Raw genomic sequence first — 144,179 nt, 5'->3', positions numbered from 1 at the left:
ATCAATTGCGGCTCTATTTTGCAATACTGCATGTCATAGGCTACTCTGATCTTCCAGCAGGGATTGCAAGACTTTTGTGGTAACACTGGCTTGCTTCTCTGCCCAGCATGTCAATTCCCTAGCTGGTTTAACGCTGCGCCGGTGGCGGCACCAGGCACAGGTAATGCCATAAATACTCGCTCGGTGGTACTTGGGAGAGTGATTCGATCATCGCAGTCAGGAGGAAGACCCGTAACACCTCGTTTGGGACGAGTTGTTACCTTCTTCCACCACTGTCGATCTGGAGCTAGCAATGTCAGCTGACCTAAGTAACACGGGCCGCCATAGATGTTGCGAGGAATTCCTTGCCATGCCCTGTCGCCACAGATTAAAAACACGTCAGGAGGTAAGGCTTTAGGCATAGCATTATTCCACAAGGGAGAACCACCTTCCATCCTGTGGGGACCCAGACTTTGGGGGCTTCTTTTGTTCGTATCATTGATACCACAGAAGGTGACAGCTCTAGAGTGGCCCTGATAGTCGTAATGAGAAGCAATTGGAGTGACATTGGCCCACCCTGACTGGTTGAAGAAATGGCGATGGTTAGGACTAGCAATAGCAGGCCCTGCAAATACAAAAGAAGTTTGAGTCCAGTTTTTGGTCGTGTTACCAATCCTCATCAACCCTAGCAAGTTCAGCTTTTGAGGATCCCAGGGCAATGTGCGATTCAGATCTTGTATGAGCTTGGCACTGCAACTACTCACTTGAATCTCCTTTGTACATCTGCCTGCACTATAATTAGCAAAACGAATAACATTGTAACTAGGTACTCCTATTAGACAGGTGTGAAAAGGTTCTGTTGCGGAAGCAAGAGACAAACAAAATGCTGATTGGCCCGTTTTGTTCACCCAGGTAACCCATAGGTTTTGTCGGGGCTCAATGCGGTAAAGGGTTTCTTCGCCTACTATAATCTGACAACATGTAAAGAGTACAGCTAACAGGGTAACCACTCGTTTTCCTGCCATTCCCTTCAAAACTGATGTAAGCATCGCACTCTCATCTTTCCCACTCCGCTTTGGGGAAGGTCCAAACAGCAGGCACTAACTAGCTTTGGCTATATTAAAAGAACTACTTACCCATACAGTTTTAGCTCTCCGGTTTGCTAAACTTACCCACTTCAAGCGGCTACAGAGATAAGCATCGCTTCCTTCTGTCTTGAGCTTTGTAACAACTAAAGCGCGAGCTACGCTCCGCCCTATTAAAGGCACTGATCACACCGATGCTTCGCAAACGATATTCGCCGCCGCTGCTATGGTTAGCAAGTGTAACAATTCCATAAAACCCGAGGCTTACAGATCTTGCAAAACATCGCAGGTGGTATCGGTGACAAATACCTCCTGGTAACCACTCATATAGTCTTCCCTCTATTCAGGTTATTTCTACTTGATTGCTCTGCTCGTGAGAGTCTGCTTGTTGCTCCTCGGCTAACTTGTCTTGCTGATTCAAAGCAGGCTTCACGGCTCGGCTAGGCACCCAGACTGGACCGCGATCTGTGGAAACACACATATAACCTCGACCGTTAAATATCACTGGTACGGGTCCAGCCCACTCTCCAGTAGTCGGGTCTCTATAGATAGGGAGTCAGTTACAACATTTAAAGGCTCATTTAACCAATTAGTTAAAGCCCAGACCACGGCAGTCAGCTCTCAAATTTATCGCGAATCTCCATCCTGTCCTTGTATCATACGATGACACCACTGGCCCCCTTCTTGCCAAACACAAACTGCCTTACGCAGCCTCCTGCCTGCATCTGTATAAACTGTGATTCCTTCGGCCAGCGGCTTCTCCTGAACTCTGGACTTCTCAAGCCATAGATTACGCTTCAAGAAACATGCCTCAACCACCATTCCAAATCTGCTGCTTTGACAGGTATACTGATATCCTGCAGCTCTTCCCCTGCTATTTCCACTATCCTCGTCCTACCTTTTCTGATTAGCTCTGCCACAGATTCTGATTGTGTCTGTGTACTAGTCTTTGGCTGCACACTTAAAAGCACCCATTCTAGTATGTATAATGGATCATCGCCCCTAATAGGCTTGTCAGTGGCAAAATCAGGACTATTCAACGATGCTGTACAGGAATGAGTCTTCCCCTTCTTGTTTTGCCACTGACAAACAAGGGCATATGGTGACTCTTCAGGGTTACAAATAAGCAAGGAGACAGGTAGGGTTAGGAATCGCCTAGCAGTCCAGGCTGTTTGAAGATTCTGTACGATGTGTTGCAAAGCTGTTTGCTGCATCTGTGATAGGGTGACTGCTGTGCTGGGATGTGAGCCACGTAGTAGTGATGTCAATGGTGCAATGTCAGCATTGGAAATACCAGCACAGTTGCGCACCCACTGGATATCTCCAAGCAAAATCTGTACATCAGTCAACGTGCGCAAATTTGTCGCTAACTCCACCTTTTGTGGTTGGATCTTAGCGTCGGAGATGCGCCACCCCAAATACTTCCATGGTGCAGATCGCTGAACCTTTTCTGGGGCAATAATAAGGCCCTTGCTGGCTAAAACAGTGCTCAGCTGCGTCAAGGAATCATCATTGAATGCTTCCTGTTAACAGCAGAGGATGTCATCCATATAATGATAAATGATCGTATTCGGCCATTGCTCCCTGAGTGGAGCTAAGGCCCAAGCCACATAAAGTTGACACAGTGTGGGTGAGTTTCTCATGCCTTGTGGCAAGACAACCCACTCATATCGCTCTGAAGGTGCTGCTTTGTTGGTTACCGATATCGAAAAGGCAAACCACTGAGTGTCTCGGGGATGTAAAGTATAGTGAAAAAGCAGTCTTTTAGGTCAACAATGATCACGTGCCAACCCGACGGAAGCACAGCAGGTGATGGCATTCCAGGTTGTACGGCTCCCATGGGTTGCATCTGCTCATTAATCTTACGTAGGTCGTGTAAGAAGCGCCATTTGCCGCTCTTTTTCGGAATAACGAAAATGGGGGTATTCCATGGGCTGACTGAAGGCTTGATGTGGCCTGCAGCGAGTTGTTCTGCTACCTATTGCCTTGTTATTTGCAGTTGCTCTTCTGTCATGGGCCACTGGTCAACTCACACGAGTTCGTTGGAAAGCCAGGTTAATGGTGGGTCGGGCGACTGCTCTCCAGTGCCCATAACTAAAAAGGGGTAGTAGTTAGTACAACTCCAATTTGACTCAAAACATCGTGGCCAATTAGGGCTGCAAGAGTTTCGGGCAGCTGCATGACATAGACCTTTAAAGTGACCTCCTGCCCTTCAGGAAAGGTTACTTGCACAGGGTATTGGCTCATCATGGGAGTGGAGTGTCCCCCCACACCTGCGATAGCCGTTGTGGGAACACTTAGTGGCCACTCCTCCGGCCAAACACCTGTACTTATGATTGTGATCCATTAACCTGTACCACAGGACAGGCTAAGGCTTGTGTATCTCTCATAATGGTAGCAATGTTCCACTGTCCATCTAGGATGGCATCTCTTATAACACCGCTCCAGCGGGCAGATGTGATCCGTGCCAGAGGCCCAGCTAAACATTTCGAAGAGGAAGCCTCATTTTCCCGGTGGGGTGGGTTGGCAACGATTGACATATGCTGGAACTGCAAACTCATGTCTTGAAGATGCTGCAAAACTGACTGCAAAACGTCGCATGCTTCTTTTCCTTGCAATTCGTTCTGGCCACCATCAGAGGGCGTCGGGAGTGCAGACGCCTCGCTGGAAGGTGGCAAGGGTGGATAGAGAGGAGGGGCCGATGTTGCAGGCCGCGCCCCAGGAGGGGCCAATGTCGTAAGCCGCGCCCCTTCTTCTTCCCCCTCTGGGGGTGGTACTAGCCGCTCCTCCCTTCTTCTGGAAGGCAGTCACACTTCCGCGCCCGACTCCTCCTCGCTCCCCGGGGGAAGTCGTACTACCGTGTCCGGCTCGCATTTCGAGTTGATCTCTCCAGTGGTAACTTCCGGTGGGCCACCCCTCTCCGTGCCCAGACCGGAACCGTACTCCGCACTTGCCCGAATCTTGGCAATTGTGTTACAGGTGATCCCAGTCATCCCTCTAACGGCAGGTAGCCCAAAAACCCGTGCCAATGTCCCAGGCTTAGGCACGTGATCTTTCCCAGGCTCCGGAGCTAGCATCTGAGCTGTAGCACACGCCACCTCTCGTTCAGTTTTCATGGCTTATAAGGTCTGTAATACTGTTTGCCAGAGCTCTCGCACGGCTTTTATCTCCTTTTCCTCCTTGTCCTCCCCGGTTATCGTCCTTTCCCACATTGTCTCTCCTAACTCTTGCCATTCCGAGACGGAAAACAGTAGCAGGGTATCCACAAAGTGACCCCATCGCTGCCCCAGTTTAATCAACTTCATGAGTTGCTTTGCCGTTGCGTCTATTCCTCTCTTAGAGAGCATACCGACTAGCAACGTTGCTGCAGCATCCACCTCCATGCCTGCGACCACGGCCACCATGTTAAAATTTAGCTGCGCCAGGCAGCACCAGTGTGGCTCAAAAATTCCTGGGAGTCGGTCATCCGTATCTGCCCTGCGCGTATGCATCCAGGCAGGACCCTCCCAGCTGTTGTTCCCACACCCCCTCTCTAGCTGCTCACCTCAGACTGAGGGCCTCCTGCAGGGAAACCGTCCATCCTCTGCTACCAAATGTTGGCGTGGGTTACGGAAATATTGTAACAATGTGACCCCAATGTGACTATGATCGTTCACCTTTATTAGTTAGCAAAAACAACTTTTATATAGCAAAACTATTCCAGCATCTGAATGGTTAGACCCCCAATCCATATATAGGCAAAACTACTGCAACTCGTTGTGGTTGGTGCAGAGCTGCATCTCGATGTGAAAACAGTGCTGTGGCAGGAAACAGCAGTGTGGCAGGAAGGAAGTGACAGTGTGGCAGGAAACGGTGACGTTCCCCCTGCTCCAGTGTCCCGAGCTCGTCGCTCTGCCTTCCTAGCAGGGTTCCGTGTCAGCCACTCCCAAGGCTCACTTCCGGATCGGAACCTGGGTTGCTCAACACACCAAGCTATGTCCCCTCTCCTCCAGCCAGGACTCCACACAGGGACTTTTTGCGGAGCCCTGTGGTTCCGCTGGGAGCTGAGTTAGACTGAATGAAAAAAACCACGAACACATTCTTTCTTAGCCTATTGACTCTCTAGCCCTTTTTCCTGTACAGTTGCCAACTCTTTGTACAAGAAAAGGTGGGGAAAATGGCTGGTTGTACCAATGCAGTAATTATTACTTACAAAAATAATTATCTTTTCCCCTTGACTGCCTTTACTAAGCACAGTAACTTTTTATGTACTTATGAAGATTTTCCTTTTATCCTCAATAAATAAATAAAATCGCATTTTTGTCTAAAGGTTCACTACTCAGACCACGAAAACCTTGAACTGAAAAATTTGACCAGTCTTTCATGGAAAATGTGAAATTTTCCCTCTGGATGAAGTTATGTCTTTTTTCCTTGCTTTCCTGTTATTCCAGCTGTGTTTATTAACTGAAGGATATTTTCAAAATGATCTGTAATATCAGAATGACCAACTTTGTTAAGAATCTATGTGATCCTCCTAAATGTAAGCTTCTAAAGGACAGAATTTTGATTTTTACTTTGTTTCTAGTTTCTTCTGGTTAGGCTATACAGCCTGCCCTTCCTTGTATTAATAGATTTTTATTAGATCTACAAAATCACTAACATTTAGAGCTATGTTATAATTGGTACCACTGACATTATGAAGTAAGCAACAGTGAATGGCAATTATCCCAGCACATTCAGGATAACCTGTTTACATTTGAATTTAGGTAAAATACTGGAATAAGTCTTTCCATTGTGTTTGTGGTATATCATTTGTTAACTTCGCAAATCTTTTTCAGTCTGTCACTTTAAAACATATTCATTAGTGCTACTCTTAACACAGCCTGTTGGATCAGTACAATTAGACACTTTCCTGTTCTCAAAATTCATGGAAACCTGCTCCATGATTATACAAAAGAAAATCTATTCTTTGATCCAAGTTAAGTTGAACTATATTTTTATAGAACTGAGAGCTGATTTATAGTATCAACCTAATAAAGTAGTAAGCTTTAGGAAATAATTATTATTAATTGTTTGTGTTTAAAATAACACTTGGTTCCTTCATTACCACTCCTGAAGCATGGTGTCATGGCTTAGTTTCAGCCAGCAACAAAGAACCACAAGATCGGTCTCTCACCCCCCACCTCCCCTTGGTGGGATGTGGAGGAATATCAGAAGAAAAAGGCAAAACTCATGGGTTGGGTTAAAGGCAATTTAACAGAACACCAAAGGGAGAAGGTGATAACAACAATAATGCTGATAAAAAGGATATACAGAGTGCAATTTTCTCACCACCTGGTGCTCAGCTTGCTCCTGAGTAGCAAAATTACCATTTCCAGCCAGCTTCCCAACTTCAATACCAAGCAAGATGTCACATGGTATCGAATATCCCACTTGATTGACTACTTGGGTCAGTCTTCCTGGCTTCTTGTGAAAATTATCCCTATCCCAGCCGAACCCAGGACACATGGCAAAGACCTAGTTGTTTATCTCTATAGCTGTGAGCCATGCAGACGATATATGCAATTGGGCATGTGATTGCTTCAGAGCTAAGCATTCTTGCTGTATATAAAGATACATAGCACCTGGAAATGTGACTGTTGTTCCAGATCAGGATGTTGTCACTGAGAAGGCGTAGAGGAGACTAACTTTTCTCGTGTAAAGAGATAGAAATGGGTTAAGAAACCAGCATAAGAACTCTCTCTATATATGTGTGTGAACATGCATTTGTCTGGGGAGGGAAGGAGCAGGTTTGTTAAGGTAATCCAAAGAGCAAGGAATGTTCTCCTTAGCTTTAGTTATATAGGGTCATCAGTACCAAATTCTAGTACAAATAAGACAAATGTTATAACAATTTGAGAATATCTCAAACCAGCTCCATTAAGATCCAGCAAAAGGATTTTAAACTGTCACAATCAGCACTCTTACACAGTGTATTAATTCACTTAAGGATGCTGATTTTTTTCTTTCTTTAATAATCGAAAATGCTATATGTCAGTCATAACACTACTCAAAGTCACTGTCATATGCGCAAAGTCTGTAGCTTCTGTGTGATTTGCAGAAGCAGTGGAAATGGCTTCTGTCAGCTTCAGAACAGATGAGGAAAGAAATCTGTCAAGAACCTTGAGAACTTAATATATCACTAAAGACAGTTAATTTAACAGCCATGACCCATGTAGGCAACAGAATTAATAGCAAATCTGTTCAGTAATGATGATCTCCCTGCTGTGTCATTGGGAGTGCAAGTCAATATTCTGATTTCAGCAGTGTTTCCTGTACAGGCTGTTCTGGCTCTTCTCCCCCATCACATCTCTCTCCCTTTGTTTCATGGTAGCCAGCTACCATGTTTCTAAACTGACCGTGTGTTTATTTTGATTAAAGTGCATTATAAATGTTTGGAATATGTTGAATGAAATGAATTGTGGGGTTACAACATGAAATAGAGATAGGAATGATTTCAAATCCTTTTAGTACTGGATGCTTGCACTGCATTTAGAAAGTACTAGATTTTCTCCTGAGTTCTCCTGTCCTTTTAAGTGAAGTAAAATTAAGAAAATAGTTGGCACAGAGATTTTGTCACAGGTGTATGGTGATTATAACAGTAAGACTACTCTAGCAATGTTTATAGGTTTATTTTCCAAGCTCTTGTAGTGTTTTTTCTGTCAAGAGATCCCTTTGCAGTATTGCTGAAATGATCTTACCAAATATACAGCTGGATAAAAAAGCAGGAAAACCAAATATAATAAAAAATATCAGCAGGTTTCTATCCAGACTACCTCAAATAACAGTTTTCTTGGCAAAGAGTGAAACTGTGTTGTCCTGAAAGTAGTTTTATCTGTGTTGATTAATACCTAATCACTTTCCCATTTTTTGAAATGCTGGAAATATTAACAGAAGTTTAAAACACCAAACAATGATATTTCTCAGTCACAGAATCATAGAATCACAGAATGTCAGGGGTTGGAAGGGACCTCTGTGAGTCACCTAGTCCAACCCTCCTGCTGAAGCAGGGTCACCTACAGAAGGCTGCAGAGGACCGTGTCCAGGCGGGTCTTGAATATCTCCAGAGAAGGAGACTCCACCACCTCCCTGGGCAGCCTGTTCCAGTGCTCCGTCACCCTCAGAGGGAAGAAGCTCTTCCTCATGTTCACATGGAACTTCCTATGCTTCAGTTTGTGCCCATTAACCCTTGTCCTTGTCCCTCAAGTCCTTGACCATTTCAGATATACTTTTATAATGTATAGCTAAACAGTGATGTATATGTAAATAATATAATGTGTATCTAAACAGTCTAAATTCTCAAGATTTTTTGTAATTTAGAACAGAATTTTAAGGTTATGTTCCAAATCACTAAAATTTGCTAGACTGGAAACAATAATTGTAGCAACACTTTTTTAATTACAGAAATAAAGCTCCTTTATACAGTACATGCAAGGAAAAAAATCTCAGCCATGGCTTACGTATCAAACAGAAATAAGATAATTAAATCTCTTTAAATTTGTGTCTTCAGTTACTTCAGTGCAAGTATGTGTTTGAACAGTCTTAAATCAGAGCTAGAGTCACGTATTGTTTTAACTTTGGTGTTTGGGGCTTTCTTTTCTTTCTTTCTTTCTTTCTTTCTTTCTTTCTTTCTTTCTTTCTTTCTTTCTTTCTTTCTTTCTTTCTTTCTTTCTTTCTTTCTTTCTTTCTTTCTTTCTTTCTTTCTTTTTTCTTTCTTTCTTTCTTTTTCTTTCTTTCTCTCTTTCTCTCTTGTCTGTCTGTCTGTCTGCCTTCTTTTTTTTTTATTTTTAATTTGGTTAAATAAAATCAGCCAGTTGTACTTTTTGTCAAAGACAGCCACGCTGTGTGTTAGCCCTATAGCTCTACACAGCTGCTCTGAAAACTCAGTCCACCATCTAGAGCTCCATATTCAATGCAGGTACCCCCTAGAATGACACCTGTGTCTTGAATGACTGTGGTTGTAGGCTTGAAAACTAGCCAAGTACATATGTAGGCAGAAAGATAGATGAAGACAGACAGATAGGTGAAGGCAGAAAGTTAGATGAAATGGTATAGCCAAAATAAGATAAATTCAAAAAAACTAAGTAAGATTTCAAGCATTCAAGTCCTCTGTCAGATCTGAGATGGAAACAACATAGGCTAAGTTCAAGATGAGAGCAATTGCTCTGCATTTCACTAGAAACATGTCAGTAATATCACAGAAGGGAAAAAGGAGACTTGAGGCACCTGTGGTTTAGTAGAAGTGTTATTAGGGGAAATAGAGCTGATAAGGTGTTTTTCTCCTAAGGGAAGGCTAAAGATGTAACTTATAGCCTGTGAAACTCGGAAAGATTAACTAGGGATGGGGGAAGGAAGAGTCAGAAAAGAGAAATATTGTAAAGTATTAAAGAAACCTCTGTGGAGTTTTATGAGCACCAGGACTCGGCAGTAAAACATGGGGGTTTGTTCTGTGGGAAGTGTTGTCCAGCTAGTATCTGCCGCTCTCCCTTTGCCAGTGCGTGGGGTTGTTGAGACCGCATTTGCCAGCCTAGGAGACAGAGAGTGGATGGTGACCTGGCTGTGGGCTCTGACAAGGCTCAAGAGCAGCAGGTGAGGGCAGCAACACTGACAACGTGGGGGTCTTCAGACCATCTGTGCAAGCCCCCTTAGTGTATGGCACTTTGGTGTTAAAAGCAAGTCCTTTATCCTTTAGCATTACCAAATTAGGAGTGGATTTTGAAGATAACACTTTCCAATACAGACTTTGAATTTTCAGTGAGTCCTTTGTGAATTTGAGTAACAGTAATGCTTACAAATATCTGAAGGGTGGGTGTCAGGAGGATGGGGCCAAACTCTTTTCAGTAGTGCCCAGCGACAGGACAAGGGGCAACGGGCACAAACTGAGGCACAGGAAGTTCCATCTGAACATGAGGAAGAACTTCTTCCCTCTGAGGGTGATGGAGCACTGGAACAGGCTGCCCAGGGAGGTGGTGGAGTCTCCTTCTCTGGAGATATTCAAGACCCACCTGGACAAGGTCCTCTGCAGCCTGCTGTAGGTGACCCTGTGTCAGCAGGGGGGTTAGACTAGATGACCCACAGAGATCCCTTCCAACCCCTAACATTCTGTGATTCTGTGATTCTGTAGTCTTCTTTTCTTTGTTTATCTTGTCTTTGAATCTCAAAGTATGCTTTGTCTAACATTTAAAAACAGTATGAAAACTTTGTGCTGAAGGGACATTCAGTTCTAGCCAGTTGTTCAGTATTCAAAAATGCTTTTTGACTAAATTTTGGGAAGTATGACCTCGTAGTCATAAGAAAATACACCCTGCCATGGACATATACTGACAAGAAAGAAAATATCAGGGAGAAAGAATCCTATATTAGGTCATCAACATAGTTCTAAACAAATGTAATTTTGTTATCATGACCCTTGTATTCTATCACTTCATCTCTTCTTTGCTCTTTAGCACTGCTCTTTACATAAACACCTCAGTGTAGAATTGGCTGTTTTCTGTATTTTGCATTGCTTTTGGTGAAATATCCTGTACCAAGTGTAGCTTTCGTGGTTTTATAAACTTTGAATAACAATTCTTTTACCAGATATGCATCTCAAGGTTTATTTTGTTCCCCTCCCTCCAAGGTACTTTGGGTTTTAAAGGTTTCATATCTTGGAGAATGGAGTACATGTGCTCTGTATCTTTCTTTTTCCCTATCCCAATCTTAGTTTTTTTCTCTCTTCCCAAATTTTCTTGTATTTTTCTTGCTTTTGTTGTCTTCCACTCAAGTTCTTTTCTTTCTCTAATGTACTTGCTCACCTATTCTCATATCTTTTCTCCAAGATTGTCTATTTCCTCCATTTTCTCGAATAGTTCCTACAAAATTAAATCTTGTCACAGGATGTGATTACCAGTGCATGATGGAAGAAGGGAATGCCTCATAAGTGCTACTACGGTGAAATAAGTGAGAAGAAAAGATGATAAAATACTAGTTAAAAAAACAAAGAAATAATTCTGAGAATATGAAAAGAAAACAGAGTGCATCTTTTTCTTTTTCTGAAGCCACTGTACCTACCTGTACTCAGACAAGAAAGGCTTACAAAAGCTTGGGTTAAGGAGCATAACAAGGTGTGAGTATTCTACTTTTGTTGAGAGCATGCACATTATGAATGGGATGATGAGGAAGGAAAATAGAAAAATTAATTTGGAAAAAAAGGCATAAGGAAATATCATTTGGAAACAAACCAACAGAAAATCATATTTAGGAGCCTTACTAAAGGCTTAAAAAAACTTTCGTAGAATCATAGAATTCTTTGGGTGGGAAGGGATCTTTAGAGGTCATCTAGCCCAGCTCCCCTACAATAAGCAGGGACATCTTCAACTACACCAGGTTGCTCAGAGCTCTGTCCAGCCTGGCCTTGAATGTTTCCAGGGATGGGGCCTCCACTACCTCTCTGGGCAATCTGTTCCAGTCTTTCACCATCCTCATGGTAAAAAATTCCTTCCATATATCTAGTCTAAATCTACCCTCCCTTAGTTTAAAACCATTACTCCTCGTGCTATTGCAACAAGCCCTGTGATAGGACAAGGAATAAAAAAAAAATATTGTCCCCATCTTTCCTACAGGCCCCCTTCAGGTACGGAAAGGCTGCTATAAGGCCTCCCCTCAGCCTTCTCCAGGCTGAACAATCCCAACTCTCTCAGCCTTTCCTCATAGGAGAGGTGCTCCAGCCGTCGGATCATCTTTGTGACCCTCTGGACCATCCTCTGGACCCGCCCCCACAGCTCCGTGTTCTGCTTGTGATGGGAGCTCCAGAGCTGGGGGCTCATGATAGTGCTTACCTTTTACTTTCCAGTTTGAAGTAGCCATTGCCTTTCAAAATGATGGCTACACACTTTTTTCTTTTAGGTCAGTACATCAATCCAAAAAATGGATGACTGAAAATTTATAACTCAAAATATTCAATGCACCACAGTGAAAGAATGTGTATGTGTGTTTTTAACAAATTTTTGCACATAGGTGTCATAGTTAATATTTTCAAAGGCTGCTAAGTAATTTAGATTCTTAAGATTACTTTCTAGCTGTGTCAGTTGTGTTGGCTTTTCCTCTAAATATTTTCCTTCCATTAGACATTGATACCATTCTTTTACCCATAACCTTGACTAAAGGAGCCCAACTGAATCTAATAGAGTCTAGGAATCCACTAACCACAGCTGGTTTCCTTAAAGAGCATGTGCTAAAGCACTGCTTTCTTAAAGGTCTGGAACATGTATTTGTTTGATATATTCCTGTCTGCACCCTCATTGCTGTGTGAACGTATATATATATAATAATTAGTATCCTAGTCTTGCATTTTTCCTATACATTTGTGCTCTTTTCAGAGCTCTTCTGGTTTTAAAATGCCTTTTGAACAACATAGAATGCATATGTCTTACGAACACAATGATCTACTGAATCTAACCATAGGGTTGAAAGATTTCAAGAAAAGGAGAAAGGATCTCAAGAGAGGGATGCTAATAATTGTTGTTGGTCACTCAGGGAGCTTGTACACTCACATGAGACATTTATTTAGTTGCTTAATCTGAGCTTTCTGTTAAATCAGATACGAAAGTCTTGAAACCTGTTGCTACAACAAATAGTTTTTCTTAAGCGAATAACGGCTGCAGCAAAAATTCTTGATAGCTGCTGGTTATTAGTTGTGTGGAAATGACTCTGCTGCTTTGAATTCAGCAAAGCTATGAGAAGGATGTAAGACTTTTGTGAGATTCTCTTCACAGTGAGAGGACAATCTTACTTTTATGAGGTTTGACAGAATCTTCAAAATCAAAATGACTGACAAATCAAAGGACATGTATAAGGTTACTGTGGACAAGCTCATACATTTTTATCATGTTTGTATATATAATCAAGTACAGAAAAAAAAAGCCTCTGGTCCCAGTTAAGAGAAGAGCAAAAATGTTACTGATTTTAGTCCAAAGAGAGATTCATGAGCTTTGCAGAACACCTCCAGGGAAGATAGTGACTTTAATCATATGCACAAATCAGAGCGTTACTCTTGCACCACACACCATAGGGGTATTTCTGTCAGTTCGAGAACTGAACACTAAATATTTCTGTGCATGACTCTCACATTAGAGAAGCCGTATATTTGTTTTCATTTTTATATACTCTTAATATTAATATGAAGACATATTAATGTATAAATTCATAATGCATACAATTGCTTCTTATTTTGGTCATTCCTTACAACAATGTCCCAAGATCTCAGTGTTGTGAAAGTAAAGTTACATTTGCTTTAAGAAAATGTTACAATGAAGTGCAGGATTAGCAGAATGATTTACTCATGATTACACACTAAATCAATGGTAGAGTCAGAAATGAAACCAGAGTTTCTGCTTTAACCATTTCACATTTCAATTTGGAATGTCCTCAACTTACTTTAACTATGTCTTGTTTAGTTGGACATTATTTTGGTAGCTTCTCTTCCTCCCCTAGCCCTTCATGCTAAGTGGAAGGCAGAGCATGAGAATAATGATCGAAGAGACGGCCCAGGGAGACATTTGGTAATTTTGAGCCTAGGATGGAGAAAAGTGAACACTATTTCCCTTGCTTTCTTACAGGAGATATGTTTCAGTATTTAACAGTAGGCTATTGATCACTGCTGTCTTACTGCTGAACTGTTTCTTTATGGCTGTTACCGTACATGAAATGTTAGAAATTTTCTATCAGCAACTCATGCTGCAAGAGTTTCTATACAGTTCCACAAAAAGACTACAAGACTTATTTAATTAGTACTTGCTATCATATCTGTAACATAAATGGAAAGATTTAATTTTTTACCTCTTTGTAATGATCTGTGCTTCCAGTGTGCCTGTTGTTTTCTCAGTCCCTTACTGCATGCTTTTTGATTACTTATCCTATGCATTAAAACAATTTCATTTTGCTTTCTGTGTGTAAGAGACAATATGTCAAAGAAAGAAAACACCTAAAGACAGAACAGTAGCAAAACAGATATTCAATAGTATTTGTTCATCTGTGTGTCTTTATATCGTATAGCAATGTAGGTATCTTCAAAACTGCATAGCATTGAGTGAGCCTGCCCAAAAGAATGCACAATTAGAAAGGCAAAATTGCAGTGAAAGAGAGGAAAAAAAAATAAGATTTTACAGTTGTAGTCTGTATAGCTAGCAGGAATTTCAATGTTTTCCTAGGGGGAAAGATAAAGGTCAGTCAACATGTATTGCTAATAAGGAGGTGTGCAAAGAAAGGAATTTCATTTTCATAAATTTGAAATTTGGTTTTGTTTTAATCGGGAGTGAAAATTAACAATACTATATGCTTCTGTAGAAGGTGGGCCTTGGACTGACATGAGGACTGTAAGATTTGAGTGTCCTTGGAAGGAACAGCTCTCATGATGACTTGCCCTGCAGCAGCGCAACTTGAGAGCCCTGGGGTGTTTTTTTCCCCTAAACAGCAGGCTTTCTCATTTATGTCGCAATAAAAAAAGCCCAAAATTCCTCAGTACTGTTCACAGTGAAAAGCTGTAATGAGACTCAGGCAATATTAGGTTGTCTCAAGAATGATTCAGATTATCTATTTATTATGTGGAGAGATCTGGAATTTAGATGAAATAGGTTGTTTCCAGACTTGCTTTGTTAGACTAGAGCTAAACGGGTGAAAGCTACAAGATGAAAATGAAGAAGGAACTGAAAATATATAAGAAATGCAGATCAATATGGTCCTTTATTCTCCATAAATGTCTACAGAATATACAGTGATCTTTTCTCTAAGAATATATAGGGAAACCTACCCCACTTTCCTGTGGGATGGACATTCACAGAAAGACCTTTCTAGAATAACATATTAGCTATATGGAGAATGATTATTGCATTCTGAATTGCTTCAAATAATTTTTAAACTCATGTCACATACATTTTAAACTGTTTTCACCTTCTTTTTAAAGTCTATCAATATGTTTTCAAATATATAACCAATAAAGTAATTGAAAGAAAATTTAGAAGAATTGTTCTCTTTATAATTAAACAATAGTTTTCAGAAATACATATCTTTTTTGCTGTTTCAGGAAACATAGACTGACAGAATCACAGAATGTTAGGGGTTGGAAGGGACCTCTGTGGGTCATCTAGTCCAACCTCCCTGTCGAAGCAGGGCCACCTACAACAGGCTGCAGAGGACCTTGTCCAGGCGGGTCTTGAATATCTCCAGAAAAGGAGACTCCACCACCTCCCTGGGCAGCCTGTTCCAGTGCTCCGTCACCCTCAGAGGGAAGAAGTTCTTCCTCATGTTCACATGGAACTTCCTATGCTTCAGTTTGTGCCCATTGCCCCTTGTCCTGTCGCTAGGCACTACTGAAAAGAGTTTGGCCCAATCCTCCTGACACCCACCCTTCAGATATTTGTAAGCATTTATTAGGTCCCCTCGCAGCCTTCTCTTCTTCAGGCTGAACCAAGCCCAGCTCCCTCAGCCTCTCCTCGTAGGAGAGATGCTCCAGTCCCCTCACCATCCTCGTAGCCCTCCGCTGGACTCTCTCGAGTAGTTCCTCATCTTTCTTAAACTGGGGAGCCCAGAACTGGACAGAGTACTCGAGATGGGGCCTCACTAGGGTAGTGTAGAGAGGAAGGAGAACCTCCCTCGACCTGCTGGCCACACTCTGCTTAATGCACCCCGGGATGCCATTGGCCTTCTTGGCAGCCAGGGCACACTGCTAGCTCATGGTTAACCTGTCATCCACCAGCACTCCCAGGTCGCTCTCCGCAGAGCTGCTCTCCAGCAGGTCCGCCCCAAGCCTGTACTGATGCATGAGGTTGTTCCTCCCCAGGTGCAGGACCCTGCACTTGCCCTTGTTGAATCCCATCAGGTTCCTCTCTGCCCAACTTTCCAGCCTATCCAGGTCACGCTGAATAGCAGCACAGCCTGCTGGTGTATCTACCACACCTCCCAGTTTGGTGTCATCAGCAAACTTGCTGAGGGTACATTCTAACTCTTCATCCAGGTCGTTGATGAAGAAGTTAAACAAGACTGGGCCCAGTACTGACCCCTGAGGGACACCACTAGTTACCAGCCTCCAACTAGACTCAGAGTCGCTGATGACAACCCTCTGAGTTCTGCCATTCAGTCAGTTCTCAATCCACCTCACGGACCACTCATCCAGCCCATACTTCCTGAGCTTCCCTAGGAGGATGTTATGAGAGACTGTGTCGAAAGCCTTGCTGAAGTCGAGGTAGACAACACCCACGGCTCTCCCTTCATCTACGTAGCCAATCATGCGATCGTAGAAAGCTATGAGATTGGTCAGGCATTATTTCCCCTTGGTGAATCCATGCTGACTACTTCTGATAACCTTCTTTTCCTCCACTTTCTTGTTGATGACCTCCAGGATAAGCTGCTCCATCACCTTTCCTGGGATGGAGTTGAGGTTGACCGGCCTGTAGTTCCCTGGGTCCTCCTTCTTGCCCTTTTTGAAGATTGCAGTGACACTGGCCTTTCTCCAGTCCTCGGGCAACTTTCCTGTCCTCCAGGACCTCTCAAAGATGATGGAGAGTGGCTCAGCAGTGACATCCACCAGCTCCCTCGGCACTTGTGGTTGCATTCCATCGGGGCCCATGGATTTGTGGATGTCCAGATCGCTTAAGTGATCCCTCACACAGTCCTCCTCGACCAAGGGAAAGTCATTCTCTCTGTAGGCTTCTTCTCTTGCCTCCGGGGTCTGGGATTCCTGAGGGCCAGTCTTAGCACTGAAGACTGAAGCAAAGGCGGCGTTCAGTAGCTCTGCCTTCTCTGCATCCTCCGTCACCGGGACACCCGCCTCATTCAGCAGCGGCCCCACATTGTCCCTAGCCTTCCTTTTGCTGCTGACGTAGTTGAAGAAGTCCTTCTTGTTGTTTTTGACATCCCTTGCCAGCTTCAATTCCAGGTGGGCTTTGGCCTTCCTCGTCTCATCCCTGCACGCCCTGACCACATTCCTGTACTCTTCCCAAGTGGCCTGCCCCTCTTTCCACATACCATGGACCTTTCTCTTCCACCTGATCTCCGCTAGAATCTCCTTGTTTAACCATGCAGGTCTCCTACCTCCTTTGCTCGATTTCTTTCTCAGGGGGATGCACTGCTCCTGAGCATGGACGAAGTGATGTTTAAAGAGCGACCAGCACTCTTGGACCCCCCTGCCTTCGAGAGCCCTGGCCCACGGGATTCCTCCCAGTAGCTCCTTGAAAAGGCCAAAGTTAGCCCTCCTGAGGTCCAAGGTTTTGATCCTGCTTATCGCCCTGCTTCCTCCACGCAGGATCCTGAACTCGACAATTTCATGGTCACTGCAGCTGAGTCTACCACCGACCTTCACATTCGCCAGCAGTCCCTCCTTGTTTGCTAATACAAGGTCCAGCAGAGCGCCTTTCCTTGTTGTTTCCTCCACCACTTGCATCAGAAAGTTATCATCGATGCTCTGTGGGAACCTCCTGGATTGCGCCCGCCTAGCTGTATGGTTATTCTAGCTGATGTCAGGGTGGTTGAAGTCCCCCATGAGAACCAGGGCCTGTGACTGTGAGGCTGCTTGCAGCTGCCTGTAGAAGACCTCATCAACTTCCTCCTCCTGGTCAGGTGCCCTGTAGTACACACCCACTGTAATGTCACCCTTATGAGCCTGTCCCTTAATTCTAACCCACAAGCTCTCAACTCGTCCCTCATTTGCCCCCAGGACAAGCTCAACGCATTCCAGTTGCTCCCTCACATATAGAGCAAATCCACCACCTCTCCTTGTTGGCCTGTCTTTCCTAAAGAGTCTGTAGCCATCCATGACAGCATGCCAGTCATGCGAGTTGTCCCACCACGTTTCTGTGATGGCGACCAAGTCGCAGCCATCCTGCTGTATAATGGCTTCCAACCATAATTTGTTGAAGTCTTAACTATATCCCAGTTTCTTCTTTTCATGATGAAAAAGCCTCCCAAACCTGCTTTTGTTCAAATTTTGCCAGCAGACTTTTCTCTGGCTTTATCAATATTCAGAGTAGTAGGTGTGTGGAGTCCTGGCTGGACGAGAGGGGAAATAACTTGGTGCCGTTGAGCAACCCAGGTTCCAATCCGGACGTGAGCCTTGAGAGCGGCAAACACGGAACCGTGTTGGGAAGGTAGAGTGACGAGCTTGGGACACTGGAGCAGGGGGAACGTCATGTCGCCGTTTCCTGCCGCACTGTCACTTCCTGCCACGCTGTCGTTTCCTGCCACAGCACTGCTTCCGCATCGAGATGCAGCTCTGCACCACCAACAATGAGTTGCAGTAGTTTTGCCTATATATGTTTAGGGGTCTAACCAATCAGATGCTGTAATTGCTTTGCTATATAAACCTTGTTTTGCTGACTAATAAAAGTTGAACGATCAATACTCATATTGGGGTCACATTGTTACAATGTTTCCGTAACCCACGCCAACATTTGGTAGCAGAGGATGGACGGTTTCCCTGCAGGCATCCCTGAGACTGCGGTGAGCAGCTAGAGGTGGGGCGTGGGAACAACGGCTGGGAGTGGTGCTGCCTGGATGCAGAGTCGCAGGGCAGACACGGATGGCTGCCTCCCAGGAGTTAAATGAGCCCCACTGGTGCTGCCTGGTGCAGCTAAAATTGAACGTGGAGGCCGTGGTCGCAAGCATGGAGATAGGGGCTGCGGCAACGTTGCTCGTCGGTATGCTCTCTAAGAGAGGAATAGACGCAACGGCAAAGCAACTCATGAAGTTGATTAAACTGGGGCATCGATGGGGTCTCTTTGCGGATACCCCACTACTGTTTTCCGTCTCGGAATGGCAAGAGTTAGGAGAGACAATGTGGGAAAGGACAATAACGGGGGAGGACAAGGAGGAAAAGGAGATAAAAGCCGTGCGAGAGCTCTGGCAAACAGTATTACAGACCTTAAAAGACATGAAAACTGAATGAGAGGTGGCGTGTGCTGCAGCTCGGATGCTAGCTCCTGAGACCAGGAAAGATCACGCACCTAAGCCAGAGACATTAGCACGGGTTTTTGGGCTACCTGCCGTTAGAGGGATGACTGGGATCACCTGTAACACAATTGCCGAGATTCGGGCGAGAGCGGAGCATGATTCCAGTCTGGGCAAAGAGCGGGGGAGCCCACCGGATGTTGACGCTAAAGAAACCAAGCAAAAATGTGAGCCGGACGCGGTGGTACGACTTCCCCCAGGGAGAGGGGAGGAGTCGGGCGCGGAAGTACGACTGCCTTCCAGAAGAGGGGAGGAGCAACTGCCTTCCGGAAGAGGGGAGGAGCAGCTAGTACCACCCCCAGAGGGGGAGGGAGAAGGGGCGCAGCTTACAACATCGGCCCCTCCTGGGGCACGGCCTGCAACATTGGCCCCTCCTCTCTATCCTCCATTGCCGCCCTCCAGCGAGGCGTCTCCACCCCTGACTCCCTCTAATGGCGGCCAAAGCGGATTGCAGGGAAAGACAACATGTTACCTTTTGCAGTCAGTTTTGCAGCATCTTCAAGACATGAGCTTGCAGTTACAGCATATGTCAATCGTTGCCAACCCCCCGCACCGGGAAAACAAGACTTCCTCTCCGAGATGTTTAGTTGGGCCTCCGGCATCTATCACACCTGCCCGCTGGAGCGGTATTATAAGGGATGCCATCCTAGATGGACAGTGGAACGTTGCCACCACTATAGGAGGTACTCAGGCATTAGCCTGTCCTGTGGTACAGGTTAATGGTCAAAGCAAATAAGAACCACATGCCTGGAAAATTTTACAACAGGCCCGTAATACTATATCTCAATATGGGGTGAGATCTGAGGCCACTCGACAAATTGTTACCTGGATTTACTCCGCTGACCTAATGTGTCCGCAGGACTTTCGAAATTTAATGCGATTGTTACTCACCCCTACTCAGTTCTTGTTGTGGGGAGCAGCGTGGGCACAATGGGTTACGGATGAGGCGATGCGACATCAGGAACAGTAAGATCCTTACCATGGAGTAACGGTGGAAATACTTACTGGACAAGGATTTTATGCTAACCTGGAGCGGCAGTTGACCTTCCCCGCCCATGTGCTTCAATTGTCGGCACGTCTTGTCCTGGAAGCTTTTCTTGCACTGCCTGGTTCGTCCGCTCCACCTTTCGGAACCGTAGTGCAAGGAGCCACTGAAACTTACAGCAACTTCATCGACCGGCTGTGGGATGCGTTAATGAATCATCCAGATTTAAATGAGGAAAGCAAGCAGCAAATGTTTTGTGTGTTAGCCTTTGACAACGCCAATAAGGTTACAAAGCAGCTTCTGGCAGGTCTGCCGAAAAGGGCAGGAGTTGAAGACATGCTGTCCAGAGTCGAGAGGGCTGGAGCACAAAAACAACAGGCGACAGTTGCTGCTGCCATGCAAGGCGCGGTCAGAGAAGTTGTCCAACCACTTGCAGCTGCGGTGCAACAAAACAGTCCTCTGCAGGTGCAATCGTCATTCCGCCGTATTTGCTATCGGTGTGGGGAAAAGGGGCACGTCAGACGCTGCTGCCATAGCACCGTCTGGTGAGAAAAAATGTCAAAAGAGTGACCACGCCACAAAAGTATGTTCGGGAAACAAGGGGAGGAGCGCGGACAGAGGCCGTGTGTGGAAACTGTAATCGATGGCCTTGCTGGACTTGTCGAATGCAAGACAAAAGACAAACGGACTGAGGTGTCAAGAGCCGAAGAGCTAACAAAGGAAGTAAATAACTGGTGCTTATCTTATTAGACAAAAGTAAGGGGGGATGGCCCATCACTGTAAACTCAGTGATCTGTGGAGCACCGTGGAGGCTGCACAGCCAGAGATTGCTTCAGAGATTGCTTTGGATAAAGCACAGATGGCCCCCGAATACACATACCAAGATGCCCGCTCCGAAGGCTGTCACACTGCTGAGTCCCGCTTCTGACAACACAACATTCCATGCCAAGAGCCAATCGATACACAATAATTGACTTAGTCCCACCTAGCAAAAAATTTCCAACATATAAAAATTGGCACGTGAAAACTCTCTTTGGGAGGAGCTAAGCGAGAACTTCACCTGATGGATGGGTCAACGGGCCTGGACCTCTCTTCCCCTCCCAAGAAGGGACGCTTTTTTGGTAAGAGTCGCGCCTCTGACTTTGTCAGAGTATCCCCGGGAACACATTGTTAACTAAAGCGCTAAACTATTAGTTTGAGCTCATCTTTTGTAGACAGTGAATTTATCAACGGCAATTCTGAATCTGTGATAACTGTCGCTTGAATAAATTACCTATTGTTTCAACTTTGCAAAACTGTTTCAGTGAAAGTCCTTGGAAGGGCTCTGGCAGGCAATTTGAATATCAGACTCCCCTTTACCCCCCCCCCCCCTTAACGTGACAGAAACAAATGAATCCTCCGGGCAAAGCAAGAGTTTTTCAGAACAGCCTCAAACTGCAACCAGAGGCAGCTTGGGTATCGACTTGGAAACCACAATAGACATTGTGCTTAATGACACGACTGTACATGAGATCCCTAGCAATGCGGTCAAGCCAAGGATTAATTTAAACGGCAGAATGAAAGGACTTTTAGTGGAACATTCTTCTGCCGGTGTTAAGGGACTACTAATTGTTCCTAAGTTTATCGATGTGGACTATGAGGACCAGATTCATATTATGGTCCATACCCTTTGTCCTCCTTTGTTTGTTCCAAAAGGCAGTAAGATAGCGCAAATCCTAGTGATAGGCAGCTCAATCGACCATTCTTTAGCAAAGACTTCCCGTGAAAACCGAAGTCTTCATTCCACAGACCCTGCAGTTTGTTTTGCTACGAAGACGGACCACCGACCTAATATGAGCGTTGTGTTGAGTCAGAAAAATGCATCAGTACAAATCTATGGCCATGCTAGACACCGGAGCTGACATCACAATCGTAAATAGGGGTGTTTGGCCGGAGGAGTGGCCACTAAGTGTTCCCACAACGGCTATCGCAGGTGTGGGGGGACACTCCACTCCCATGATGAGCCAATACCCTGTGCAAATTACATTTCCTGAAGGGCAGGAGGTCACTTTAAAGGTCTATGTCATGCAGCTGCCTGAAACTCTTGCAGCCCTAATTGGCCGCGATGTTTTGAGTCAAATTGGAGTTGTACTAACTACTACCCCTTTTTAGTTATGGGCACTGGAGAGCAGTCACCCAACCCAACGCTAACCTGGCTTTCCAACTAACCCGTGTGAGTTGACCAGTGGCCCATGACAGAAGAGCGACTGCAAATAACAAGGCAATAGGTAGCAGAACAACTCGCTGCAGGCCACATCAAGCCTTCAGTCAGCCCATGGAATACCCCCATTTTCGTCATTCCGAAAAAGAGCGGCAAATGGCGCCTCTTACACGACCTACGTAAGATTAATGAGCAGATGCAACCCATGGGAGCCGTACAACCTGGAATGCCATCACCTGCTGTGCTTCCGTCGGGTTGGCACGTGATCATTGTTGACCTAAAAGACTGCTTTTTCACTATACTTTACATCCCCGAGACACTCAGTGGTTTGCCTTTTCGATATCGGTAACCAACAAAGCAGCACCTTCAGTGCGATATGAGTGGGTTGTCTTGCCACAAGGCATGAGAAACTCACCCACGCTGTGTCAACTTTATGTGGCTTGGGCCTTAGCTCCACTCAGGGAGCAATGGCCGAATACGATCATTTATCATTATATGGATGACATCCTCTGCTGTTAACAGGAAGCATTCAATGACGATTCCTTGACGCAGCTGAGCACTGTTTTAGCCAGCAAGGGCCTTATTACTGCCCCAGAAAAGGTTCAGCGATCTGCACCATGGAAGTATTTGGGGTGGCGCATCTCCGACGCTAAGATCCAACCACAAAAGGTGGAGTTAGCGACAAATTTGCGCACGTTGACTGATGTACAGATTTTACTTGGAGATATCCAGTGGGTGCGCAACTGTGCTGGTATTTCCAATGCTGACATTGCACCATTGACATCACTACTACGTGGCTCACATCCCAGCACAGCAGTCACCCTATCACAGATGCAGCAAACAGCTTTGCAACACATCGTACGGAAGCTTCAAACAGCCTGGACTGCTAGGGACTGCTAACCCTACCTGTCTCCTTGCTTATTTGTAACCCTGCCGGGTCGCCATATGCCCTTGTTTGTCAGTGGCAAAACAAGAACGGGGAGACTCATTCCTGTACAGCATCGTTGAATAGTCCTGATTTTGCCACTGACAAGCCTATTAGGGGCGATGTTCCATTACACATACTAGAATGGGTGCTTTTAAGTGTGCAGCCAAAGACTAGTACACAGACACAATCAGAATCTGTGGCAGAGCTAATCAGAAAAGGTAGGACGAGGATAGTGGAAATAGCAGGGGAAGAGCTGCAGGACATCAGTATACCTGTCAAAGCAGCAGATTTGGAATGGTGGCTGAGGCATGCTCTACCCATACAGGAAGCTCTGTTATGCTATGGTGGGAGGATACATTCCCGACAACCGAAAGGGAGATTGTGGCAGTTCTTGAAGCGTAATCTACGGCTTGAGAAGTGCAGAGTTCAGAAAAAGTCGCTGGCCGAAGGAATTACAGTATATACAGATGCAGGCAGGAGGCTGCGTAAGGCAGTTTGTGTTTGGCAAGAAAGCGGCCAGTGGTGTCATCATATGATACAAGGACAGGACGGAGATTCGCTGCAAACTTTAGAGCTGACTGCCGTGGTCTGGGCTTTAACTAATTGGCTAAATGATCCTTTAAATGTTGTAACTGACTCCCTTTATGTAGCCGGGATAGTGCCTCGAATACCGGATGCCTTGCTTAGGGAGGCAGTCAACCCTAGATTAGGCAAGCTGTTTATCCAGTTGCGGACCGTACTGTCTCAACGGGCCGTACCTTGTTGCGTCATTCATGTACGTAGCCACCAATGGAATCTGGGACTAGGGCACGGCAATTAAATTGCTGACAAATTAGTCAGTCCCGCATGCCCTATGCCTCCAGTAGACAAGTTTCAGCAGGCCAGACAGAGTCATGAGAATTTTCACCAAAATGCGAGAGGTCTGCGAAGGCAATTTGGGCTGACAGAGAATGAGGCTCGTTATATCCTACAGGCCTGTCCTAAGTGTGGAAACCAGAGACCAGGTATAGGCCAAGGGGTAAATCCAAAAGGACTGCAGGTACTTGCGTTGTGGCAGATGGACGTCACGCACTTCTCTGAATTTGGGCGACTGAAGTACGTGCATGTCTCAATAGACACCTTTTCGAAAATGATATGGGCCACTGCTTTACCTGGGGAGAAAGCGCAACATGTTTGCAAGCATCTGCTTTCGTGTTTCGCAGTACTGGGGGTCCCTGAAGAAATTAAGACCAATAATGGACCTGCCTATGTCAGTCAAAAGCTGAGATCATTCTTGTTGACGTGGGGAATTAAGCACACCACGGGAATAGCGCATTCTCCGACAGGGCAAGGCCTCATAGAGCGCATTCATCGTGTGCTGAAAGACTACTTAGATAAACAGCGAGGAGCTGAAACTGAAGCGCAACCAGGGTTGCATCGAATTCTTTTTACTTTAAACTATTTGTGCTTTATGGGTGATCAAGAGGCACCGCCTGTTGTGGTGCACCACCAGAACTTAAAATTCTATAGTGCAACAACTTTACCACGGTTTAACGTGATCTATAGAGACCCGACTACTGGAGAGTGGGCTGGACCCGTACCAGTGATATTTAACGGTCGAGGTTATATGTGTGTTTCCACAGATCGCGGTCCAGTCTGGGTGCCTAGCCGAGCCGTGAAGCCTGCTTTGAATCAGCAAGACAAGTTAGCCGAGGAGCAACAAGCAGACTCTCACGAGCAGAGCAATCAAGTAGAAATAACCTGAATAGAGGGAAGACTATATGAGTGGTTACCAGGAGGTATTTGTCACCGATACCACCTGCGATGTTTTGCAAGATCTGTAAGCCTCGGGTTTTATGGAATTGTTACACTTGCTAACCATAGCAGCGGCGGCGAATATCGTTTGCGAAGCATCGGTGTGATCAGTGCCTTTAATAGGGCGGAGCGTAGCTCGCGCTTTAGTTGTTACAAAGCTCAAGACAGAAGGAAGCGATGCTTATCTCTGTAGCCGCTTGAAGTGGGTAAGTTTAGCAAACCGGAGAGCTAAAACTGTATGGGTAAGTAGTATTTTTTTTTTAGTATAGCCAAAGCTAGTTAGTACCTGCTGTCTGGGCCATCCCCAAAGCGGAGGGGGGAAAGACGAGAGTACGATGCTTACATCAGCTTTAAAGGGAATGGCAGGAAAACGAGAGGTTACCCTGTTAGCCGCGCTCTTTACATGTTGTCAGATTATAGTAGGCGAAGAAACCCTTTACCGCATTGAGCCCCAACAAAACCTGTCGGTTACCTGGGTGAACAAAACGGGCCAATCAGCTTTTTGTTTGTCTCTTGCTTCCGCAACAGAACCTTTTCGCACCTGTCTAATAGGGGTACCTAGCTACAATGTTACTCATTTTGCTAATTATAGTGCAGGCAGATGTAGAAAGGAGATTCAGGTGAGTAGTTGCAGTAGGTCCATCCACAAGCAATTACAATGGCTCGAACAGCACGCCAATCAAATACAACAAAACTTGGATTTTTTGATGGGTTTCTCACCTCGCTCTTTGTTAATCTGCCTGCTTGGCTTAACAGTTTAATTGTAGAAATTTTGTGTGTTTGTATCGTGTTACTTGCTGTTGGAATTATAATATATATTTGCTTTAGCTGTCTTAAAAAGGCTCTCTCCAAGAAGACGAAGCATACCTGGCTTGCTCAAAAACAAGAAGGGGGAATTGTGGAGTCCTGGCTGGACGAGAGGGGTCATAGCTTGGTGCCTTTGAGCAACCCAGGTTCCGATCCGGACGTGAGCCTTGAGAGCGGCTGACACGGAACCCTGTTGGGAAGGTAGAGCTACGAGCTTGGGACACTGGAGCAGGGGGACCCTCACGTTGCTGTTTCCTGCCGCACTGTCACTTCCTGCCACGCTGTCATTTCCTGCCACAGTGATGCTTCCGCATCAAGATGCAGCTCTGCACCACCAACAACGAGTTGCAGTAGTTTTGCCTATATATGTTTAGGGGTCTAACCAATCAGATGCTGTAATTGCTTTGCTATATAAACCTTGTTTTGCTGACTAATAAAGGTTGAATGATCAATACTCATATTGGGGTGATATCGTTACAATGGATCCGTAACCCACGCCAACAGAGGTGCTTTATCTATAATCCAACATAAATTCACATGCAATTGTAGCTGTTTTTCTGTATTTTGTCCCATGTTTTAGAAGCATCTACCCCTCCTCCTTTTTATCTACAACTAGTCTTCTTTTTTCCAAGGAAAAATGGGACACTTTTAACACAATAGGCAACTAAAGCATTTGTTAGTAGATTATGAAATTGGAAGAATAATATGGATCCCCTAGTAATTTGGAGATGTGAGTGAAAGAACAAAACAACTCTAGAATAAAATGCGTAAAATGTTTACTTGTCAGTGCCTGCAAGCTTAAAAGACTCTAAACACTGCTTAGCATCCAAGATCTTGATTCAGTTGCCTAAACATAGGTGTCCAGCGTCATTTAAGGCCAGTTATAATTTCCAAGGATAAATACACAGAGCTGGCTGGCAGAGAGGTGACAAAACCTATGAGATCCCTAATGTCCTCCTGTAGAAGAGCCACCCAGGATGCTAAGGACATTCCATATGGTGTTTGACCAGTAGGACAACCGAGGAAAGGTCCAGAACAATATAGTCAGTGGAGCCTAGGCAGTTATTTGGGTTACCCTAAAGTGGAGGTTGATTAACAGGGTAACTCTCCAGACTCCATATTCAGTGTTGACTTAATTTAGTAGATTATAGTTCCAAATTAGATATGTCTTGCACATGTAGACACCCATCTGCATTCATCTGAATATAGGAGTCAATCTGTAGCCAAATCCCACCCTAGATTATGATTACACAGAACTTTCATGAACATGGTAAAACTGAAGATTTGGCCCAGGTAATGGAAGACTAGACATGGTAGATGAAAAATGTCAGTTGGAGCTGAGATTTAAAATTAACTTTGGTGGGATGAAGAGACACTATAAAGGTAGCAATTAAGACCATCTAGAATTTGGAGTGAAGGCAGGAATAGGCAGAGAATAAACAAAATAAGAACAGAATATTCTGTCTTTAGAAAAACAAGGTAAGAAATATAAGTGGAGGGAAATAAAAATGCTGTTTTTAATAAAATTATGTGTACAGTACTTACACATGGATATAGCTGTGTATCATACAGGTATATAAAGTAGTTCACAGTAGACATTAACACACATAAAAACCTTTTTGTATGTACAATATGTCATATATAGAGAAACAAAGAATAGACAGTGCTGAAAATACCCAAAATGTGATCACTTTTGCTGTATGGCTTATTTTTCCATAATAATGAAGAAACCACTAATTCCTGTTCTGGTATTTTATTTTAACTATTTGAAGCCCTTGGTACAAATGCTTTTGCATGATGCGTCGAGCTTTCGAACTTGGCAGCTATAGGTTCTCTTTCTCTGCCTTTTATGTCCATAGTATGTGCTGTAAAAATGAGTAGGAAGATTTTCCATGACTCACACCAAATATGTTAAGTAACACTATCGTAAAAAATACGTGACAATACCTTCCCATCTGTCTCTGCCTATCATAGACCTCCTAAAAAAGTAATTTTTCAAGATTTAAATGGAAGCATACTGCTGAATTTTGAACAAAAGTGCTTTTCCCCCTCTCTCAATTACACCTGGAGAAGTCCTGGGGAAAGACAGTATCTCTGACATATATGCAGCTTGGAAGAAAGTTTACTTTCATAATGAACAAAAAGTGTTTGCTTTTTGTCCGAGCTCTTCCCTAGTAGCATGCTACAGGAGAGAAGTCTTTTTGGACTTTCGAAATCCATACTTGCTTACAGATTAAGATATATAAGAATGAAAGAGTAAAGAGATTTCCTGTGGATTAGAAGTGACATTTGGAATTACACTTCAAAATTAATCACAAAGCATCTTAGGTTCCTGAAAACATTTGTAATAAAATGAGAAACATTTCCAAGGAAGTAAGCACCTCCAGTTTGCATTGGAAGTCTCTCTGGGTCTAGAGACAAGCAAAATGTACAGGTCCAGAAGTGCAGATTTGTTGTGGCAAAATCTGCACTCGATGTGAATTTTATATGCTATGAGCATTTTAAATCTTTCTGTTACAGCTGTCTGTCAGACTCTTTCCATTTGTACATGACTTATTCAATGCAGAACTGTTCTAGTATATTGTCATTCTGGTGTAAGTTCTTCTTAGATTTTCATTCGTGAATAATTCCTGTTTGAAAGTGAAATGTCAAGAATACAGCTGGTCAGAAACTGAGAACCTTTTTATTTTTTGTTTTACTATTTCTGTTCTTCTTATATTGTAATGGCAATTTTAAAATATAAATTTGAATTTAAAGAATTGATACGTTACAAGAGCTTTAACTTTGAGCTTATTAAGCGAGCACAGAAACACTTCCGAATGTTCGCTAGATGATATTTCACAGATATGTGTGTTTTTGTCAGTGCATACCAGAATAACAACACCTCCCCCATGCCCACTGCTGATTGCATACCTCAGAGAAGTTGCCTAAACTCCATCTTCAACCTTCTTCATTTCACTCTGGGGCTCATTTTAGACACAAAAGAGTTTAGACACAATAATTAATTTATTCTGTCCACAGCAGAAACAACGGGAATGGGTCAATATATGCACTTCATTACTAAATTACACTTTTTGTAGGGAAAAACAAACAAACAAAATGCTTTATTCTCATGAATCCTTCAAATTTTGACAAAATTTAGACTGAGTCTGAGGAAAACTATGCAGTGACATTAATGACCCTGTTACCTCTCAGCCAAGCTTCTTCAGTGGAATCAACACTAAAAGACCTTCAGGGAATTTCAAGTAGACAACTCTGTGTTGTAGATAGGAATATTTTATTTGTCTTGTCAAACAGACAGTTATTCATTTGTCCTACCAGGAAAGTGTTTAGAATAGAGAAATATTAAAAAGGCGTTTGCTTAAATAAAATAACTGATATTGGTTCATGTATGATGGTTATTTTCAACCTACAAAAAAGTCTGAAATATTTTACAAGCCTTTACACTCCATTTATCAACACAAGTTTAACGATAAAGGATATATATTGAAACACTGAAAATTTTTACATCATCTATTATACAGGTTTACCATAATTTACCCAATTTGAGATTATTTTTGTGTTGCTTTATAGCTGTATTTACGTGAAAGAATACAGTGTTTCTTTTTCCATTTTATTTCTAAAATAGAATATAATCAGATTTTCATTGTTCATTAGAAGTTTCCTGACGTTGTTAGCACCAGGAAGAAAAAAGTACACTAAAGTGCATTATCCATAATAAACCTGTGATTTCCTGAAAATTCTTCACAAAATACACATTTGAAAAATGCAGATATACACCTAAACTTTTTCTTCCTAATAATGAAAAGGGCCATGAGTCATTAGGATTTCACACTCAGTCACTCCACCAGTCAGCTGACTAGACAATATTAGTGATGTTCAATTGGTAAGAATTTTATATGCCAAAATTGCCTACAATCCAAAAGATTTATTCCAAATTGAAAGAATTTGGTTGACAAACATCTCTCTACGCTTTTTAAAATTATACACGTCACATAAAATTGCCTTTTGCTGTACGGATAGTTCATTCTGGGAAAAATTAGCCATCCATGGAAACCCGGCAGGGTCACAAACTGAGACAAAATATTGGTAGGGAAAACCTGTGGAAATTGGAGATGTGCTTTTTTTGCTCCAACCAAGGAGACAAAGAAGCAGTGAAAGGCTGTTTCTTGTTCAATACAGGGACAAAGGGAAAAGGGTAAATGATGAATACTAGAGAATGAACCATATCTGGGTCTTTCTGTGAGAAAAGGTGTTATGTTTGGAAAGGCTATGAAAAGAGAAATAATTTTGGTGATAGTGAGTGCGTTCAGTACAATCAAAAGTTCCTTGATTTAGCCTGAAGATATGTTGTCAGTACATAACATACAGGACAAAAAAGCATTTTGGATACAGCATCAGAAATCGTGAGCAGGCTTCTTACTATTAGTATGTAGAATAAATTTATTTCTTAAGCCTAATCTGTTTTTTGAAAATTCTGTTTGACACTTCTTCCAAGAGGTTAGAACTCTGTTTTTTAAGGCATGAATATACAAATGGAACACCTTTTAGACTGGGATTAAAATTGTGGTTCTGAACCCAGTTACAGACAGCAATGACTCCTGAGAAAATATATCAGGTTTTCTGAAGTGTAAATGCTAATGTCGTCTGATTAAGAAAGGAGCGCACAATAGACTCTTTGTTTTGCTCAAGTACAAGATGTGAGTTACGGTTTTTTTAAGAGGTTTTCAATCATTGTTATAAATGAGGATGTGACTGAGATGTTCACAGCTCTGTTGGTCTACCTATTCTTGTAGGTAGAGAGGTGAATTGCAGTGAGATTGTGGTGATGTGGACAAATGGACAAGTCTGATATTCTGTCACTAGACTGATTGATGTCAGGTATATAAGTAGTAGTAGGGGAGACTGTATCAAATGGAGATGTGGACTAGTTTGTTTTCAAGTTAGGTTACTTACTAAGTAAGGGGAAATGAAAGAATGCATATTAGTTTAATGTGATTCGAAAGGCATGCCTTGGCAATTGTATAGGAAAACCTTTTTTACTGCCTTGTTTCTTTCTGTGTTTTTCTGAAGAAGGAAAGCTAGTCTGGGTTTGGTTTTGTTGGGCTTTTTTAATATTTATGCTTGAAAGCAGGAAAGCCTGTGCATTTCTGGTTTGCTTAAAAGTTACTGTCTCCTGATGCAAGTGTTAACCTTTTGTTGTGGATCAAACACACAGTGAAAAATATCAAAATGTTATTTTGAGGAACCATTTTGTGGGAGAAAACATTTTCAACACTTCTAGATCAAAAATCATCAATGCCCCTGCAAGAGTAATTTTTAGAATGCTTGAAATTTACAAAGAACACATTTCTTTCACAGTTTACTACTGTGGTACAGATGGCAATCTAATGCTTAATGTTGTACCAAGAGACAAAGGCAAATGCCTTTTATTGGAACTAAATCTGTATATTCATACTTGCAGGAAAAAGATTTTTCAGGATTTACGGAATTCCAGCCTCCAAAGGACAGAGATAAAATTGCTTTCTTCTTCTCCAAACGTAGTAGAGTTTTCCCTTTAAAGTTCCTATGTACTTGTTTTGTGAAACGTTACATAATTTTAAGAAAACTCTCAGTCACTCTCCAGGGAAAAAGGTTATATCTTTTTAACTGTTTTATTTTTTCTTCATTCAGAGACCTGATATCAAGCTGATTCAGGCAGTACTTTCAAATTAATTGAACTACATATCCACATGTTTTACACTATGAACAGACAGAGATCAGCTAGGGGAAATGAATTGTGTTTCCTACTACTGCTGTTTATTAGACTGTACATAAAATTATGGGAGAAGCCTTTCCTTTTTTCAAAAGCTAGGCTTAGAACACATGGCCTAGATACTCTTGCAAAAATTAATCTTTAGTATGATTTTAGAATCTACAGTGTAAATATATTTTGTGTATAAAACACGAGAAAAATAAAATTTCAGTCAACAGCTATCTCTTGCAAAAAAAAACCATTTTTTTTTTCTTGTTAGAATAATGGAGAGATTAACCACAAATATTAGAACAGTCACTGAAGTTGTAGTGATACAAAGTTCGAGAAGAGAAGGAGATGTGTACAAATGGTTATGTGAGGTCAGTCTGGAAAGCAGATTAATCTGCTGTTAGGAACATGCTGTGAGGACTTCTTTATTTAGTGATTATAGAAGTAGATTAAAGACTCTCTGAGATCTAGGTGGATCCCAAATAAACCTGAAAATAAATGTTGGTCATTGGAAATGAACATTGAAACAGCTGTCTGAGGTTCTGTAGAAAGAGTAAAATAAAATTTTTCAAAAAATAGAAATAAAAATGCATCCTTTATAGTAGAAGTGCCTTCTGTAAGACACATCATGAAAAGGTAGGATAAGTCTCTATACTTGAGCATTGTACTTTATGGCTTCTGTGGTGCAACATACTTACATGAGTCCCAGGCTTACCTGTAACTGTCATACAGAGTTTCCAGATTTTATGTATATATGGAGTATCTAGATTCCTATTTGATTTTATCATCCACTTTCCCTTTATCCTTGTGAACAACACCTTTAGCATGAACCTTGCTGCTTCCAGACACTTCTGGCAGATGTGATTGTCTTGGCTGCTTCTGGGTTGTTTATGGTGCATCCTGAAGTACCTTTCTTAGCTGCTGCTTCCTACGTTGTCATTCCTCCCTCTTTATTAGACTATATGCCATCTAATGCAAAGAATAGGAATGCAGACATACTGATTTAGGGTGCAGGAGGCACTTCAGGCTCTGGAATGGGATTTCTGAGCAGGACCAAGTCGGGCTGTGAGACTCAGGGGTGGTTCTCAGTGTCTCTGGAGAGGTACCCCTCTGCCCCTCATGAGTGCTGTGTGGACAAAGAACTCATATGTTCTCAGGTGTTCATTAGGATGATAATGAGATCATATAAGTGATGACAAATAGACAGATGGTGAAATGCAGCTTGGCCATTTTGCTTTAGGGAGTTATTACAGCTCCAGGGAAACAACCAGCAGAGAAGGGCTGCAGTTCTGCTATGCCACTAAATAATCTCATAAAAGACCGAAAAGAGATCATTTCAGCTGAGAATAAGCTAAATGGCTTAAAAATAATGTGTTATCAATAAATCACACTAAGATGTTGTGTTATCTCTTTAAAATAATTGTGTGGCGAAGTAAACCACCTCCTCCAAGAGCTATCATGCACATGGCCTAAAATTTTCATTTATCATTTTCTTGCATGTAGTGATGCTCACAGGAGCTGGGTTAAAGTCTGGCAATTTTGCTTGTTCAGTGATTATGTGAAAGAAAGTAAGAGTTCCAGTTCAAAGGGTCTCATATAAAAAAGGCTGAATTAAAAAATCCCTAAGCAATTTTTTAACTAATTGGTTTACTGTGTGTTAAATACTTGTTCTTTATTTGTAGATGAGAATTTTCAGTAATACTACAGCAGCCTGGAGAGCTAATAAGAGAAACGAAATGAATTGAGTGGTCTCAGAAAAACTCATCCAAAACCCACTGAACTCAATCTAAATCTTTCTACTGACTCCAGTGGGCTCAGAAGGAGGCCTGTGTTTTAGGGGGAGGTAGATGAATGCACAATTCTTCTGATATCTGAAGTTTCTAGGCCATTTAGAAGATCATATTTTCATTTAACAGAAGAAGAGAGGAGAGGTTTGGGGTTCTTTTCTTTCCATGAATAAAACTGGCCCTATATTAAAGTTGGCAGAGATTATATGATATATGTGAGGAGGAAGTAGGGGATAAAAAGAACCCTGTTCTTCCTTATCTTTCTGCTTGTCGTTAAATCACTGTAGTCAAGCATGGAAGTGCCAAGGTCAATGTGAGTGAGTCAGAATCTATGGGTGGCAGGCTACTGCATCCCTATGCTTAACAAGCACCTTTTATAGCACCACCTGTGGAGCTGCCTCAGCTATGAGCTTGTCTGGTATTACTTTAACTTCTCCATCTAATACCATAAAAGGAGTGAGAAGAAAGGGCATACAAGATGTGGAGTTTGTGATAAGGTGAAAAAGTTGTTTGACTGTTTCTGTTGCAGATGCAGAGAAAAACCTGTACATTGACAGAAGTCTTTAATCGGTGAAGTCACAGGAGAAGGAACATATTTTGTATGTGTTTGTATGTGAAGGTGGAAAGTTATAATATACATATTATTCCTGGGTAAATACAGTCTTACAACAAAGGCTGAAAGTTTTGAAAGTGACCATTTGGTTGCCATTAACAGCAGAAGACTGGGGCTCTCAGTAGGCAATAGGAAAATCTCTGTACATCTTTAGTAAAATAAGGCTTCACTTCTTCAAATAGTAAAACTGTTGAGTATCTCTTTGCATGTTGGTGGTTTGACTGAGCGAGAAGATTAAGGTAATGGCTCTTTCCTGCAGAATTCTTATCCTGATACTTCTAGAAATGCTCTTTGGTTAAGGTTTCTTGGCATATAAAGTAAGGCTTTCATGAGAAAATAATATTTTTCTTGTGAAAATCATCAGATGGAAAACTTTTAAGTTACTTTGCATTTTTTAATAGTAATGTAAACAGTCTACGTTGGCTGAAGAAACATTGCTTACTTATTACTTTTGTGACATGGTTTCTTGGTGTACATTCTGGCAAAAGGAGGAAGAAATTACTCTCTTCCATGAAGTTTCAATTAGGGATAAGTTTCATAGCTCTGTTTTTTCTTGGTGTTTGACCTGAGACTTCCCAAAGAAGGGGGTTTCCCATGTCTGTGTGACCTATCATGGAGCCACTCAAGGGCCGACGCTCTGTAAATAAACAAGCTCAATTGAGCTCCATGTCACTGCTTTTCCTTCTATTGGAAAGTTGCCTCTAAGATACCAAAATACCAGGTACTGCTTGACAAAAGGATGACAATAGAATACACTCCACAGCTTTTTCTAGGGGTTGAAAAATACAAAAGCATCAGACATACATAAAGAAGCTAGCTGAAGTAAAACGTCAAGGACAGAACAGAGGGGGATGTACTTGATTCTAAGTAATAAAAACCACTAGTGGAGCAGCCATCAGGTATCTGTATCTTGCTATTTGTGTAGCAGTTACTAAAAAAATGATGGGCATTGAAAAGTATTTACAATAAAACCCCCATAACCATTTTTTTTGCTGTTTTTTTTTACTTTAGTCTATTTTTGTTGATTTAGAGAGGTAGAAGGAGATATCTTGTTCAGTAATATTGTAATACTATCGCCTAATTACATATGAGGAACACTGGTTTCCCACACTTTATTGTGAGTAAAACCATCTGGATATTAGCTTTAATTTACACTAATTTATCAGAAATTATTCTGACTTTCTATTCCAAATATAATCTATTTTGTTGATGGCTTTTGTGGACGAATAAGGAAAGAGTCACTCTTGAATCTTATGGGCTGTATAGCATTCATGAGCTATCTCAGGACCCCCCTCTGAAAGGAAATGGAAATCATAGTAACTTCTGTCATTTAGAGAACGTGTTGTTGGCTTTCACCCTTCCACAAATTGAAATTTATTAGCTCACAAAGGGAAGCAAGAACTTTGGTTTCAGATACTGACAAGCTGAAATCCTCCTAGTCCTCCATCTGGAAGATGCAAGTTGCATGCATACAGCCTCTGCTTTCTCTTTCCATACTTCTGCATCTGCATCCAACTTTTGCAATATCGCACATATATAAGTGTAGGAAAGCTAAGTCTTCTTTCCTCCTTAATCATCTGATAGTTATGATAGCTAAGTAATAATGCAATTCACATAACTGGAATTTAGTTCAACTAAATGAAATTTGACAGGGAAGGAAGAGAAATTGAAATTAATAAATGATTGAGAAGGTAATTTTAGAATTGGCTGTCTGGCAAACTGAAAGCATTCTGCTATGACAGTATGTTTTGCCAATTCTGATTTCACAGAAATCTGAAGAGTACAGTTCTGAAAGTACTTGAATTTCTGCCAGCTTAGTGGCACAGATGGGGAGATGAAGCATCTCACTTCCCATCTACTGAACTGGGTGGTTGACCAGACTGGCTGCTCTGTGTCCAAGAGCTTGACATGAACACTATAAATTCTCTAGAGTTCAGTATTACAGTTGAAAATAATATGGGAGCACAAAACCCAAATTAATTACAGTGAAAACTCTTTGGAAATTTCAAAATGTTAAAGTTTTCCATGAGTAGGAACAACCTACCGTACTTAGGAAGGAAAGAGACCTGTTCTGGAACATATGCAGAGTAAATCTGTGTCTTTACAAGAAAGGTGGAGTAATTTTGAATATGTGGAAACTCTGGGGTAAATATAACAAACTACAGGGACTTCTTCCTTCCTCAAGTGATGACTCTCATTTTGGTAGATACGTAATTATCCTTTCAAAGGTCTTATTCTGATATTTAGAAACTCTTGCTCTGTATGGACTAGCATACAGGTTTGCTCCATCAGACTCTATTAAGGGAGGAGCTCCGGGTTCTCCCAGAGAATTTCCCATCTCTGAAGATGTTTCTGGTATAAGAAATGCAAAAGAGGATGAAGGCATGGTGGCCACATGTAAGTGAACATATCACTGGGCTTACTAACAGAAAACATGATTTCTCATAAAATAACTTCTTGCTGCTACTAGAAAAAAATTTAATTTCAACATAGCTGTTACTTTAACAAAGGTAAAGTGTCTCTTAAATATTTTTTTAACTATGAAATTAATTTAAAAAGCATTTCCATCTCTAATTAAAATAATATCTTCTTTTTCAAACTAAAGCTCATTTCCTTTTACAATTCCATCTGGTGAATAACTGTTTAGTTAAAAGTCTCTGGTAAATTTCCAGTATGCTGGAAGTAAACTGGCATGAATAAAACAGGATAGTTTGTATGGGCCTTTGCAGATAAAGTTTCAAGCCCCCAACAAGCAACTCAGAATGTTTTGACTGGGGATTTCCTTTGGTTATGGTAACAAAGCATAGTGCAAAATATTTCATGAGGAAATTAACAGCAGTAAATGACTTTCTTGTTGAAAAGGAAATTCTGTGTAGTATGCATAAGCTCAGATATTGCTGAGATTGCTGCAGAGATACACAAACTTTTACGCTTACTGTAAGTAGTAGATAATAATTACTTTTTTTCTGTAGTAAATATCTCAGTCTAGAAAGATCTGAAAACATTTCATATCTACTTTTTATCTTGATCTATTAAAGCCCAAAGGATTTTAGATATGTCAGGTTTTGTCAAATTCATTGAATCATAAATAAGCAAAGTTGAAAAGAAACTTAGAAGTTCACTAGTCCATCTTTGTGAGAAACTATATTGATTTTTATTAAAAGAGATGCTATCAATAATTGTAATTTACGTGTGTAATGATAGATTAATTAAGCCTGACACATTTTCTCTAGCAGTTTCATTGTAAAAACCAAAATTCGGTAGCCTTCTATGGTGGGGTTACAACATTGGTGGACAAGGGAAGAGCAACTAACATTATCTACCTGGACATCTGCAAAGCATTTGACACTGTCCTGCACAACATCCTTGCCTCTGAATTGAAGAGACATAGACTTAATGGATGGACCACTTCATGGATAAGGAATTGGCTGGATGGTCACTCTCAAGGAGTCGCGGTCAATGACTCAATGTCCAAGTGGAGACCAGTGATGAAGGGCATTCCTCAGGGTCAGTGTTGGGACCAGCACTGTTTAACATCTTTGTTGGTGACAAGGACAGTAGGATCTGAGAAGCCTCCGGGGAGACATTTGAACAGCCTTCTAGTACCTGAATGGACCTACAAAAAAGCTGAAGAGGACTTTTTACAAGGGCATGTAGCGATAGGGCAGGGGGTCATGGCTTTAAAATAAAAGAGGGTAGATTTAAATTAGATATTAGAAAGAAATTCTTTACTATGAGGGTGGTGAGGCACTAGAGCAGGTTGCCCAGAGAAGTTGTGGCTGTCCCCTCCCTGGAAGCGTTCAAGGCCAGGTTTGTAATAAACCAAAGCATATAAAATTTGTTCTCAAACCGGCTAGAGGGTGAAGGAGGCCCCCCTCCTTCCCTCTTCCCTTGGTATTTGCTCTATTGTTAATGCGCAACCCTTGCATAACCACTTCTTTAATCATTGTCGAAGAAATAAAGCGATGATTTCCAAAGATGCTTGCTCAACATATTCTTACTGTTATGTAACTTTTTGCTATGTACTGGGTCAACATGACCAAATAAGGAAAGAAACTGATCCACAATGCAGAGGACGACTACGACCTTCATCCTCACAACCACCAGAGGGACCAGAGCAACCCCCTGGCAACAGCATGCGCAGCTGCAGAAGGATATCAGGATGTGGTACGTGGAACCGGAACTACTAAACTATAAAAAGGGACTCTGGTGCAGGTGGGGAGCGCGCCGCTGGTAGAGTGAAAAACTCCCCGGCCGCACAGCGCTGTTTGCTCTTTTATCGCTCGCTAATAAATTCACTTTAATTAATGAAAAATTGGCTTCTCAATTTAATTTGAACACGAGCGTCTGTAACAGGTTGGATGGGGCTTTGAGCAGTGTGGTCTAGTGGAAGGTGTCTCTGCCCATGCAAGGGAGGCTGGAACTAGGTGATCTTTAAGGTAACTTTCAACCCAAACCATTCAATGATTCTATGAAAAAAAACAACTTAAAAATGCTAATACTACCTGTGGAAACGATGGGCAACTAGAATCCACAATGTTTGTTTTGTTTTTTTTTAATTAGGCTACTAGTCTTGACTTTGGAAGACCATTTTTGTTTTAGCTTTTTATTTCCTGGGAGACCTCAGAAAGTGAAGGTAGAACATGTCTGTGCAATGCAGCAGCGCCTGCTGCACATTCAGCCAGCTGTGAAATCAAATAGTGCAGCAGTGTTTGTTGTGCAGTACCAACAGAGAAGCAGGCTGTGATTAGCTGCATGTAGCATAAAGTTTTGAACTTACCTAGAATAGCTCCCTACATCAAAACTTTAAATTCAAGCTCTAACGTGTCTTTTGTTCATGCTACTGAAATCTTTAATTTAGGATTGAATTCTTCTAGTTCTTGTCGTGAAACTAACTAGTGTTTTATTTCAGCACAGAGAAGAGAGTGCTTCCTTAGGTCATCACACCATATTAATGTGCCTGAGTGGGTGAGGCTTCACCTCATCTATTTCAGGTACCCAAGCCTCCTTCTCTCTTTACAAAACATACACTGAAATTTCTTACACATTTAATTTTGTAGCAGGACTTGTCAGCCTCAGCAGTTCTCAACTCCCACTTTACAAGTTGTCAAGTGATTACTGAGGCACAAATATAAAAAAATAAGTACATCCCTGGAGTTTTACTTATTGTTAAAAGGAAGCTGAATATTAGCTTATCCATGTCAACAGAAAAATAAAAAAAAAATCAACATACCAAAAAGAAAAAGGAGTAAAAGAAGAACAGTGAACACTTTACTGGTTTGCTAAAAAGCCTGAGAGTACCATATATAGAGTTGTAATGATTAAAAAGGAAAATCATATCATTTGTGACATAATGTTTATTCTAGCTGCTCTGTGACCTGAATAAATTATGACTTTATGAATGACAAGTTATACGTGACCATGAATGTAAAGGTCCTGTTAAAGCTTGTTCAATATTTTTTGCATTATGGTCTGTCATGCAAAATAGAGATAACTTTACTCTCTTTTTGTACCAAAAATAAAAAATATAACTGTCTTATTTTGTTGGAGAATCCAGAGAATGAAATCATTAATTCTGATGAGCCTTTATGACTTTAAAGTGGGAAGGACAATGTAAGAATCAAGATACGTGGAGAACAAAAAAAAAAGCATGTTCATATGAAGTTAACAGGCTAGAAACTCAGGAAACAACAACTTTAGCTTTTAATGCTACTCTTCTCCTGTAAGTTTCACTGTAACATAGACTTACTGGAGTCTCTTCTAACCAACAAACAAATAAGGAGAAAAAGACTATTTCTCTCTTTCTGCATCTCTTCTTAAATGTTCCAGTTTGATCTTCATAGCCTTCAGCCTCATAGCCCTGTCACCCAGTGCTTTGAGTCCTGACAAACACACCTTAATGTACATCGCTTTAGATATTCTTAGTGCTGGAAATTGCATGTTAAAAAGAATGTCCAAGACCCTAAGTTAAAAAACATCACTGTTTGTTACTGTGATACCTGCTTTTGTGTCCACAATTTACATTGTATCAAGTAATTTTTTTCCGTTTTATCAGGTAGGAGAAAGAAAATAGTGTAAGTGGTACTTAAAAGATGAAAGGACATAATAGGAAAAGCAATTAATGCAGGTCATAGGAATCTTTAACTAAAATGAAAATACTTGAAAATAATATCATCAAAATAATTTACCATAGAAATTAGATGGCTGATCAGCTACTGGGAGAAACAGTTCACGAAAATAGCCATTGCAAATAACTTCTCTTGCTGTCTATTGAAAGTCAGGGAAATTTTATTTTCTCCCATATAGACTTAGTTTTCTAAGGCTCCCCTCACCCCCATGCTGAATAATCCCCTTTTGTCTGAGAACTCAAGCAGATATGTCAGATCACACTGATTCAGCTGCTGAATATCTTCAGTAAAGATTACTCTGGGTCAGTGTGCAAGTGCTGCTGTATGTACCTGGCTGATCAGACAGGTCTACAATGGGCTGTTCAACACTAGGACAATTTTGTTTGCAAGGTTTTAACACCTATGAATACTGAAGTATTTGAAACCACAAACATGATATAAAAACAGAAGCAGCACTGTTGGGAGATTTCTTAGTTAATTTCTCCCATGTCTGACAATGGACTTGTGTTCTGCTACACCTACAGTGTGACTTGGACCTTCATCAACAATTACAGAAACCTTGAAGAAGAGAAGTCTCAGAATGGATTGTCTGATATCGCGGTACAATCTCCAATTACATTTCTGGGTGTTCCAGGATCCATGAACTCTCTTATATGTACTTCTGTTTGAGTTTATAGAGTTATTTCCCTCGCCGTTGGCAATAATACAGTCTCTTTTTCTTTCCTCGTTTCAGATGTCTACTTTCAAAAATTGTGTCAGAAAACAGTATCTTTGAAATCTGTTGTCTGCATGTCACTACATCAAATTAATATTAAATTATATTCTTTAATAATATTATTATACCAAATTGGTATAAAATAAGGTAATACCTTTGACATCTCTGTCTTTCTAGTTAAAATTGTCACATGGTTAAACATTACGGATAAGCAGGATTTAGAGTGAAGACAAACAGAAACAAACCTGTCTATAGAAAGTATAGTCACATAAATTTGAGAAACCTAGGTTAAAAATCATTATTTAGTAAATGCATGTAGTAGAATACAGAACAGTCTAGCCTACGCCTGCATACGCATGTGAGAAGTAGCACCATAAACCCCACAGGATTATTTACAAGGAAAGTAGCATGTTTGTTATTAAGATAGGAAGAAATCTATACTGAGTCTACAGGCCCTAGGGGGGGAAACCATCTTTTGAAATTGTCTAGTCTATAAACTCATGCTATAGCAAAAAAGCTGGACAGATATTATGGCACCATTTTATCAAGTAGTTACCAAGGTAACCCTGAATGAATGTGCAAGAACAGGACAGCTCATCACTTCTTGAGAATGAGTGGAGCACACAGAGGGACTGAGATCACCACTTAGAGGTCACAGAAAAGTGGTCTAACATAGTCTGCTGGTTATATTTGGGTGAACAGGTAATTATATAAACCCAATGACTGCAGATATGAAGTTTTGTTGGAATAAATCTAACACACACAACCTCATGGTATTAATAATTTTTAATTTTGTCCCTGCATTTGGGATACAAAAATAAAATGAAATAAACCCAAATAAACTTACATATACTCATTTGCTTGAAATGTAAATGTAGGACTTTTAAAGCTAAAAGCACGAATTATTGTTCGTTATTTTTGAACAAGATTCTGTAAATCTTCATGCCTTCTTTAGTTTCCAGTTTGTGCTAACTTTGAGGAATTAATTCTGCTCCTTTTCATTTGAAGTATATGAAAACCATTGTATTTTAACCGAATAAATTCATATTCTGAGATACAAAAATTAAGTATGGTGATGTGTTAAAAAATACTTCAATATTTTACAGAAATTGTGTAAGGCTTGTGAATAAACATGGTGTAAGGCTTATAAATAAACATGATACTTGTTTAATGAATATGTATCAAGACCTTTGAACTGTAGATCATGTTTTTCTATGAACTCTGCTGCAGTGTTCTGGGGCATATCCTAATCACAAAGTAGAATGATATGTGCAATTTAAATGAAAATATATTAACTGAACTATGAACCCATCTTGAAACTTTCAATTCTTTATGGTTTTCATTTAATTTTCCCACATAGATAACTTTACTTTTGTTTTCCAGTAGTAAAATGCAAATTTAAATTCTTTCTTTAAAATGTGGATACCCCGCACAGTACATACACATTTATAGGATTCTAATTAGAAAAAAAATTTTCCTAATCTTCTAAAACACGCTTGAACTCAAGTCTGGTTAGATATGACACATTGTGTTAGCAGGGTTATATTTGCACACGGCTACACATAAGCTATGTAATACTAATGAAAAGAGCTTTTTCATCCTGAGCCCTCCAAATTGGCTCTCATGATTTTCTTTGCAGAGCAGGCTTGGACTACAACAACTCAAAAAGCAGACAGCATAAGCTGAGGTCTCCCTGAAAAAGTTTGAGTAGGCCTGTTTTTCTTTAATATTTTGGCAAGACCTAAAGACTAAATGTTTGGTTCAGATGCCTTGAGCTAAGAAAACACACGATGAAAAGATTATCCTTTCACTGTGGGAATATCACATTGCTTCAGGGCCTCCTTTGTCAGCATGTCCACCATTCTCCATGGCTTGCTGTGTCTAAGATGAGCAGAGGTACTTGACCTGGAGACAGTACGATACCCACAATAGCCATGAGAGCTGGGCATACTCTGTAAGAGGTCCACGGCTTTTAACTTGCCTTTGAACTTAGCCTGAACTCCATGGCCTTTAGAAAAGAGAGGGGAAAATGTGATTATAGTCAATTGTTGGAGGGAGATGTGGTTAGGTTTTTCATCAGAATAACAGGAAAAGGGCAGCGACTCGGGGAGAAGAACAGAGGTATGTTATGTTGAATGGTGCTACTACATTTTATTTAAGCTGGGCTTGGCATTATGCTTGTGATTCTCCTCTGTAGAAATTCATTTAGCACTTATGCTGATCTACTGCTTGGAAGTGCTAGAGCTTGGAGGAATAAACTAAGAATTGAGAAAGAAGATCATTAATGTACTTCATAAATGACTAAAAGTTTTGGTTTAGATATGAAGATTTCTATGAACATATATAGAAGTAGCTACTCATACATAAGCTTGTGAAAAGTGACAGAATAACTTTGTTCTTATAGAAGGAGCCTGTCATAGCATGAATCAGGAGTGGTATTGCGCATCAAATCGTGTGGTATTATGCATCAAACCCCTTTGGTGCAGCAGTAAAGGTACACAAATAAACCAGTCACCTTCAAGTTTGCCAAAGCAGTGATAGAAAATTCTGGTTGAATTAAAAACTTTTGCAACATACGTTGGTAGTCATTCACTTCTGTTGTTGTTGCTGAAAAAATAACCTGGAAGCTAACACAATGATTTTCACAATTCTCTACACCAAAATCAAAATGGGTACAAATGACTCTAATATATTATGTCAGTATCCTGAATCTACATTTTATCAGCAGTTTGTCACTCTTTCCCTGTGTTTCTCATCTTCTTCTTCTCTCATTATATGTAATTATTTCTTAAGTTGATGAGAACTTAATTCCTAATACAACTTTCAAGATAATAGTGCATGCTCACATAACTGCATGGAAGACAGAACATTTACAATATTAACTGATTCCACATTTACAATATCAACTGATTCCAATCATGAACACATAGTAGCATCACAGAAAAATATGAATCAGCTTTGGGCAAATAATTTTTCAGTCCCAGAGGAGCTCATGGAAATGAATAAACTACCTGCACCTATTGTAGAGAATAATGCTTTGGTCAGCTCAAAACCAAATCCTACTGTGTTAACAAATTCCCCAGAATAAATTAGCAAGGTATTTGGTAAATGTTCTTGTTCCTCAAACTGGGGATATGTTCACATTCACAAACAAGAATGAATTTGAGGCTCATGAGGTAGATGTGGGGCTTTTTTTTCCCGTTTTATTGAGTTAGACAGTTTAAAATAGAAGACAGCAAGTAGAGTTAAAGAGCAGAATATATAAAATTCTCCAAAATATCTGTTAAAGCAAGTGAAAGAGGGCTTCCAACTGAAATCAGAATATGAACTAAATCAAATCCCACATTCTCAGACTGAATATACTAGTAGGTTTGGCAGACATTATTAACTGGTGGATTCAGGAATTATTTCCCAAGACTTCAGTGAAATTATGTATAAGAATTATGGGAGTATGTGAGAAACTATTTATAAATTACATCATTATTAATATAAAATATAACTTTATGACTAAAAAGTTAAATAATATAAATATAAATACATTGTTCCAATTTGTCAGTTCATTTACAGTGATGAAAGTCATGTCAGCAAGCAGATATGTTCCATGTCTATCACTTTTAAAATAATTTTATTATATATTCACACCTATTGTATTAAAAGATGCCCCAGAGTCACTCTATTTGTTAGCTCTCCCAAAACAAAAATTGAAGTGGCATGTTTTATTGCTACTCCACTGACTTCAGTGCTAGTGATATTAAACAATATAAACCACCAGCCCTTCCAGCCTGAGCAATTAGCCAGTACATGGAGCCTTTTTAATCGATTGCCAAAATAAAAATAATTTCCTGTATGATTCCAATGTTCCATGGGAGTAGGTTTGTTGGTTTAATAATCTCCCCTTTCTCCCAGTATGCCAGTATACCTTTCGTGCTGCTATCTTGGCCAATGGAAAATGTGCTGTTTGGCTTTCTCCCAGGTCCATGCTGCACACACCACCCACGGCCTGCCTGTTGGCCTGCTGCTTCCCTCACATTTCTGCAGCCACTGAAACCATAAAGATCCCATGTTTGTCTTTGCTTTTCCAGCTAGCATTTTGGCTCTCATGTCTTAGCTTCTGACTAGCCTTTCCAAGCAGCACCTTGCTCTGGATGGTCGCATCCCACTGTTGTAGCATTTAATTGGCACTTGAGATTTAATTCCTTCTTCTGTTTAATCTGAATGAAGCGTGATAAGCAAGCCTCCACTGAGATATTGCTATGCAAGGAGCAAACTGAATGGCAGCCGGTAACATAACTGAACAAAAAAATACAAGACAAATTTGAAGGATAATGAGATGAAGAAAAGAAAAGCATGTATATTTGGTTTGCAATGGCACTTGCCAAATATATTTGTGTCTGCATGTTTATGTATGAATACCTGCTAGACACACAAACTGGACAAGAGGAGAGATTAGTGACTGAGGTGTCTTAAATTTCTTATTACCTAAGGTTTCTAATTTGCAGATACGCTTTGTTCGCCAAACCATTGAAGCGTGCAAGAAATCTTTACCTTGTTGGATCAGAATGCAAAAAAAGTCAGAGTGTTTCAGGACTATGCCTGTTCAGTTTCCTGTAATCTACCTAAAATCCCCTAGTTGATGAGTGATAACAGGATATGACATTAAGACTCTGTTGTAGAAGATGAGGGGAAGAAAGTGATGTTGGCTCTACTCTTTGGGGTAAAAGGTAGGGATTGATTTGTAGAGGACATCTTGTTTGAAGTCAAATTTCATACATGGACAAGGCAGAGTCTATTTTCTGTGCTTTACATCTAAAGGATCCTCAGATCTCCAGCAGGAATTTTGTGGAAAAGAGAAGATTTGGTGATTTAACTGTGTATTTGTACATCTGTGCTCATATCACAAAATGCACAGAAGTTTTAAACAATCATAATCCAAGCTAGGTGTAATTCTTGAATAAAAGAACGAGTGACATGATGGAGAAAAAATACCTTGTCTGTCAGGATAAAAGCTGAAAGAAAGCTTTTTGCAACTTGAAAGAAGTCTTTTTTACAACTTCTTTCTCTGCAGGCTTAACGCAGAATATGAACGTGTAGGTAGCAGTTCGTGTTGGATTACAAGAATATACTGGACTTAAAACCTTACACCTGAGCCTGTGCACTTTGTAACAAACAATATTTACACTTCCACTTAAATGATTATTAAAACTGCATATGAATTTACCAGAAATTTAAAAAGGAATTAAAAAAACAAACAAGAAAAATTAAGATTATTTATTTATTTATTTATTTACTTACTTACTTACTTATTGAAGATTACTTTAGAATTCAATAAAGAAATATTTTAGGGTTGACAATTCAACTTTTAGAATAATGGGAAGTTGAGTTTTCTGGTGGAGAACAGTAATAAAACTTACTCTTTAGACATTTTTAGATTAATGTATTTTTGATTATTCTCATGTTGCTCCATTAGTGCTAGTAACTTTGAATATTAAAAGCCATGTGGTGAGTACACACATGCAGTCTCTCCGTGGCAGAGGATTGTTCCCATAAATCCCACTGGGCTGCACTTCAGGCCGTCCTGTGTGATAACATTGGCTTTTTGTGGTGACCTGGGAGGCCAGGGGATCCATCCTGGTATTGATGTGGAATGTCAAGGTAATTAAGTTCATCACAAGGTAACAGAGTGCACTGTAGCTTTTGAGAAGACCTCTTACCTGCCCTGCTCTGACTCTTCAGTTTATTTGAAAAGAAAAATTTTGTTGAAATGTGATTAAGCTAGCTGTTTATTGGATAGAACCTCAGAAGAGCTTTCATGTTTCAAATCATGATCAATGCCTATTTCCACTGTCACTCTTGCTCAGATGTTTCTGAGATAAGCCATTTTAATTTGATCTTAATATTATCAACTGTTCACAGAAGACATATCTAATTTAAATGTATTTTGTTGGGATTTCAGAGAGAAAAAATAAAAAATTGTCTACTTAGTAATAAGGGAAAAATCCTCCCGATGTATAGGGGATGACATTTACATCTTTCATCATAGCGATATAAATGAAACAAAATGGTGGAAAGCTACAATGTTCTGCTGTAGCTTTATAACATTTAGGCAACAATGCTGAAAGTCTGTGTTCAGTAAAGTTTGTGAGCAGATATTGGACTCTCCCTCCCCAGGTCTTTTGTTCTTCAGCTGACCTGGCAGTGCAGAAGCAGCTAGATCCTGTCCCTAAGAGGTATGATTCTGTGTTTAAAACAGCGATGGAGGGTAGTCTTGGAGAAATATAGGAAAATTCTGGTCTTTCCCAAAGTTTATGTACACAAAATTCTTACTCTACACTTAGATTAAGGCATCTAGACTTGGACTAGAAGGTTTTATGAGGTTTTTGATTTCTATTTTGTAGGAGGAGCTTGGAGGAGCTAAGAAGCCCTTGGAGGTGGCCCTCTCAGAAGCCTGTGAATTTTGGAATCTCTGGACTAAGACAATTTTCACCAGGAACCAACCCCAAAGCTGTAAAATATCTCTGCCCTCTCTGTTGCTGAACAAAATGGGCAAACATTTTTAACTTCTTCACTGGTATTCAGCCACGGGCAGCTGTAAACCAGGGTATAGTATGTAATTTTTGCACTGGCTTCTAATCCTGCCATAGTTACACCTGCTTCTATTTTATCTTGTCCTACAAATTTGTTATAAGAGCTTTTCAATGGGGTGATTTAACTTTAGGATTATGTTTGCAAACAGGAAGTTACATTTCAGGCAATAACAGCTTAAAAGTCGGGGGTGTCATAAGCGATTATCTGTGGTTTGGACAAGTTATTTTGTAGCCTATGGTTTTAATTTTGTCATTTCAGAGGTTAGAGGGGGCTGATGGATTGATTTTGATTTTAAGGCTGTATTTTTGAGCACAGCAGGATTGTTTCAAGCATTAGATGCTTTTTTTATGTGCAGATATTTCTATTATTTGAATTAGCTTGATATAAATACAGTAGTGTTGAGTACCTTAAGTAAAAACTTAGGAAACTTGAATTCCACACAAGCTCTCTATACATAGCTATTGGCAGTCTAAAAGAGGAACAGAGAGAATGACTTGATGTCAGCCTGCGTTAGGGAGGTCTGAAATTATTTCCCTGGTGTGCCGCTGATCCCTGGTGGTCCTTGACTGTCAGCTGATCTGCCAGGTTACATCTATGCCTTGATGAATGACCAGAATGCTTGTGTCCTCTTCTTCAAGACTTTTGTCACCAGCCTGCCCTGCCCTGTTGCCTACCTACTGCATGAATATATAGATTTTTGCATGGTCTGGAGGGCACTTTAACCAGTCCTTGAATTCATTTGGGTGCTTGCAATATAGTAAGCTGGATAGGACAGATTTGAGTTTGGATCTACTGCTGCTTTTAAAAATGACGGTAGACTCCCCCATTGCAAACTAGGTCTTGCAGTTCTACAACAGGATTACATTGATTTTCCATCTCAAAGGGATCTATGAGTATAAAAGCATTTATGTATGGGATGTCCAGATACATATAATAATGGAGAATACACATGCCTTTATAAAAAGTAATATAAATGCATTATTTATAAAGCAACAGGACACTGAAGAATAAGATGTGGAAGCAAAGTGAAGGCAACAAAAGTCCACCATTGCGTCTCCTTTTTCTTTCTTAGAAAAACAATTCCACTGAAGCTATGATGATTTGTGTTGCCTATTAAGGCAACTGCATTTGAGAAATGTTTAGCAAGAGCAAGCCACAAATGCATAGCCATAACTATAAATACCACCAAAGTAAACAGAAAGCTCAAGTGTTGTTTAATAACGTGTCTCCAGACAGACAGCTTTCATAACTGAATAACTCGGTTTCCCTATTATTGGATTTCTGCCCAAGAAATATTACACCACTAAAACTGTTATGCTGAGTTTTGCCCAACATAAAAAGATCATTACTTATTGGGGTGAAATTCATTCTCTATCCCTTGGAAATATTTAGTTTCTAAAGTGAGGTAATATAATATCAGAATGACTATATAAAAGCAGTCTGATTTTGGCTTAGCTGAACAATAAGATGGTTGACTTTTTTACAATTTTATTTTGACAGTAGAAGAAATATTTTCAGGGAAATACAGTTTAAAAAAAAGAGTGGCCTCTTTTTTTTTATTATAGGTATTGATTTTTTAAAATTCCACTTATTTAAAATAACTTTTATTAATAATGTATTCTTTCCAGAGTTTATATTAATACTGTATTAATCTATGGGTATTTTGACTTTATAAAAAGTGTTTATGCTTTGATTTGTGCCACGTTAGCTGTTTTAGAATGAAAGAATCAAAATGTCAGATATTGCATGGATTCCTCCCAGTAACGCCTCTGTCATTAACTCGTATTATGAGCGTAGAGGCTACGGTTTAGCATCATGAAAAAATCTGCCTAATACAGCTTCCAGAGTTTGAGAATGTATCTGTTTATGTCTAAAAAACATTTCATTATTAGTCTTCAGCAATTTTTGTTAAAACAAATGCTGTATTCAAGAAGTTAGAAAATATCTATGTACTTTACATAAATTGTGTTCAAACAATTTGCAGCCCTAATAATATTAGAAATGCTGTAATTGCAGCCAGCTATTAATTAATATTATAATTAATTTTGTCGAGCCATTTCAAAATGGTGTCCGAATATCTGACATAAAAGCAAGAGAATATCTCATTTTGCGTATGTTGCAAATTAAATAATAATATTTTTAAAGCCTTTGTTATTTCATATTAAAAATGAAGCTGAAGTACTGTCTTGTTTGCAAGAATCAATTTTCCTCCTGCTGATAACTGATAACGGGGACCGTTTGTGGAGAGTGGTAATGAAATCACACTGGGGCTCCCAAGAATGAGGTCAAAGAGATGATTGTTTACTGTGACTGAAGCTTGGAAGGTTCTACATCAAAAAAAAAAGGGAAATAAAAGAAAGCAAATATGCCTCTTGACAGGCAGAATGTCATAGGTGACTGTATGGGGAGATAACATATGCAGTGGAGAAATGGTATTCTATCCATACACTTTCCGTAATTTTTTCTATATAAAAATAAACAAATGAATAAGTAATGAAAATGTTTTCTACATGGAGATTAGCGAGAAAAAAACTAAAAATGACAGTTCAGAAAAAATTAATTAATATGGCAGTGAATCAGAAAAAAATATTACATGAAGGGTTTTAGTTCAGAATGATGATTCCAAGCGAAATCAGATAACGTGCTACATGGGAAACTCTTTCCTAACTGTGAAAGACGGTAGATTAATAAATAATTCAAAAAACTGTCAGATAGCCAGGACGAGACTGAAAAGGTCAGGATAAGAAATCGGTAATTCAGAGGTCAGACTATAAATAGGACATCACAATATTTAATGTCCAGGCAGACAAAAAACTATTAGGATACTTTTGAATGGGCGTGAGATTACTCTTCAGAAATTGTATTCCTTACACAAGCTACATTCTTCGCAGCTGTTGAGTGATTAGTACCCACTGTGTAGGGTTTCTTTTTTCCTGTTATATAGTATAAGATCTACAAACTGAGGCAATGTTTTGTAGAGATTCTGTGTGTAAAGCATGGGCTCCCTCTGTCTGTGTTTTCGAAGCTTGCATTAAAAAGATTGGTTTGACCAAACAGCATGATAAATGCTCATTATTCCTCTACCTTCTTCCTTGTACATTTTTAATATGAAAATAAATGCATTTTATTACACTTCTTTTAAATAAGAACAGGCTACATTTTTGAAACTGAAGATCATATATAACTTTGTGGTCTCTCAGGTCTCCTCCTGTGAAACATTGTATTGCCTTAGGTTAATGAGCCGATTTGTCAATGATCTTAGGTATAGTATTGAGATAAACAGAGAAGTGGAATAGGTGTCAAAATTTTTGGACTTAATGCGTTCCTTAGTGTAGGAAAAATATAATGATTTAGTGACTTGGATGTCTTTTCCTCTTTTGCACACAGACGTATCACATCTAAGGTTCCTCTCTTTCCTTTTATTTTTCTTTTCCCCTCAATGACTCGCATATTTGAATGAACTATATTTTGAAAAGTTTGCCTTTTGTTTTTCTTTGGATGAAACTTATGCTCTTCTTGCGCAGTAGGACATCTCTCAAAGCATAGACAGAACCTAGCAATTATAAAGAAATAACAATAAAGTGATAGCTTTTTTTTTTTTTCAAATTCTGTACCTTCTTAATTGGTACACTGTGTCCTTCCTTACTGTGAAAAGTGCAGTGCAAGGTGTATGAATATTGACCTCTTGTACAGAGTTAGCGTGTCATTGTACTTCTGTGTCCTTTAGAATAATAAGTGAAGTAACACCTGCTTTCTGTAGACATCTCAAAATATTCACTTAAAAAGATGGAGACAGTTTCAGTGAACAAGATTAATGCATGGTTTAATTTAGGATTATTTTTTTCTTTATTGAAAATGGTACATTTAATGTATCTTAAAAAAACCACCCTTTTAAATTATAGAGGAGACATACGTTAAAGAAAGTCTAGCTGAATAAAATAATCTACAGTTCTGGATCTCTATAGCAATTCTGAAAGAAATACGTTAGTTTTGAAAAAGATCTGACAAGAAAGAAAGCACCAAGTTGCTATGGGTAATGACCAGTAATCTGTAAACAACCCTGTGTGACACAAAGATAGATACTGCATTCTCATGGAGACCCAAAAGACCTGAAGGCAAAAAAAAAAGGTGGCAGATTAATTGGTAGCAGAAACAAAAAGTCACACCACTGACACATTCAGCTTTAGGATGTAACAATGCCTGAAACCGGATGAAGAGAGGCATAATACAAAGGTGACAGTATATGTCAGACACATCTCTGAAGCATATGACACTGTTACTCTTATCCAAAATAAAATCATCAAGTGCTAAGGACTTGTTAGAAATGGACTTTCTCCCTTCAGGAGAGGAAGACATCAAGTCTGAAATGAGCTGTTCCCAGGAGCTGAGGTATTAAGAGGACATGGCAAGGCTTATTAAGCATTCCCTGCTCTCGCAAATGCACGTGTAAAAGATGCCTGTTGCTGACTAAAAAGAGACTACAAAAAACAGAGTTCTTCCTAAGGTTAGCTTAATATTTATGCTCAAAAACAGTCAGACAAAAAAATCCTAAATTCAACTTACTCTATGGTTATTTGTCAAAGTGGGATATTCAGCAAATTTTCAACTGGCTGATTAGCATTATGGCGAAGTTTGCATCTGAAGATTTGTAGAGTTTCCAACACCCCAACAAGCCCCGACCCTCAAAAATATTGGTATGACAGACAAGTGTTTTTCCTTCTCAAATTTATTCTCATTTTCTCATTCTTGTGAGAAGGAGTTCAATAAGTGAAAAATAAACAGAAGACTGTTCATTTAACATCTTCTCTGGGCCAGGATTGTTCAAGCCAAAAATAAATGATGGAGTATGTGTTGTTAGTAGTCACACCATCCTTTCTTCCCTAGAGACTCCTGAGAGCTAATATGTTTTTCCATACCTAAAAGGTGCAGGGAATATTATCTTGAACTGGTGGTTTACTCAACCTCTGAATTTCAGTCTAACCTGCCACATTTATTTGCACTTACTAGCTAATTAAAAAAATAACATGTGATCCCTGTTTATGAGATTAGACAAATTGATTCCCTGAAACAGCTGAAAATTAGTTTTTTCTATTTGTTTAGCTGATTTGCAGTAAATCAACTTGATGCACTCTATGAGAGTTCTTCCTGTTCCTGGTAGTTCTCTACTGTAAGTTAAGCATATAAATGAAAGCAGATGAGTGTGTTTACATGTAGAAAATGAATCAAAACTAAACCTGAAAGAAGAACAAAAGGCCTTCTGTAGGCCAGTGTTTTGCCATAACTGCTCATATATGACTACACAGGCTTGTTCTCCTTTTATTAAAATCCTTTTCACTTCAGTGAGTGAATAATGCTATGCAGTGTCTGTGCATTTCTGTTGAGATTTCATCACACATGTCAGTTACTGAAAGGTATCACCTTTGCAAGACAGTAAGATGCTGTGTGTTTTATTTTGTGCTCTGGGCAGAATAAAGGTTTTTAACAAGGCAGCCACTGTGGGTCTTCAATCTGCTTTAACCTTAATTCCATTCTTATCTGGGAAATGCCGAACAAAGAATTTCAAATTCAGGTATGGGCCAAGTTAGCCTTACAGGTCTTGCTAGGACAGCTCTGTCCCTCATAACGGAGTAGCCCAGCTCTGCTGTGCAAAGGCAGTAGCAGACAATGATCTCTAAGCAGTACCACTGGTCTCCCATGGAGCAGCAAGTGAAGATCTGTTTTGTTTTATTGTCCTTTTTTATTATTCTTGCAGAAGGGCTGTTGAGGGAATTACATTAATACACTAATTCTTCAGTACAGAGATATACTTAGACAGAAATATAGTGTGTGGTCCTGCAGCGTGCTCTTGACTGTGCTCAGCACTGAGAGCCTCTGTGCGAGCGTTTAGTTATAAGGAGAGTGGTGCAAGTGAAGGCCATGCTCCAGGCACCCTGCAGACCAGCTGGTTTATGCATCAGTTATTGCATCAGGTTTCATCAGGTTTTCAACAGAAAAGAAGTGACATTATTAGCTGATAGGCAGGCTAGGTGTCTAGCTCTAGACTTTTAGCTGCTTACGTATTACTCCAACTTTGCTAAGGAAAAGGTAACACAGGTTGTTCAGAAATATGGCCAGTGTTAATCACTTGCACATTTCTCTGCCAGAGCAATTGTTGGAAATCTATCAGCCTTGGCATTTCACTTTAGAGTTACACACAATTTACTTAGACATCAAGCAAAATAGATGTTACAAGTAAGCTATTATATTTGAATGAGACACTTCTGGTTTTAAAGATGGTATCGTTACTCTAAGAAATAGACTTTTTTTTTGTTGGCTAAGCTATTGATGTAGACCTACACTGATACGAGTGTTTGGTTGTATTACTTTATCCAAACAATGTTATATATATTGTGAGATTAAAACATGAAATACACAAGAAAAAAATCAGTAAGTACGAAAACGATTGGCAATTGAGTAACCAAAAGTAAATTTGGTTAAATTAGTAATGATGATGAAACAGACAGCATGTATCTACAAAGGTCATTTAATACTACATCTCCTAAATTAAATTAAAACTGTCTTTAAGTATCATCTTCAGGTTTCCTGAAAAAAATTAATCTCTAGTCCATAGAATCATAGAGTCATTAAGGTTGGAAAAGACCTCTAAGATCAAGTCCAACCATCAACGCACCACCACCATTCCTACTAAACCATATCCTGAAGTGCCATATCTACACATTTTCTGAACATCTTCAGGGATGGTGACTCAATCATCTCCCTGGGCAGCCTATTCCAATGCCTGACCACTCTTTCAGTAAAGAAATTTTTCCTGATATCTAGTCTAAACCTCTCCTGACACAACTTGAGCCCATTGTGTCTCATCCTATCACTAGTTACCTGGGAGAAGAGACCAAAACCTACCTGACTACAACCTCCTTTCAGGTTATTGTGGAGAGTGATAAGGTCTTTCCTGAGCCTCCTTTTCTCCAGGCTAAACATCCGCAGCTCCCTCAGTTGCTCCTCAAACAACTTGTTCTCTAAATCCTTCACTAGCCTCGTAACCCTTATGTGGACACACTCCAGAAACTCAAGGTCCTTCTTGTAGTGAGGGGCCCAAAACTGAACACAGTAATCGAGGTGCAGCCTCACCAATGCCGACTACAGGGGGATGATCACTCCCCTAGTCCTGCTGGCCACACTATTCCTGATACAAGGCAGGATGCCATTGGCCTTCTTGGACACCTGGACACACTGTTGGATCCTGTTCAGCCAGCTGTCAACCAGCATCCCCATGTCCTTTTCCGCTGAGCAGATTTCCAGCCACTCCTCCTCAAGCCTGTAATGTTGCATGGGGTTGTTGTGACTGAAGTGCAGGACCCAGCACTTGGCCTTGTTGAACCTCATGTAGTTGGCCTCGGTCCATGGATCCAGTTTGTCCAGATCCCTCTGCAGAGCCTTCCTACCCTAGAGCAGATCGACACTCCTACCCTTGAGCAGATCGACACTCTTGCCCAACTTCGTGTCATCTGCAGACTTGCTGAGGGAGCACTCAATCCCCTCATCCAGATCATTGATAAAGATGTTAAACAAGACTGGCCCCAAAACTGAGCCCTGGGGAACACCACTCATGACTGGCTGCCAGCTGGATTTAAGTCCACTCACTACCACTCTCCACGCTCTGCCATTTAGCCAGTGCTTTACCCATTGAAGAGTACACCCATTGAAATCATGGGCGGCTAGTTTCTCCAGGAGGGTGCCTTTGGGAACAGTCTCAAAGGCCTTACGAAAGAGCAGGTAGACAACATCCACAGCCTTTCCCTCATCCACTAGGTGGATCACCTGATCATAGCAGGAGATCAGGTTGTTCAAGCAGGACCTGCCTTTCATGAACCCATGCTGGCTGGGCCTGATCCCCTGGTTATCCTTCACACGCCCGGTGAGCGCACTTAGGATGAATTGCTCCATAATCTTCCCCAGCACCGTGGTCAGGCTGACAGGCCTGTAGTGTCTGGGATCCTCCCTGTGATCCTGCTTGTGGATGGATGTTACATTGGCAATCCTCCTGTCATCTGGGACCTCCGCTGTTAGCCAGGACTGCTGATAGGTGATGGAGAGTGGCTTGGCCAGCTCCTCCGTCAGCTCCATTCAGAGCCATAGACTTGTGAGTGTCCAGGTGGAAAGGCAGGACATTAACTGCTTCCCCTGGATTATAGTAGGTTTGTTCCACTCTCCATCCCTGCATTATATCTCTGGGGGCTGAATACCCTGGGAATTACTGTTCTGACTATTAAAGACTGAGGCAAAGAAGACATTAAGTACCTCAGCCTTTATCTTGTTCTTGATGGCAATATTCGCCTCCACATCCGACAAGGGATGGAGATTCTCCTTGGCCCTCTTTTTGTTGTTGATATATTTGTAAAAACATTTTTTGTTATTTCTTACGTTAGTGGCCAGAATGAGTTCTAGCTGGGCTTTTGACTTTCTAATTTTCTCTCTGCATGACCTAACGAGATCCCTGTAATCTTTTTGAGTCACCTGCCCTTTCTTCCAAAAATGGTAAACTCTCCTTTTTTCCCTGAGTCCCAACAAAAGCTCCCTGTTCAGCCAGTCCCATCATCTTCCCACCAGTTCATCTTGCGGCACACAGAGACAGCCTGCTCCTGTGCCTTGAAGACTTCCTCCTTGAAGAATGTCCATCCTTGCTGGACAACTTTACCCTTCAGGACTCTCTCCCAAGGGACTCTCTCAACCAGCATCCTGAACAGGCCAAAGTCTGCCCTCTGAAAGTCCATGGTAGTGGTTGTGCTGACCCCCAGCTGCGGCCCAGGAAGACCCAAGCCGTAGAGATTCATTGTTATTCCCAGAGTGAGATTAAGACACAAACGAGGTGAAATGCCACCAATCAAACAAATTTATTGATCACTTATTCAAATGAAGGCAAAAGAAAATGGCAACAGGACAGAGAGGAAAAGACAGGAAAGAAAGAAACCTAGCACGCAGTCAAGATAGAGTCTCATGAGATAGTCACCACCATGGATCCATTAGCGCCCTGTTGGTCCATAGCTTCTGTGTGCGTCGGTGGTGAGGGTGCCTCCGTTGTCTGGTCACATGGCCTTTTATAAGACGTTCAGGTAGATTGTTCCCTAGGCAATGGCAAGTACCCCATGTTCCCCCAGTCCTGTACATGTGTTTTTTTTCTGTCCTGGCTCTGGCAGGTCAGGGAGGGGGTCGATGTCTAGGCACATTCCTCACAATGAAGTACCCGTCCTCTAACTCCCTGCTAGGCTGGTTTCGGATGTTTTTTTATTGCTTGTCTGGTTTGTATTTGGCTGGCCTGCCAGCTTTGCAAACAAGTTTTGAGGCAATTGTCTTAAGATATGGTCTCCAAGACATTCCTCCTTACTTCACCAAGAAATGAGAATGGCTGCTAAGCCCAAGATGGCCTCTCTCCATCACATCTCCCACCAGTTCTTCTCTGTTAGTAAACAGCAGGTCAAGCAAGGCACCTCCCCTGGTACACTCACTTACCAGCTGCGTCAGGAAGTTATCTTCCACACACTCCAGGAACTTCCTAGACTGTTTCCTCTCTGCTGTGTTGTATTTCCAGCAGACATCTGGTAAGTTGAAATCCCCCACGAGAATAAGGGCTAGCGATTGTGAGGTTTCTGCCAGCCACTTGTCGAATGCTTCATCAACCTCTTCATCCTGGCTGGGTGGTCTATAACAGACTCCTAGCATAATGTCTGCCTTGTTGAACTTCCCTCTCACCTTTACCCATAAGTACTCGACCTTATGGTCAGTCATTGAGCTCTATACAATTGAAACACTCCCTAACATACAGAGCCATGCCTGTTTGCTCAGTGGATGAATGAAACATTGCAAATGAATAGGATGTGCAAGAATATTGAGTGTTTTTAAATCTCTGCTAAATCTCTGCTAAATGGGGACTTTGAACAAAAGTGGCCAAATGAAGTACTGCCAGTGAAATCTTTGTCTGTAAATTGAAGTATGACAAAAGATGGGATAAGGGCAGGCACATAAAGGAGAATACTAAATTATCCTCTCCCTTAGCTTTGGCCTGGCTGCCCCCTGCTGTGGGGGGATAACCCACAATCCACTGCTTCACAATCTACAGTTTCTTTTTTAAAGTCATCTTATAAAAACTTGAGCATAATTCTGCACTGATGTCAGGGAAGTTATGCCAGTGGTGAATGTGACTCCATTTTTTTCCCCATTGACACTAGTTCATGCATTTGAAGCAGGTGTGTAATTTTAGTACAGCCTTATGGAAACAGTACAGTCCTGCTGGAACATCTTCATTAGCTCCAATTGAATTAAGTTGAGGCTGAATGTTAGTACCGACTCTTTTATTATTTTTTCAGTTAACAACAGCCTTCACAACCTAAGCAGGTGTGCACACTTTGCAAGTACATTTCCCATGTGGTTTTAGTGCAAGTTTCTTTACTTTTAGCATTGAAAGGACTCCCACGTTTTCATGTCTTAATGGAAAAGATTTCTTTCAAACTTTGTATTTGACGTAAAATTTTTGAAACAGCAGGGTTACCCAGAATGTTCCTCAAGGCCATAGATTTTATACCTGTATCTTTGCTGGAAACTTGCATCATATTGCATTATCAAATAATATATATGGTACAAAAAAAATAGATTTTAGTAAACTTCCTTTACCCTATCTTCAAATATTATCAAAAAGAAAGTGCTTTACACACAGTGTTGGATTTGCATCATTGTTAAGCCCATATATGTACATAAATGTTAAGCCTGTATATATACAGTTATACTACCCTTCATTTGCTGTTCTACACATTTTTTACTGAAAAGGTGTTACATGGAATATTTCACATACTACGTAGTCTGCTAAAAATTAAGCTAGTTATTGTTTCACCAGTTCCATGTGAAAGCTTAGTGACATACCAACATACAAGTTGATTAACAGCATACAAGTTGATTAAAAGCCTAAACAAACACAGACATTTAGGATATGGAATCTAATGTATCACATGAAACTTCTCTTATATAGGTCTGTTTATATTCTAATACATTTGAGTATTACTGATAAGTGTGAAGTGCTATTCTTAAAATAAATTTGGTTCAAACAAAGATCTGAGAGGAATGTTGGCTGCTTAGCATTTTCCGATTTGATATTCCTATCTTGGCCAATGTGATTTTTATGATATTTTTGTATGAGGAGTGCTCCATGCAAAAGTATTACACAAGGAGATAACAAAACAAGATCTGTGTTCCTTGAGTGTTACAAACAGAAGTTCATTATGAAATGATCTCAAATTGTGTTGTACCAAATATCAAGGTATCTTTTACTGAGAAAAGGGGAGAGAAGTACTAACTTGTCATCTTTTAACCTGGCAGCTGGCAGCTAGGACCCGATAGCCACTTGCTCACCCCTCCTCTTCCCCTCCAGCAAGACGGGGAGGAGAACTGGATGAAAGGGGAAAACTCGTGAGTTGAGGTAAAGACAGTTTAATAAGACAACAAAGGAAAAATACTAATACTACTAATGCTACTAATTGTGGAGCCCTGGCTGAACAAGAGGGGACATAGTTTGGTGCCATTGAGCAACCCAGGCTTTGTGCTGGAGATGGGCCTGGAGGGCAGTGAGCGCGGAGCACTGCTGGGGAGGGTGGAGTGGCGAGCGTGGGGCACTGGTGCAGGGGGGAGCTGCCGCGCTGCCGCTTCCTGCCTCCTCGCTGCTCTCTGCCTTATTGTCGCTTCCGCATGGAGATGAAGCTCTGCACCAATCACAGCGAGTTATTGCAGTTTTTCCCATAGATGGTTAAGGGTAACTAACCAATCAGAGGTTGTAATTGTTTCGCTATATAAACCCTGTTTTGCTGACTAATAAAGGAGAACGACCATACTCACATTGAGATTTCATCATTACTCCGGGACCGGCTTCCCACTCCAACAAATGGTAGCAGAGGATGGTTGATTTCCATGCGACAGAATCTCCGAGACTGTAGTAAGCAGCGAGACGAGGGGAGTGGGAAAACATCGACTGGGCATGGTGCTGCCTGGGTGCATAGTCGCAGGGCAGACACGTACGGCCGCCTCCCAGAGAAAAATGGGCCAGCTGGTGCTGCCTGGTGCAGTCACAATTTAAGGTGGAGGCCGGAGCCGCAAGCATGGAGATAGATGCTGCGGCAACGTTGCTTATCAATATTCTCTTTAAAAGAGGAATACAGGCAACGGCAAAACAACTCGTAGAGTTGATTAAGTTGGGGCAGCAATGGGGTCACTTTGTGGATACCCGGCTACTGTATTCTGTCTCGGAATGGCAAAAGTTGGGAGAGACCATGTGGGACAGAACAATAGTGGGAGAGGAAAAGGAAGAAAAGGAAATAAAGGCTGTCCAGGAGCTTTGGTGAATAGTATTAGAGACATTAAAGGCTATAAAAGCAGAACCGCGGGTAGCTTGTGCAGCAACCCGGGTGCTACCTCCTGAAAACGGAAGAGATAAAGCGCCTAAGCCTGGAAAATTAATACGGGTTTCTAATCTACCCGCGGTAAAAGGGATGACTGGGACTACCTGTAAATCAATTGCCGAGATCCGGGAGAGTGCGGAGTGTAATTCAGACGCTGTTAAAGGGGTGAGAGTCTTGCCGGAAGTTGCCATTAAAAACACTAAGCAGAGAAATGAGCCTCATCCGGAAGTGCTGCAACCACCAGGGAGAGGGGAGGAGTGGTTAGTACCGCCCACGGAGTGGGCAGGGGAAGAGGCACAGCCTGCAACATCGGCCCCTCCTCTCTATCCTCTGTCCCCCCCTCCCGAGCCAGGCACCTTCGCTCTCAACTCCCCCTAGTGGCGAGTGAAATGAATTGCAGGAAAAGAAAGCATGTGATCTTTTACCATCGGTTGTACAGAGTCTCCAGGAAATGAACTTACAGTTACAGCATATGTCAACCACTGATAGCTCCCCCAAGCAAGAAAATGAGGTTTCCTCTCCAAAATGTTTAATCGGGCCTCCAGCTTCGGTCAGACCTGGCCGCTGGAGCAGTGTCATAAGGGATGCTATCCTAGATGGACAGTGGGGTGTTGCTACCAACATAGGAAGTACTTAGGCGTTAGCCTGTCCTGTGGTCATGGCAAATGGCATTGGTCATGGCAAATGGGAACCACATGACTGGAAAATTTTACAACAGGCCCGTAATACCATTTCGCAATATGGGGTGAAATCTGAGGCCACTCGACAAATTGTTACCTGGATTTATTCTGCTGATTTGATGTGTCCATATGACTGTCGGAATTTAATGCGATTGTTGCTAACCCCTACTCAGTTCCTATTATGGGGGTCGGCATGGCAACAACGAGCGATAGATGAGGCAGTGCGACATCCGGACCAGCAACACCCTTATTATGGAATAACAGCAGAGATGCTTATCGGACAAGGAACCTACACTAACCTGGAAGTGCAGTTAACCTTCCCCGCCAATATACTTCAGTTGTCGGCTCGTCTTGCGCTGGAAGCTTTCCTTGTGCTGCCTGGTTCTTCTGCTCCATCCTTCGGAACCGTCGTTCAAGGAGCCACTGAGAGTTACAGTAACTTCATCGACCGGCTGTGGGACGCGGTAATGAATCATCCAGATTTAAACGATGAGAATAAACAACAAATGTTTTGGGTACTGGCTTTTGACAATGCCAACAAAACTACAAAGCAAATACTTGCCAGTCTGCCAAAATGAGCAGGAGTTGAAGAGCTGCTGTCCATAATAGAGCGAGCTGATTCACAGAAGCAACAAGCAACGGTTGCTTCCGCCATGCAAGGCGCAGTCAGAGAAGTTGTCCAACCGCTTGCAGCTGTGGTGCAACAAAACAGCACTCAGCAGATGAGGCAGCCATACCGCGGTAGTTGCTATCGATGTGGAGAAGTGGGGCACATCCAGCGTAACTGCCGTGGCGTCGTCTGGTGTGAAAAATGCCAAAAAACTACCCACGCCACAAAAGCATGTTCGGGAAATGGGGAGAGGAGCGCAGAGAGAGGCCGCATGCAGAAAGAAATGAATCCTCCAGGCAAAACAAGAGTTTTTTGCAACAGCATCAAGCCGCAACCAGAGGCAGCTTGGGAATCGACTTGGAGACCACAATAGACGTCATCCTTAATGACACAACCGTGCATGAGATTCCTAGCAGTGTGGTTGGGCCATTGATTAATCCTAACAGCAAAATAGAAGGACTTTTAGTAGGACGTTCCTCTGCAGGCGTCAAAGGACTACTTATCATTCCTAGAGTTATCAACGCTGACTATGCGGGGCAGATTCACGTTATGGCTCATACCCTTTGTCCTCCTCTGTTTGTCCCAAAAGGCAGCCAGATAGCACAAATTGTAGTGATAAGTAATCCTCTCAACCATTCTTCAGTGAGAACTCCCCGTGGAAATCAGAGCTTCGATTCCACAAGTCCTGCAGTATGTTTCACTACAAGGATGGACCAACGGCCCACCATGCGCGTCTTATTGAGTCAGAAGAACGAGTCAGTACAAATCTACACAATGCTAGACACCGGAGCTGACGTCACGATCATAAGTACAGTTGTTTGGCTGGAGGGGTGGCTCGTGAGTGCTCCCACAACAGATATCGCAGGTGTAGGGGGACACTCTACTCCCATGATGAGCAAATACCCTGTGCGAATATCTTTTCCCAAAGGGCAAGAAGTCAATTTGAGGGTTTATGTTATGCAACTGCCTGGAACTCTTGCAGCCCTGATTGGGCACGATGTTTTGAGCCAGATTGGAGCTGTGCTGACTACTACTCATTTTTAGTTACGGGCACTGGCGAGCAGTCGCCCAACCCACCATTAACCTGGCTTTCCAACGAACCCGTGTGAGTTGACCAGTGGCCCATGACAGAAGAGCGACTGCAAATAACCAGGCAATTAGTAGCAGAACAACTCGCTGCAGGCCACATCAAGCCTTCAGTCAGCCCATGGAATACCCCCATTTTTGTCATTCCGAAAAAGAGCAGTAAATGGTGTCTCTTACACGACCTGCGTAAAATCAATGAGAAAATGCAACCCATGGGAGCCTTAAAACCAGGAATGCCATCACCTGCTATGCTACCGTCGGGTTGGTACATAATCATTGTTGACTTAAAAGACTGTTTTTTCACTGTTCCTTTGCAGCCACAAGACACTCATCTATTTGCCTTTTCAGTACCGGTTACCAACAAAGCAGCACCTTCAGAACGATATGAATGGGTTTTCCTGCCACAGGGCATGAGAAACTCACCCACGCTGTGTCAACTTTATGTGGCTTGGGCCTTAGCCCCACTCAGGAAACAGTGGCCGAACACGATCATTTATCATTATATGGATGACATCCTCTGCTGTCTACAAGATGCGTTCGGTGACGATTCCTTGACGCAACTGAGTACTGTTTTAGCCAGCAAGGGCCTTGTTGTCGCTCCAGAAAAAGTTCAGCGGTCTGCACCATGGAAATATCTTGGATGGCGCATTTCTGACGCCAAGATCTAACCACAAAAAGTGGAGTTAGCGACAAATTTGCGCACGCTAACTGATGTACAAACTTTACTCGGAGATATCCAGTGGCTGCGCAACTGTGCTGGTATTTCCAATGCTGAAATTGCACCATTGACATCACTACTATGTGGCTCACATCCCAGCACAGCAGTCACCCTATCACAGATGCAGCAAACAGCTTTGCAACACATCGTATGGAAGCTTCAAACAGCCTGGACTGCTAGGCGACTGCTAACCCTACCTGTCTCCTTGCTTATTTGTAACCCTGCCGGGTCACCGTATGCCCTTGTTTGTCAGTGGCAAAACAAGAAGGGGGAGACACAGGACCGTGTAGCGTCGTCGAATAGCCCTGGTTCTGCCACTGACAAGTCTGCTGAGGGCGATGATTCATTTTACATATTAGAATGGGTATTTTTAAGCGTGCAGTCGAAAACTAGTATACCGACACGGTCAGAAGCCATAGGGGAACTAATCAGAAAAGGTAGGACGCAGGCAGTGGAAATGGCAGGACAGGAGCCAGAGGACATCAGTATACCTGTCAAGGCAGCAGACTTAGAATGGTGGTTAAGACATGCCCTACCCATACAGGAAGCCCTATTAAGCTATGGTGGGAGGATACATTCCCAACAACCAAAGGGGAAATTGTGGCAAGTCTTGAAGCGTAACCAATGGTTTGAGAAGCCCAGAGTTCAGAAGAAGCCACTGGCCAAAGGGGTTACATTATATACAGATGCAGGCAAGAGGCTGCGTAGGGCAGTCTGTGCTTGGCAGGAGGCGGGGCAGTGGTGTCATCACATGATACAAGGGCAGGATGGGGATTCGCTGCAAACCTTACAACTGACTGCCGTGGTCTGGGCCTTAAGTAATTGGCTAAATGAGCCTTTAAATGTAGTAACCAACTCCCTTTATGTGGCTGGAGTGGTGCCACGGGTAGCAGATGCCTTGCTTAGGGAAGTGGTTAACCCTGTATTAGGTAAATTGTTTATGCAGTTGCGGACTGTACTGTCTCAACGGGTCACGCCTTGTTGTGTCATCCACGTACGTAGTCATCAATGGGATCTGGGACTAGGGCATGGTAATCAGATTACTGACAATTTAGTTAGTCCCGCATGCCCTATGCCTCCAGTAGACGAGTTTCAGCAGGCCAGACAGAGTCATGAAAATTTCCACCAGAATGCGAAGGGCCTGCGAAGGCAATTTGGGCTGACAGAGAATGAGGCTCGTGATATTGTACAGGCCTGTCCCAAGTGTGAAAATCAGGGTCCAGGTATAGGCCAAGGGGTAAATCCAAAAGGACTGCAGGCACTTGCGCTATGGCAGATGGATGTTACACACATCCCAGAATTTGGGCGACTGAAGTATGTACATGTCACAGTAGACACCTTTTCAAAAATGATATGGGCTACTGCTTTACCTGGGGAGAAAGCACAACATGTTTGTAAGCACCTGCTTGCGTGTTTTGCGGTGCTGGGAGTGCCTGAAGAAATTAAGACCGATAATGGACCTGCCTATGTCAGTCAAAAGCTAAGATCATTCTTGTTGACGTGGGGAGTTAAGCACACCACAGGGATTGCGCATTCTCCAACAGGGCAGGGGCTCATAGAGCGTACTCATCGTGTGCTAAAAGACTATTTAGACAAGCAGCGAGGGGTTGAAATGGAAGTGCAACCAAGGTTGCATCAAGCTCTTTTTACATTGAACTATTTGTGCCTTATGGGTGATCGGGATGCACCGCCGGTGGTTATACACCACTAGAACTTAACGTTCAATAGCACAACGACTCTGCCACGGTTTAAAGTAATCTATAGGGATCCGGCTACTGGAGAGTGGGCTGGACCAGTACCAGTAATCTTTAACGGTCGAGGTTATATGTGTGTTTCCACAGATCGCGGTCCAGTCTGGGTGCCTAGCCGAGCCGTGAAGCCTGCTTTGAGTCAACAAGGAAAGTTAGACAAGGGGTAACAAGCAGACTCTCACGAACAGAACAATCAAGTAGAAATAACCTGAATCAAGGGAAAGATATATGAGTGGTCACAAGGAGATACTTGTCACCGGTATCAACTGTAATGCTTGTAAAATCTGTAAGCCTTGGATTTTGTGTATCTGTTACACTTGCCAAAGACAGTGGTGGTGTACCTAATTATAACGTTGGTCATTTTGTTAATTATTGTACAGGCAAATGTGCGAAAGAAACTCAGGTGAGTAATTGTAGTGCAAAACTCATACAAGGTAAATCAGGGGTTTTTGGATGGATTGCTCACCTCACTCTTTGGTAATTTACCCGTTTGGTTTAAGGAGTTAATTGTAAAAGGTTTGCATATATGTATTGTGTTGATTGTTGTTGGAATTATAATGTGTATTTCCTTTAACTGTCTTTAAAAAGCTCTCTCCAGGATGATCGACTGTACCTGGCTTGCTCAAAAACAAGAAAGGGGAATTGTGGAGCCCTGGCTGAACAAGAGGGGACATAGTTTGGTGCTGTTGAACGACCCAGGCTTTGTGCCGGAGACGGGCCTGGAGGGCAGTGAGCGCTGAGCACTGCTGGGGAGGGTGGAGTGGCGAGCGTGGGGCACTGGTGCAGGAGGGAGCCGCCACGCTGCCGCTTCCTGCCTCCTCGCTGCTCTCTGCCTTATTGTCGCTTCCACATGGAGATGAAGCTCTGCACCAATCACAGCGAGTTATTGCAGTTTTTCCCATAGATGGTTAAGGGTAACTAACCAATCAGAGGTTGTAATTGTTTCGCTATATAAACCCTGTTTTGCTGACTAATAAAGGAGAACGACCATACTCACATTGAGATTTCATCGTTACTCTGGGACCGGCTTCCCACTCCAACAACTAATACTAATGATAATACTAATCATAATAATGAATATGCAAAACAAGCTACATTTTTTTCACCACCTGATGGCCAATTTTCAATCAGTCCCTGAGCTGCGATCGCGGAACCCAGAAAATCACAAATTTCACAAAGTTCCTAAAAAACTGTTCTGATTCCTGGACAAGAGAGGATTTGGACGCACGGAAACAGGAAAGTAAGATAGTTTCCTGCACCCTGACCAAGCCCCTTTCGTAAACTGAGCAGGACGTTTATGGAATATTTCTATTGGCCGGCTTGGGTGGACTGTTTGGCTATGCTCCCTCCCAGCTCCTAACCACCTGCTTGTTAGCTGAATAAGGGAGACTGGAAAAAGTCCTTGATTTCTTAGCAACAGCTGAAAACAGTAGCAGAACATTATTTATAAATAAAATAATGTTATCAACATTCTTCTCATTCTAAGACCAAAATACATCAACTACTGGGAGGAAAATTAACTCTATCCCAGTTGAAACCAGGGGTCTTGTTTAGAGTAGTGGTCTAGCTGTGGTCCAAATTGAGACAAAACATAAAGAGGTACATCTTCAAGTGTGTATGCCCCTGTGTATCTCAGTATGACTTGCCAAAACTGCCAGTCCTGATGCTGCAGATTTGTTTTTTGAATTGTCCACTCCTAGATCACAAATACTATTGACTGCTTCATTTTTCAATTCCAGTTTTTACTTGGTTCTTCCTAAAAATTTTACTTGTGTCTTTAGGAGTTTTTCAGAAGATGTGAAGAATGAAATTGGAGTGTAACATTTAGTTAAGAAAAAGCAAACCCACTTTATCCTACTGTATTAAATGTTCTATAATTGTTTAATTAAAAAATTGAATTGTTTAGTTTTAAACATTTAAACATTTAAATTGTTTAATATTACGCTTTATGTTAGTTGTCCACATTAAAGACCGAGAAAAAATAATAGTATTATAGTACAGTATTTTTAGAACAATTTTCTTGACATTCAGTATTTCTTCTGCATTCTGCTGCTGATCAGATATTAGACATAGGCTTCATTCTGCATGACCAGCAGTTAAGCACAGAAGCAGTTACGCATATAGTAATGTAAATATAGAGATATTCAGTGCAAATGAGTCAACTTTTATCATATAGATAAATAATGCAACTAAGAGGCAAATTATAGTTTCCAGCATTAATTGCAGCCATATGTAGAAACCATATGGTGGTATATGTAACATTTATGCTCATTATACCCTAAAGGCTCAATAAAATCCACCTACAGTATTTAACGGCAGTGTATAAACACTACTCATGGCTATAGGAAACTAGCCATATATAGCACTTTTTACTTAATTCATCCCTGAGGTTTTCTTAGAGGTATTTCCAGAATATTAAAATGACCTCCCTAGACCACAAGAGTGTGGGTATAAATGAGAGTTCTTTTGATTGATTAGCCCATTACCATAAAGTACTGTAGTTTATAACCTGCATATTAACAGGCATGTTATTAGGAGATAGAGAGAATTAAAGAGCTATAGATACCTCAAATGGAATAAGTATTCTTAGTTAAATAAAATTAGGTTTTGGAAGTCATATCAGTCAGGTTTGCCATGTATATTTTGTGGTTTGGTGAGAGAAGGATGTTTATTGAATTATTTATTTGTTGCAGTGTTTGCCACCATTGCTTTCATTTCATTCGTTCTGACCCTTCTGCGGTTTTTTTCTACTTAATCTTGCATCTTTTCACAGAGCACTGGAACAGGCTGCCCAGGGAGGTTGTGGAGTCTCCTTCTCTGGAGATATTCAAGACCCGCCTGGACAAGGTCCTGTGCAGCCTGCTGTAGGGGACCCTGCTTCAGCAGGGGTGTTGAACTAGATGACCCACAGAGGTCCCTTCCAACCCCTACCATTCTGTGATTCTGTGATTCTGTGATTCATCAGTGCCTGTTGCAGTACTCTGATATCTCTGATGCTGTCCTTGGGCTTCTTCTATCAGGATGTAAAATATGCCGATAGAGTGCCACTGCTGCATCTTCACACAGCTCTATGGCCAATTTTATGTTAAAAGTCTTTTACTTGGGCCAGGTCTCAGTTCTCCTTGTGAAAGTAGTGATTTTTTAAGCAGCAGTGCCTGTGATGCTAAGCAAATGCAGAAGTCAATAACTTTAATGTTGTCTTCACTACGATATAGCTCTAAATTAGGGATAGGTGACTAATTCAGATAATATTCACCTCAATTCTCCTTTTAATAATCATGGACTCCTTAAAACTGTAAGATATGTGAAAGTATCACATAGTTTTTCAATCCTTTCAATACGTTCTATCTGTTTGCTAACTGGATCCCACTAGTTATACCAGTACATACATGACTGTTAAAGAAGTCACACAAGCTTGTTGCAGGTGGAAATTTGGTTTCTTGATATCTATGGAGAGGCTAATTCTGTCATATTTTGCATTATGGTTTCCTAGGTCATAGAAATTATGATATATTTTGAGAAATCTTGCTTTGAATAGTTAGTGGAAATAGACCTCCAAAACTTTTGAGATCAGCCCACTAAAAACCAGCTACCCTTAGAAATAAATTTAAAATTAAGGGAAGCCCCTGAAGACAATTTACCCTCAGACTAGCAAAGAAAATATTATCGGCCTGGAAATCTATTAGTATACTTTTCTTTCTTTTGTGTACACATTGTGCAATATAATAGCTGTTTATTGTAAGTATGGATGAATATAATTTTCAGTATAATTTAGTCAAAATTGAAGAAAGTGTGTAAATAGTATTTTAAATTCTTATGTTATTGTCTCCTTTCTAAGCAGAATATTATAATTAATTTAGTGAGATCACTTTTTATTTACAACATCTGCCCATTTTCTAAGCAGAGGGATTTTAAACACCATAGAGTTGAACATATTATTTTTTATGTAATTTTGAATTGATTTGTGTATTTAATATTTGGAAAACTAGCTGTATATTTACCATCATTAAAACACTTTGATGTGACAAGGCACTAACACATGATTTCTTTTTCTCTTGTATTTACTTGCACTTCTGTTATTTGAAAAAAAAAAAAAAGAGAACATAATCCTCCGATAGTCTGTGCCAAACATAGCCAAAAATTAAATACACTCATTTGGAAAGATGTTTATTTCAGATTTTACAAGGTCTGGATATAGAAACTCTTCAGTGATAAAACAACATGAAAAGGCTGTTTTCACTTACGGGAATATAATTGTCACTCCAGACAAAACAGCAAGAAGTAGAAGGCAGAACACCATCCCAATATGCATTTACAAATACGAAAACTAAATTAAAGTACCTGATGAAGTCTAGAGAACCAAATGAATTACTATGAAGAACAAATCCTGCTGCATCAGCTGCAACAAAAGGTGACTATTAGTCAATTCAAGAACTGTGCAAATATACTTTCTTACTAACTAGCTCTTCCACACCACCTAGTGCTTAACCCTGATTATGCATATCTTTATAATGTATATCCGGAGGGGTGGAATGTCAGTCAGAGCTATAAAGTCACACTAGCCAAGGAGCTGAGCAAATTACTTGTGGCCTGGAATATGTCGTAATTCAAGTCTTATAATGCCTACATAGCATATGTTTTGGATTTTGAGAAATGTGTTAGCTAGCCTGAATTCTTTGAGCAGCAGCAGCGTGTTTTTAGTGCCCCACCAGCCTCATTTATTTTGCTTTCACTGTGTGTTGTCACGAAAACATGTTATGTGGACATCCTGTTCCTTCAAAAATATTCAAGATCTGTTCAGTGCACAAGCATTTAACCCCTAAAGCCTTGCTTGCATTTTAATTTTAAAGGCTTTTTCATCTGTTAGAGAGCTTTATATCATAGGCAGGCAACATATTGTTCAGTGACCACTGCCAGTCTGGCAGAATAATAGCTTTGAGCTGCTTTCTTCTTAAACTGCTAGTGCAAAACAGTAGCAAGAGCTGACAATATTCTGCTTCATCCAGAAGCTCAGTCCTAAAATCACAGTCCTCGTAAATACATTTATTTACAAGAAAAGCTGAAAAAGAATATTATTAAAAGGTTAAGTTTGTCTTTGCATTGTTCTGTACTGATGCTTGGAGAAGGCTCTGCAAGTCATTACCACCATTGATCAGGAGAGGCAACTGTTTCTGAGCAACCAACGTTTTGTTTTGTTGTAGTTATTCCTTCTCTGAGAATATTCGGTGCAAAATGTTAGACTTAGTGCAGCTCATGTCTATTGTATAGTAAACATAAGCTATCTTATTTTCTGCAGAGTGTGTGTACTTTGAGAGTGAAAACATTTTTTGTCTTTATGGCATCACAGCTATTGTAAAACAAACTTTTTCCACCCTAAACCAGAAAAGTTTTCATAAGGAAGCACATTGATTCCTAAGTTATACTGTGTTGGAGTTCTATTCACCCACCTTATGTCTTTTTATACTTCTATCAGTCCTTGGAGATTTTGGCAGAAGTTTTGAGCAACGTAAATGTTTCTGAGTTTTGTTTTTCTGTGGAATATCAAGTCCTTCCATCCTTCCCTAATGCTGATATCAGACACCAATAAGAGACAAAATGTAGATCAACACCCCTCTGAGCAATACTTTATTCAATAAGTGTCTAATTATTTTTTTACTAAGTTGTTGAACTGGGAATAACAGGAACACAATCTCCATAAATTGAGCTTTTAGCTCAAGTTGAGAAGCTATCTGCTGAATAATAATTATAAATAAAGAAACCCCAACAAAAAGAAAAACAACAAACAGAAGCAAGAGGACAGCAAGGTTTGGCTGCTCCATGGGGTAAAACGTAAGCAAGAGCCAATGGTGACAGCGAGGCAGGGAGGACCGATGTCCTCACCAGCAAGGATGCAGTTCGGCAGTACCTGAGCAAGGAGGACAGAGCAGGACCAATGAGAAGAGACAGATTTGGGCAACAGCCCCATGATGGCCATACAATTCCACAGTGACAAAGTAGGTCCAAGTCCCAGCCTGTAAGTCGTGATAGCCAGGCAAGGATCAGCAAGTTAAAGGAGCAAAGTACAGGATTACCCATGGTGTAGCGCAGAGAGGGGGCAAGGCTGAGGGCTGCAGAGCCTCTTGGTGTATTCAAGACCCTGACAATAAAAGCCAAATCTGTCTTGGAGTGAACTAAATCTGCATTCAGATTTTCTAGCGATATATGAAAAAGTTGGGGGCGAGTAGGGAAGAAGGGCAATTATTTGTATTGGCACAGCATGTTCCACTTCTTATGCTGAAGAAACCAAGAAAGCTAATTTGCCAGAAATGTCAGTGCTTGTGCTACTCACTCCTCTTTTATACAAATGAGCAGGTGGTGCAGCATATATGTATGATGTGTGAGTTCCAACCTTCAGCACATTCTTCTCTTTTACAGAATTTAAGGCTACATGTCCTACCTCCTAGGCTGTTCCCTGGTATGTCACACAGAATAAGAAAAGATATGCAATGGTGTTAGATGACCTGGTGTCAACAGCACAGCAAAAAGTGTATTATCTTCATCACGTAACTTGGCCTATTCCTCTAGAATCACATGTTCAAGCATTTTGACCACATTTGGGAAAAATAATGATTTCCTAATCCTAGGAAGCCCACAGCCATTTTAAAAGCTCCTTTAATATATCAAAACTCATGTCTAATAAATTGCAAGGACCTTAATTTGCATGTAAGTTTAACTGCTGGTCTTGGTGATCGTAATTTAAATGAGAATTTGACTCCATGACTTATTCTTACTAATTTAGGATGAGAATGCTAAGTCTTTTATTTTTTCAAGTTATTCACTACCTCTTAATGAGAATGGGATATTTCACAAATTAAATTCTTGTGAGCACTTTTGATAGTGGCTTTTTGGTTTAAATGGTATCTGTATGCATTAAATTATTGAAAGCCAGAGGGGAGAGAGAGATGGAAGAAGGAGACTTGTTTAAAAATTCTTTTTGGTATCTATATGAATTTTATTATTTTTTTAAATCTTTAAAAAAACATCTGTCAAAGCCTAACTGAAGGATGCAGAAGTTAAAAAGTATACTGGTCAAAATAATATAAACTCTGTAGGTCTGCTCCAGGGAACGCTAGCAAGTGAAAAGGTGACACATAATCAGCATGTGGTTTTGTACAGAACTCTCTGATAAAGGAAACTGAATGTTTAGACAAAAAAATTTAAAAATAAAGAAAACAAAGGAAAAGAAAAGGTAATGCTGCACTCATTGATATGATTTATTGAAATTATTTATATAGATGTTGCCGCATTCTACAAATACTAAATACATTTACAAATCAATTAAGTGAACATGACTTAGTATCTTTGATTAGCTTAATCTTCCTAAATAAAAAGTATGGAAAAATTAATGGCTGATTTATTACTGCAGAGTCTGCTACAGGTTTATGTTAGAAGAAAATCCTGATGCCATAAGCTCTATTGTTTGGCACACACCACTAATACAATCCTAATCTTCTAAAAACTCAGTGCAATATTGACAGAAGTATCTAATCTTAATTTCAGAACACTGATTTTTGATGAACAGGGATAAAACAGAGTCTTTAATGGCTTCACAGGAGTAGAAACCTGCTTTCCCCATAATAATTCTCCTTATTTCTATGGTCAAATTTTCCCTTTTTCCTGGTCATCAAGTCATATGTCTATACTAAGTCTTACCAAGATTTAACTCTTCAAGGAAGAATGCAGATTAACCCTATTTTGAGGGCGCAACCCTCTTCAATATCAAATTTCATTTAATGTTTTCATATTTCATTTTAAATCAATATGCATATGTGTGTCTCCAACAGATTAAATTTTTATCAGTATCTTTCGGAACTGACAACTTCTTTAATACTTCTTAGATATCTTCTTGCTGGAAGGATCAATTAAATTTTACTAAGATTAAATTGCATTTGATTCAGAAAGTGCTTTTGAAGAAAATGTGATCATAGAGAAACTATATAAATGATTCATTTTCTTAAATGATAAAATCTACTGTAAATGTCTATTATTAACATAGGACGCAAAAAATGATAAGAGGGATGGAGCACCTCTTCTACGAAGACAGGTTGAGAGAGGTGGGGCTGTTCAGCCTGAAGAAGAGAAGGCCACTGACACACCAGAAGGATGGGATGCCATCCAGAGGGACATGGACAAGCTTGAGAAGAGGGCCTGTGTGAACCTCGTGAGGTTCAACAAGGCCAAGTGCAAGGTCCTTAACCTGGGTCAGGGAAACCCCAGCTATCAGTACAGTCTGGGGGATGAAGGGATTGAGAGCAGCCCTGCCAAGAAGGACTTGGGGGTACTGGTGGATGTAAAGCTTGACATGAGCCACCAAAATGCACTGGCAGCCCAGAAGGCCAACTGTGTCCTGGGCTGCATCAAAAGAAGTGTGGCCAGCAGGTTGGAGGAGGTGATTCTGCCCCTCTACTCTGCTCTGGTAAGACCTCACCTGGAGTACTATGCCTGGAGCCCCCAGCACAAGAAGGATGTGGACCTGTTGGAGCGGGTCCACAGGAGGGCCACAAAAAAGATGCGAGGGCTAGAACACCTCTCCTATGAGGAAAGGCTGAGAGAGTAGGGACTGTTTAGCCTGGAGAAGAGCAGGCTCCGGGGAGACATTGGAGCAGCCTTCTAGTACCTGAATGGGCCTACAAAAAAGCTGAAGAGGACTTTTTACGAGGGCATGTAGCGATAGGGCAGGGGGTCATGGCTTTAAAATAAAACAGGGTAGATTTAAATTAGATATTAGAAAGAAATTCTTTACTATGAGGGTGGTGAGGCACTAGAGCAGGTTGCCCAGAGAAGTTGTGGCTGTCCCCTCCCTGGAAGTGTTCAAGGCCAGGTTGGATGGGGTTTTGAGCAGTGTGGTCTAGTGGAAGGTGTCTCTGCCCATGCAAGGGAGGTTGAAACTAGGTGATCTTTAAGGTAGCTTTCAACCCAAACCATTTTATGTGAAAACAACTTAAAAATGCTAATACTACCTGTGGAAAGGATGGGCAATTAGAATCCACAATGTTTTGGTTTATTTTTTAATTAAGCTACTAGTCTTGACTTTGGAAGACTGTTTTTGTTTTAGCTTTATATTTATCTTTAAGATACCTTCCAACTCAAACCATTGTATGATTGTATAATTTTATATACTGCTTTAGATGAAAATTTGTCCTGGAGTTCAGTAGGTTTCCAGTAAGAACTGTAGTTGATCACATCATAAAACATTTGCCATCTACTAGCAGCAGAGAATCTGGAACCACTGATGCAAACGCACATTTTTGACAGTGACAGTGGATGCCACAGTGTGTTTACTTCCAGTTATAACCTGTTACAGCTTGATGTAACCTATCTACCCACTTATGTATGTAAAGCTCTGTATGTGCATTTATTGTAATAATTGGTCTGAAAGATGTGTAAATATGAAAATTAATTCTAAGTGTAATTGCAGGAACAGACAAATACAGTTTCACTACTTACCCTGAGGCAGCAACTGATGTTTGAATTTTATGTCATCTACAGATACATCTCCATCCCAAAGACATGAGAAAAAAACATAGTAATATGAAGTAGACACTAATTTTGAAGGTATTGCGAAAAAAAAAAAGCAAAATATTCACCTGTAAAATCATCAAGTATTTGTTCAGACATTTGCCAGGGTATAGTTTCCTGTCATACCTAAGCTCATATAACTTTGAGATGCTGCCTAGTCTTTTTTCCTCCCCTTCCCCTGTATCATCCATCTTTATGCAGCTGCCCTGAAGGATGAGTTGGTTCAGCTCACTGATGACAGAAACTATACTTTTCAGCATGTAGGAGGGAAAAGGGTATTAATTTTCTATCAGATGAGTGAATCAGCCAACTCACTTTGTGGGCTCAAGCTTGCAAGCGAAAAGATAGGAGTGTGTAGATGGTAAACAGGAACTTTCAGTAGCAGTCTGAATTCAGATGCAGTGAAAATCTATCCTTCTTACTCTGCTGTTGTGAATCCAAGAACATGTGTAAAATCACTTGGAAAATCTTCAGCAGAAATCACATGGCCAAGCAGTTTATTCATGCATAAAAGCTTTTTTGTATTTGCAAACAGAACACGTGTGCCACACATGCCACATTTGTGACCCAAGTCTGAGGTCTCCACTTTGGCTGGCTGGCGTGCTGCCCAGGGACTTGTAAGAGCACAGCCTCGCACCAGGTTTGTATTTTGCCTCACAATTGCTTCTGTGTAGATTTTTGTGTACATGGTGTGATGTTCTGTGTTGTTCTAAGGTACAAGTCTAATAGTATCCAATGGTTTCCATTAACTCCTTACAGTAAGTGCTGGAAAGGAGGTGGAAAAGTGGCTTGAAGCTTGCACCAGTTTCAGCTAGAGCTGGGCATCTCCCAACATAGACATCTGCCTAATGTTGCGTGCCCTCCTCTGCTCTGGTAATGACTTAAATAACTGCTGTGAATTGCTGCTTGTGGTAGGTTAACTTGACCAAGCATCAAACTTGCAACCAGCCACTCTCTCACTCCTCCTGCTCAACAGGCCAGGGGAGAAAATGGGATGAAAAAGCTCATGGCTTGAGCTAAAGACAGAGAGATCACTCACCAATCACCTGCATGGGCAAAACAAATTCAACTTGGGAAAAATTAGTTTTCTTTTTGATGGTTAACATAGATATGAATGATGAGAAAGAAACACAAAAATCAACACCTCACCCCTGTCACTTTTCTTTCCTAGACTCAACTTCACTTCTTTCTTCCTGATTTCTCTACCTCTTTCCCCCTGAGTAGTACAGGGACGTGGGGAATGTGGGTCATGATCAGAACATAACAGTTCCTCTCTGCTTCTCCTTCCTCCTTTCACTTCTCAGCTCCAGAATGGGTCCTATCCATGGACTGCAGTCCTTCAGCATAAACCTGCTCCAGTATGGGTTCCTCTACGAGCTGCAGTGAGGATATCTGCTCCAGTGTGGCCTCTCCAGGGGCTGCAGGGGAGTCTTTTCTGTTTCTCACACCTTTTTTTCCTCACTGCCATGCTGCATTTTGCACTTCCTTAAAAATGTTTTCCCAGAGGCACCACCACCATGGCTGAGGGGCTCAGCTGTGTCCTGTGGTGGGTCCATTGGAGCTGTCTGGAACCAATTGTGTCCGACATGGAGGGCAGCTCCTGATCCCATGTTACCTGGGATACACATTAAGGGCCAATTACACCAAATACTATTGGTTTCAGTATCTTTAAAGCATAGAGGTCCTGTGTGTGAAGATACTACTTTTCCTTGGGTAGTGTGGGTTTCTATACCTTTGTAACAAGTTCCTCACCCCATGAGGTCCTTTTGGATCTACAGCAGTGACAGAAATGCTGTCACCATTACCCAGGTCTGATTTCACTGTCTTAGAGTCTAACATTTATTCAAATGTCTCTATTCCTACTTAGACAAACAAGCAAACAAGCCTGTTACAAATTCCATATAATTTTCCTGAGGTAGCTTTTACTTTAGTCATACATCATCCTTCTGCAAGAGATGCTTCTTAGTGAAGACATTCTAGATTTTGATATTCTTGGTTTTGTGATTCAGCTACATGGTGTATGATGAGGATCATGGCTAAACATAAGAGAATTTTGATGGCTGTACAGAGCCAGTGTAAAGATCAGTGTAGCTCTAGCCCTGTGTACTGTCTGACATGAGCAGGAACAAACACTTAACTAAAACCTTAGAAAAACACTGACTAATTTGTCACACAGTTCTAGAAATCAGGAGGTAAGGATCCTTCAGAGTTGTACCTTGTACTTCCATTGCATCTTTCCTAATAGCCAATTATATCAATTTGTTGAAACCATTTATATTGTATCTTTTAGAAGTTAAAATATTGTGTATAGAGTAGTAGTTTACTACAGATATTGTTTTGCATTATTGCACAGAATTACAAAGTTTTGCATCTCTTCTCATTCATCTTTAGATTAAAAAAAATTGCTTGACCTGGAAACTCTGATCTTGGGTAATTTATTAAAATATTAAAAAGTGGAGGCTTCAATAAAAAAAAAAAAAAAGAAAAAAAAGAAAGAAAGAAAAGAGAAGGTTTGGCAATAGCTGTGTCATCCTTCTGTTCTGCATGAGTGCTCCGTCTTACAAGTTCAATTTCCTGACCTTACCTTCCTTGAATTGGAATCTCATTTGCAAGACCCAGATATGCTTCTGATGTGATCCAAATATTTACTAGCCTGTAAATCAAGCTGGGTTTAGGGAACTGTCTTAACCCTGGTCAGCGATTTCTTATCTTGAAGTAAAAAGAGGAGGTTTTTATTTGTAATTTGGAGAAAAAATAAAGACAAAAAATAAATCATCAGAAGCTGCTAATTTTTAGTCCATTTCACAAAAGTTTCTCCTTTACATTGAAGGTAAGAAAGAGATCGAGGGAGAAAGAAATAAATGAGAGAAAGTAACAAATACTTATTTGCTACAGCAGCTATTATTTCTTTGTATCTCAGTTTTATTTTTGTAGCTCATACAGTTAACACAGCTAGGGCTCTTGATCTTTGTTTCTTAGCTGAGGGTGAATCTTGCATATCAAATGGAGATGAAGTGGTTCAGTCTTATTGTGAGGTATGCCAGGCAAGGTCAACTCAAAATAGGGGAATAAAATTATTTTTTTCTGATTATCCAAAGTTAGAATGGAAACAGATTTTTTTAAATTTGCTGTTCTGGGTAATTCAGAGGCTAAGAAATAATAATTGTGAAATTACTGTAAAATGTCTTGAAACTGCTTAAAGTGGTTCTGGTGTTTATGAAGTACAAAACCTCTGGACTGCTAAGCCTGGTCTCTGGCATGGTCTCACAGCGTTTCTTGAAGCTGCAGTCAACGAACTGTAAGTTTGCATTCTTAGAGAAATTGTTTCACTGTAGAACAGACAGTGAATTTAAAGTGAAACGCTTATACTACTAAGGGTAGTCTGGTTGTATTTTTATGGTTTTGGACATGTTTCAGCTTAGGCCAAGAAAATAGTTAAATTGCTGATGCTGGTCACTTTGGCGTACCATGCTGTAAAAATCATCTGCCTAAGGAAGAACTTAGCATGCAACTCCTAGCTTATTTCCTGGGTGAAACTACTGAAACGATTTTAAACATCATAAATCACATTTCTTGATACCACTTGATATCTGTGACCTACACCAATATTTATGGCACAGCATATATCTGTGAAAATTCTTGCATCTTCATAGCTAATATAATAGGTAGTATTATATTAACAGTAGGTGCTTCACATCAAAACTATTTGTTTCAGGGAATGTCAGAAAGCTATTGAGCATTCTAGGAGACAGAAAAAATGAATGTTAAAAAAGCAGATATGGATGAACAAAAATCTCTGGGTGGACATTTTTTTTTTTATCATAGTTGAATCTTAACTTCTCCATTACTGGACCCAAAATTCACTGACATGAATGATAATTGTTTGTGCCTGCAACCTGCTTGACTTGTAGGTCCATGAAAGGGTAGCTGCTTTCTCTGATTGTCTGGAGTGGTGGGTTGACCCTAGCTGGCAGCAAAGCCCCCACCCAGTCGCTCATTCACTCACCACCAGCAGGATGGGGAGAGAATCAGAAGGGCAAAAGGAAGGGAAAAAAAAAAATTATGTGTCAAGATAAAGAAAGTTTAATTAGAGAAGGAAAAAAATAAAAGGGGAAAAGAAAAAGTAACACAAAAGCAATAACTTATGACCAGCAGACCAATGCTCAGCTAGTCTCTGAGCAATCATTACTCTGGGAAGATCCTCCCCTCTGTTTTATGGCTAGGCATGATGTTATAAGGTATGGAATATGTCTTTGAAAAAATAATATTTTTAACCTTCCTAAAGTAATAAGAAATAACAAATGAATAAGGCTAAAATATATCCTTTATTCTAGAAAATATGCATTGAAGTAGCAGATTTAAAATAAAGGATTCATATACATTCTGTGTGTTCTACTGCCTGCTATTATGGTGATCTGGTATAATTAGTAACAAAATGAATAACACTCAGCTGTCATGAAAATGGGTAATTTTCCATAGGCCTCTTGGTACTAAATACATAACGGGTTAAGTTTGGCTATGCTTCTTTGTGGCATAGTGATTTTTACAACAGGCGTAATTTTTGTCTGTTGTTTCATTGCTTGGGCATAGTTTTACAAATAAAGGGAGACAATTTTATATTCCTTGCGGTTTATTTGCCACAAATCAGATGGCCTTTCGTTGTATCAGCAAGAAGTGCAGTAGCCCAAAACAGAGGATTTGTTGGGAAGTAGGCAAGGGCAGGGAGAGAAGGAAGACAAAGTTGGATCTGATGCAGTTTTTGTTGTAAGCCACGGGTACGTATTGGCTGAATGTTAGAGGAATCACTAAACCAGAATAGAAGCATAGGAGTTCTCCACTTCTAAATTATCCAGAGTTGGATAATTACGTGAGAAATCCTCTCTTAATTCTGATCCTCCTATGTATTGTAATCCTTTCAAGATACTAAATATTAATGGATTAATGACTGTTAATGTAAGGCTTTGTTACAGAGGTACATTTTTGTTAAGCAATAGTAATAAAGAATTTCCACTTGGAGTTCAGACATAGGTAATTGGAAAGCAAATACGTACCTTTAACCAGGAATGGAAGGACAGTGTAATAAATTAAAATCTGGCTTTCTGTGTAGATGTCGCACTTCAGGATATGGTTTAGTAGGAATGGTGGTGTTAGGTGGATGGTTGGACTTGATGATCTTAGAGGTCTTTTCCAACCTATGATTCTATGATTCTATGTTATGTTTAAGTGTTTCATGGTTGCAAGAGTGGTCAATGTTTTACAGAGAAATATAGGATTCTTTTTCCTGTTTCTAGAATCTCCTCCCATCTTAGTATACCCTGGCTTGCTTTTGCTGTTCCCTGCTTATGCTTTCCTGCTGGTTCAGTTACCCATTCTTGCTCCATTATGCTTTCATTGTTCGACTTCTAGCCTGCAGACCCAATTTTCTGGTGCCGTCTCTTTTTTTCCCTTTTCTCTGAGTACTGAGAACGCGTACTCAAAATTGGGACATCAGAAGTCTGCAGTTTATCTGTTTCAGTTTTCCTGAAGATGTGATTAATTTGTTTTGACATTCAGCTCAACATTTACTTCACAAAGTTTCTATTTTAATGTTATTTGCAATCATCCTTTTTTCAAAATTAAACTAAAAACTATTCTTTTCCCCAAAATTATTATATCTTTATAATTCAGATACAAGTGACATATTTTATAATACAAAGATATTTTTAGCATTTTCTTACCAATAAAGAGTTAATATCAAGTGAAAATAGCAAAAATAATTACTTTTTATTATAAAAAATATTAGAAAAATTGCTTCAGAACACAAGAAAAATGTACTTTCTGATTTAAGTATTGTACTGGATTTAGATGGCAAGATTTTGGTAGCAGTGGGTGTTGCAGGTGTGACTTCTGTGAGATGACGTCAGAAACTGCTCTGATGTCAGGCAGAGACAGTTCTGTCTCTCTCCAAGATGAACCCACTGCTAGCCAAAGCTGAGTCCATCAGCAACATTGGTAGCATCTCTGTGATAATATATTTGAGAAAGGGTAAAAAACACTGAACAATAGCAGCTGGGAGAGAGGAGTGAGAATATGTGAAAGAAACAGCCCTACAAACATGGTCAGTGAGGAAGAGGGGGAGGAGGAGGTGCTCCAGGGGCCAGAGCAAAGATTCCCTGCAGGCACCCAGGGGAGAAAACACCATAGTGGTGTGGGCTGTTCTGCTGCACCCCATGGAGGTCCACAGTGGAGCAGATATCCACACTGTAACCCATGGACGACCTCACACAAGCAAGTCTCCTCCTGAAGGATTCTACCCCATGGAAAGGACCCATTCTGGAGCAGTTCTTGAAGAACTGCAGCCCATGGGTGGGACCCCATGCCCGAATAAGTACAGCGTGTGAGGAGGAAAGAGCAGCAGAGACAAAACTGGTAGGAACTGACTACAGCCCCCATTCCCTAGTGCGGCTCAGAGGGAGGAGGTAGAAGAGTCAGGAGTGAAACAGCTTGGAAGGAAGGGAGGAGTGGGGGAAGGAGTGTTTTTGTTTTTTTTTTTTTTTATTTCTCACTATCCTACTCTGTTACAATTAATTGACAATAAATTAAATTAGTTTCCCTAAGCTGGGTCTGTTTTGCCCGAGATGGTAAATAATAAGTCATCTCCCTGTCCTTACCTTGACCCACAAGCTTTTAATTGTATTTTATCCTCCTGTCTTGTTAATGGAGGGGGAGTGATAGAGCAGCTTGATGGGCACCTGGCAGCCAGCCAAGGTCAATCCACCTCAAATATGAAAATAAGCAGTATCTTCAACTCTAAGAAGCCTTAGAAAATTTAAAGGAACTATCTCACACACACATACGCACACACAATCTTAAGCAAATTGCCAGGTGAACCCACTTCTAGCAGAAATCTCTCAATCAAGGTTTTCTTTGGAAGAAAACAAATTAAAATACAAAAATATGGTAAGTCTTTCAATTTTTCTTCCACAGAGAAATAAAAAATAAGCTGAGTATTTAAGAAGCTTGTTTTCCTACATTATCTGAGTTAGGTATCTAATTTAGATGACTTTTCAAGGCAATTATTAACATATGAAATTGGAGCTGAGTGTCCCTGATTGTGCTTATTTCAAGACAAGAGTCAGTAGAATTTGGGAATGAGATCTTTGCATGTCATTGGAAAATTCCTTTAAAAACTCTGTGGCTGAATGTATAATTTTTAGGTTAGGTGGTAAATTCTGTTCAGTTACATGACTGATCTGCATCCTTAATTTCTAAATTTTTTTCCTAATCTGAATGTTTTCTTTGAAAATTGGGTAGGCAATGTTCAACACTGAGCCAGTGTTAAGAATCAACATAATCTGATCTCTGCAATAGCACATTTTTAATACTGTTTTCTACATAAACACAGAGAACTATTCAATTGTTTTGTCATAATTGCCTAAAATTATGTAGGAAAAGAGACTCATAACCTGAGAGGTAAGTGCGTTTACTGACTAGGAAAAAAAACCCAAACCTGTCCTTAAGTCTGCAATTTTTAAACTCACAAGAATATGTTTGGTCCTGATTTTTCCTATAGTGTTAAACTGAAAACACTTTTCTGCATTTTTAATTCTTTTTTTGAATGACTCTTCATGTGTTCCTGTCAATCTAGCAAGAATTACTGTGCTTCTCAAACACAGTATCATCCCATGTTGGCCCATTCTAGAAAGCCACATGTATGAAACGCTGTGATGGGAGGAATAAAAGCCTTTCTGAAGATTCTACTTTAACCTACTGTAATAGTCTTGCACAAGATGGAAAGAACGGTAAATAGGGGCTAGGGATCAGAGGGAATTATAAGCAGAAACTGTGGGGGAGAACATCAGAACAAAAGATGTGTTACACTGGGTCAGATCAATCATCCATTGATCTGTCTTCAATATTTGCGATAGAAAATACAATGCTGGAAGACCCTATGAGCCAGGCCCTTTCTCTGGCTTATACCCTGCATAAACTGCTATTATCAACAAGTATTGTTACATAAATATTAGATGATGTATCCCTGAGAAGGGAAGATGAAAAAATAATAATTCAGTGGTTTCATGAAAATTATAATAAATTGAATTTTAAAAACTTTTTTAAAAGCTCTTTTATCCCTAAGTCCAGAAACTGGTTTTAACAAAGTAGAAAAAGACTTTTCCTTTTGTGCAATGTGTCTTGTCAAATGCCAAATAGACAAACGTGATATAATGCATGGCATAGCAACACTGTCAGATATTTGAAAAGGAACTGTTCTTTCTCACTAGACAGGAGTTGGAGTAAACATTCCAAGCCCATATTCCACTCAGCCAAGTTTAGACTCAGATTGATCTTGTAACACACATTAGAAGATCACATTTTTTTCAGATGTATTTTCTTGACTTTTTATGGTTTGCTCATGAATAACTGAAATGACATCTTTCCTTCTAAGCTGTGACTGTTACATTAAATCAGGCAATACTTTTTGGATTCATGAAGAAGTTGTATTCACATTTAATTTTACTACATTTTGTCAGTATAATAAATGCCTTTGATGTTTAAAGGAAATGAACCCAGAAGATTTTAATGTATATTGGAGTCAATGGAAGGAAAGATGATTTTTGAAGGAAGGAACAGTGATTTAGGATGGTTCTATCTGACGACACATGTAACAAGTCTTTCTTGGCAGAAGATAACAATTTAGAAGCTTTTAATCCATGGAATAGATAAAAATGTCAGAGTTAGAAGTCAGAGTAAATTACTGGCCAAAGCAGATGCATACTATACAAACATGTAAATTACTGGGAACTGGACTATTTAGTTTTTAAATTACATTTATTCACTTAGTTGAATACGCCATTTACTATGTATTCTGTAATTGTCCTACTGCATAGTTACTACCAGTTTTTCAAATTAATGTTTTTGTTGATTGTTATCTGTGAAATTTTCAAAGTAAATATGTTGGCTGTCTTCAATTCCCACTGAGCACACAGCCACTAATGTGACATTGCCTGGAGACAAAAGCATGATAGTTCTGCATGCTTTGGGATATGGTTATGCTTTCCTTACTTAATCCGAGGTCATTATTGTCAAACCACAGCATGTTCTTACAAAGATCAAGTGTTTTCCCAAGAAGGAATAATGTCAACATGGTACGCTGGAAATTAAAAACTCAGTAGCCAATATAAACCACTGATCAAAAGAGAGAAATATTGTCAAAGGAGGAAATTGTATTTTCATTTAAAAGACTGAGCTGCTTACATAGAGGAACAGATAAATGTGAGATACCTTTCAGAGCTAGCGAAAACTGATTTGCTTCTTTATATCAAAAAAGGATTTGGTTTTATTATTGCTGTTTGTCTTTTTTTTTTTTTTTTGCACACATGTCCTACCCCACTCCCCCAGGAAAGAGCATTTAAATGGTTTATGCTGAAATGTGTCTATGCTGGAAAATAAACTTGGTGGTTAATATCTAAATGTTTGTGTCAGTATTATTCTGAGGTCAAAATCTTAGATTATCTTGTTAGATAAAATACAAATTTCTTAAGAAATTATTACTGGCATACATAGGCTAAAAATAAAATTTAAGTACACCATGTTCCCTGTTCTATGCTAATGTGTTTGTCCGTTTCTTAACTGAGCTTGGTGAAAAAAAATGAATTTTCACTTTGAAAGATGAGAAATCATCAGAAGAATGAAAGATCTTAAACTATAATTGTAGGAAAGAAAATGGATGTCGGGTCGGTGAAGTAGGATGAAGCAAGCACATGAAAGGCTTAAAGTTGAATGAGGGGTTTTATACGAAGCTAAAGGAGACAGTGTGTGTCATAAAAGCTATTTCTTGTCTTTCTTAGGTGGGGAACTTTTCTGATCTTGGCATCCTGTAAATGTTATGTAATATCCAGTATTTGCTTATACCAGTGAGTAGCACATTCGGGTCTTTCCATTACTGATGCTTTTGTGATACTTTGGTGATTACTTTGTTCAGAAGTGCAGATTCCTGCAGCAGACTAGTTGGGTAAAATCCAACCACGGAAATAAAAAAAACCCACATCACTTATTTCTGAACTTGTGCACTAGTTTACTTGGAGTTTTCCCTTAAATCTTGGATAGATCATTGAGCTAATCTGGATGTTCAGTCATCTGAGAGCCTCCTCTAGTAACTGATCCACTGGTAAAAGTTTGAAAATCAAACCAAGGATACTACTTTAGTTCTGAATCCTTTTTATCCATCCAGATAAGCACATCTGATATAGCTTAGACACCGTTGGTGTTGGCTTCAGGCATATGTGTAACCTTGGTTACCTCTTATAATGCCTTCCATCTCTTTGATCCTCTTAAAAGCCACTCCTGTAATAAGATCAAAGACTACGTACTGATCATATATGCACAGACTTTTAAAATCCATCTAAAGGTCACAGCCATGCCAGTAGATAAGGCTTAAGTCAAAGATTCCATACCTTTTCATAAATACTTTTCTCAATGCAAACATTTCTAATAATGATCATCCCAATTAAAAGCATATGCATCTAGCTGTGGCTTCAAAAGACCTTTTTTACTTGAAAAGTGTTCTCGTAAGTTTTTCTTCTTCTAGTTCCAAAGCACATATGTTCAAAGAGATATAACAGGTGAAACAATGAGGGTTTGGTGGTTTTTTAAGGACTCCTAGGTAAAATACTAGAAGTACAGCACTGTATAATATGATTATTCCATCTCTGCTTTGCAACATTTCGCTCTTGTGAACTAAAAATGCTAACAAAACATTATCATCTTAATTATTTTAATTTTCATCTTTTCATCTAATTATGGAATAGAAGAGATTTTTCTTTTTTAATATTTCTTTGGCATTAAATGTCTTCCAAATATCTTCCAAGAATCTACTCCTTTGCAGCAAATAATGGAATGCAGAAAAGTAATTTTTGTCAGATGGTTGCTGTTACCTCCTACATATAAGCCTGTTTATTGAAATAGTGGTTTTTATCACTCTGTAATCTAATTTGAACCATTCTGAAATGACAATTATTATGAACAGTATTAACATCTTTTGTTTCCTGACACTAATGCTCTTATCTTTATGGGCTTTCCTGTCTAATCTACAATAGCTTAGTGTTAGGAATACATTTAAATGTATTACAGTATTTGAATAATTACATAATTGAAGTTTTTCAAAAAAGAATGGCATGAAATCCTCTTATGAATCACCAAGCCTATGAAAAATTATCCTTATTTTTGATTTTTAATAGTTATTGAAATCAGCTGAAGCTGTCAGTGGTTAAACTGGAAGATTCCCAGGGGTGAGGCAGGGTTATTAATGGCTTGCATCGTAAATGTTAAATTACTAGAGATAAATTGACAAGGAAGTTGATTAACACATTAATATGCAATTCTGTGTATTCTTAATTGTTATGCATATGTAAATATCTACATTTGTGCCATGCAAATAATTTACATTGCAAATAAAGAAAAAATGTATGTATACATATACAGAAATAACAGTGAAAAGGGAAAACATGGAGATGCACACATCCTCATTTTAAAATCCAAAAGAAATTAAACTTTCTGTTGGTATGTTTTTAGTGAGTAAGTACTACTCTGTGCAAGCAACCTGTAAATAAGGTTCTATGATAGCTACATAAGAAATTATGTAAAAGTTAACAAAGCTGTCAGATCAAATGTCCATCTGGTTCTGAAAGAAGACAAATTCCACTGGTTCTTGCAATTCCTTCAGACTCCAGTGGGTGTTTTCAGGACTCTGACTTCCTTATTTTGCATCCTGAATTGCCTGTATCCTTTCTCTTATACTAATACTTAGAGTAAAAGTAATGTTAGCTATATATGTCCCCTTCATCACTAGTTTCCCAGTCCCGTGTTTATTTTCTCCCTGAACGCGTGGGAGGGGGTCTCAGAAGTATCTGAGTACCTAAAATATCAATTAATCACAGAATTAATCAGTTAGCTTACAGAAAAAAAGAGATGGGCAATAGAGACTTCAAATTACATGAAAGTAGAGACAGTATAAGTTAATGTAAGTAAGTTATGCAAATAGGTATTTGGCAGACCCTTGACTCTGAGGAACAGAAGCCATGAATGGAGAAAGAAAAAGCGTGGCAGTGAATATGCATGAAAATGGAATGAGAGAAAAAGTGAAAAGCACTTGAGAGGTAGAGAAGACAAAGGACGAGGAAAAGACCCTTATATAGTAGCTTACAGAAAGGAGAAACAGCTGTGAAGAAAATCATGCAAAAGAGGAAACAAAAGTAACACAACAAAGTTTTAGTAAGAATAAAATACACATCTCAAAAGTAACATAACAATAAGACACCAAAGAATTCAGCGCCAGTGAAAAATGGAGTAGTAAAGATAGATGGATGTGGTTATGGACAATATGTATTCCTTCCCAAGATGATCTGAAGATAGACTGGCATTTAATAAAAAAGACCTGAAGCAGCTCAGTATTTCTTTTAAACAATTATAATACCTGATTACACAATTCAAACTCCACTTTTTATACATCAAGGTAAAATCAGTGTATGTAATCAAAAAGAACAGTTTCACTTGAAGTTAAAACTGAAAAACTAAACATCTAAATAAAACCATCACTGACTGGAACACTTCCAGTATTTTGCCATACTGGTTGTACAGGCTGACTGCTGTGTTGTCCACCCTGACTGCCTGATGCCTCTGTGCTGCCTGTGGAGTCAGCTGGTGAAAAGCAAGATTGGGAGACAGGTCATACTTTAAATCAAGCCCTGTAGTGAGTTTCTGTGTTATTACTTCTTTATTTTTTCTTTAACATATAAGCTTTTTTTCCATGATGTTTCCCCTTGTAGTATAAATACCAGGCTCATTAAAAGCATCTGCTGGCACAAACACTCAATGCAACAGCAACTGGGAATTTAATCAAGCAAATGCCCTTATTCATTTCTCTCAGCTGTACCTGATTATACACTATAATATTTATGGGACGGATTTCCAAAGGTATTTATGTATTTGGTTTCCATCAAAAATATGAAATACATATAATTTAAATACTAAAACATTTTGCAAAAATTATGTTCATTGTTCATAAGATTCCAACTTAGATTCCATCCTGCATGTGACCTGCTGTCCCTGCCCCACTAAAGTCTGAAAATGCTACAGAGAATCTATGTTAAAAAAACAAACCAACAAAAAAAAATTTTGAATTTTCAATAACGAAGACAAAACAGAAGGAAAAGTAGGTTGATAAAATGATACAGATTAATACATTTTTCTCCTCAGTATTTTAGGAAAATATCAGCAAAGTTATACTGAAACCCTATTCACATGGATCAGATTATCGAATTTTTAAATCAAATCTTCAGTCTCACACTTCTTTATAATACTACAAGAATTTTTTTTTCTTCTAGGTGAAAATGAAATCACCATGTCAGTAAACAAAGTCAGGAGTTAAGATGGTACCTCTGTGCCAATATAAAAATTCAAGTGCTTCCTCAAGGGAAATTTGCAACACCTAATTTAGGAGTTTCTCTTTATTGAATGTGATACAGAAAAGCTGCCTCATTTGTTCTATCTGAGTTACCATCCAGAGGCAGTAGATTTCTCTCAGGACATGTCTATGGAAGCACTGCTGCTGAATGCAATGTACTTTATTTTGTGGACTCTCCATACACTGAGTTCTTGAGTAGCAAACAATCTAGTTCCTATGAGCTGATCATAAAAACCAAGAAGAAAATTCCTATTTCATTCACACAAGACCATCAAGGTTCTGTATATTTTTATGGAAACAGTCAAATGTCCTGTTAATTTTTTCTTTATTCATTCATGTCCGTATGTTTCTGTTTATCTTTTTCCATCTTACTGAAAGGGCTGCATCTGTTTGGCAAAATTTTTTGGAAAAACCCAGAAAGGCAGCAGTTAGAGGAAGAGAAAATAGTAAATAATTCTGTTAGTTGGTGACAGTAGTCAGTCTTACTGAATGATGTTTTAGGACTTATTCTGGAAGATAAGACTACTCTGTGTGTGCCTTGTGTATATGTCAACACATCCATTCCAAAAAGAAGGAATTCACAGTGGAGTAAGTAATCTTGCTGATGTAAATATAGACTAGAGGAGGTCTTGTGTTTTTGGCTTTTTGGCTCTCTGAGAGCTGAAAGAGGAGCTAGGGAGAAAAGCCTCTTAATGTTTCCTTGTGAAGACAAGAATTTATTCTGAGCTCTGTGATTTAAATCCAGCTATAAGGAAGTCTGATGCTGGGGCTCCTGAAGAGCTCAACTTTGACTTGACAGTAACAAGCTTTATATTTTTTCAATTATTTCTTAGGTAAACTGTGGAAAGTGCTAAAAACTTTTGAAACAGAAAATTTTGAAATACCAGAAAATTTTTAAATACCAAAAAATACCAGGTCTACACTCCTAGCACCATCATAATTTGTTAGGAAGCACTGCAATCACAATTTTTTTTTGTTTGTTTTATTTGATAAGACTGGGATGAAATTTGATGACTTTCTGGGTTCTGCCTGACCAAAAAAAAAAAAAAAAGAAATTATTCTGTGTTTAGTTCTTTTCAGTCACCTGTCGTGGTTTAACCCTGACCAGCAACCAAGCACCATACCATGACTTGCTCACTGCCTGTCCTGGGTTCAGCCAGGACAGGATTAATTTTCAGCAGAAGCCAGAAGGGGAAACAGCAGGGAAAGCTGACCCAAATTTGTCCAAAAAAATGGGGTATTCAGTACCACATGCTGTCATGCTTGGTGCTGAGTGAGGAAGCTGGCTGGGGGGAGATTAATCGTGGCTCAGGAGCGCGCTGATCATTGGGTGGTGAGAGAGAGTTGCTCTGTGTATTCCCTTGATTTTGATAGTCTTCTTGCCAGTATTATTGTTGTTACTGTCTGTTTCCTTTGTTGTTCTGTTAAACTGCCCTTATCCCAACCCATGAATTTTGCCTTTTTCTTCCAATTCTCCTCCCCACCCCAGCCAGGGGAGGGGCGATAGAGTGACTGCTTGGTCCTTTGTTGCCACCCATGGGCCAAACCATGCTGCTGCCCCACTCCACCTCCCAGGGGAATGGAGAGAAGAATTGAAAAAAAACAGTAAAACTTGTAGGTTGTGATAAAGACAGTTTAATAGGACAACAAAAGAAGAGAAAATAATCATAGAATCTAGAATGATTGGAAGGGACCTTAAAGATCATCCAGTTCCAACCCTCCAGAATGGGCAGCAACACCTTCCACTAGACCATGTTAATCAAAGACTTAGTCGGTACTTGTTAGTTGAATTAATTCTGAGATAGCATCTTAGCGAGTGTAAAATGCTGGGGAACTGTCATGCTGTCAAAAAACATGAATAATGGGGTATGACTCTAAGTGTCAGAGCAAAGCTGAGGTTCCTGCAGTAATAACTGTGCCCTCTGCCTCGCCCTCTTCCTCTCCTGTGCGTCTCCGCACTCCTCCAGCCTCTTTCCACCAAAATCAGAGTTTTGCATGCTGGAGTAACAGATATGATCAATAGTTTTGGCAACAAAATACAGGTATGCCTGTGAGAGAGAAGACTGGAAATTGCATCTACTCAGTCATATTTCTAATACTAGGGGAGCTTTACACTGCTGTCTGGCTATTAACCAAAGCTAAGATGTGCTGTCAAAGGCATCCTATTTTTGTTTGTTGTTTTGTTTTGTTGAGTATGAAATGGAAATAAGACAGGTCAGAGTTTGACACTGGTTCTCAGAATAGAAGATGTGAACCTATTTGCTGCTGAGCTGCCTCTAACCAAAGGTTAGATTTCCCATTTAACAGCTGCCTAATCCCACTCATGACTAAAAGCTTTGTAGTAGAGTCAAGAATATTTCTCTTCCTCAGACTGAACAAAAGGTCACTACCTAGACATGTTCAAAGTTAATTTGTATTTGATAATGAATGAAATGTGAAGAATTACAAAACAGCCATTTCAAACCCCTCTGTTCCATTCTTTGATACTTCTTGGGTTTCAGAAAAGAAGGACAAAAAGACAGAGAATTCAAGAAAGACAAATGATAAAAAAAACCCAAGTGATTTTTCACTCTGTCACTATTTGAAACTATGATTTATATTTCTTATGCTTGTAAGAAAAGTGACTAATCCAGAGAACAGTGTACAGTTGTACAACATATGTCATAAGAGTGTTGCTGCAGTATGTTAAACAATACTATGTGGACAACTGTGGGCTTAATTTACTACTTCCCAGCTAGAACTCAGGCTGGCCACTGTTGTAAGGGACAATAAAAAATGTTTATACAAATACATCAACAACAATAAGAGGGCCAAGAAGAGTCTCCATCCTTTATTGGATGCGAGGGGGAATATTGCCACCAAGAACAAGGAAAAGGCTGAGGTACTTAATGCCCTCTTTGCCTCAGTCTTTAATAATCACACTGATTATCCCCGGGGTAGTCAGCCCTCAGTGCTGGAAGATAGGGAAGGAGAGTGTAACAAACTTCCCATAATCCAGGAGGAAGCAGTTAATGACCGGCTATGCCACCTGGACACATGCAAGTCTATGGGGCCGGTTGGGATCCAACCAAGAGTGCTGAAGAAACTGGCGGAGGAGCTGGCCAAGCCACTCTCCATCACCTATCAGCAGTCCTGGCTAACAGCGGAGGTCCCAGATGACAGGAGGATTGCCAATGTAACATCCATCCACAAGCAGGATCACAGGGAGGATCCCAGACACTACAGGCCTGTCAGCCTGACCGCGGTGCCGGGAAAGATTATGGAGCCATTCATCCTGAGTGCGCTCACCGGGCGTGTGAAGGACAACCAGGGGATCAGGTCCAGTCAGCATTGGTTCATGAAAGGCAGGTCCTGCTTCACGAACCTGATCTATGGCCATGTGATCCACCTAGTGGATGAGGGAAAGGCTGTGGATGTTGTCTACCTGGACTTTCGTAAGGCCTTTGACACTGTTCCCCACAGCACTCTCCTGGAGAAACTAGCTGCCCATGATTTCGATGGGTGTACTCTTCGCTGGATAAAGAAATGGCTGAATGGCCGAGCTCAGAGAGTGGTAGTGAAGGGAGTTTAATCCAGCTGGTGGCCAGTCACAAGTGGTGTTCCCCAGGGCTCAGTTTTAGGGCCAGTCTTGTTTAACATCTTTATCAATGATCTGGATGAGGGGATTGAGTGCTCCCTCAGCAAGTTTGCAGATGACACCAAGTTGGGCAAGAGTGTCGATCTGCTCTAGGGTAGGAAGGCTCTGCAGAGGGATCTGGACAGACTGGGTCCATGGGCTGAGGCCAAATGTATGAGGTTTAACAAGGTCAGGTGCCGGGTCCTGCACTTGGATCACAACAACCCCATGCAGTGGCGCAGGCTTGTGAAAGAGTAGCTGGAAAGCTGCCCAGCGGAAAAAGATCTTGGGGTGTTGGTTGACAGCTGGCTGAACAGGATCCAGCAGTGTGCCCAGGTGGACAAGAAGGCCAACAGCATCCTGGCTTGTATCAGGAATAGTGTGGCCAGCAGGAGTAGGAAGGTGATCGTGCCCTTGTACTCGGCACTGATGAGGCCATACCTGGAGTACTGTGTTCAGTTTTGGGCCCCTCACTACAAGAAGGACCTTGAGTTGCTGGAGCGTGTCCAGAGAAGGGCAAACAGGCTGGTGAGGGTTCCAGAGAACAAATCTTACGAGGAGTGGCTGAGGGAGCTGGGGCTGTTTAGTCTGGAGAAGAGGAGGCTGAGGCGGGACCTTATTGCTCTCTAAAACTACCTGAAAGGAGATTGTAATGAGGCAGGTGTTGGTCTCTTCTCCCAGGTAACTAGTCATAGGATGAGAGGCAATGGCCTCAAGTTGTGTCAGGGGAGGTTTAGAATGGATATTAGGAAAAATTTCTTTACTGAGAGAGTGGTCAGACATAGGAACAGGCTGCCCGGGGAAGTGGTGGAGTGAACACCACTGGAGGTGTTCAAAATACTTGTAGGTATGGCACTTCAGGATATGGTTTAGTAGGCATGGTGATGTTGGGTTGATGGTTGGACTTGATGGTGTTAGAAGTCTTTTCCAACCTATGATTCTATGATTCTAAACTCTTTGAAATAATTTTTGTCTGACTTGTTTTGTTGAATACTTATTTTTTCATTTAAATTTAAACACAGATATATTATTTTTGTAAGAACTTTTAGATTTTTTTAAAATATTAGTATCTATCTTCATGGTTTTTATGCATAGCTTCCTGTATCAAAAAATATGCCATTTATTTGATATTTAATATATTCTGAACATTATTAAATGAATTTTATGTGTGTGAAATGAAACAGCAGTACCAGTTTAATTCTTGCTAACTAGATGACTCGCATTAGAGGCTATTCCAATACTCTCTGTAAGGAGAAATATCCCTGGTCTTATTTTTCAGCTTTTGTAATGCAATTTTGTCTTTGAATGAGTGCATACAGACTCATTCAGACACCACCCTCAATTATGTCTACCAAGGAATTTCTCTGTTCAGATAAAATGTATGATCTCAAAAGACTGACACAAAGCATTTGACCTCCTAACTTTTTGGTATTTGTCTAGTACAATTAGTTTAATTCAGTCTAGCTTGCTCTGTAACGTTCAGTGAGAATTAGGAATCTAAGGAAAATATTACACAGTCCAGGCCTCCCTTTCATCTCATTATCCCATTATTATAAGAAAGAATTTTTTTACAATGAGGGTGGTGAAACACTTGATCAGAGTGCCCAGAGAGGTGGTGTATGTTCCATCCCTGGAAACATTCACGATCTGGCTGGACCGGGTTTTGAGCAACCTGATCTAGCTGAAGTTGTCCCTCCTCACTGCAAGGGGATTGGACTAGATGACCTTTGAACACCCCTTCCAACTCAAACCATGAGTTTCTATGATTCTCTGGTTCTACCCTTTGAGTCTTCCTTCATTTATTTCATTTCTTTCTTGAGGCAATGCATATGCAGATTTCCCACTTTCTATGGGAAAGTTCTACTTATCTCATTAGGCATGCTATGATATAATACATAGTAAGGCACTCTGTGATGGGCTAGGTTTTATTTTGTAATGACCTAGCTTTTATTTATAGAAGATGTCTACATCTACTTTTCAAAGCTATTCTGTTTAGTATCAATTAAGTAACCCACTGCGGATGTGAGAAAGCCAGGGAAGAAGGAAAAAATGCTGTGTAATACAGCAAATGGAATAGTCATCTGAGTGTAAAGGAAACTTTACTTCTTTAGTCCAATAACCTTTTCACCATTACGTAGTGCATACACTAAGGGTAGAAACTGTAAAAACTTATCTGTAAATCCTTCTCATTTGGATTGAAAATATCACCCTTTCCAGAATTTGACAGCAATGGGAAGAGAAAGCTCTACATAAGGATCCACATCAAAAGGAGAAACTGAAATGAAAATGTTTCATGTGTTGCAAGAGAACATACTGATTTCTGAACTCTGTGGCTGATCGAGGGGCACAATTTTGTACAGCCTAACCTATTAGGCATATTAGAAAAATTCCCATCAGGTTTCATCCCAGGAAAAAAAAAATACAAGAGGGTGTAATCATAAGGCACTAATCGCTGCTGTTGAAAGGAATTGCTCTGCAGTGTCACAAGGCAAAACAGTGAAGCCCAGTGATCAGTGATGAGAGAGACTGGCTGATAGCTGGAATGAGGAAAACGCAGCAAGAGAGAAATCAGACAGAAAAAGACACTGAACCTTAATGAAAGCGTGAAATGCAAAGGATGAACATTATGACAAGTCAGAGAGCTGAAGTAAAGTACCAGGGCAAATGAAGACAGAACTGACAAAGGAAGGGATCAAATGGCTCTTTAACAGAGAAGACGAGGAAAAGTGCAGGAGGCTGAGGGAAGGAGAGAGATATTGAAGCTGAAAATAGAGAGGAAATCTGAACAGCGGTAAAATGATTTGTGGTGAGATGATGGCAGCAGTTTTAAAGAAGAGAGGACACCTCCTGCAAGTGCTGAAAATGAAAGGAGAACTGAGAGGGTTTTCAAGAAATGATGAGGGGAGTGTCCCAACACCAACAGCCTGATCTGGTGGGTAGGTGAAAAGACAAGAGGATCAGAGGAAATGATCCAAGTGTCTGTAAATCAGAAGCCTGAATGGCAGTAAAAGTGCTGTGAATTACTGTATTTTTGTTCCATTTGATTTTATTATATTTTATTCTATGGGTGGAGGAGATGCTCTGGAGAAAGGAAAAGGAGAACAGTAGAAATGGCCATAGAAATTACAAAGACAGCACACAAGTGATGGAGGTTCTGAAGAGGATAGATAAGTGGAATGGGAATAATAGGCATGCAGGATAGCAATAGTAAAGGAATATAATGTCAGAGAGCTGGCTGCAAGCCAATGGGTATAAGACCTGGATTTGCACTTGTTTCAATGGAAGGAGAACAACAAAGGAAAGTAGAAAAAGGAAGAATCTTGAGTTTGTAGAGACATAGAGGTCATGGGTGTAGTGGTACAGCTTGAGAAGCTTACGTGATATATTTGTTCAGAACATGGATGTGGATAAGAACTGGATGAGAAATGTACAGAATTTCAGTGGAATAAGACTGGTTAAAAAAGTAGAATTGGAAAGTGCTATGAAAATGTGACCTTTTTTGTTGTTGTTTTAGGTGAAAGCTGATAGGCATTGCTGCAACATCTGTAAGCCAACAAAAGCTTTCATGGAAAGAAAAAAAAAAAGATTGAGTTATTCCAGGTGTCTGAAACCAGAATGTGCTAGCTCTCACCCACTATGCTCACAGAAACAAATGTTAATCCAACAACTGAAAATGCATGAAACTTCTCTTAAGGCATATCGAACTATTGCAAGTTTAGTTACAATGTTGAATGAGGTTGCCTTAGTTGTGGCTTAGCTGAATGAGGTTTCTGGATCCTAAAATTGTTCTAACTGACATGATTTTCACGGTTAAAAGCTTTCTTGCCTATGGTATTCCTTCCATGGAAGATGTACCAAAGCATCATACATCTATGAGTAGGCCTTTGGGATGTGCCCTTTAACAAAGCTTGAAAGCTCTCCATCTCATTTTGAGCTACTTCCACAGATCTTAAACGAGCTCAGTATTTCACAGAATATGTGTGCCAACAGTCTACTCTGTAGCTGAAAGACTGATGTTTCTACTAAAAATTATGTTCAACACTGGAAGTACATAACCTATATTTTTAACTAAACAGCCAGGATTACATACTGTTATCACCTTTCAGAAAGCTGGACATGGTATTAACAGCAACCAGACCTGCATGAAGTTGCCTCTGCTCTGATTCTGTGTAGGAGGTGGACTAGATAAGCTCCACAGGTCTTTTCAGACAAATTGCAGTTCTGTGATTCTCAGGTACTTCCGTGAAAGATCACACTGACTGTGTGCTACTCACGCAGAGAAACTGAGCCTTTGCAGACACCAATTTCAGCCACAGAATTATTGTAAGCTAACCTGGCAACTCTTGCTTTTACTCTTAATGAAACACGGTATTTGGAGAAAAACTCTAGCTGATTCATGTTTTGAGGATGTAATTTAGATTCCAGACTTTGGTTTTACACAAGAAGTCAAGTTATTTTCAGGTCAAAGATGCAATCATTATGTTTACCCAGCACAGAACTCACCCTGGATGGCAAATCAGTGTGTTCTGTTGCATACGTGCTGGATTCTAGATATAAATGTCATACAGTAATAAAATCTTGTTACTGCTATAAAATGGCATTTGATTCTTAAATCTTAAGTTTAAAACTTACTTGCTGGTTGTGGATATACCATGGTAGGATCCAAGCAGCTTTTCTGCAGATATTGCCATAATCCATAAATACAGGACTGTTACATCACACTCCTTAGTGTTGACTGTTGCCTATTCATAGAAGACAGCATCAAAAGGACAACAGCTATCTCCCAAGATGTTATAGAATTTTAATACAGTTATAATATAATATAGTGATGGAGCTCCATCTTGTGGAACAAAGAGAAGCTTACATCAGATTCTGCCCCTCTCCAAAAAAAAAAAAAGTGCTCGTGAAAAGTTGTTAATTTCTGGTTGGAAGTTTTCCTTGTTGAAGTTCTGAGAAGATAAGGGGAAAAAATTTTTACAACATGCCTCACGTTACTAGGATGCTTTACGATATGAAGAAGAAATAAAAGTATGATGAGATAGAGCCAAAGCACATAATGCTTTGGTGAACTTTTTTGTTAATACAGGAGATGACAAATCATTACTACATACTGGACTATTCATATTACTGAATATTCACATAAATATTGGCTTTCAGCACTGAGGCTTTTAGGTTCGTTTATAATTCACTTTACGCAATCTGTGAAAAAGAACAACTCAGGCATGTCTACTCTTATTTTTACTTTCCAGTTATGCTGTAGAAGATGTGTTGCAAAATCATTATGAAAATAAGTGAATGCATTCTCAGATGCCTATACAGACCATCTAATCATGTGTTGTAGTAATCTGATCAATTAAATTTTTCTGTTGAAGACTATAGTATTAAAAATAGCTGAGGGGGGAAATAAAGTCACTATGTGTTTATAGCACATACTGCTAAACAGAAAAAAAAATGTTGTCAAGACCGAAAAAGGCCCTGTTTGATTAAAGTGATATACATCACTAAAAGGCATTCAATATGATATGCTAAGTGTAGATTTTTATGAAATGAATGAACCTTCCAAAGGCTGACACATACGTATATAACCACTTACGCATATATATAAATGAGAAGAAAAGCTAAACTGTCAGTTTTCTGCAGCTATAAAAATGAGATCATATGACACTACATTTTTTTAATTGAGATGTTCCAAGACATAAGTGGGGGTTTAAAAGGTCTATGTATTATTTTTTTGAATCAGTCCACTAATATCTCGGCATCAAAACTGCAGACAAGCACTTGTATACTTGACATTCAAAAATGTCAAGTATACAACTCTTGTAAGAGTCCTAGTGCTTTTGAAAATTCCCTTGGAAGCTGTCTGTGTCTCCTTCTGGTTAAACACCTTTCCAAATTTGACTTCAAAAACTATGTGTCCATTGAATTTTTGAAAACCTTCTGCCTACAATTATTACTTTATTTTTTAGTGGCTCTAGGAGTGTCTAAGAGTTTGTTTATAAAGCACAGATTTTTCTAAATGCAAGGGGTTTAACAATAAGTATGTATGCTAAAAGATAATCAAATTTAGATGAACATTTCGTTTCCTATATCTCCTTTATTAAACATCTTCTGCCACAATCAAACTGTGGAAGAATTTGTGATTCTTGCATTTTCTCTACTCTTCCACTTCCATTTTCCCAGATCTCATGACTAATAGTATCTCTTGGCAGATCTTTTTTTCTGTTTTGTTTTCTTTTTTTTAAGGAATAATTGTTCTTAAAGAACAGGATCATTCTAGATGATTTGCTCTGTGTTGTTCCTGATAGTTTTATGATATTATGTGTAATGTATGTTTCTTAGATGATGTTCTTCAGTGCAGGACAAATACAATAGTTTAGACTTAATTCTGTTGATCAATGTCTAAATTTATTTTTTTTATTTACCTAGCTGTCTTGAGAGAAGATCAGTGAATGCTTTTTGGCCATTGTTTGTCGTTATTTTTTATAACATAAATCTCCACATCACTGATAAAGATTTCAAGGTGAAAACATAGATCTTTTTTGTAATCCCATATTCTCCTATTTATCATAAATAATGAAATATTTCACAGAGCCTTTAGAACATTAAATTATGTAGATATAATTGGAAATTTTAGAAACCACGAATGTTAAATACTTTCTGTGGCAAATATTGAAATGCTTTGGACTACTCATAGTTATTGTATAGGAGAGGATACATTCTTTACCTGATTAGATGTGAGTTTGATTGTTAAGCCCCAGTTGTGTGATACTTCTTTGCTTCATTTTTATTAATCTAGTTCTTGGAATGCGTATAGCACAACAATGTTGATTCGATTTGATAAGAAACTAATCAGAAGGTTAGAAAAGCTTAAATAAGGTATGCCTCAGAAAAATATTTGTGGGTTGGTAATGAAAAGCAATACCTATGCAGCTGATAATTAATTTTCTCAAAGCTTTCCGAATCAAACGGAATGCCAGAGAAGAAAGAAGAAACAAAGAATCGAGGAATGGTCTTAAAAAAAGATCAGAAATACTCAGAACCATAGAAAGATTTCATGGGAATCAGCCTGACTGTATAGGAAAACACAAAGTGTTATGAAGTTCACTTGGAAGGCCTGTTTGTTGCCTAAAAAAACCCCATTGCTTTCCCTAGTTTTTCCTCACCAGTTTTAAAGAATATTGGCTGTGGTGCTCTCACAGTTAAAAGAAAGGTCCAAATCCTTTTCTTTCAATAGTAAATAATGCCTTGAGACAGCCAGGTGAAATCATAGAAGAAAAATAGTTCTAGTTTAATACATTGAGTTATTTATATTAATCAATTTTATTTTATTATTTTTATAAATAATATTGATTTTCATTATTTAACTTGTTTTACTATTTCAAGTGTAGACTTCTAGGGTACTTTTTATTATTCGAGCAGCTGGGTGAATTGTTTGGTTCTGAAGGGGATTTTTTTGATATTAACAGGAAAACAGCTCATAATTTGTCTTCAGATTATGAACAGATTAAGAACCTCCCCTTTCCCAACACCCAAGAGTCTCACTTTGTAGCTGAAATTACCACTTTTTTATGATTACAAAGACTTTTTTCAAATGGGCATTTGTTGGGGTTTCTTTTTTTCGAAATCTTATATAGCAGGATAGTAAAGTCTTTGAAGTAGATATTGTAGGAAATTAGAGGAAAGAGTTTCTCCCAAAACCCACAGTCCAAGCAGAGGTTGGTCAGTGGGGCTATTCCAGTGTCTCGAATGCCTTGGAGAACCTCTGAGGTGTCTGATTGTCTTTGACGTTTGTGATTCAGGCAGCTGTAAGATTTGAGGTAAAAAAATCATTTGCCCTTAAGTCAGACAAAAAGGAATTGCGGTGAACTTCCGCTTTCCTCTTCAGCACAGGATCTGGTCTGCTTATTAGGAGTATTCAACTGTTTGTACCTAAGGAATGATTTGGTACTCTGTAAGCTTAAATACTTAGCACTATTCTTGCTTTTCTCATGTAGTGCATTCTAGCTTAATAATGATCTTGTGCTTGTTATAAGGTGTTCAAAAGTATTTTCAGAGTTTATTGAGTACGGACAGGAATACACAAAGTGGTCTTATGTACCCTGCTTAATTTAATATGTATTACAAGACTGCCTACAGAGTTGCATAGTGCCTTCCATTTGTAGTGCTCAGTAAGTGTCTTGTTTTTTACTGTTTAAACAACAAATTACACAATTATAAGCAACGAGGAAAAGCTAAGTAAATGTTTGATTAAATTCAATCAAAATTGATTAAAAATACTTTAATTGTACACAGGTGTCTTGGATATTTGCTCTGCGTCATGTGGTTAAACTATTTCACTAACGTGCACAGAGAAAACACCTCAGCTAACTGCAATATTTAACTCCACACTGAAGTCTACACAGGTCAAAATGAGATCACTCAGGAAAGAAATGAGGGGAACTTTTTAGAGCATACTGGGTGGGAATACCTTTCCTACAAAATCCCTCATTAACGGCCTATATTTTCATTTGAAAACTCCTGAAGGGGATATGTCTTCTCTAGTAGCAACGCCTGTGTGATCCAGACACTGAGATCGACTGGGGGAGCCGCTCCCTGTCATCCCTGAGGCAGAGGCAGCAGGAGGCAGCTTCACGAAAAGCAGAGAACCCCCTACTCTCTTGCCACCAAGCAGAAAGAGGGGACCTAAGAGATGAGGGGGAATGGAAATGGGTCCCTGCTCGGGGTGGCAAGCGAATCCCCTCCCGGCCTTCTTCACCTGCCCAGTTGCCCTTAAGCAACAGATACGGGGCTCTGGAATGTGAGGGACTGGCCACAGAGGAAGTGGGTGAAGGTGAAGCTCCATCCAGGGGGTTGCCTAGGACGAGTCAGTCAGCCCCACGTATTATGACTGCCTCAGCTAAGGAAAAAAAGGAGAGTAATTGTCATAGGTGATTCCCTTCTGAGGGGAACAGAGGACCCAATATGCCGACCGGACCCATCCCACAGGGAAGTCTGCTGCCTCCCTGGGGCCCGGGTTAGGGATGTTGCTAAGAAACTCCCTGGTCTGGTGCGGCCTTCTGATTATTACCCCCTCTTGGTAATGCAGGTTGGCGGGGACGCGATCGCAGAGAGAAGTCCCAATGCCATCAAAAGGGACTTCAGGTCACTGGGATGACTGATCGAGGAATCAGGGGCGCAGGTGGTTTTTTTCTCCATCCCATCAGTGCAAGGAACAGTACTGAAAGCGGCAGGAAATCTCACCTGGTTAACAGGTGGCTTAGGGACTGATGCCATTGGTCACATTTTGGCTTCTTTGATCATGGGGAGGTGTACACAGCACCGGACCTGCTGGCAACAGGTGCATCGCAGCTATCTCAAAGGCAAAAAAGTATTCTTGGCCACGAGCTGGCGAGGCTCATTGAGAGGGCTTTAAACTAGGTTCGAAGGGGGAAGGGGACATTGCCCAGCACACTAGGGATGAGCCCAGGCTTCACGTGCCAGGGTCAGGGGTGAGACTGACAGCTCAGCTCAAGCGTGTCTATACCAATGCACGTAGCATGGGCAATAAAGAGGAGGAGCTGGAAGCCATTATACAGCAGGACGGCTACGACTTGGTCGCCATCACAGAAACGAGGTGGGACAACTCGCATGACTGGCATGCTGTCATGGATGGCTACAGACTCTTTAGGAAAGACAGGCCAACAAGGAGAGGTGGTGGAGTTGCTCTATATGTGAGGGAGCAACTGGAATGCGTTGAGCTTGGCCTGGGGGCAAATGAGGAACGAGTTGAGAGCTTATGGTTTAGAATTAAGGGACAGGTTCACACAGGTGACATTACGGTGGGTGTGTACTACAGGCCACCTGACCAGGAGGAGGAAGTTGATGGGGCCTTCTACAAGCACCTGCAAGCAGCCTCACAGTCACAGGCCCTGGTTCTCATGGGGGACTTCAACCACCCTGACATCAGCTGGGAAAACCATACAGCTAGGCAGGAACAATCCAGGACGTTCCTACAGAGCATTGATGATAACTTTCTGATGCAAGTGGTAGAGGAACCAACAAGGAAAGGCGCTCTGCTGGACCTTGTATTAACAAACAAGGAGGGACTGGTGGAGGATGTGAAGGTTGGAGGTAGACTTGGCTGCAGTGACCATGAAATTGTCGAGTTCAGGATCCTGCGTGGAGGAAGCAGGGTGATAAGCAGGATCAAAACCTTGGACCTCAGGAGGGCTGACTTTGGCCTCTTCAAGGAGCTACTGGGAGGAATCCCGTGGGCCAGGGCTCTTGAAGGCAGGGGGGTCCAAGAGTGCTGGTCGCTCTTTACATGTCACTTCCTCCATGCTCAGGAGCAATGCATCCCCCTGAGAAAGAAATTTAGCAAAGGAGGTAGGAGACCTGCATGGTTAAACAAGGAGCTTCAAGCGGAGATCAGGTGGAAGAGAAAGGTCCATGGAATGTGGAAAGAGGGGCAGGCCACTTGGGAAGAGTACAGGAATGTGGTCAGGGCGTGCAGGGATGAGACGAGGAAGGCCAAAGCCCACCTGGAATTGAAGCTGGCAAGGGATGTCAAAAACAACAAGAAGGGCTTCTTCAACTACGTCAGCAGCAAAAGGAAGGCTAGGGACAATGTGGGGCCGCTGCTGAATGAGGCACGTGACGTGGTGATGGAGAATGGAGAGAAGGCAGAGCTACTGAATGCCTTCTTTGCTTCAGTCTTCAGTGCCAAGGCAGGCCCTCAGGAATCCCAGGCCCCGGAGGTAAGAGAGGAAGCCTACAGAGAAGATGACTTTCCCTTGGTTGAGGAGGACTGTGTGATGGATCACTTAAGCGATCTGGATGTCCACAAATCCATGGGCCCCAATGGAATGCACCCACGAGTGCTGAGGGAGCTGGCGGATGTCATTGCTGAGCCACTCTCCATCATCTTTGAGAGGTCCTGGAGGACAGGAGAAGTTGCCCGAGAACTGGAGAAAGGCCAATGTCACTCCAATCTTCAAAAAGGGCAAGAAGGAGGACCCAGGGAACTACAGGCCGGTCAGCCTCACCTCCATCCTGGGGAAGGTGAAGGAGCAGCTTATCCTGGAGGTCATCATCAAGAAAGTGAAGGAAAAGAAGGTTATCAGGAGTAGTCAGCATGGATTTACCAAGGGGAAATCATGCCTGACCAATCTGATAGCTTTCTACGATGACATGACTGTGTAGATGAAGGGAGAGCCATGGATGTTGTCTACCTCGACTTCAGCAAGGCTTTCGACACAGTCTCCCATAACATCTTCCTAGGGAAACTCAGGAAGTGTGGGCTGGATGAGTGGTCCGTGAGGTGGATTGAGAACTGGCTGAATGGCAGAACTCAGAGGGTTGTCATCAGTGGCGCTGAGTCTAGTTGGAGGCTAGTAACTAGTGTTGTCCTCCAGGCATCAGTACTGGGCCCAGTCTTGTTTAACTTCTTCATCAACGACCTGGATGAAGAGTCAGAATGTACCCTCAGCAAGTTTGCTGATGACACCAAACTGGGAGGTATGGTAGATACACCAGAAGGCTGTGCTGCTATTCAGCGTGACCTGGACAGGCTGAAGAGTTGGACAGAGAGCAACCTGATGAGGTTCAACAAGGGCAAGTGCAGGGTCCTGCAGCTGGGGAGGAACAACCCCATGCATCAGTACAGGCTTGGGGCAGATCTGCTGGAGAGCAGCTCTGTGGAGAGGGACCTGGGTGTCCTGGTGGACGACAGGTTAACCATGAGCCAGCAGTGTGCCCTGGCTGTCAAGAAGGCCAATGGCATTCTGGCGTGCATTAGGACAATTGTGGCCAGCAGGACGAGGGAGGTTCTCCTTCCCCTCTACACTGCCCTGGTGAAGCCTCTTCTGGAATACTCTGTCCAGTTCTGAGCTCCCCACTTCAAGAAAGATGAAGAGCTACTGGAGAGAGTCCAGCGGAGGGCTAGAAGGACTTTGAGGGGACTGGAACATCTCTCCTACGAGGAGAGGCTGAGGGAGCTGGGCTTGTTCAGCCTGAAGAAGAGAAGGCTACGAGAGGACCTAATATATACTTCCAAATATCTGAAGGGTGGGTGTCAGGAGGATGGGGCCAAGCTCTTTTCAGTAGTGCCCAGCAACAGGACAAGGGGCAATGGGCAGAAACTGAAGCACAGGAAGTTCCATCTGAACATGAGGAAGAATTTCTTCCCTCTGAGGGTGACGGAGCACTGGAACAGGCTGCCCAGGGAGGTGGTGGAGTCTCCTTCTCTGGAGATACTGAAGACCCGCCTGGACGCGGTCCTGTGCAGCCTGTTGTGGGTGACCCTGCTCTGGCAGGAGGGTTGGACTAGGTGACCCACAGAGGTCCCTTCCAACCCCTACTATTCTGTGATTCTGTGATTCTGAAAAGCAAGTAAAATCAGAAAAATATTGCAAGTGTTTGATGCAGTTGCATACCTTCTATGTATCCTCAAGGGTCTGTTTTTTTGCTTTCTTTTTATTGAGACTTGTGGAAGAATCAGATGTAGAGCAAAGTCCCTGTAGAGAGTCTTGTTGAAAGAAACAAACCTCCAGGGATAGGAGCAACAGGATTTATTATTTATTACAAGAACTGGAAATAACATGGCAAAAAATGAGAAATATTTGGTTAAAATGGCTCAGTGAGATGATCTATGACTTGTTTAGAGATAAGAACAAGAAATTGCATGGAACAAACCTTAGGTTTGTGGCATATTTTTTTTATGACTATCCTGGAGTACTCCTTAGGTCATATAGTTCAGTTTCTTCCTAATATTTATCAGAGGTTAGTGTCTTAGGTGCTATACCTAACTATTCAGCTTATATTCACATGCATACTCAGATGTGTGTGATACAGAAAAGAGAGGAAGAGTCCTTCCTATTTGTAGTGAGATGTGTACAGGAACCAACGTATTTCTGTATATTTTGTCTTGAATGAGAAGGAAGACTGTGTCTCTAGCATTAAGGATCAATGTACCTGAAATGCTGCTCAGAGGCTTAGTGTAGAATGTGATGAAATATAAACTGTACAAGCATCCATTTGATGCTAGCTGTCGTGCCCAGACTTAAACTGCAGGTGCCTGACACATGTGACACGGCTGACATAAGTCCAGAACTTAAATGATGCTAGACCCTGAATTATGTGAGCAGATTCTCTAGAGAGCTCTTTTGCAGGCTTAGTCTGCTTGAAATGAAGCAGGTGATTTAATGCTTTCCATCTCAAAGCTCCGTACCAGCAAAGTAGCTGATAAAGACTTTGGGCATTATCAGACCAGAGTAGGATTCTCTCTTCTACTTTTAGATTAGGAATGTCTTAGCACTTTTTTAAGCAAACGGTTTCGCAAGTCAACCAGAATATAATTATCTCTAATGCCTAAAATAATTTGCATTCCTACTAGATCCCCCCTCAAAAGACCTTGAGCTGGAAATTACCCCTAGTACAAGACAGGGCAAGGCAGGTTCCCTTTCTGTGAAGCGCAGTATCTTCCTCAGCTTGAAGTAGGGATAGTCCCAGTGTGAGACAGCTCTCAGAGCTGGTCTCGGACTTGTGCAAAAGTTATGTAAAAAGTTATATTAAAGGTATACAGGAGAGCAAGTCATACACACTGACTTCTGACTACAGCTATCCCAAATAGCAAGCACAGCATTTCTTTGTCTCTGCTATGAGGGCACCCAAAAGTTTCACTTCTCTTCAGCTTAGATTCTTCTTGTGTCTCTCTTCCCAGCTATGTAGCCCCATGTGACTCATCTTTCTTTAATGGCTTTTAATTATTTTTTGATTGTTCTATTTTTTTAAACATTATATGAAAATGTTAATGTTAATTTTTAAAAACAGGGACAAAACAAATTTTAAACCTTCACAGTTCCAAATAAAAGCTACAAATGTGTTCTATATGTACAGAAACAAAAAGTAAATTTTTGTGCTTGTGATCAAATTTCTAAATATAATTCTTCAAGATGTTGAAATTTTTGTAAGTTTGTGTTTTAAATTCCTGGTATGAGTAAATTTCTAAAGAAAGTTTCAGACTTCTATGACACACTATGAACATAAACAATATTTTTTTCTTAAATCAAGAAAATTTTCAGCAACACTAACTAACTGAAAAATGCGTATGTTATACTAAGATCAAAAGCATATCTGTGCACTGTGATTTCCTGAATATTGTCTTCAGAAAGAGGCAGAAAAAAGAGAGAAAAGCATGAAAGTGCTATCCTATGGACAACAGCTGGACTACCGTCAACATTACTTGCTGAATCATAAGCAATCAGATATATCAGCAGAGAGAAGTATCATTACATCCATAAACATAACATTCATCTGAAACACCACCACAGACTCCAGGTAACAATGGGAAATGCATTTTTTAAAAAACAAAATATATTGGGGCCTTTAAACTGCTGAGAATTGAGACATTCATTAAATGTCTTACTTCATGTAAAACCACCTGTTTTCATAGTTCAAAGTCATCTTTAGGAAATATTCCATATGACATTTCTTAGGAACAGATTGTGCTTTCAAGACTTTGGTATGCTATATGATATGTGCTGGGTGTGGCTTCCAGAGCCATTTTGATTGCAAAGAACTTGACGTCAGTATGAATTTTATGTTACCAAGAATGAAAAATTGAACGTTGTCAGACATTTTGTTGTATTAAGGCTGTAATGCAGTTAATGTCGTGTAATAAAGATATAGAATGATTTATCATCACTTCCAGTAAAATCACCTTCTGGATTAAAAACCTGCTCTGAAATATATAACAGATGGTGACAGGATGAAATTCACCACAAAAACATCATTAATTTCTGTATAAGTGGCTATATAAAGGACTTTTATTCAGTTCAGAAATAAATACTCTGGGAGTTGTAACTCATTATATATCATAGATTTACTTTCGATTTATACTGGCATTACTAGAAGCAAAAATTTCCTGACAGTTTTATCTAGAACAACTAAAAAGTCAAAAGTATGAAAAAGGAAATTCAGTCCTCTAAGGGTTTTTCCAAAGGAAATAACATGTTATTCTTTTTATATGGGCTATTTATTGTTTTTATTCAAAGCTAATAATTTGTGGACTAACTCCAGTTTCAGTCCTCATTATGGCAACTTTTACATTTAATTTTTTGATTCTTAAATTTACATTATTTAAGTTTACAGTTTACAATATAATTACACTTTACAATAAGTTTACACTTTACAATATAATTAGAAGGAACTGGCAATAAAATATAAATAGCAAGAATTCTTAAAAAACCTCAGCACATTCAGCACCAAATTCTGATGCATAAAAAGGAATTTTTTGACCTTATAGAATGTGTACACCTACAAGTGTGTATAGATATAAATATGCGTACATATATGTATATGTGCAAAAACACACATACATGAATGTGATATGTACGTTAAAGCTTCTTTTCAATGTAGGTGTTTTAAAAGATTTGTTACTGTGTTCATGTTTGACTAAAATGTGAAGATTGTTTCCCTGTGTAATCCAATTTACAATAATGCCAATATATAATCTGATTAATGGCTGTTTTTATAGACTCGTGGAAAAATTCACTTTGGGTGGGAAGTCTGGAGCTCACCCTGTTGAAGCTCTGATTCAAAGCAAGGCTGACTCCAAACCTGGAGCAGGGTGCCCCAGGCTGTGTCCAATTGAGTTTTAAAAATCCCTGAGGACAGAAACTTCACAATCTCTGTGCAACCTGCTAGTCCTTAACAACTCTCCCACAGACAATTAATTGAAAACAGATTGTTATAAAGGTCTTAGGAGCTCTGAGGGATTCCAAGGGGGGGGTTGGTTTTGTATATTTCTCACACAATTGGACAAATCTGAAAAACACATTCATCTTGAAATTAAGGGAAATTGCTGAGAAATTAACCATGCAAATAAAATAATTTCTCATTTGGAAGTGAGACATAAATTGTTATAATGTGCTGGGATCATCATTGCAAACTGAAATGAACACAGAAACTGTTAGTAAAAATAGAAATTTTTAACTGATTAGAGCTCAGCAGCAATACAGTGCATCTTTGTAATCAAAACTAAAGGACAAAAAACGTCAAAGAATGACTGATGTAAGTTTGAAGCCAAATACTGCTCGTCGTCATATTGGTTTTTTTTCTAATATTGGATGGTTTATGTTTTAGCCATTAATTGCTCATTACAGCAAATTAGACACACAGATGTTTATCCTAGTAATGTGTAAACAAAATAATTCTTTTCTTCAGTTGCTGAAAAGTTGTAGCTTATTTTTACATATCCACAATATAACCTAATTAGAAATACAATTTACCTTTATTTTTGTAAACTAGTTCTCAGAAATTCTTCACAGGTGGGGAATTCATCCATGTGTTTGGAAGAATCATCTGGCAGATTGACAAATGTTTTGCATAATTTTTTCAATTATACCATTTAATTAATTATAAATCATCCTTGCAATACAGATAAAGATACAGCTGTAATTGTTGAGTAAAGAAGAAGTTCTGGTAGCTACTTCTCAGAGCTTATCTAGCCATGGAAAAGTCTCAGACAATTTAAATGGACATTCCACTTCCTCTGCAGAAGCAATACTTAGATATTTACTTTGATCAAAGATTTCTCCAGCTATTTGGCAGTTTTAATATGGCATGATATGCATTTTCAGTAACATGTGTCAGTCAAGATACCATAAAATGGTAAAAATGATAAAGATAGAACAGACATCATCAAACACATCCCAGCAAGCTTGAAATTAAGCTTTCACCAAGGGTGTGGGAGATAAAGGCTCGGTCGTTTCCTGGGGTTTATATTATTCCCTACTGATTAAGAATATATTCCAGTCACGGTCATCTTGACTGTGCTTTCTACCCTGGTTATTTAGTTAGACACTGAGCAAATACATGACAAGAGGTTAGCCTAAGTGCTAAACTGTTGAAAGAAGTTAAGAACTGTAAATCCTAATATAAAACAGGTTTCATGTGCCAAGTTTAAAGGTATGGTCAATAAAAGAAAAATAATTAAAGTGTTTAAACCCTACTCTCCCACCACCTTACCACCACTTCAATTAGGTAAACACATTTCAATTTGTCTTTAACTTCTCCTAGTCTGAGTTTTCAAATATATCTCAAATTACACATTCTCAGAATCTTATAAACATTTATCTTCTGTTAAGTTCTGTGGTGACAGAGAAACTCAGTGTTTCTTTAACTAAACATAAGGTATTGTATCTAAAAATGCACAGAACCAAACCTCTCACGAAATAGAGCTAAACTGACATCTTAGAAAGAAAACAGAAACCAGTCAAGAAGTAAAACAGAAAAGCCTTGAAGTGGGTTGAAGTTCTTATTGTAATCTATCTTTTATATTGTCATCTGTTGGTTAAATATTCACCAGAGAGAAAAACTCAATCCTAATGGTCTTCTCAAAATTCAGAATTTTTTCATTGCCCAGGAAGAAATCTTTGGCAAAACTATCTAGACTGCTCCAGGTAGTACTATTGCCTTTTTGCTCTGATACATGCTTATGATGCAATAAAACATAAGAATTAGAACAGAGAGGGGGAAAAAAGAGCACAGCTCCATAGCTTACTTGCTAGCTCATTCATCAAGCAAAGGAAAGTCTTGTGTTCTGAGAAGTATTTCTGGACTGTGAGTGTTGTGTATATATATCCTGTTTTGCAGATCAAGGGAAATGTTTATTTTTCCCATCACTACCTTTTCCTCCGTAACAGGAGGTTCTCAGCCTTGAAATTCTCAGCCTAAACGTTCTCTTTAAGTGGCTAGACAGTTTTTCTCTTCCCAGTGGAATGACGATTTCTATCCTCTTCCCTAGTCCCTAGTTAGATTTGGCTTTTTTTCATAAATACTCTATGCAGTTTATTAGCCAGATCTGAAATACCATTCTAGAATTTTCAAGGGTTATTCAAGAATTTTCAGGGGAATGAGACCATTAGACTGCTTTACTTGACCAAAGACAAGTGGATTCTAAATGCAGTAATTTGAGAACAATCTAGCCTTCCCTCCTTCCCAGGACAAGAATCTGTGAGTTTAATACAAAATTCAAGAAACAAGGTCAAATACATAAAAGACTTCAAAGACTTAGACTGAGGGAAGCAGAGGCTTATATCTTCTTTAGATAATGATTAGCTGCTCGAGTCTGAGAAAGGTAAGAAATCTCTATGGTTGTTTTCCCTGTATCCAAAACTGTTTGGGGAGAATTAGGTGTCTGTACTGTATGTAGCACAATGACATCCAAAAGTTTTTCAGTCCTGTATGGATTTCACTAATAAAAATTAATAACAGTTTTATTGATTTCAAGGAAAATAGTAATTCAATAAAGTTGTACTGCCAACGAGGAGTAATCTCAGAGATTCAGATAAACTCTCCTTCTGATAAGGCTTCTTGTTATGTCTTGAATTTTTAAAATGAAATGTCAATGAGCAGTTAAAATATCAGTGCTCTTTGTTGCACTGTCTGTCAGTGAAAAGGACAAGGTCCTCTACAACCTACTGTAGGTGACCCTGCTTCGGCAGGAGGGTTGGACTAGATGACCCACAGAGGTCCCTTCCAACCCCTACCATTCTGTGATTCTGTGATTCTGTGAAATTACTTTGAGATCGGTTATCGGAATTTTTCTGCAAAGCCCATAATAATAATTTTATTACCATTTGATTTTAATTTTCTGCATTGGATGTACCTTTTTTATTTAAGTTAGATTTGGAGTAATATCATTTATTGATGGACTCACACTACCCGCCAAACTGCATTTTCTACATTGCTAGAAAACTTTGGAAACAGTACGCACTTCTGATTCTGTTTTTGTTCTTTTTGATTCTGGTGCATGTTACTGTAGATAGTTTCACATTAGTAGTTCCTATTATACTTGTCTGTTCTGAAACATGAAAAAAACTAAAAAGGAAGGCTTGACTTGTAGACAAGTACATCTAGCACAGTACTATCCAGTTTTTGAGTCAGGTTTGCAAACACTTGCTTCAAAGGCTTGAAATTTGACATGCAATTAAAGAGCAGCACTTGGAAGCTCCAAGTGGAATGGAAACTCAATTCAGGTCTGTGGACGTTCCAGCAGTGACTGAAGTTGGTGTCAGGATTTCTAATATATGTTTTGCAACTGATTTTTTTAGAGAACTTTGGCAAAATAGGGACAGACAGAAGGTTAGGCAATGTTGCACTTTCTTTAGAGATGCTCTTAAGGGGCTATGTGGTTCTATGCCCTCACTAAATCCTACTACCTAGCCAGAGGAGTAATTACAAGCTTCAGTTCATTTACGTATCCTTTTCTGAAATACATGATTGTAGTGCCTGGGAAACAGGACTGTGAGATCAAATTATTCTTCAGTTCAGGTTTTCAAACCATGTGCAACAAATTTTATACAGTGATTTTAGTAATTTTTCCTACTTAACATACCTTTTCCAGTCAACTGAAAGAGACAGAGATTGGTATCACCCTGTGAATTGCAGTTCATCTCTTCATCATGCTTATTAAGGTATTACACATGACTGGAAATGATCTGGGTGAACTAGCACAACCTCTTGCTATTCTGTAATCCCTTTCACAGACTTGTTTGGATGTTTCATGAAAGTTAGAAAATATTTTTCCTTTACTACTCCCTTTGGGAGTTTGTTCCATACTCTGACCCTTCTAATAGTTAGAAATCTTCTAATTTCTAGTATAAATTTATTCATTGCCAATTACCAACATTGTCCTTTATCTTAAATAGCTCTTTCTCTTCTTGGGCATTTTGCTATCCTGCTTACTCCTAAGGTATTCATAGACCAGAAATCATACCTGTTCCCACTATTTGTTCGAGTATTTACATTTATTAATGTGCTGTAAATCACATGGTGTTGGTGCTGCTCCCTGATTATGTTGCTGAACCTCTTAAAAACAAGAGAAGGGCTGCTTAAACAAGTTAAAAAATGGTTGTATCAATACTTAGGGAGTGATCATTTAGGCAAACGTCTGTTTGTACGGAGTGCTTTGAGACTGAATGCTATGCTACTCATTTTATGGATTTTGCTCTTATCAGCAACTGCTTCATACCTAAGGAATGGCATCTACCATGTTGCAACACCACCTGGAATTGTAAAGCTCCTTGCAGGAACCAGCCTACCTCAGTGGCTGCCTTTGCTGACACAGAAGAAGAGTGGGGAAGGAGAGGGAGGAAAGAAAGCTAAAGGATGCTATTTAGCTGGTGTTAAAAACTATTCATTAGCATGATCTGCTTCAGTGCATTTTAGTGGCTTTTAATCCTTTTAACTCTTTTCTGAGCAAGTGTTTTCCCACCATAAACTGGCACTTCGTTGCTCTCTGTACAGATCAATACCTGTTTGATCCCTGTCTAATGAAACCTTACTTAAATCTTTAAAGCAAACTATTGATTGAACAATTATACTTCATTTACACTGAAGTGTTATCTATACCTCCATTTAATTCTCTGTTCTTTTATCTGATATTCTATAGACCCTTGTTATAACTGTATTTATAAGGACTGATGCATTTAGACTGTAAATCAATTTTCTATTTTTATTGTATTGAAGAAATTGCTCTTCAATCAGATTTTGCTCCCTCAAAGGACAGGTTCAGTGTAGCACTTACATTTAATTGATCTGCTAGGTTTGTTATTGAAGTACTTGCGAAGGTTGCACAGATCAAGTAATTGGCAGTATTCTTATTGCTGAAAAAGCTATTTCAGTTTAATATTGATGTTGAGCTTTCTCACCTAGAAAATGAACAGCTATTAGGTTGGTTTGTGTGATTATGATATCATTTCCTGGTTCAACACCATGTTGAACTTGTGTATTCTCATTGATATTCTTTTCATTCAGCTCTGTGAAAAGACTGGGACTAGACAGCTCCCTACATTTTGTGGATATTTATATTGATAATTAATTATTGAATATGAATGAGTATGTTTGTTAAAATGTTAAAAGCATTACCTGGAAGAATTTACAATCTCATGAAACTCTCGAATGAAGAAAGGACTATCTTCTCCTTCTAAATATTTCATAACAATATCCAGAAAATGTCCTGGAAAATCCCTCATTAGCAAAAAGAGAGGAAACCTTCTCATTCTTTATTGCTCTATACTAAGCCTTCCAAGACTGAGAGATGTCGCAAGACCTGCTTCTCAGAATTCTGGGGGCAAAAATATGAAAAAGATATTCTGAAATCCTTTACTACACAAAGACCTTTAAGAGATCACAAACCTTGTGGTGACTTTGTTTTCACAGTCATCTGTCCTGTCTGGTTGGTGTATGCCTGCTCTGAAGTGCTCTCTAAAGTAACATTGGAATCAGCTTATGCTGTTTTCAGTATATAACTAAGCCTACCATCTTTCTTTTCATTATTTGTTTAAAATCAATTGTCATGTATAACAACCAAATGAAACCCTCTCTAAATTTTTGAACATTTTATTTCTTAAACATTTTCCTGAATATAAATGTAGAAAATACATCTTCCATTTGTTTCTTGTCTACAATATCATATATGAGAAAAGGAAATTTTTCATTAAAAACTATTTATGCTTTTTTTACTTAATTTTTAGATGGTGATGTTCTTTGCAACTGTAAATCATTACTTGGATGAATGTGATTCACTACCTTTGAAACACTAGTGCTTTAACTAGGACATCATGAGGTTTCTTCATTTCCAATGAGAGTAATTCCAACTTGCTTCATATTTCTTCACGAGCTGAATCTTAAAAGCTTGACAGCTGTTTGATTGTGGTACATTGCATTAATGATGGCATGAAGAGTATGAATAAATATTGAAATGTTTGGATCTAAGAATTTCAGCTTCAGATCATTAATTTCAAAGTCCTACAAACTGTTTGTAGTCTCTGCTTAGATTTTTAAATATATTATCATATAGTCTCTACAAAGCATACAGAATCAGAGTTCTTAGGTGGTCTTAAGTGAATGGAGGAAGACGAATCAATTTAAGCTAAATAAATACAGCTTTAACTCACTGTGGCAGTATGAATGCAGTATGACTCAAAATTTTTTTAACACTCGAATACTTGTAAACTTGAAAAAAACAATAAAAGTCACTATTACTTACATTTTTTATAACTATTGGAAAGTATTACTTAGGAGTTTCTAAGGGATCCATATGGACCTTAACAAACTGCTGTCGTAACCTTAAAATTCAACTTGCCTTCTCTGGGAATTTCTAATTTGAAGCAATGAATTCTGTTTCTTGTAATTGGCTGCCTGAAAATAAACACATCAGTTCAGTGCAATAGTTTGCTCTCTTAAATCTCAAAATTGGAAAATTAGTGTGAGATAGGCCCTTTGGATATTTTAGGACTGTGGGATCATTCTGGTAGAAAAGATTTCAAAATGGAGAATACACGTGAAAAGATCTGATGCCTACAAAAGGGAGAAAAAAATTCCTGCATAAAAGGAATTATATTATACTGAAAAGAGGAAAAAAGAGATTCTGAACAAGTTTTTATTTCATCACTGTTGCTATCTGATGTTGTTCTCATGTAGTTATTTTCTATTTATTCCTTTTTGAATTAAACTTCCAAAAACAAACAAAAGAAAAAGAGAAACAGAAACAAAAAGGAAAAGGAAAAGGAAAAGGAAAAGGAAAAGGAAAAGGAAAAGGAAAAGGAAAAGGAAAAGGAAAAGGAAAAGGAAAAGGAAAAGGAAAAGGAAAAGAGAGTAAGCTGTGTTTATTTCTACTATTTTTTTTTCTTCTGGAAACTGCCTTTGTCCTATATTTCTGCTATAATATTCATTATCTGAGTAGTGACACCTGAAAACTCTTTCACTTTGAATTGTGATGACTTACCTCATCACTGTAGATTTTGTGAGTGTTTCACTGAACAATATAAATTTTCAGAAAGTGTTTCCACTTACATGAAATCTGGTGTCACAAACACAAGATTCATTCCCACATTTGAATAAAGATTTTTATAAAATTGATAGAAGTGACTAATACTCACAGATACATTTTGAAAACTGATACTTTAAAAAATAAATAAATTTCAAACAATTTCAGATAAGTCAGAGAAAAACTAGTTCAATTTCAAGATATCCCTGCCAGAAGTCACAGAATACAGAGAAACTTAGACTCATTTGCACTTAAATAGATACACCTGCATATCTGGAACATTTTTTACTACTATGAGTGCTGAAATAGAGAATCTCTCTCTTGCCTGTGTGTATACAGTTGAGTAGCTGCAGTGTATATGAAGAAAATGAAGATATGTTAAATTAAAATTATATGACAAATTGGAATTTATAAAATTCTAACCATGCGTTAATTCTTGTACATTGTAATTTCATGCTATGGTGATTTTCAAGAGTTAATTTCAGAAGGGATTACCCTTGCGGCATGCAAAAGTCTTCATTTCTGCAGTGAAACGTGGGACGCTAATGATAGGTATGAATTACATAATGTACTAATTGCTGTAATTTAGAGATGCGTTCTGATGGTGGTGTGAAACTTATGTATTAATTTCAGATGTGTTTTGGGAGTCTGATTTTGACTGGTACCTCTCCAACGTGTCCTATTTCACAAGCCAAATGCAATAGGATGTAAGTGAGGCTATTGAGGAAAATTTTGGTGTGCCCAGATGGCTGGTGTTCTTGTTCCATGTATTACCCAAAAACTGCTACCAGAATGGCAATTAGCATGAAGGCTGCTGCTCAATTACGATTTCCAATTAGATTCTGGCTGATTATTTTTTGTCATCTTTTGTATACCCATTAACAGTAACTGTCTTCTAAAATGAGCAGGAATTTTACAAGAGATGCAAAAGATAATTCATATGGGCATAACTAGCAAAACCAAACTTCACCTATTTTGCCAGTTAAACTCCACCTTTTTTTTTGGTATATATTCAGTCTAAGAGAAGTCTTAGGAACAGGGAAAAAGCCATCACCACCGCCAAAACAGTTATCAGTATTTTTTGAGTCTTCATTAAAATTCTTGAAACCATTTTCCCAGCTTCAGCAGTATATCATTTGAATTAGGCACAATACAGTAACTTATAGCAAAAGCCAATAACAATACACAAGAAAAATAAAGATGAGACAGTTTAGAAGGTTAAATGTAATTACTGCAATATTCATGTTTCTTCTAACAGGTAAGAAGTGAAAGAAACGACCTGTGTTCTTCATAATCTCATAGAAAATAGCTCAAAAGATACACCAGGAAGTGAACTCAACCCATTCAGATGTAGGATAAACTATATCAGAGTTTCTTCACTGATGTTTGTAACTTTCCAATATTCTCAAACAGTCTTGAAGGTACAGATACATGCTTTTTCCTAAAGGATTTCCTAAATCCTTAATCTCACCTGCTGCAATCCTGTCTTCTTATTATTTGTTCTAGCTTCCATGGAGCACATGAATTGTTCTTTCTGTATATCAATAATTCAAAATGTCAGGCTCAAACCAAACCAAAAGAAATAAAAAATAATTTAAGAAGAGAAACTTTTCACACGCAGCCTTAGAACTTACTGCAGATAGTAAAAAGTTAACACTGGTTAAGGATTACATGGTACTTCTACAGTACATAAAAGCAAAATCCACTGAGGTTTACTAAATACATACAGGAACTGTATCTGACTCAAAAAATCCCTTGAGCTGGAAGTATTTGGATGATGAAAAACTAGTGGGGAGCAACATTATTATCCTGTTCGTATTCTTCCCTCAACATCTGCTTGTAGACAGTTTCAGAAACAGAACACTGAATTTCATCTTGACCTGGTGTGTTCTTTATTCAGTTCAACAGAGTAGAATTTTTAGGTTAGAAAGCAATAAATAGTGAAGTAAATAGTGAAGTATGTATGAGTCCTCTTGGTGGAAGCATATACATGGATGTATTCATCGTTATTGTCATCATCATAGGATGGTTTGGGTTGGAAGGGACCTTAAAGATCCTCCCCCCTTGCATGGGCAGAAACACCTTCAACTAGACCATATTGCTCAAAGCCCCATCCAGCCTGGCCTGGAACACTGCCAGGGAGGGGGCAGCCACAACTTCTCTGGTCAACCTATTCCAGTGCCTCACCACCCTCATAGTAAAGAATTTCTTCCTTATATCTAATCTAAATCTACCCTCCCATAGTTTAAAGCCATTAATTCTTGTCCTATCTCAACAGGCCCTGCTGAACATATTTTTCCCATCTTTCCCACAGGCCCCTTTCAGGTACTGAAAGGCTGTTGTAAGGTCTCCCCTCAGCCTTCTCTTCTCCAGACAGAACAGCCCCAACTTTTGCAACTTTTCTTCATAGAAGAGGTATTCCACCTTCTGATTATCTTTGTGGCCCTCCTCTGGACCAACTCCAACAGGTCGATGTCTTTCCTGTGCTGAGGACTCCAGAGCTGAACACAGTACTCCAGGTGGGGTCTCACGTGAGCAGAGTAGAGGGGCAGAATCACCTCCCACAACCTACTGGCCACACTTCTTTTGGTGCAGCCCGGGATACGGTTGGCTTTATGGGCTGAGAACACACATTGTTGAGTCATGTTGAGCTTCTCAGCAACCCACACCCTCAAGTCCTTCTCCTCTGGTCGACTTTCAATCCATTCCATGCACCTTGGCAAGAATAATCCCATGCACAAGTACAAGCTCGGGGCTGACTTACTGGGAAGCAGCCCTGTGGAGAAGGACCTGGGATCCCTGGTGGATTACAAGTTAACCATGAACCAGCAGTGTGCCCTTGCTGCCAAGAAGGCCAGTGGTATCCTGGGGTGCATTAAGAAGAATGTGACCAGCAGGTCAAGGGAGGTTCTCCTCCCCCTCTACTCTGCCGTAGTGAGGCCCCATCTGGAGTACAATGTCCAGTTCTGGGCTTTCCAGTTCAAGAAAGGTGAGGAACTGCTGGAGAGAGCCCAGAGGAGGGCTACAAAGATGATTAGAAGACTGGAGCATCTGTCCTATGAGGAAAGGCTGAGGGAGATTGTCTTGTTCAGCCTGAAGAAGACAAGATGAAGAGAGGACCTTATAAATGTTTATAAATATTTGAAGGGTGGGTGTCAGGAATGTTTTGGTTTCGGCTGCCGCCGGCAACAAAAGCGCCACGCGGCCGCCCCTCCCCCCGCCGGCGTGCGGAGGAGAATGAAAAGAAAGAGGCAGAAACCGGTGGGTCGGGATAAGGGCAGTTTAACAGAACAGCAAACAGAGGGAAACAGGAACAACAACGATACAAATAAGGAGAAAACACAACCACGAACCGTACAACAGCCGCTCTCCCGAAACCGGACCGGCGCTGCGCCCGCCCAAGCCGCGAGTGCGTTCCCGCCGCGCACCCCCCCCCCACCGGAACCCAGCGTGACATCACATGGTATGGAATACCGGGCTCTGTTTGGCCAGGTGGGGTCAGCCCCCACCCCCCGGCTGTGTCCCTTCCTGGATTCCGGTGAAAATTAACCCTGTTCTGGCCAAACCCAGGACATTATCCACCCCTTATTCCATACCATCTACGTCATGCCCAGGTCTCCCATTGTCCAGTTGATCACCACCACTTCTCCTGTCTCCAGATATCATTCCCTTAGTCTATGGATCATCACTCTAAAGTGTCCGTTGAGTTCATTTAATCCATGACTTCAGGCTCCATCTGTTGTAATGGTCTTCCGTGGCAGGGGAGGTGATGTGTGGTGATGGGCGGTCACTTGCTGCATCCGGAGCTCACGGCTGATGTATCTGGTGCGGCCCGTGCCCACAGTCTGCAGGAGATGTTGATCTTGATGAAGTTGTGCTGGATGCCAGTTGTTGAAAACCAGGTCCAGTTCCATCATCGCTGTGCTCTGCTAGGTTTTCATCGAAAAAGTCCATCCTTCTTTAATCTGGACGATTCTTACTATGCTACTACTGGTACAAAATATAACAATTATAACAGTGATAACAGACAGTGACAGGGTTATTTAACAACTAACTTTATACAATTTATTTATGGACTATTCTCGCACAAAATTAAATCCCCATGAGGTACACATCGGACTTCCCCATCCTTCCGCATTACCCACCAGGTACACCCAGGTCCTTGAGCAAAAGCAATCCCGCGGACGGGCTTGCCTTTGCCCGAGGCAGGACTAACCCAAACCATCTTCCCTAACATGTTCCGCATGTGCACTACAGGGACTTTATCCCCTTCTACGGGGTGCTGACGTTTTGACTGGGCAGGACCAGCCCTGTTGGTGGACCCTCTGGTGTTCACCAACCAGGTGGCCTTTGCTAAATGGGTATCCCAATTTTTGAAAGTCCCACCCCCCATTGCCCTCAAAGTGTGTTTTAGCAGCCCATTGTAATGTTCGATCTTTCCAGAGGCTGGTGCATGGTAGGGGATGTGATACACCCACTCAATACCGTGTTCTTTGGCCCAGGTGTCTATGAGGCTGTTGCGAAAGTGAGTCCCGTTGTCCGACTCAATTCTTTCGGGAGTGCCATGTCGCCACAGGACTTGTTTTTCCAGGCCCAGGATGGTATTCCGGGCGGTGGCATGGGGCACAGGGTAGGTTTCCAGCCATCCGGTGGTGGCCTCCACCATTGTGAGCACATAGCGCTTGCCTTGGCGGGTCTGTGGCAGTGTGATATAGTCAATCTGCCAAGCCTCCCCATATTTATATTTTAGCCATCGTCCTCCATACCACTGAGGCTTTACCCGCTTGGCTTGCTTGATTGCAGCGCATGTCTCACATTCATGGATAACTTGTGCGATAGCGTCCATGGTCAAGTCCACCCCTCGGTCACGAGCCCATCTGTATGTCGCGTCTCTTCCTTGGTGGCCCGAGGTGTCATGGGCCCACCGAGCTATAAACAGTTCACCCTTATGTTGCCAGTCCAGATCCACCTGAGCCACTTCAATCTTAGCAGCCTGATCTACCTGGTGGTTGTTTTGATGTTCTTCAGTGGCCCGACTCTTAGGGACGTGGGCGTCCACATGACGGACTTTTACAGCCAACTGCTCTAGCCGGGCAGCAATATCTTGCCACAATGGGGCAGCCCAGATAGGTTTGCCTCTGCGCTGCCAGTTGTTCTTCTTCCATTGCTGCAGCCACCCCCACAAGGCATTGGCCACCATCCAAGAGTCGGTGTAAAGATAGAGCACTGGCCGCTTCTCTCGACTGGCAATGTCTAAAGCCAGCTGGATGGCTTTCACCTCTGCAAACTGGCTGGACTCACCTTCTCCCTCGGCAGTTTCCGCGACTTGTCGTGTAGGGCTCCATACAGCAGCCTTCCACCTCCGCTGCTTCCCCACAATGCGACAGGACCCATTCATGAACAGGGCATGCTGTTTCTTATCTTCTGGCAGCTGGTTATACAGTGGGGCCTCTTCAGCATGTGTCACCTCCTCCTCTGGTGATGCTCCAAAATCTTTGCCTTCTGGCCAGTCCATGATGAACTCCAGAATTCCTGGGCGACTGGGGTTTCCCATTTGGGCGCGCTGGGTGATCAGAGCGACCCACTTACTCCACGTAACATCGGTGGCATGATGCGTAGAGGGGACCCTCTCTTTGAACATCCAGCCCAGGACCGGCAATCGTGGAGCTAGGAGGAGCTGTGCTTCAGTACCGACCACTTCTGAAGCAGCTCGAACGCCTTCATATGCTGCCAGAATCTCCTTTTCAGTGGGAGTATAGCGGGCCTCGGATCCTTTGTATCCCTGGCTCCAGAACCCCAGGGGTCGACCTCGAGTCTCCCCTGGTGCTTTCTGCCAGAGACTCCAGGTTGGGCCACTCTCCCCGCCTGCGGTGTAGAGAACGTTTTTAACATCTTGCCCTGACCGGACTGGACCAAGGGCTACGGCATGAACTATCTCCCGTTTAATCTGTTCAAATGCCTGTTGTTGCTCAGGGCCCCATTCAAAATCATTCTTCTTCCGGGTCACGTGGTACAGAGGACTCACAATCTGGCTGTAATTTGGGATGTGCATCCTCCAAAAACCCACAACACCCAGGAAGGCCTGTGCTTCCGTTTTGCTGGTGGGTGGAGACATAGCTGCTATTTTGTTGATGACATCCATTGGGATTTGACGGCGCCCATCCTGCCATTTTATTCCCAAAAACTGGATCTCTTGCGCAGGTCCCTTGACTTTACTTCGCTTAATGGCGAAACCGGCTTTCAGAAGGATCTGAACTATTTTCTCCCCTTTCTCAAAAACTTCCTCCGCTGTGTCGCCCCATATAATGATGTTGTCGATGTACTGCAGATGTTCTGGGGCTTCACCCTTTTCCAGTGTAGTCTGGATTAGTCCGTGGCAAATGGTGGGACTGTGTTTCCACCCTTGGGGCAGTCGATTCCAGGTGTACTGGATGCCCCTCCAGGTGAAAGCAAACTGTGGCCTGCACTCTGCTGCCAAAGGGATGGAGAAGAATGCATTAGCGATGTTAGTTGTCGCATACCACTTGGCTGCCTTTCACTCCAGCTGATATTGAAGTTCTAGCATGTCTGGCACGGCAGCACTCAGCGGTGGTGTGACTTCATTCAGGCCACGGTAGTCTGTTGTCAGTCTCCACTCTCCAGTAGATTTTCTCACTGGCCATATGGGACTATTAAAGGGTGAGCGAGTTTTGGTGATCACTCCTTGACTCTCCAGCTGGCGGATCAGCTGATGAATGGGGAGAAGGGAGTCTTGGTTGGTACGATACTGTCGCCGGTGCACCGTTGTGGTCGCGATGGGTACCTGTTGTTCTGCAACCCTCAGCAACCCCACAACGGAAGGATCCTCCGAGAGACCAGGCAAAATGGACAGCTGTTTAATTTCTTCCGTCTCCACAGCAGCTATGCCAAAAGCGCACCGATACCCCTTTGGGTCCTTGAAATAGCCTCTCCTAAGATAGTCTGTGCCAAGGATGCACGGAGCCTCGGGGCCAGTTACAATGGGGTGCTTCTGCCAGTCCTGCCCAGTGAGGCTCACTTCAGCCTCCAGTACACTTAGCTCTTGGGACCCCCCTGTCACTCCCGAAATGCAAATGGACTCTGACCCTTTGAACTCTGATGGCATTAAAGTACACTGTGCACCAGTGTCCACTAGAGCTTTATATTCTTGTGGATCTGACGTGCCAGGCCACCGAATCCACACCGTCCAATAAACACGGTTGTCCCTTTCCTCCACCTGGCTGGAGGCAGGGCCACTCTAATCCTCGTCAGAGAATTTGCTGCTCACCTGCTGTAAAAATGACTTGGAGGTCCCCTCCAGAGGATCAGAATCAAGGTCAAACTTTCTACCTGGTCTGGAGAGCTGGCTTTTGGAAACTGGAGCGGCACTTTTCCTAACAGAATCCCCTTTGGTGATTGTTTTACCTCGCAACTCACGCACTCGGGCCTCTAGACTTGAGGTGGGTTTTCCATCCCACTTCCTCATGTCCTCTCCGTGGTCACGCAGGTAGAATCACAGGGTGCCCCGGGGTGTATAGCCTCTGTATTCCCTCTCCTGAGCAGAGAAACGCCTGCCCCTAATAGCTGAGACACTGGCCCATACAGGTGTGGAGTAGGACATATTCCTGTCTAGTCACTTGACCAGTTTCTCCACGGCTGAGACAAGGGAGGAAGAGAGACTTTCCTCATATTGGCGGAGTCTGACAGCCACCTCATCCACTGTTGGTGCATCTTTACCTTTCCAGTTTACAACTGCCAGTGAGTTGGCATGCGAGGAGGGTGCGCTCCGCACAAACTTCCTCCACATGGATTGTGAGCACTGGACTTCATCTGGGTCTGTGGGTAACTGCTCATCGTCTGTGTCACAGTAAACCAGCTCCCGCACAGCTAATTCCCTCAAGTACTGAATATCCCTTTCCATATTGGTCCACTTGCCAGGATAGCATACAAAATCGTCACTGAAGGGGTACCTCTCCCTCACGCCTGACAGAAGTCTCCTCCAGAGGCTGAGGACTTGTTCCTTTTTCCCAATGGCCTTGTCAATGCCCCCATCCCTGGCCAGGGATCCCAGCTGCTTGGCTTCCTTGCCCTCTAACTACAAGCTGCTGGCCCCATTATCCCAGCACCGCAGCAGCCAGGTGGCAATGTGCTCGCCTGGGTGGCAGCTGAAATCTTTCCGCATGTCTCTCAGCTCGCCCAGGGACAGGGACCGGGTGATGATCTCTGTCTCCATCTCCCGCGATGACCCTGGCTCATCGTCATCCCTCCCGGAGCGATCTGCTTTCTTTGCGTCTTTCTTTAGTTTTACAGGGGCGACTGCTACCGGCACAGGTTGGTCATTGGGCTCAGCCACGCTGCCTGCAGCTGGAGCTGGGGCTGGAGCAGCTGCTGTGCCTGCCAGGGAAACCGAGGCAGACCCTGCAGCTGTGGCAGCGGCGGTGCCAGTCTGGGGGGCTGTGACTGCCTGCTGGGCTGGAGGGGCTGCAGGGCCGGCTGGGGGGGCAGCGCCAGTTGCAGCGCCTGCCGCTTCGCTTCCCCCCCTTTCCCCTTTAAGGCACTGAACAGTGTTGAACATGGCTCGGTAGGCATGGGCCAGACCCCAGCACATTGTGGTGATCTGTGTCTCTCTGGAGTTCCCAGGGTGGCAGCACACTTTTTTCAGATATTTTACCAGATTGTCCGGATTCTGTATTTTTTCAAGGGTGAGTTTAAAACACACCGGTGGTGCCCACTGCTCTAGACATCTGCCCATGCTGTCCCACACACCCAGCCACTCACAGCTATCCAGCCCCGGGGCAGGTCTCTGCAGGATGTTCTTAACGACTTGCTTAACCCTAAACAAAACCCAGAACCCGTTCAGCAGGCAGAACAAAAGGAGAGTGCTGCCCTGAGCATCCCACGGGTACTCGAAATTCTCAAAAGCAGTTAGGACCAGCCTGAGGAAGAGAGGGGGGGCGAAAGAGTGGGGGAAGGTATCCCCTTCGGCTTTCCCCACAGACTGCGTTTGATTATTAACAAAATCTAAGACATAGGATCCGAGGTACGGAAATGACCGCAGTGCCGCATGCAAATACAAGACTAATTTCATGCACATTGACGTCATCATGTCATAAATCGATATCGTACAGTACAGTAAAATAATAATCCTGATCCTTTTCCCCGTGACGATGAATAGCACCACAGGGAACAAGTACAGCAAGTACGGATTCAAAAACCACAACCATCTGATGAAAGACAGAAACATTTTTACCGGCGACTATTTAAGTAACATAGAATGCCTACAACAAAATTTAACAAAATCTAAGAAAGCAGTTTTAACACCCGCTGCTCAGCCCTGCCGTTATCCCCGCTCCACGCTTGGGGGCCAATTTAATGTTTCGGTTTCGGCTACCGCCGGCAACAAAAGCGCCACACGGCCGCCCCTCCCCCCGCCGGCGTGCGGAGGAGAATGAAAAGAAAGAGGCAGAAACCGGTGGGTCGGGATAAGGGCAGTTTAACAGAACAGCAAACAGAGGGAAACAGGAACAACAACGATACAAATAAGGAGAAAACACAACCACGAACCGTACAACAGCCGCTCTCCTGAAACCGGACCGGCGCTGCGCCCGCCCAAGCCGCGAGTGCGTTCCCGCCGCGCCCCCCCCCCCCCACCGGAACCCAGCGTGACGTCACATGGTATGGAATACCGCGCTCTGTTTGGCCAGGTGGGGTCAGCCCCCACCCCCCGGCTGTGTCCCTTCCTGGAGTCTGGTGAAAATTAACCCTGTTCTGGCCAAACCCAGGACAGGAGGATGGTGCAGACTCTTTTCAGTGGTGCCCAGTAACAGGACGAGGGGCAACAGGTACAGACTTAAGCATAAGAAGATCCATCTGAACATGAGAAAGAACTTCTTTACTTTGAGGGTGAGAGAGCACGGGAACAGGTTACGCGGAGGGGTTGTGGAGTCTCCTTATCTGGAGGTATTCACAACTCACCTGGACGAGGTCCTGTGCAGCCTGCTCTAGGTGACCCTACTTTGTCAGGGGGTTGGACTAGATCATCTCCAGATGTCCCTTCCAACCCATACCATTCTGTGATACTGTGATTCTGTGATTCACTCTCTGCCTAGGCTGTATGCGTGTTTGGGATTGCCCTGACCCATGTGCAGGACCTTGCATTTGACCTTGTTGAACTTCATGAGGTTCACACAGGCCCACCTCTCAAGCCTGTCAAGGTCCTTCTGGATAGCATCCCTTCTCTTCTGTGTGTTTACTGCACCACACATCATGGTGTGTGACAGCTTGCTGAGGATCCACTCAATCCCACTACCAATGGCTGAACCCATTTCACCATCCAGAGCTTGGAGACCTCAACCAGGTGAAAAAAGTGTCCCATTCCCCTGAGACCGTGGTGCTGATCACAACTGGACTGGAGGCCTTGTCTGATGTGGGCATTCTATGCAGAGTATATGTGTGTGTATGTGTGAGATAGCAGTTGCTACCGAGCTGATACACCCATCCCACTTTGCAATTAAATTTCAGGTTTTATGTCACTGAGTGGTTTTTGTTCCATCACACCTAGCTCTTCCTGTGATTGAGAACTTAAAAAAAACCCAAACCAAACCAAACAAAAAAAAAAAAAACAAAAAGGAAGCCACTAGCTTTGCAAGACAATGACATTTTCTCATTTACCTACTTCTGATATGTTCTTGAAATTTGCAAATATATTCTCAAAGCCTTATTGCTCCCTTTTGTATTCTGTGTTTGGGCCTCACAAAAGCTGATCAGCCACACAGGGAAAATGCAATTCACAAGACATGTCTGTGGTTGGGAGGAAGATCAGCTGATTTCCACTGTGGTAACAGTATTTAGGAGAGGACAAAGAAAAGTAAAGAGTACAAGCTGGGAAAGCCGTGGATGACAGAAGAGGGCTGGGAGGAAACAAACAAATTTTAGATAAGATGTAGTGTCTTCTGAAATTCTTATGGAGGCAGGAAGGTGACTGGGTCCTGCTTCTAAGACAGAAAAGGAGGGGTAGGAACTGTCAGAGAACCTCAGAGAGGTTTCTGCTGCTGCTAATCAAAAAATTAAGGGCAGTAATGGAGACTGTTTAAACAAGGGTATAACCCTCTCCAATTATCTGCTTTTGCATCTTCCCGTGCTCTGTAGATAGTGATGATTACTCCAGATTTAGAAGGAACTCATAGATTCCCTGAGGAGGTATGGATAGCTGCTTATTCTACCTCTTCCTAGCAGTGAGTCTCTCTTTTGTACGGTCAGTCTTGTTAAGATCCTAATTAAAGTTCTCCCACTAAAGAAGTTACTTTGTTTTTCAAAACTCTTGTACCCACCTCCTTGCACACTCCCTGCTTCCATGGGAATCTGTATAGATATAGGTGCCTTAACTGTGGAAGATTTGCATTCCAAAATAAATAATGAGATATTACAATCTCAATACACAAGTTAAAGACATTAAGGATAAGAGGAAAAAGAACCTGAAAAAAAAACAAAAACACAAGTGGAATTATTAAATTGGTGATAGTGACTCAAGAATTTCAGTGAAAAAACTGTTTATTTTGACACATGTAAATTCCTGAATGAAAAGCAGATCTGGAAGACAGCAACTCAGCAAGGTTGAGAATCTGTCTATACCACTTAACTACAGCCATCTATATCTTCATGACGTGTTCGGCCTGCAGAGAATGTTACTGGGTGCCTGCACCGAAAAGGATGAGCATACTCATGTTCAACTTCATGACATGCCAGTCTAAGCCATCTATTATGTCTCTTAGCTCATGATTAAATTGTGTGATCACATAAATAGTGTATAATTCTGCTTACAGTCTTTGTGTGCAGCTAAGGGTGCCCAAACAAAATCGGTTTAAGAGGGGATTACACCCCACCAGCACTCTAACAATGCTTACTGTAAAATTATTCCCATTCACATGAAAGGAAGCAGCCCTGCAATGATGCAGCTTCTCTCCTTCCCATCCAGCCCTAAGGTTATGGACTATCATACTAGCAATCACAAATATAACAGTGGATTTTAATTTAGCCTGGAAACAGTGTTATGGACATCAGCCAGGACTTGAAAAAAAACCAAGAAATACACCTCAGATTAACATTTTTCTTATATTTAAAAGAGTTTTATTATTAAATCATATTAACCTGCGGTATCTCAAAGCTCTGGTTTTAATTTCTTTTGAACTTCAACCATCTTCCTATATTTCTTTAAATTATTTCTCTAAGGTTCATTACAGATGAAAGAATATTGCCTTCTGCCTTCTTCAGCCAATATTCAGAAATCCAAATGTTGTTTTCATCTTTGTGTATTAATATTAACTTTTTGATCACCTCTGAAATTACAGCATGACATTTATTGTAAAATCCTTTTTTGTGCCATTGGTGAAATTTTTATAGAAAAAATATTGCTACTGCTGATGTAAAAGAATTACTTGGTTAAGAAAAAAACAAACTATTTGTGTTTAGAAGATTGTATCAGATTACAGGTTTCTTTTCTGTATGCAAAATAAAGAATGATGCCTATAAGCCTGTTTTCTCTAAAACCAAAAATATTAACCTATGACTTTTACATTAAACTTTACTTGCTCTGTTCTTCTCAGGAAACCCTAACTCTTTCAATTAGTTAAAAACAGGTTTTCTTTCAAAGAGTTTCAAAGAAAAGTAAACTAGCTTCAATATAATGAGAATATAGTGATTTTGTATTTCTAAAGGGCCTTTTCATTTCAGGCTTTCAAAGCTGCTTAGAAGCACTAAGGAGAAGATTTTTAAAAGAAAGCAATATTAGCATACTGATGCTCTTTTTGAACTCTGAAAAATTCTCACTAACTTCATTCAGAGTGAAACCAGGCCAACGCTGAATGTCTTGGGGCATCCTTCCCCCACCCTTTTCGCATCCTTAATTTATTTTGCATAACTGGTGGTTTTAGGAAGGAAATACTCATTAGTCGTACTTCACACTGAAGAACAGAACCATGATACATTTCATCAAGCAGCACAGAAAGGGCTATGGTGACCTTGTTTAGAGGTCTGGGCTTGAATTTCAGATTAGTATCATAAATATAGTATTTTATACTCATATGTTGCATGAATCATTCAACAGTTATATGGACTTCAATAAGCAGTGAGAATACTTTTAAGAGTTGATTTTTGACCCCCAGACAAAAGTCAGGTAACTTATTAACAGACATTGGGAAGAGACTTGTAATTTCTTACCTGTTGAGTATTTTTTTCAGGAAAGATTAAATAAAGAACAAAGCTGTGCAGAATTTTGCTTTGTGGTAAGGGAAATAATTTTAAACTATTATTTCTTAATAGGGCAAAAATCTTGTGACAAAATTCAAAACATTGATTTTGTAAGTGTTGAAAATTTACATTCTCAGTTTCTCAATTTATGGTTTTTTAGCCAGTTGCCCATGGGGGCTTCTACAGAGAGAGGAGAGAATGTGATTTCCCACTTTCCCTAGCAGCTGCTGATTGAAACTGCCGCAATTCTTCCCAAAGACTCAGATCTTCTCAGTACGGCTCAGAGGAGACAGTCAGAGATTATCCTTCTGTCACCTTCCTTCTTTCTCTTACAGGGACATACACATTTATGTACCAGTGCATGGGGATGCTGCAGGGAACTGATGTGAGATGTGGTCCTGCAGCCCTGAGTAATGAAAGCAGAGAAGGTCCAGTCAGAGTTGCCCCAGCATGGTCACCCAAGGCATATCAGAGGTCAAGCTGGGAAGGCAAGTCAGCAAGGCACGAGTCATCAAGGAGGTGTCATGGCATGTGCATCCCTACAGCATGACTCAGGACAGGACCAGGGCAAAGGGTCTGAGCTCAAGCGCAGACCCCACAGGAGGAGGAGAGACCCATGGAGGCTGAGCCCAGACCTTATGCCGGGTCACTGCTGCCCTGTAGCAGAGGTGACCCCAATCTCTCACACCGCAACCCCAGGAGGGGAAGGAAGAAGGATGCGATGGGATGGGATGGGATGGGATGGGATGGGATGGGATGGGATGGGATGGGATGGGATGGGATGGGATGGGATGGGATGGGATGGGATGGGATGGGATGGGATGGGATGGAGGGAGGATGCAGAACTTGTGCTCAGGGCCCTGGCAGTCTAATTTTAAGACTTTGTGTTTAATAGAAGTGCTAGAATACATCACTGCTTTTCCTTTCAGATATGAAGGAAGAACTCTTACAACTTGTTAGGTATTCTGCAACAGTGCCAAGTTTCACCCAATATTTGTCCATTATCTGAGCGTTTCATATGATCTCAGTTACTCCATCACACATTTTTACAAGTGGTTGTTAAACCTTTGCATCACTGCACAAGTACAAACACTATTAAAGCAAAAAATTGAGTTTTCATTGTCCTGTATTCTCCTGTCTTCCCAGTAACGTATGTTACAGGTGATCCTCAGCTCCAAGTATCAGAAGAAGACCTTTTTCATCATTACCAGTTTGAGCTTTCTGCTGATCTGCATGTGTGTAGATGACTTAACCAATACAGTTAGGTTACTTAACTTATATAATTTGGTAATTTGCTAAACTATCTGAGGTACTGTAGTTGGTCATATTCATTTGCACTTCTTGGCCATTATATGTTTTTTCAGATAGTTCATAAGACTGTGGGTAATACAGACTACTCACCATATGTGTGAAATGGCAGTCCTTCCCAATCCTCCCCAATTCCCCAGAAGTATTTTCTAATTTATTATCCAAAATTAGCTCATTGCAGATACTGCATCTGGTGAATATTACCTTGGTGATTCACTAGACTGCTGGCTAATGTTTTGATAAGTTGAGTTACTGAGGAAAATATGACAGCATAATCAGCTGTCAGATATTTCTTCTGCATCTAAATAAATCATTTGCCTGTTGATGACAGTTATATCACGAATTGTCAAGGAGAAAGACGGCTGTTTAATATAAAAGATGGGGCTCTGAGACATATATATTGAATTAAAATTAGACGATTAATTTTTTTCACAACCAGAGTCAAGAAGGAAATAATAGGACTATTACAGCACCAGTGAACTGTTGGAAGTCAAAGCTGGCTATGGATTTTTATGAATTGTAGGTTTATTATTGACTGCTTTTCAGATTCAAATTTTTAAAGTAATTTCTGGTGCACTTTACTTGATAACATCAGCATTTTGAAAATGTGACAATCAGAGGAAAAAGAGGCAGCAATAATTTGACTGGAAAACTTTTACTACGTAATATGAAAATCAACCTTTTGTAGGACAATGGTGATTATATTTTTTTGTTAGGAAATTTAAAAAAAAAAAAAAGAAAAAAGGACCTGTGGTTTATGATTTGTTTTCTATTGATTTTTCTTTTTCAAAATAGGAAAGCTTACCAAATTTGTAAATATACTGTTTTTCTTCTGTGATTTTTTACTAATTCATTAATAATTCAATAATTTAACTTATATACATTTCTGATAATTTGGTACTGGTTCTAGAGCTTGTTTCTTCCCACTGGTATAATTTCCTAGAATTTTACATTTGAAAAATTGCAAAATTTTTATGATTGTGGAGAAGTTTACATGACAGAAAGAAATCTTAATAATGGTATAAATAGGCTTTCATCTGCATATCTTTAGCAGTAAATGTTTCTCTTTGTATCTGAAATTTTTTTTTTATGTATTCTTAGTTATTTGGTACACATAAAGGAGCTGGTCATAACACAGTTATGTGTGTGTTCTCTCTCTCTCTTCCTTTTGCTATGTCTGCTTATAATAGTCATTCCATTCCTGAACAATTTTTTTTTTCAAATCAGTCCAAATATGTAATATACTTACATAAGTAAATATTATGTATATTGTTTTCCTTTTTTCATTACTATTCCCTGTGGTGAAGAGGGTTGTTATAATCTGATGCCCCAGGAAATGTTTCATCTTGACTTACAGGTTATCACTAAAGTCAAAGGGACACCTTATGTCAGCGCAGTTTGCTTGTCAGTAGGCTACAGTTGGATGTAGAAAATGTGCAGCTACTGAAGTCCACAAATGACAGATATGTTCTTTCATCATAATACAATTGTCTACAATAAAAAGCAAATACTACCTTTGAGAGAGAGTTTTCTGAAAAGTCTGTTTCAAAGCAGTGAATCCTTACCTGCTTTCACCCTCACAGACTAAGGATACATGTTTCACAACTCTGTGCTCCATGCAGTTTAATTGTTTAGTAGCACATATATTCCAACAGAGACTCGACAAACAAACTGTTATTACTTGGAAGACATTTCACAGTAAATGCTTCTCTCCAAAAGAAGACAAGAACAAACAACAAGAGAGGACAAGGGAAAACCAATAGACATCATCTATCTGGATTTTTGTAAAGACTTTGACACGGTCCCCCACAAAATCCTTCTCTCTAAATTGGAGAGCCATGGATTTGATGGGTGGACTGTTTGGTGGATAAGGAATTGGTAGGATGGTCACAGCCAAAGGGTAGTGGTCAACGGTTCAATGTCCAGATGGAGACCAGTGACGAGCAGAGTCCCTCAGGGGTCCGTACTGGGACCGGTGCAGTTCAATATATTTATTAATGACAGGGACAACGACATCGAGTGTGCCCTCAGCAAGTTTGCAGATGACACCAAGCTGAGTGGTACGGTCGAGACACCAGAAGGACGAGATGCCATCCAGAGGGACCTGGACAAGCTGGAGAGGTGGGCCTCTGTGAACCTCATGAGGTTCAACACGGCCAAGTGCAAGGGCCTACACCTGGGTCGGGGTAATCCCCAGTATCAATACAGGCTGGGGGATGAAAGGATCAAGAGCAGCCCTGCTGAGAGGGACTTGGGGGTACTGATAGACGAAAGGCTGGACATGAGCCGGCAATGTGCGCTGGCAGCCCAGAGGGCCAACCGTGTCCTGGGCTGCATCAAGAGAAGCGTGGCCAGCAGGTCGAGGGAGGTGATTCTGCCCCTCTACTCTGCTCTGGTGAGACCTCACCTGGAGTACTGCATTCAGCTCTGAAGCCCTCAGCACAAGAAGGACATAGAACTGTTGGAGCCGATCCAAAGGAGGGCTACAAAAATGATCCGAGGGCTGGAGCACCTCTCCTATGAGGACAGGCTGAGAGAGTTGGGCTTATTCAGCCTGGAGAAGAGAAGGCTGCGGGGAGACCTGATTGCAGCCTTTCAGTACTCAAAAGGAGCCTATAGGAAAGATGGGGACAATCTTTTTAGTAGAGACAACAGTGACAGGATGAGGGGTTATGGTTTTAGACTAAAACAGGGTATGTTTAGGCTAGATATAAGGAAGAAATTCTTTACAACGAGGGTGGTGAAACACTGGAACGGGTTGCCCAGAGAGCTAGTGGAGGCCCCATCCCCGGAAACGTTCAAGACCAGGTTGAACAGGGCTCTGAGCAACCTGATGTAGGTGACAGTGTCCCTGCTCGCTGCAGGGGGGTTTGACTAGATGACTTCTAGGGTTCCCTTCTGACCCAAAACTTTCTATGATTCTGTGATTCTAAAACATGGCAAATATTAGTCACATTTTTTAATGAATTCAGGGAAATTTTTCAGGTATTTTGGTGATAAGAACCTGTGCAAATGAGGATATAGCATAATAAAAAGAAAAGCAGCAACTTTTTACTAGAATTAATAGTACCACTCCTGGACTGCACCCTCAGCAGTGCCATGTGTTGTTCACTGAGATGGGAAACTAGAGCACCAAGAGATGTTCAAAAGTTAAGAAAGTTCTTTTTTCCCTGTTACCTTCTTGCTACGTACAGTTCGGTAAAGTGGGGTCTGCAGTTTACAATGACACTGTCATTTGTTCTCACTTGCAGTCCCTGAAAGTGAGAAGAATTGACATCCCTCTGCTTGGTCACCCCTCTGTGGGTCTCCTGAAGGAATCACAGGCCCTGAAAAAATCAATCTGCTTTTAATCCCTGTGCCGCTAGATGTCCCTGTACAACAAGCTTTTAGAAGGTCTGTCGTGGCCTACCACAGAACTTGGAGACGCGGAGCAGCAGAGACAGCATGCGAGGATAGTAATAAAATATGATTGAGTGGAACTCGGCCACTTTTTCTTATGTAATAATTTCGGTAATTACAAATAAAACTGAAGATTATCCACCCTGTACCAAATATTATTATTTATTGACACAAATATCAGGTCCATGGCATATCATTGACAGCCAGTATCATTTAATTGTATATGTAATGTCTTCCCCCATAAGAGTAAAAATGATGCACTGAAATCAGCCTGTCATGCCTGGCTATCCTACTTGTTCATGGTATAAACCTGAAATGTCCTTGGTGCTCTTTATGGAAAGGCAAATTTAAAGCAATAGCAGTCATAGCTATTTAAGAAAATAGCCATGGTACTACTTTTAATAAAGCAAACATTTGCATATACTGATTTGAATAAAAGAAACTAATTATTCTGAAAGAAATATAACTGCACATTTATATTGAAAATAATCATTTCATAATTAGAGCCAAAAAACCTTCTCCTTTCATAAAATAGGATTTTTTTTCAGGATTGGAAATATATCAAAAGTTTGCAAAATAATTTGTACAATAGTGTGCTGCAGGGATACTTGTGTTTGAGCAGCACTAGAAAGCTGATGTACAGCAATTATTTTGCTGTCTCCTGGAGGAACTGAACTTGGCAAGAAAATCATTACATAAAACCAAACATTAGATGTCTCTTCTTGTGGTTATAGCTTTGTTTGTTTTCTTGAAGAAAGCATTTAGACTTGGATCTTTGCTTTTATAAACACTAGAATATTGCTTTGAACTACTTGTTTTCTGTGGATTCCTGCTTCGACAATCCAGCTTCAGGAAAAAAGGTAGGTAAAACCCACAAGGCAATTTTAAAATATTGTGTGCTTCGCTACAAATCAGAGTTAATTTTTTTGTAAGACATCATATAATAGATTGAGATTTTGGTGTAAGTTCTTTTTAGATCTGACTATTCTTGTTTGCTATTTCATTGTGGGGGCTTTTTTGTTTCCTTTTTTTTTTTCTTTTTCAAAGGGATTTATTCACCCTTTGCGAGTAGTTCTTCATTAGGTACTAGAAGCCTCACATAAAGTAGTTCTGATGATTTCCAAGGTATCTTCCACCAAGTACATATCACAGAATCACAGAATCACAAAATGGTAGGGGTTGGAAAGGACATCTGTGGATCTTTTAGTCCAACCCCTCTGCTGAAGCGGGGTCACCTAGAGCAGGCTGCACATGATCTTGTCCAGGCGGGTCTTGAATATCTCCAGAGAAGGAGAATCCACAAAACCTGTTTCAGCTGGAGTCATCTAGCAGAGGTAATTTGCAAATAGTCATTTGCTGTGCTTGAGTTACTTATCTGTTATTTTTTTGAGTCTAACAAGAATTATTTGAATAATTCTATAGATTATTTCTTCATGCAGTAATTTTCAGTGATATTAACTACCTTTACAGGAGTTGAAAATTACAGAACCAGAAATCTCAGTAGACATCTCTCGTGACTTTTAAAATATTTCCCTTTGTGTACATCATGAAATCATGAAGAAAAAAACTGTAAAGATGCAGGAGACCAAATCCCAGAGCAACACTAAGTGGTGATATAAATAAATACATATAAGTCAAAGTGTGTGTATAATAGTAATAGAAACAATGCCAGGAAATGTTTCCAGGCACTTGATCCTCCATACAGCTATTTGCGTGTTCTGGGCATGAATTTGGTGAGGGGCAATTAATGCTATTAAAAACAGTGGTTTAGCAACAGTTTCTAGCTCTATGGATGTTCACATGAAAAAGACTACTCTTCATAAGCAGTTTTGAGACTTTATAGATTATAATAGTATGGACACAGGCCATTCTGTCCAGCTGACCTTTGTACCAGGGAAACAGCACAGACGTGTATGATTTAGTAAGACCTAGATAAATTTTATGGACAAAGCTAGTTCAGAACACGTAAGAGATTTCCTAGGAGTGTGGTAGGGCCAGGAAGCTTATCACCTAAGCAGTATGTATTTACCCAGTGCTGTGAAGAAGTGTAATCAAATTGTTGCCATTTTTCTATAATTTCATCTATGAATCAAGGTGCACATCAGCAATTTGAAAATCTTGCAGTTCTTTATGCTGAAACAGTGGAGTAAAATGGTACTAAATATTTACATTTTTTTTACCAACAGTTTTGTTTCTTTGGGTGTGTATTGGGGATCATTTGTGTATTAATCCTAAAAAAGGATAAAAAAAACCTACTCTCATCAGCTCTGGTTAAGACTAGCTGTTAAGACTGCAAAGTTTGAATCATATTCCATTCATGTGAAAATAACTGAAGAGTAAAATAACTATCATTAAGTTCATAACAAGTGAAAGAAATGTCTCTTTTACAGAAATAAATCAGTACTGCTTCTTGGTTTTCACACAGTTCACTGTTTCAGTTCAGTCAGTTATTGCAGCTCCTTATTTCAGCTTGTTTGATTAGGGAAGTAGCAAATGATTAGAGACTGCTCTTTCTCTTAGTGTGGAAAACGGTACTCTAAATAGCAAACACTCTTCCCTGAAAATGGAATTTGTGAAGGACTCAGAAGCATCTGGATGTAAAATAACCCTTCTCCCAGCCCTTTCTTATTTTAGATAGAAGTTACAATATTTAGAATTACTCTAACCCTGCCATCTTTCTGCATTGTTACATACTCTTGGGTGTTTGATTGTTGGTGTCCTGATTTTGTCTGGGATAGTTGTCAGTAACTGCTGTGTTGAGAAGAATGTTGATAACACAGATGATTTCAGTTGTTGCTGTGAAATCAGGGATTTTTCCCAGTTTCTCATCTTCAGATAAAGAGCTAGTGTGCAGGAGCTGGGATGAAGCATAGCCAGACAGCCAAGCTGGCCAACAGAAATATTCCATACCATAAACATCACTCACAGTTTGTGGATGGAGGTCGGCCGAGAGGCAGAAATCTTTTGACTTTCCTCTTTTTCCATGAGTTCGAACTCTCGCTTGGCCAGCAGTTTGGGCTTATTTTTCAGGCTGCAGATTGGTCTTTCAGCAGTGAGAAAAATTGTATTTTATATAGTTTGTTTTGCATATTCTTTAATATCATTGTTATCACTAGTATTATTAGTAGCATTTCATTTGTTTCCTTACTAAACAGTTTTTATCTCAACCCACAAGTTTTACCTGTTGCCCATTTCTCCTCCCCATCCTGCTGGGGAGGAAGGAGAGGGGTGAGCGAGTGACTGCCTAGTGCTTAGTTGCCATCCACGGGGTTACACTATGACAGTTATTTGTCACTGGGTTTTTTGGGGGGACACACAGAGATGTTTTGGGTTTTTTTTATTCTCCTTTTTTTCACTGATAAGTTTTCATTGTAAACACACCATTTTCCCTTCAGGGTTAGCAAGACACTAGGAAGATTTCATTAATGTCTTTTTGAGTCTGAATCACGAAAATGTAAAACTAACCCACAGACTCTCAAATTACGGAGAACACACTGGGAAAGCATCACTATATGCTTGTCCTGTTCTTAAATTCTTCCCTAGACAATCACTACTGGAAGTTGGTGAAGAGTGAACATACATCTAGAGAGACCTTGAACAGTTCTTGCAAGACATTTCACTATTTTTAGTTCAGAGGATGCTTTTTCCACAGACCTCATCTATCTGAAAGACTTGTGGTTAGAAGTAATGTCACAATTTTCTCATTTGACTTCTTGTTGTACACTGAAATTCTACAGACCATGCACACAGGAGCTTAGTATTAGGCTCAGATTTGAAGTAGGTATGAAGATACATCTGCTGTTTCTTTAGAACTGCAGTGGGAAAGCAGACCAAGGTATTGATTGCTCAAAGGAAAATCTCCACAGTAAATGTATGAGAGAGAGTGTCCACAGGGTGAAAAATATTAAGGAAATTATTTTTCATTAATAATATTCCATGTTCAGTTTTAGAAGAAATTAATAGCTTTGTTCTAATAAGGAATACATGACACAATGTAGCAACCTAATGCACTGTTGCCAGACTGCCAAGCTGTCTGATCAGTTTTGTTCTAAAGAAAGTTATACACGAGTAGCGACAGTGTTATATTTGTAGCTAATCCACAGTGTACTGTTTTTGTGAGGCTTTATTCTAGTCACTACATCCTGTGTGAGCAGCAGGAATTGTGAAGAGATCAAATAAACCCATGACTTTCAGTTAGGATCCCCACAGACATGTGTGTACCACTAACTCAAGCAGTTAAATATGTGACAGCAACAGCATATTAGCCAGGAGTGACTAGGAGTAAAAACCAGCTGCTTCTTCCTTATTCTTTTTCTCAAACAGTAGAAACCATAATTCAGGAATATATTCATATTTATACAATAACAAATTTGTCAGACAAATTGTCATTACCATGCTTGAAGGACCTAACTTGGTGGTTTTTTCTATTGCTTGTGCCAGTTATTTGTATTTCTTCTAAAGGATATTTTTGACTGTTTTTAATGTTCATTTAGATAAAATGGGAAATATTCTGGAGCTGTACTGGAGAAATAAAAGAGTCAAGAATCTTGGAAGCGAAATACTGCCAGTCTTTAAAAGGATGTTTAGGCTGAACTCTAGATTTAAGATAATCTTAGGCATGTCTCAGAAGTAGAAAATTTTAAGTAAAACCACCATGGAATTACATTAAGAATCAATTTTCTGCTTCTGTGAGATGGTCATTTCTGCAGGGGAACACAATAACTGCTCAGTCAATTACAGCAACACTTAGCAGATCAGGAAGTAAAAGTATATAGATGAAATACATGAATGAATTTTGTATTGCAAAGGTATAATTACCTACCCCAAATCTGGCCAGTAACTAGCTACTAATATTGCTAATTTTGTGAAAGTGTCTGGAGATGTTTAATACCAAAATGATGAAGACATTAATTTCCCATCTCATACAGAATATGTCACTTCCAGCAGCACAGCACAAGGTGACTGATGATTACTTGCTAAGGAGAAATATTCCCACATGTTGAATCTCCAGTGTCGCTTCCCATAGGTTCTACAATTATTCTATGAGACAACCACCTAAACTTTGCTATGAAAGAGAAAGATACTTGGGCTGATTGAAAATCAGATGTTTAATAAAGAAGTTAGAAGGTGCCACAAACAATGCTTTTCTCTATCGACTTCCATTGTGGTTATCTAGGGAACAAGAAAGTCTAAAATAAATTCAACTGGGGTCACAGATCACTATAGCAGTGACCATAGCTGTAGGAATGGAAGCTTTAGAAAGAGTCTCCTGATATTTTAAAATTAAATTCTCTATACTGACATATTGCCATAAAAGAGAGACGTTAGTAAAGTCATAGCACTTATATTAAAAACAGTTGCAGGGAGCAGGAATCCAAACACACTAAACCACGAAAAGACCTGGAAATAGAAAAAAGATGCTTTTCTTCTTCAAACACTTTGTTCTGCAGTGTGACTCATCTTTTGGTTTAATTTTGGAAAGAAGCACAAAAAAAAGGGAATGTAGGTCCCTTTCTTTGAATAGTTCAGCTCATCATGATGTCCAACCTTGTGGCCTCTCAGAGCTTGAGCAGCTCTTGAGGTTGTGACTAGTTCCTGACAAGCTGTACCCAGCAAATGCAATCATAGCTCTCTTTCTTCATTTATTTTCATATTATTTTGATATTTTCCCTTGTAACAGGACAGAAGCAAACACACTGAATTTTAAGCGACACTCCGCTAGAGACAGCTATGTCAGCAGTATGTCACGCACTTTTTAATGATTTTTACACAATGAACATACACAGGGAGCTCAACTGAGGAAGAAACATCTGAAAACAGGATTTCATTTTTTATTATCTTTTATGACAGACAGTGATGGTAAAAGTAATACAAAAAGGTGTTACAAAAGTAGTTCATGACAGACATTTTCTTATAAAAATACAAATGTGGGAAGTCAGGAATTTCAGAACTCCCAAGGTTTGATACTCCAAGAAGTTTCACTTTCTTGAACTGGAAACTTCTGTGGATGTCATTTCAAGGAAGGGCATTCAAGATCTCTAGACCCATTGTCAAAGAATATGAAGTCTTTGGGTTCCTGGCAGGAAATGGGAACCCAAAAGCTTTAGGGTTTTCTTGTGTCAGAATTCCCTGGGGGACTCAAAACAGTTTCCAAATCCCTCGCTCCAAATAGAGTCAGAGACCTTTGCTAATCCTCCTCCCACACACTTCCATATGCATCTGAAGAATCACAACATATTGCTGGTTTGCTTTATTGAGAACTGAGAGAGAGAGAGGGAGAGGGAGAAAGAAAGAATCGATTAGAGCTTTACTGGGTTATGGGCAAGGAGAACTGTCTCTTGCCAGTCCTTAGCTATCCATCTGCATACCAAAGACATTTAAAAGACATGAGCTCTGTATTTTCCAAAGAGCCAATTTGTTTAGGCGTCTTTGGAGGTCACTCTTTAAATACCTCTACTTCTATTAATCTAGCTCATGTGCTTTCAATTCTCCTTTCAGGCTGCTCTGTAGATCAATAAAAATGTAAACCAGGAAGGGCAGTTATGACTGTCTTGGAGCCATTAACTTCTGCACACCACTTCTCTAACTTCTTATAGCTTTATTTGCAGAAAGAATTTAGAAAGCCTAAACTTAGATCTCTCCATCCTTGATTACGGCAAAATCGCATTCTTGTTTTTCTTAAACCCTCTGTCACTAAATAAGCAGATATTATTTTAATGAATACTTACAGCAGTTCTGCTTCTCTAAGAGATTCTTTCTGTCAGAATTTCTTCCTTCCTTTTCTATAGATTGCGCTATAATAATCTCACGGTAACAGGAAAATAATGATATAGTACACTGGCATGTAATCAGCGTGATGTTTATCCAGTAATATATTATATCAAATCATCAACATAGTAGCATTACAGCAGTATCACTTTGACAATGATTTAAACTAGTATATCATCAGTGCTTCTGTACATCACTTCAGAGGCAGAGTATGTTAAAGCATCATCAGATTAAGGTTGCTGTAGCAAGAAGTATTAGCATAATGCAGGAGTGATGTAAGTATAATAGGTAAGCTTTCTGCTGCCACTGTAATATTAAATATTAGCATCATGCAGGGGTGATGTAAGTATGGCAAGTCCATTATTCCTCTTAATCATTTTTCCAATTAATTTATATGTGGAAAGTTCATATGCATTCACTTTACACATGAAGGTCAAATAGTGCTACTCTGGTGCTAATAACTAATTTAATTAGGACAATCAAGCCCCATATTTGCATTGCTTATGTGAATGCATAAGAAAGAAGACAAAATTTTTGTTGAGAAACACTGTCTTGCTCATTATAAGATATTTTGATGCTGAGAGAAGGTCTAACCTAATACATGGCTGGAAATTCAGGCAAGTGCTTTCTGCTCATAGTGGTTTTCCTATATTATTGCTGTGTTGATGGTTTGATGCAACAGCAAACTGATTATCTGAGTGACTTTGTGTGAGTCACATCTCACTGAGAACTCTTTCATATTGTGTCTGTTTTCTTTTTATTGATCAAAAACATTGTGTTATGAATTGATTATCACCAGTGTTACCAAAATACCTAGCATACCATAAATGCAATCTAGTTTCTATAGCCTTCTAAATAATACTTGATTAGTCTTTAATAAAGACTTAGTAAAGTGATCCAGAAAAGAAAAGAAAAAAATCCTTGTTTGTGTGGTTTTTTACTCTTTACAGAAGAAAATTATCTTTATTATAAAGTACTCTTGTAAACTCATCTCAGTAATTTTGCCCTTTGCAGCAAAGTTGTTCATACAGTAGTGAGATGGAGAATTTTGAAGTTAAAGAATGAAGATTACACATAAGCATAAAAATATCTTTGGGATTCTTGTAGAGAAAAGCATCCTTACCTCATGCTTCGGAGACAGTGCTATAGAAGTGATGATGCTTCTCAAAGAGATAGTAGGAGAGAGGAATTGAGTTAGCAGAGTACTATGGTAGTACTCATTGCAGCAGCAATGAGACCATAAGTGTTAATAAGTAGCAGTATCAAAGAAGGGAATTGATACCAAGTTTTGGCCAGCAACCAAACCAACCAAAGTTTCTACCCCTCCCACAATTTAGTTTAGACCCCTGAAAAATCTTGACCCCTTGATCTCCTTATTGCTTTGGGGTGGAAGCCAGGGGCACTTAGCAGGGCAAATAATTTCTAGGTTTATTCCTAGCCTGAATACACTGTTGCTGGCTGTATGTTCCTGTCCTTGTGCTGGGAAAGTCAAGACCCATGCCCTCTTCTTACAGTTGGTGGCTAAGACCTACTGGGCTCTGAGGCTGTTACTTAGTTTGAAATGTAAGGCAGCAATACAAAGTGACAGTGTGGTGATTTTGAGTAAAGGTGCTAGCAAAAACTCAACTCTGGCTTTTGTTAGAGTAAGATAGGATGGCTGGATTATTTCCAAGCCATAATGTTTTTTAAGTCATTCAAACCTGTGCCAAAACCTCCATATTGTTTACACCACAGCTCACTACATCGCACAACATTTGCAGAAAATAATTTAGTTTCTTTGTAATCCCTTTATGCATAAGATTTAATGCCTGACATTTATAAAAGGGCTTAAGTAACATAAACCCATTTTTAATGCAGTGGCAGAGATACTCTAGACAGTACTGGTACTTCTGCAAGGCAGAGAACAGTGTTGAACAGAGACATATCTTTGTTCCTAAACACCGTATTACCATACTTCATTTAAAAATCCTACCACACAACCACACTCAAAGAGTTCTGCTTTTCACATTTAAGATGTTGCACTGCATCAATGTGTCGTTACAATCCTGTTGCCTAATGTCATTAATGTTTAGTTAAATTAGAAGCATTAGGTGCCTCAATCCGAACTCAGATATCAACAAGTTCATAAAAATCTGGAGATGGACTGGTGTGAAGGTTGTCCTGAGAGTTCTCTTTATAGAAATCATAGCAGAAAATATTAATTGGATATAATTGATATACCAGTAGACAGAGTGGAAGTAGCTTTCCATGGTTCATGAGGAATTTGCTGAACATGGAAGAACTTCCTGTGTACTCCTGTTCCACTGGCAAGATGAAAGTCACTTGTACCTGTTGTCTCTGCTGCTTTCAGATTTAGAAGGAGAGAACCGATTTAGTGGAAAGGAATTACAGGGCAAAGACAGGTAGGGCAGAGATGTCAGATAAAAGTGATTTATAACAGGCTTATGTGACTCAGCAGATCAGCTTGTTATGTGATAAATATTACACAAGTAACCCAGCGTATTCACCCTCCTCTAGCTATGCAGAAAACGAATTTTAGAGCAACTTTTCAACATGCTGACAGCAGGTCTGCACTGGAAATCAGTCCCCAAGAATCCGTTACCATTCCAAGTCACTGAGCAGCAGGGCAATTCTCAGCCTTTCCGTGAAACACATCAGAAGTGATTTAATGTTAATATTAAGAGGCTTTGTTGTGGCTAAGCAGCTCCATGAGTGCTGTGTCACCTACCTCACTGCCCCTAAGTGATTTAAACAAGCCTCATCTGTCTGGTCCATAACCAAGCAGGCCTTCTTGCAGTTTGAACTGCTAAATGATTATGCTCAGCCTTCTGTTTTTGCTGCAGACAAGCAAGCTGCAGGATTCAGCATTTTACCTCTTGCTCAGTCAGCCTTCTCTCCAGGCTCTGACCAGAGTCATCTCTTTGCTGGATAAAGAAATGGCTGAATGGCCGAGCTCAGAGAGTGGTGATGGAAGGCGTTAAATCCAGCTGGCAGCCGGTCATGAGTGGTGCTCCCCAGGGCTCAGTTTTGGGTCTGGTCTTGTTTCACATCTTTATCAATGATCTGGATGAGGGGGTTGAGTGCTCCCTCAGCAAGTTTGCAGATGACACCAAGTTGGGCAAGAGTGTCGATCTGCTCTAGAGTAGGAAGGCTCTGCAGAGGGATCTGGACAGACTGGATCCATGGGCTGAGGACAACTGGATGTGTTTCAACAAGGCCAGGTGCTGGGTCCTGCACTTTCGTCACAACAACCCCATGCAATGCTACAGGCTTGGGGAGGAGTGACTGGAAAGCTGCCCAGCAGAAAAGGACCTGAGGGTGTTGTTTGACAGCCGGCTGAACATGAGCCAGCAGTGTGTCCAGGCAGCCAAGAAGGCCAATGGCATCCTGGCTTGTATCAGGAATAGTGTGGCCAGCAGGAGCAGGGAGACAATCGTGCCCCTGTATGCCCCTGTACTCAGCACTGATGAGGCTTCAGCTCGAGTACTGTGTTCAGTTTTGGCCTCTCACTACAAGAAAGACATGGAGTTGCTGGAGCATGTCTGAAGAAGGGCAAAGAGGCTTGTGAAGGGTCTAGAGAACAAGTCTTCTGAGGAGTGGCTGAGGGAGCTGGGGCTGTTTATCCTGGAGAAGAGGAGGCTGAGGGGGGACCTTAACCGCTCTCTGCAATTACCTGAAAGGAGGTTGTAGTGAGGCAGTTGTTGGTCTCTTCTCTCCACTAACCAGTGATAGGATGAGAGGCAGTGGGCTGAAGTTGCATCAGGGGAGATTTAGATTAGATATTGGGCTGAGGGAACTGGGCTTGTTCAGCCTGAAGAAGAGAAGGCTGCGAGGGGACCTTATAAATGCCTACAAATATCTGAAGGGTGGGTGTCAGGAGGATGGGGCCAAGCTCTTTTCAGTGGTGCCCAGTGACAGGACAAGGGGCAATGGACACAAACTGAGGCACAGGAAGTTCCGTCTGAACATGAGGAAGAACTTCTTCCCTCTGAGGGTGACGGAGCACTGGAACAGGCTGCCCAGGGAGGTGGTGGAGTCTCCTTCTCTGGAGATATTCAAGATCCGCCTGGACAAGGTCCTGTGCGGCTTGCTGTAGGTGACCCTGCTTCGGCAGGAGGGTTGGACTAGATGACCCACAGAGGTCCCTTCCAACCCCTAATATTCTGTGATTCTGTGATTCTGTGATTGTTCCAGCATCAGCTTTCACATATTAACATATGAACATTTTAATAGATTTTTTTTTTGTTAGATTCAGTCATATTTTTCTATGCATGCAATTAGAGAACATTTGATTCATTTAACATTCTCTTAAAAAAACTAATTCACTTGAGCTCCTTAAATGTCTTGGTATTTTGAATACTCTTCCTCCAACAACTTCCAGAGAGGAAAGCATGTATGTATATATATGTGTGTATATATACATATACATGTGTGTATATACATATATATAAAATATTTTAACATATAGTACCAGAGATGGGGAGACATTGAGCAGTGGAAGGTCAAATAGATAGTCTTATTCTATTTCTTTCCATTCTACACTGTGATTAGTAATGTAAAGTAGCTTGCACAGGATCCATGTCCTTTCTTCTCCTTCTAGGACCTTATTCCTTGTCTGAAAGCACCTCATCGATCAATGCATCTGAAATTCCTTGTCAGCTCATAACAGGAACAGAGGATGTTTTGACATGCAAGAACTTCAGAATGCCTCTTTATTTCAATTTAGCATTTCCAGACAGATTTGAGGTAGAACAAGGAAGAACCAGTAAGCAAACAGGCAGTTGAGATTTCAGTAAGATGAATCCTAACCATACTGAAGTGTTGAAATATGGTATGTCTGCTCTTATTTAAAATTACTAGGGTAGTTTTGATTCTGCCTTTACATTCTAATAGTCCTGTAGGGCTCTAGAGGAACATGTAGGTTCCACACTCTTCATTTATTAACAATGTTTCTCTGTGTGTGTTGATTAATAAAGCTCACATTGACAAGAAAGGCTGCTATGACACAAAGTGATTACAAGTGATTTTTTAAAGAACTTTTCTTATATGCCTAATTTCTTAGCTAACATTGTCTTGTCTTCTGCCATTTTCAGCCAATCTGGTACAGCTAACTCACCCAACGAAACAGTACATCTAAATTTGCCAAAAGCAATTAAAATAATTCTTCACTCTGGAAAAAACATGCAGCTTGTGTACATCTGAAATACATCCTGCAGGTGAGAAGATTCTACTGTCCCTTCATTTATGATTTTGAATTACTTGTATTCACTGTTTGCAGTGTATTCAAAGAAATTTACAGAGCTTTTACAAGCTTGATATTCAGGACGCTTGAGATGCTGACAAACTTTTTTGCGTTCTCCGTCTGATGGCATCAGACGAAAAAAAATATTGCAGCTGGTCAACTGTGGA

This window comes from Opisthocomus hoazin, chromosome 3, assembly GCF_030867145.1.
Source record: "Opisthocomus hoazin isolate bOpiHoa1 chromosome 3, bOpiHoa1.hap1, whole genome shotgun sequence".
NCBI classification, from domain to species: Eukaryota; Metazoa; Chordata; class Aves; order Opisthocomiformes; family Opisthocomidae; genus Opisthocomus; species Opisthocomus hoazin.
Note: the sequence above shows the minus strand (reverse complement) of the source record.